Raw genomic sequence first — 134,093 nt, 5'->3', positions numbered from 1 at the left:
GTCCTCCCCATGTTCTCTTGCATTCCGCCCTTCTCTCTCTCGTTCACCATGATGGCCCAGATGCTTTCTGGATGCGCAATGTTTGCTAAGAAACGGGTTCGTCGCCTTACAGATCACTCTCTGACCTGTTACGTTACTGGTTACCTCTCCTTCTCTTCCCCCCCCCCGGGTGAGGGCTGTGGGCTCTGTAGGAAAGAAATTTAGTCGAACGAAAAAAAGCCAAAGGAACATCTATAAAGAGAACGTGAAGATGATGGCGGACGGTCACCCGTCCCAACAAGCGCGCCCACACGAAAGGCAATCCTCAAGACACAAAGACAGGTGAGATTAAGAAGCGCTAAGGATGCAAGAGAGCAGCAAGGCACAAGCGAGTCTTGTGTTCTTGCCACGGGAAAACAGGGGGTGGGGAAAGAGGCACATCACGTTGCCGTCGTATCACGCGTCCACCAGCTCCATCCAAATGCGCGCACGGAAGGTCTTGTAGAGGTGGCGCACCAGCTCTCGGAAGTCCATCCGTTGCTGGGCCTCGTAGAAGAACGTCAACTTCTTCTTGTCAAACTGGTACTCGGCGTCCACGATCACCATGGGGAGCGAGTGGTCGAGTACCAGCTGCGCACACACGTCGATGGCGCGGCGTTCCAGCTCCACCTGGGTGCCGAGCAACTGCTGCACGTCCGTCTCCGATGCCAGTCGCAAGACAGTGCCGTTGCCGACCCCAATACTCCGCGGTAGTTTGCTGTCTGTAAGACCAACACCCACGACCTTGCGCTTGCGGTTGCCGGAGAGAGTCTTGTCCGATGCGCCAGCGCCGCCGCCTGCGTGCGCGTTGCCGCTACCATCCTGCGCCACCTCACACCAGACGTAAACGACGAGGCCCAAGTCCTCACCTCGGTCGCCGCCGACGATGACGTAGCTGCCCGGGGCAACGTACTCGTGCGATTCGTACTGAAGCACCCGCTTCCGCTTAAATTCCACGAGCACCTCGCAGCTACTGCAAGGGTCGATGTCCAGCTTCTCCGGCGTGTCGGCCGCGCCACCAGGAATCTTCAAGACCTTCGGCCGCCCGCGCTCGTACACGACTCGCACGCTCGTCGTCAAGTGCTGGTCGTGTAAGGCGCGCAACGTGTCGATCGGTATGCTATTTTTTGACGCGGAGCCGCCGCTGCTGCCATTGGCCCCGGATGAGTGGTCACCAACGCCTTCAGGGGCGCGCTCGTACGGCGACGCCTGAGCGCCACCAGTCTGGCTAGTCGAAAACAAGTTCGGCACGCTCTCCGCGTACTCCATAGGACGCGGTGACACCTCCTCTGTGCCACTGCAACCAGTAAGTTGTTCGTACAGGGAGTCGAAATTGAAGGCGGATGATGTAGTCGTATTCGCCGGGGATGAGGACATGTTGAAGCGCTCAATAAGCTCAACGAGCGACAGCTTCTGCGTGGCTTGCGGAGACGCCATGAGCGAGTCGTGGTGGCTGCGGCTATTGTTGTTGGGCGCCGTTGAGAAAAGCTCGCCATTGATGGTCTCCTCGATGGCAGACGCCATGTTCAGCCCGCTACACAGGTGCGGCTGTTGCATGCTATGGCTCGGGTTCGCCGGTTGTGCGAGTACAAGATGCTTGTTGGGTGGCGTCACAGCATCCATCTTGTAGGAATGCAGCGCTCCAGGGCCCGCCCCTGCTACGTTGCCGCCGCTCAAGGCACTGCTCAGGTAACCCCCGAGTCCCCCATTGGACCGCACGTTCTCTGGGACTGTCTCACCCATGCTAATCCCCGCGTTGGGCCCGTTAAGACTGCCTATTAACGACCTCGTCGCGCCACCGGTGTTGTGCCGCAACGGCGTGGCGTTCATTACGTTGGCGGTACTTGGCGTCGTAGTTATACCTCCGATCGTGCCAGCATTCGACCCCGGAAGCCCCAGCAAATCTGTACTTGGGATACTATGCACCGTTGAAAACAGCGTCGGGTTCATGCTGCTGAATCCACCGTTGGCCGAATTCATCGGACCGAGCTGCAGTTGCTGCTGCAGCTGCTGCTGAACACGCATTCGAAGCTGCTCGATGCGGGTGTTAAGCTCAGCATAGGAAAGCTGAAGCGTTTTCTGCTGCTGCGTGAAAAACTCGTCAGCATCCATCACCAACTTGCGCACCACACTCTCCAGCTGCTCCCGCTCCGGTGCGTGGCCGGAGACTGATTGCTGCATCGCGTCGAGGCAGAAACGCAAATATATATATATATATAATGGAATGTGTAAGGATTGGTGGGGTTAGAGGAATGATTGCTTCGTTGTGTGGGGAGGGGTTGAATGAACGAAAAAAAAAACTGTACAGGCGTGCGTGTGTGGGTTGGTGGGTGTGTACGTGTGTGTGCCTCTGCGGAGTGGTGGGGCCAACGTCCAGTTTCGTTTTGCGGAGGGGGAGAAAGGGAGGCGTATCTTCCACTATCGTCTAGAGGCAACAAGAAGCGCCAGCTTTTTTCTTTTGTTGGTTCTTATACCCCAGTCGACACCCCTTCGCTCAGCTCTTCGCTGTTTTTGTTGTCGTCGTGTTGTCACCCTCTCCTTCGGCAAAGATCCGCTGTCCGTCCGTCCGCTCGTATTATTACTGAAGAGCGTCCGCGAGTGTGAGGGGGTTGGTGGCTGGACGTACGAAGAAAGGAAAAGACGGCAAGAAAAAGAGGGGGAGGGATACGTGAAAAAAGGTATCGCAGAATCTAAAGACAGAGGCAGAGAGGGAGACAGACAACAGGGAGCTGAAAAAGAAAAGATGAAATCGAAACACAAATAAATGAGAAAGTGCTTCCCTGAGAAGAGAAACGAACAGACACAACCACGACAAAGATATCGAACTGGTGGAGACGCGATGGGGACTCACTCGTAAGCGAAGAGGAAGCGAAACAAACTTTTCAAAAGAAGTGAAGAATTCTCAACAGGGAGAAAAGAGAGGAACGCGACCGCTACGCGTCTGTCTGCGGCGTGGTGCTGAACAAATCTACTGGAGCCCGCGGGTATGGGCAATTCGCAGGCGCATGTAAAAGGGGAGAAAGTTGTGTGTGTGTGTGTATGGGCGTGTGAACGGTTAACGTTCATAGGTGCGGTTGCTCGTTATCCGAGTCGCAACGGAAGTGGGGGTGAGTGCCGGATGCACCACCAGGCATGCCGCAGAGTCGATGGAATCAGCCGCGGACGGTAAAAACAAAAGATGTGCAACCACATGGGCAGAGAGAAAAATGGGACAATGCCAGAAAAGTCGGAGAAGTAGAAAGGTACAGTGAGTTAGAGAGAGAGACGTTTGACAAAAAAACGGCCAGTGGAAGCAGCACCCTTTTGCGCAGCAGAAAGACGAGGCGATCAAATTGAAAAACGCAAGCCATACGAGTATGGTGGCGCGCCCGCTGTCGCCCTCCCCATCCTCCTCGGCTGACGACACAATAAACGACGCTGAGTTCACGCACAGGATTCCGCGCTGCCTTGGTACCGACTATAACGAGACGACAAGTAACAAGACGGCAGTGCACCTGCTTCTCACACACTGAGCAGTCGTTGACTCTTTTTCTTTTTTTTTTAATTTCTCCTCCGCAGACGGCTCCAACAGAAATTCCAAAGTGCATCTGGTGCAGCGCCACGTATTTTTCACGCATCACGAGGGGGCACCATAAGAGTCTTATGCATGTGGATCCATGCTATTCACCGCCTTTCGCAGCGACTGCCGGTAAAGCGTTGATCGTCGGTTCTTCAACCCTCGTCTGCCTACCCACCGAAACAGAAGCACCTCATCATTCCAGGAAAAAGCAAAGCACCGCCGTCTGCTTTTCCGACAGTGAAAGCAGGCGCCTCAACGAAACAAACAGCAACGCGAAAACCATAGAAACAAAGAAGAAAGGAGATGAGGTAAGAAAAGTGCAGAGAGCAGCAAGGATTCGCTGAGTCAACCAGCCTGCTGGACACCGGCCCTGCAGAGGCGCCTCCCAAATCTCTGAATCAAGAAAAAGAGAAGTGCACATCGTACCCTGCAGAGCAGCAGACTCTCACACTGACAGAGGGAGAACCTCGCCCGCACTTCCTCACGATCGCCCAAGAAGGCATACACGTAAAAACAACGAAAAAGACTCAACAGGCATAGGCGCCAGCGTCAACGTCCGACAGCTCTACGTTTTTTTTGGTCCACCATGTACTCCTCGCGCGAGCACGCCGCCCGTGGCAGACACATACAGCCACAGTCCACCCACTCCTCTCGGGCGCCCGAGGCGAGCTTCTCGCCCTCCCCGACGAGCCTCTCCGCGCGACCGGCAGGGGTCTGCTCGCACGTCTTCCGTCCTCCCTCGCATACCTGCTGCACCGTCGGCGCGACCCGGACTCCAGCTGGACGCATACCGTCGCCCAAGCGGGCGCAGCTCCGCGTGCCCATCCACGGCAGACGCGGCGGGGCCTGCCGTGCGGGTAACAGGCAGAGGGAGGGGGGCGGGAGACGGCATCGCCGGACGCCGGGTGAGCCCAGGCGGGAAGTGGGTCCGTCTCCGGCAAGGGACCTCCGGAGACCCCCGCAGCCTCCCTGCCCGGCGAGTCCGCCGCCCCAGTCCCTTCCAGACCCGCGCACTCTGCGACATCGGGCGGGGGCCTCTCGCATCGACGTCCATGGGACTCGAATAGTGCCTTTCAGGAGGGGGGCGGGGGAACAGGGGGTTACAGCCCTCGCCGCGCCGCCAGCACCGGTGCCGCAGCAGCCGACCCTGTGCAACGGAGCAGATGCCGCACGCTTCGCGCCCGCGCAGTGCGGGGGTGAGGGGCAAGCAGCATCGCCGCCTAGGTGGGTCAAGTAGCGCGCACACTTCCTCGGCTGTCGGCGCAAGCGTCCTCACGAGCGCCACCGCCCGTGAAGGCGTGTCTGTCGACACCAAAGCGTCGGGCAACGTGCCCGAAGGGCTGAGGACTGGCTCTTGGCTCTCCCCAGAGACGGGGACGCACGGGGTCTCTACGATTTACGCCACACTGAGGTAACCGTCATCGTGCCGATGGAGAGCAGGTGCAGAAGCGAAAGAGCAACATACCCCATCGAGAGACTCGAGGAAAAAAATGGCGGGGAAGGGGAAGAGAAGGCTTATTCAATGCTCGTGCGCGTGCCCCAGGAGAGGGAGAAAGAAAAATGGATCGTGAGAAGGGGTGTCACTGTGAAAAGCGTTATCGAACAAAGCAAATAGGAGCACCTCTACACACACATACAAAAAAAAAAAGAAACAAAACAGAGGAAAGAAAAATGCTTTGGCTTCCCGGAGACGGGCTGGAGGCACCACCCGCGCGCTGACCGGCATATGCCTCAGCCTTCCCCCCTCCTCGTGCCCCTTTTTCATCTCTGCTGATCCTTTTGGATGCTTGGCCAGGAAGAGACCACGTTCCAGTTGGGCGACTTCATCTCCTCCCTATGTGGCTCGAGTTAGCTCAACAGGTCACGAAGGAGAAAAAAGAAAAGGGCGCGTCAAGTACTCCACACATGCCTTCGCTAATCGCATCTACTCATGAGTGTCTCCATCGCCCTGCCCCGCCCTCCTACGCGTTAGTTTACGATGGGCAATCAACTGATATGCGCGCGCACAGCTCATTGACCCCCCTGCTGGACGTCGACTGCCCGGTGTAGATACACCGAGCAGCGCCTTTTTTCCGTTTTGCCACGGTACGCCCTTTTCAACGCCGCTGCATAGAGAGAGAAGGTTTCACACTGTGCTCAGCAGCACAGCGAAATAGCAACAAGATGGAAAGAGTGGAGCAATGCGCATAGCTGCTGAATAGCCGACGCCATTCGTGGGGAGGTAATCTAAGCGCCATCATGGCCGCACGCCACTTCCGCTTAGCGCGGCCTCAGACATGTCCGTTCATACCGGAGCGTCAGTAGCCGCACCCCGTGGAGTCGGCTGCAGTCGCATGGCATTCACACAGAGCGGATGTTGGGCGCCAGCAGTAGAGTCAGCTGGCCGGTACCATCAGGATGAGCAAGAAGGCACAGTAAAGGAGAAGGAGGGGTACTCTCCACCGTCCCCCACAGCGTGCATGTTTGCAACTGCCGCACCACGCAACCCCGCGTGTCGCCAGAGACGTGAGAGAGAAAGAGGGAGCAGAATGAAGGGTCGCCTAAAACTACGCCAAGTGCGCCTGCAAGCAAAACGGAGCAGCGCCAAAGGAGAAATGGAAAAAAAAAGAGAGAAACAGACATGACCACTCCACGTTGAAGTCACAGAAGCTGACGTAGACAGCATCGTCGAAAGAAAAACAAAAGGGTGCGTGCCACCATATCGCTCTATGGGGAAACGAGAGCGCGGCAGCAGAGGCTTCTCTCCTTTTGGGCGCCGACACATACCCGGCAGAAAATGAGGAGGAAAGGCGCGATACGAGAGAGCTGCGTTGTGGAGAGCACAGTAAGCACTTGCCCCTAGTGACCGCTAATTGGTGAGCTCTGAAAGCTTCAGCGCGTACTCGATACGCTCCGTTTCTGTCATTTCCTCTAGCGGCTTCTTCAGAGGCACCAAGTCCAGCAGGCGCAAAGGGCTTTGGCTCTGCAGCTTTGCTCGGAGGCCGAGATACGGGTTTGCCTCCTTCTCACGCACCGTTGAGTTGGGCGCGCTGCAGCCCAACGGCTGCAGCCCCAACGCGCTACAAATCTCATTGCATTCGTGCTTTTCCACCCACTTGTCGATGCCCTCCTGGCCCATGTTGCCCATGCCGAGCCCCTTGCCATCCTCGGTGTGAATCTGCGGATCCGTCAGAAAGTCATTAACGCCCTGCAAATCACACACGAGCATCGATCCGCCACTCTCTACGAGAGTAAAGTGCGAGAACGCCTCGGCGGCTTCGAAAATCTCGCTGCGCTGCTTCGCCTCCGCCGAGGTGAGGGCCGCCTTCTTGTCTTCGCGGTAGGTCTCACCATAGTTGCTGTTGTACTTGGTGAAACGACCACTCAGCATTGGCTCCATGACGAACATGACCTCCTGTGTGTCCTGAGTCTTGTATGAGAAGAACCCAGTGCGCTTGTTTTGGTAAGCTTCCGGAATGCTTTCTCGTGGGATGCGGATAACGTAGCACTGCAGAAAAGAGATGTTTGGCTTTCGGACGTTCGCGAGGTGAATGCGGTTGAAGTTGTTCGCGAACTCCTCACACATGCACTGCGCCGCGCCCTCGTTGAAGTAGTCTTTCTCTACCACGTCACTAATGTTGCGGCGAAACATCTTGGCCACCATCGATGTGCCAGCCCCTTCCTCATCCACGTCCTCGACTTCGTAGCAGACACGCATGCCGCCATGGCCCATTCCTTTGTGCGGGCGGGGAATTCGAATGAGACAGTCGCTCTCTTTCCAGACGTACGAGCGTAGATCGAAGATATACTTCTTCGCCGTGCATACAACCGGCGCCTCACCCTCTGGCGACCTCTCGTCGCGGACTGCGGGGTCCATGCGGTGTTGAGGACAAGATCCCTGCCAAAGGGCTTGTGCGCCTAATGGCGAAGCAGTCGTCCCTTTAAGTGACCCGATGATCTGCTTTATAACGAGCACTGGGGAAGGCTTGATACTGGCGGTGGCGACGGCGCGCAGCGGTTTCGTCAGCGTTTACTGCAAGGTGGCCACCGGTGTCCCTTTGGCGCTCCTCGCTGGCTGAGCGTATGAATGAAGCGTGTAACGCGGCGCTGCGGTCAACTTTGATGCGACTACAAGCTCCGTCAGGCGTATATGGTTCTCTGTTTTCTCTGCATTGGCCTTTTTTTCAGGTGTGTGTGCGTGGTCCGAGTCGATGAGCCCCCCTCTGCACCGGTGTCGTCGTTGATGCTGAGGAGCACTTCTCCTTTCCTCTTGATCGCTTGTGACTAGGAAATGGGCAGGGTGAAGCGTACTATTATGTGACGAATGAATCTGATCCACAGTGCGGCTACAGCCAGTCTTCGAGGAGTTGCACCATCAATATGAAAAAAAATGAGAAAGGGAAAGAGAAAGTGGAATCGGCACGAATCTAATGTCCAAGGCCGCAGAGTTGGGTGAAGGGCACAAGGCGAACGCACAGCGAGGTGCCACCGGAATGTACCTTCTAACAGAAGTCGTGCGCCACCACACGCATGAATTCCGCGTTGTGGTGACGTGATGATCTTCGCCGCCAAACATTTCCTGTAAACTCATGCATAAAATCCAGTCCTTCAAATGGACTCCGTTACAGCACTTTCTAACGCGTGCGCACCGCCCGTGGCAGACACATACAGCCACAGTCCACCCACTCCTCTCGGGCGCCCGAGGCGAGCTTCTCGCCCTCCCCGACGAGCCTCTCCGCGCGACCGGCAGGGGTCTGCTCGCACGTCTTCCGTCCTCCCTCGCATACCTGCTGCACCGTCGGCGCGACCCGGACTCCAGCTGGACGCATACCGTCGCCCAAGCGGGCGCAGCTCCGCGTGCCCATCCACGGCAGACGCGGCGGGGCCTGCCGTGCGGGTAACAGGCAGAGGGAGGGGGGCGGGAGACGGCATCGCCGGACGCCGGGTGAGCCCAGGCGGGAAGTGGGTCCGTCTCCGGCAAGGGACCTCCGGAGACCCCCGCAGCCTCCCTGCCCGGCGAGTCCGCCGCCCCAGTCCCTTCCAGACCCGCGCACTCTGCGACATCGGGCGGGGGCCTCTCGCATCGACGTCCATGGGACTCGAATAGTGCCTTTCAGGAGGGGGGCGGGGGAACAGGGGGTTACAGCCCTCGCCGCGCCGCCAGCACCGGTGCCGCAGCAGCCGACCCTGTGCAACGGAGCAGATGCCGCACGCTTCGCGCCCGCGCAGTGCGGGGGTGAGGGGCAAGCAGCATCGCCGCCTAGGTGGGTCAAGTAGCGCGCACACTTCCTCGGCTGTCGGCGCAAGCGTCCTCACGAGCGCCACCGCCCGTGAAGGCGTGTCTGTCGACACCAAAGCGTCGGGCAACGTGCCCGAAGGGCTGAGGACTGGCTCTTGGCTCTCCCCAGAGACGGGGACGCACGGGGCATCTGCGGAGAATACGCAGAAGAGGGACGCTACGCCCAGGAGGATGGTTAAAGCAAATACGCGGGTGATAAAAATGGAGATGAAAGAATAGAGGTCAGTCGAATAAACGGCCCTACGCAAGAAGGGCGCGTGCAGGAGCTTCTCTTGTGCCGTGAGAAAGGGAGAGAGGGAGGGCAGAGAGACACCCGAATGTCCTTTGGGCGTGGAGTGCCGCTACGCTCTTCACGTATCTTGAGCAGCGTAGTGAGGCACGCAGCGCAGCAAGTTCCTTTGCTGCCGCATGGAGTCGCCTGACAGCATCGATAAAAAGACCGAAAAAAAAAGAGAGCATTCGAGCATCGAACAAGCGTAGCAACGAATGCACATGCTGTGGAGAAAGGGATGCCGTAAAGATGCTGATCAGCAGCGCAGACTGACACGATGAGGGGGGTAGAGGAGGCAGAGTAGCTGGCAAAAAAAAAGAGGGGAAAAAGCAAATACTGCAGTCGGTCAAAGCCATCAATGGAAAAGAGAGGAGCAACAGTGGTAGAAGAGGTAGAGGTCACTAAGCGAAAAAGTACAAGCCAAGAAAAAAACTATGACGCGGGTCGAGCAGCGCTCCTCTGATCTACTAAGGGCGCCGCTCCCGATGGAAACGGCCAGAGGCAACGTAATGAGGAGCATCACTGAACTCATGAAAGCGTTAAAGGGAGGCCAGACACGTCTACGCCAACGGCACCGCCGTCCCCCCCCTCTCTTTTCAACCCTGCATCGACAAGCAGAGGGGAGAACGAAGGGGAAAAAGACGAGAAGGCAGAAAAGGAGAAGAGAGGAAAGAGAGAGAAGAGCACAACGGGTGACGTTATGAGCAACCATCATTCGGTGACTCGGAGGCACGCGTGGGGGAGGGGGAGGGAAGGCGAGCGGGGCATCGAAAGGAATAATCATATTACACACCAAAAGGGAAAGAAATACCTAAAATGTACCAACAGAGGCAAACGTCGGTGCCGTGGCCCAGGTATGGGTTCCCCTTTCTGTTGTGTGTGTCTGTGCGTGCGTTTTACACCAGTGGATCGCGACACACCGAGACGCGCTGGTGCGGTTATGCCTCCCCTGTGTGTGTCGTTTATATCGAGCAGCCTGCAAAGAGAAGACGGGACAGGTAACGGCAAAGAAAAAAAAGCGTGTGCGTTTGGGCAAGAGGCGCTGCAATAAGCTAAACGGAAACGATGAATGCCAATACGAAGTGTTTTCACAGGTCTATCGGCACGGCCCTTCCACGCTCACACGCATACACACGCACACACAAACTGGCGCGGAGACACACTCAACAATCACTCCAAGACAGACAAAAAAGGGTATATGGGAGAGACACCGAAACAAAGAACAACGCAGAAGCGCAAACCCACGCGAGAAAGAGTCTGGGAAGGTAGAGAGCCAGCAAGCAAGAGAGGGTTACGTCCTCCGAGATGAGCACTGTTGGCAGAGCCTTATATATCTATCTCTCTATATTTTTCTATACATATACATATATATATAGATGCGTCTGTGTGTGTGTGTGTGCGTAAAGTCGCTTCTCAAGAAAAGGGAGAAGAAACGAGCGAGTTCGAGAGAGGGAAGAACGACTCAGACACAATCGATAGAAAGAATGCTGAGCGAAGAGGACGAATGGTGAAAGCAAAGGAGAAACGTTGCCGGCGTACCTCTCAGTAATGTCGTTGAAAGAGTGCGCCGCGAAAACGTGTGCGGAGGGCAGTGACGGCAAAACAGCAGTCCATAGGGAAAGGGAAGAACGAAAAAAAAGAGAGAAAGAAAGCAGCCAGTGGAAGAATGACCTCAAAGAAGCAACACGAGAAACGGCACAAACACATGTCTGTGCGGTTGGTACACGCTGCACAAACGAGGCTCAGAGTGAAGTAGAAAGGCACATGGGCACAGACAATCGATGAGGCCCTTTGGCGGATGTATGAACAGCGAACGATTTGATTGCCACACCCTACGTAGCAAGAAACGTAACAATAGGAGAGGAATCAGGAGAGAGGAAGGGGTTGAGATCGCACTACTGTCCCTCGTTTGCAAGGGAGAGCCCTCATCACCTCCCCCAGCTCCTCCCGATATCAAGATTAAAGAAAAGCCTACAAGCAAAGAGCACAAGCACATGAAAGAGAGGAGGACGGAGAAAGAGTATTGCCCGCACGCCCTGAGCCATCTGTGTACGCAGGTACAGCGGAGGCTAACAATGAGAAAGAAATGGTGGCGGGATAAACAACAAATCCGAGCAGCGAAAAAAAAGAGAGAGGGAGGGAGGGAGGGGGAGAGGGAGTGAAGAATAACACGAGAACACTTGAAGAGGAGCCAAAGGTCAAGGCACACAAACACTTGCAGTGTCCAGTCAAAAACAGGGCAAGAGAGGAAACGGAGGGGGAGGGAGGGGTGAATAGGTGCAATACGTCTCTTCATCGATCCGTCCTCTCACCCTTTTTTTTTCGTTGCCTCCCATTCGGAAAACCCTGTGCCTGCCTTCACGCGTCGTGACGTTTGTCTTCCCCCCTTACTATGCTTCGTTACGTCGCTCCCATCACCCTTCCAATGCACTGTATCGTTCGACTTCTCAGCAGCCATAGCAGTCGCGTGGGCGCCGGAGCACACACACGCGCACGGAACAAAGAGAGGAAGGCAGTGGGGAGAAATGAGAGATGAGGGGGTGGGAGAAAGACACGCACACGAATAGTCTCGACGGATGGCGAGTCCATTCGTGAGCACGAGCGGTGTTGTGAAGTGTAAAGAGGACTCATCTATTTCTAGTTGGCACCTAAGCCGTTGGCCGTCCTCTCCCAAGGGTGTACGCAGGCGGCTTAGAGTGAGCGCGTCTTGCTCCCTTCCACTAGGTCGCCCCTGTCCCCCCCCCGCGGAGAGTCCACATCGGCTCTTACAGAGGCGCAGTTCCAGCTGGGATTCTCACTCTCGTGCACACACTGCTGCTTCAAAAGATTCGGCAAAGCGTTGCTTCGAGTTGCTCAGGTGAAGAGAGTCCGAGCAAGCGCGTCCATCTGCTTGCGCATGGGTGCCTGCATCAGAGATGCGGTCTAGCAGAAAAAGGATGGCCCGGCCGAGGAGCCGGAGAAGAGACGAAAAGACGGAGGCGCTCAAAGTTCGCACAGAGACAAGAGGAGGAGGTGCTCCATGTGTACTCCTTCTCAGAGGAGCGCATGGACACGAGCGGATAGGTGCATCTGCTCTTCATGTCCGTTTGCCTTCGCTCTGGCGCGTTTGTACCTCACTCATTAGCGGACCGCGTACTTACCCCATGCCGCCAATCGCCTTGCTGCGCTCCAAAATAGCAACGAAACGGTTGCCCGTCTTCACAGCATCCGTCACACTGAAATGCCGATCGCGCAGTTTCCCAAGATGAAGAGTCTTGCAGAAGCTGGTGCAGCGGTGGCGCATGACGAACCGTTGGATACCGCAGGATCCGAAGTTGCCGACGCCGAGCCCTTCACCGTCGTAGGTGTGCACCTCCAGGTCGGTCAAATCGCTCTTGACGCCCTGCATGTCGCAGATTAGCAAACCGCCCTCGCTCTTCTCCAGAGAATAGTGCGAGAGCGCCTCGACCGCCTCGAAGATCATCGTCCGTTCGCGGGCGGCGGTCGGGCTGAGGCGGCACTCGTTCGTTGGGTAGGCCTCGCCCATGTTGCCGTTGTATTTCGTGAAGCGGCCCGTCAGCTTTGCCTCCACGTTGAACATCACCCGCTCCGTGTCCTGCGTGCGGTAGGAGAAAAAACCTGTGCGCTTGGCGAGCAGGTCGGGCGACAAGTCAACGCGATTCAGTGCAATGACAGCGCCCTCAAGAACATTGAGAAGGAACGGGCAGCCGTCCGTCCTCTCGCTGTTGAAGTCCTTTGCGAAGAGTGAGGAGAGCTTCTGCATCATAACATTCGTGAAGTAGTCCCTCTCGACGACATTCTTGATCGTGCGGCGGAACATCTTCGCCACCATTAGGGTTTCCTCGCATGCCACCAAGTCCACGACTGTGATTTCGAAGCAAACACGCATGCCACCCTGACCGATGCCCCGCTCCGGGTTGACGATGCGAACAAAGATGCGCGTCGAGGTCCAGGTAAGGTCGTCAACGTTGAGGTCGTACCGGGTAGCCGGGAAAATGTAAGCAGTATCGATTCCTTTGGACTGAAGGCGCCTGAACTCCTGCTGGGCCAATGGGCGGTGAAGCACTGCTCTCTTCTTTCCACTAGCCGTGCCATGTTGGCGACCCTCCTCCATCCACGGGCGGAGCGTTGTCTCATGCGCATCGCATGAAACTGATAGCGCAGAAGAGGCGACGTTCGCAGTACCTGCGCCCGCGGGCATCTTCTCAGATGGGCTTGCGGCCGTCACAGACAAAGGTGGAACGGCATCCGACGCTCCACTCGATGTCGAAACAAGGTCGAACACCTTGTTAGGGCCCAGTGCGTGCTGCTGTACAAGGGTGACATAGCGCATCAACTGGCTCGATGACACGTCGTATAACTTCAGCTTCTGCGGAAGCAGCTCCAATCCGATAAGCTTGCAGACGTCGTTGCAGAGGTGCGCCTTTGCCCAGGCATCGATGCCGGCCTGGCCACTATTGAGGGACCCGAATCCACACCCGCTGGAGGTGTGGATTCTCGGGTGCACGAGAAGGCCATCCCTGCACTTGAAGTCGCACAAAAGCAAATGGTTGCTCGATTTGCGGAGTGTAAAGTGCGAGAAGGCGTCGACAACTTGGCGGAGCACAACATCGTCGAAGCCGTCGGCATCCTTTGTCAGCTTATCGGCACTGCGTGCGCACTGCGGTGGTAAAGACTTAAACTTCAGCTCCACTACAAACATCACATCGCCTGAGTCTGCCGTGGTGTGCGCGAAAAAGTTGCTGCCGTGCTCGGCGCCCTTCATGCCTTCCGGGATGTTCGAATGTGGCACGCGCACCGCATAGGCAGCGTAGAAATCGAGCTCTCGTTCCGGTATGCCGTTCGCGCGGTACTTGCGGAAGACGTGGCCGAGAGCCATACATACAGCGTAAGCATCTCCGACATGGTAGTAGTCGGCGTCCCGCGTGTCCGGCCGCAGAATGAAGCGCGCACGCATCGGCACCGGCTGCCCGCCCTCGTACTCCTCCTCGATGGTGAAGTAGGCATGCGTGTCATCGACGGTGTCCGGCGACGCCGGTGTGCACACTGTAAGACGCATCGGGGTCTCCATCCACTTGGCGCCAGTAGGCGCAAAGACGTACTTGATGGCGTCGCAGGTCATCTTAGTCGCATGAGACGAGACGGGTACTGGCTGCGAGTCGTAGAAGGCCGACGCTAGATCGACGCTCTCCAATGAAGTGTCAAAGATAGGATACCTTCCTTCACCATCTGGCTGGACTGCCGGGCCGATGCGCGCGACCACCCGCATTGTGATGACGCTACGCAGGTAGTTGGTGTAGTAATTCTCCTCCCTGTCGAGCGGGTTCACGAACACAGTGGCCCTCTCGTTAGACGGTCCGTCGTCGCCGAAGTTGGAGATACCGAGGGCGCGGCAAGTATCACCGCACCGGTGTCGCTCGGCCCAGTCCATGATCGCGCTCCTGCCTCCATCGCCCATGCGGAACCCCTCGCGGTCCGTTGTGTGAAAGAGCGGGTCTAGCAGATACCCGTCGCTGCGCACAAAGCCGTGCGCTACCATGCACATCCGGCTCTTGACGTACGTGAAGTGGGAAAAGCCGTCTGCAATGTCGTGGAAGATGTCGCGCGACCAGGCCGCGTCGCCACGAGGGTAGCACTTACCCTCGTCCACTTCCGCAGACGCGAAGGAAACACCGAGAGCCTCGCAAGCCTTTGTGTTCGGCTCCATCAAGAACATCATCTGCCTCGTGTCGTGGGTTCGGTAAGAGAAAAAGCCTTTGCGCAAGCTTAAAATTAGCGGGTCAAAAATAGAGAGCATGTCAAGGCGCACCACAACACGGTTCGTAAGAAGCGGCAAGTGGAACTTCACGTAGTGAGGGAGACCTTCTGTGCGCGTGTAGTCACGTGCGAACTCCTCGCAAAGCGCCTGCGTCTGCCCAAGGCTGTAGTAGTCGGCCTCTGAAACCAGCTCAATGTTGCGGCGGTACACCCTGGCAAACATCGGTGTCGCCTGCTTCACGGGGTCCAGCAACTCTATCGCGAACGTGGCAAAATAGTTGTCCTGATGAACGCCGCGGTTGTGGTGCAGCACGCGAATAGTGATGGGGTGGGTGAGCCAGCACAGCGTGCGGTTGTCGAAGACGTACTTGCACCCACTCACAGTCACCGGTGAGGCATCGCCAATGTTGCTGGTCTGCACGTAGCGGACCAGCGGACAGGTAGGGATTCGCCTATTTGAAGACGGCACAATGGAGTTGGTGGCACCCCTCGAGGAGGAAGCCTCATCAGTGGTGTGCAGGCTGCACGTAGGGTCGCCTGCGTTCGTTTCCCAAAGCTCCCACGTCGTATTGTTCCAAGTGCTGGACTGGTCGAGATCACTGATGTGCCTGTGCGCCACGGAGCCAGCGACGGCATGGTTGTGCAACGGGCTGAAAGCTGAGCCTGTCGTGCACGAGTCGCTTTTGCACCGCGAATCTGACTGGCTCGTCAAGGCATGGTTCACCTTGGAGAAGCTGCCGTTCGCGTTGTTTTCGGTCTCCGAGGACTCTGACTTTCCCTTCACAGAGGAGTCCGTCTCCATCGTGCTTGCCGTCAGCGAGGAAGCACAGGGAGAAGAAGAAAAAAGGAGGCGCGGCGCCCTTTGAAGGTGGAAGCAGGGGGGCTACACCTGCCGTCTGAAAGGCAGCCAAGACCCTTGAGTAACTTGGAAGAGAGATGGTGGGGGAAGGGGAGAGGGCTTCCGCAGGTGCAGCTGATCGTCTGTGCCGACCACTGCCTGCCAGGAAGGATGGGGAGGCCTACCGCTGACGACACTGAGAGGTAGGTCAAAGCAGTAACGAGGCGGAAAGACGCACTGATGCAGATCTCTCGTGGTGCGTGCGGGAGTAGGGCACAGCACGCGAACAGAAAATGCGAGGGCGGCGCAGGTGATCACCTGTGGGCATACAGAAGGAGAACAGAGACAGAAAAAAAGACGAATTAAAGAGGCCAACGAAAAGCGGTGGTGCTGTTCGGGATGCTGTTCCTTTTGGAGGGATGTTAGAAAGGGATGGGGGAGGGAGGCTGAGGCAAGACTCAACCACATCACCGCCACGCGCCTCGAACGATCTCCAACTTCGAAAGCGGGCGGGTGAGAGGAGGAGGAGAATTGACAGGTATGCTTGTACCACAGAGAACTATATGAGGAAGGAAAGAGGAGCCCTCACAGCCTTCGACAATGGCGCAACCGGACGCCTCCTCGAAGGACGACCAAAAGGGAAGAAGGGAGAGGAGAGAGGAGGGACAGAGGGGCGGTTAGCTGGCGTAGCCGCGCACACACAAAAAAAAACAGGAGCGCAAAAAAGATGAGGACGGAGAGAATGAGGAGCCCCTTTCCCTTAGTACCCTCTGAATTGGTTTCCTCTTTCTTATCCCGCAGAGGCGCCTTTTTCTTGGCTATTGTGTATCTGGGGAGAAAGGGCGGCGAGCGGGGGAAGGGAGGTGGAAGGAAGGGGGAGGCAGGGACAAAGCCTCACCCACGGCAAAGAACAAAAAGTTGCCTCTGCGCTGGCGAGGAGGTGCGTATCTGTACGGTTTTTTGTTGTTAGTTTTCTCTTTCCCTGTGCGGATGTGGGCGTGTATGCGTGAGTTGGGATGACGTACTCGCAAAACGTGAATCAGAGGCGACAGGTAGACGTCAATAAGACGACGTGCTGCAGCCACATCGATATTTGGTGCTCTTTCTCGAAGGCAGAAAAAGTAAGGCAGTGCGATGAAGGACGCACAAGAAAGGGCGCGCCCATGCGAAGTCAGAAGGGGGATGTGCGCGCGTCACGCAAGCACCGCACGAGAGGGAAAAAAGGCACGATCCCGCGCACAAAAGAGAGGACGAATGCGAAGAAATCCATGTGAAGCACGTTTGCAAGTGGAGAGAGGGGAGGTGGTGCCCCCGCACATGTCAGCGAGAGGACATGAGAAAGAGAGAGGGGAGGAGACGGTGAAGTTGATGAGCAAGCGCACAAGCAGTCCAACGAGAGCGAATTCGCCTCCCTCGAGAGACAGTTCGGCAGGAGAATTCAGCACACGCGTACTCGCGCATCGGCTGGAGACGGACATGCAGCAGCGAGCACCGGAATGCTACAAACGATGCAGAATCGTTAGATTTGACAACGCCATCGCTCTCAGTCCCCCCCCCCGATGCTTTCTCCGGCCCGCGCCAAAGAATATCCTCTTGGTCTTTCGGAGGGAGCCAGCTCAGTGGCGGCACCTCGAGGAAGTGAGTTGTACGAGCCTCTTTTTTTTCCACACCGCATTGCCTTTGCGTCTGCGCGTACGGGGGGCGGTACCTGAACAGAAAACTCAGTATTCACCGCTTTCTTCGCCGCGAAGGTAAGGCCTGCATCCATCTTACCTTTTTTTGAGTTCCGCTGAAGGCGCATGTGACGCAATCACGCGAAGCAACGAGAGCACGTAAGCAGGCAGACACGGAAACACGGGCCCTCACCTTTTTATTCGCTTGCTTTGGACTAACTCAGATGTTGATGACTTCACATTCAAGAAACGAAAAAGAGAGGCAAAAGAAAAACGCTTCTGCAACTGCCTCAATGCTCTTGCGCGACGTTACCTCTTTTGGTTCGCTCATTCCCCACCGAGCGACACTCGCGCCTTGCAGCAGCAGCAGCAGCAGTGTCACCATCGTCAGTGTCGTTGCCCTTATCAACGTATGCCTCACTGGTGAACGACTCCCTTTTGTGGTGGCGGTTGTTTGACTGGGCCCATTTAGGTCCCGGCTTTCACAGCGGCAAGTATAGTGGCACGTCAGAGAAAGGAGAGCGCAGGGCACGCGCCCTACCGCACTCCCTCCCTCCCTCCCCCCGCGAAATAAATAAATAAACATCGCAGACAGAGGCGTCATCTCCTCCTCTCGTCCATGGGTTTCCTGCATTTGATTTGAATGCGATAGTATCTCAGCCGTGAACCGCCCCGGCTTATGTCCCCATTGCCACCGAGAAAGCCGCGACAACTTCCACTTACATGAGCGATGGTGAGTCGGCTGCGTGAGTAAGAGCGGGGGCCAGCGGCACCCGCCACGCCGATGAAGGAGCCGCGTAAACCTACGCAGAGGCGCGTCTTCGTGTTGCTGGTGAGATACAAAAGGTGCCGCTTCAGTTAGACAGCAGCCGAGGCGCACGAAGTTCAACCGCAAGCAGAAAAAAAAAGTAGTAGATGAAGAAAAGAAAGCAGGAGGAGATGCCGTAGCACTCACGGCCAAAATATCAGCTGTAGCATCAAGAAGGCGTCACACCCTCTCAGCTCCACTTCCACAACGTCCTACCGCCCCATTTTAGTCAGGTGGAACTTTGACAAATGGACCGTGGGAACGCCGCAAGTGAGCGCAGAACGGGTGGAGCAACACCAGATGAGAGCCAACGAAACGTTTTTGTTTGTCAAAGTCTGTAGCATGCGGCAAGAATGTCAGCCACAACAGACGAACACAGCCACAGACCACTCACCCCTCTCGCGCGCGTGGCGAAGAGAATGCCCGACGCCGGTGACACATCAGAAAAGATAGAGGGATTAAAAACCGCAATCGTCCAGGCTGTGCGGGGCTGCGCACACAGAGCGAGAGAGAAAAGAGAAGGACAGTCGAAAGCATAGAGAAACCGACAGACACGCCGACAGGCAGAGAGGTCACTCGCACCACCGCAGCCATTTTTTTTTGTACTCCTCAGGGGAGACGGAAGATACAGCAACGACAAAAAGAAGAACATGGACAACGGTAAAGGAACGGAAGAGGTGCACGTCTTCAAGAAGAAAGGCGAAAAGATACATTTACGAGTGCAAAAAAAACAAAGAGAGATGCAAAGCGAGAGGGAATGATGCGTCCGAATCGAAATGGGCCGCTGAGGCGGACGTTCGCCGCATGCGGCCGCCGAACGACCAAAAGCTCTGGCGCGCTTGTGCCTCATTCCCAACACCTCGAGCGAGCAAAACGATGGAGAGGAGAGAGAGAGAAGGGGGAAAAACGACCAGAAAAGAGTCGGCACGAGGAAGCAAACACAAAAAAAAACAGTCATTACGCATTAGTGACTGAGAACAGAGAGGAAAGCGGCGAACGCTATCGTACGCGCATGTGCGCACAAGACCACATCTGTCCGTGTGAATACCGGAGGACGCCTCCTTCGGTGAACGTGTGGGCTTGCCACGGAAATCGCTCTGAACGCGTCTTGCCCGGTGTGCGTTTTTTGGGGGGTGCGCGCACCCCTCGCCTCCTCCTCGATCGTCAACGACGAGCAGGAGCGTGGAAGGAGAGGAATGAGAAGCCAGTCAGGCATCAGAGCTATTAGCAGGCCTGCCTGCACCTTGAGGCGCGTATGCCCGTCAGTTCAGTCGGCCGTACAGACTACGGGCGGAGAAGGCAAAGCGGTTTGAAGCTGAAAATGATCATTCAGAAGCCTCAGGCACTGGACAGCTCTACTCTCTAGTCGATAAAGCACCTCACCAGAGAGATTCCATAGGGCATGGCAGAGGAGGAGCACGTGAAACTTGTCAGAGGGACAGCAGCGCTGAGAGCTGTATCGCATACTCCAGCCGCTCATCGTCGGACATCTCAGACAACGGCTTGGAGAGTGGAATGATGTCCTCAGGCAGCACCGGAACCTGACTGCGCAGCTTCGCCCTCAGAATGTGATGATAACTGAGGCGGCGCTCCCCCACCGTTCGCTGAGAGCGCCTTTGGCCCTTGGAAAGCGGCTTGAGCCTCAATCCCCTGCACACCTCGTTGCATGTGTGTGCCTCGACCCACTTGTCGATGCCCTCCTGGCCCATGTTGCCCATGCCGAATCCCTTGCCATCCTCGGTGTGAATCTGCGGATCCGTCAGAAAGTCATTAACGCCTTGCAAATCACACACGAGCATCGATCCGCCACTCTCTACGAGAGTAAAGTGCGAGAACGCCTCCACCGCCATGAGTACGTGGTGCCGCTTTTTTTCTTCCTCTGAGCTCAGCTGCTTCTCAAAGCCCTCGTAGACGTCACCGAAGTTGCTTGTATACTTCGTGAAGATCCCATTGAGACGAGGTTCCATGGAGAAGAGGATGTCAGCCGTGTCGCTTGGGTGATATGAGAAGAACCCCGAGCGCTTGTGCCTGTACGCCTCTGGGATCTCTCTTCGGCTGATGCGCACCGTTTCGCACTGCAGAAACGAGACGATATGTCGCCGGAAGTTTTTTGGCACCGGCAGCCTGTTGAACTTCTCCGCGAAAACACCGCAAATACACTGCGCCTCAGCCTCGCTAAAGTAGTCGCTCTTCACCACCTTTGAAATCTTATGGCGAAACATCTTCGCCACCATGTTCGAGCTGAATCCGCGCTCGTCCAACTCTTCCAGCGCAAAGCACACCCGCATGGCTCCTTGGCTAAGGCCGCGATTGGGATGAATGATACGCACCATCGTGTCCAACCCCCTCCATGTACACATCTTCACATCGTAAACGTATTTGCGAGCGGGTACCAGCACATCCGGTTCGTCCGTTGGCAAGTGCTCGGGGCTTTCGTGCGTGTGCAGGGGCAGTGTCCATGCCACCCGCGAAGGCGTCGGCTTCACAAGTGCTGCTGCAGACACTGGTGGCGCGGCGACACCACGGGCAGCAGCCTTGGGCCGCACCGCTCCACCGCGAGAGGGGCTGCGCGTATCCTTAGCGTGTAGCGAGGGCGAAGCCGCCAGCGGCGCTGTGAATGGCAAAGTTTTACTGAAGGGAGAACGCGTAGAGTTCGCTTCTTGTAGGAGACAATGAGAAACGCCTTGGTATCTCGGATTCAACAGCTGCGCAGACGGCACTTCCGTCAAACCGCCCTCCAGCAGCGGTGAGATGACGGGAGAAGGGCTCTGCGAGCTGTCCGTTTTCCTGGTTGGCATTTTCTTCCTAATGCACGTGCGGGACCTTGTACTCTCTGCCTCGATGCCTTGCGCTCGCGGTGCGGGCGGCGGCTGGGAACAAGGCTGCTGCTTGCGTGTCAGTACTGTGGCGACCCCCGCGATGCCGATCGGCTCCTTGTACGTGTGCAGTGCGGCCACCGATTGCGCCAAAAAAGCTGCTGAGGACGAGGTGGGGGACGCCACGTGTGCGCTGTGGCCGTTGCGGCCTCCGTGACACCGCAGGCTTCCCAGCAATGATGGGACCCCCAGCGGGGCGGTAGACGGACGTGCCTGCTCCGAGTCATGCAGGACTCGTGCGAAGGACGGCGCTGCAGACGAGACAGATGTGTTGTTACTGATGTCTTTTGCGGCAGCCGAAGATACGCTGCGAGTGGGGGCCTCCTTTACTTGCGCATTGCCAGGCGCACTAGCGTTGCTGCGGCGTACCTTCTGGGTACCATCGGTATCGCAGGCGCCGCCCAAAGCAGTATTCGGCACGCCTCGAACGGCTAGCGGCTGGTGGGAACATGTGCGCTCCCGCAAAAACGCCGTAGCGTCGCGGCGCATCTCTACACAAGAAGGAAGAGCAGCAGAGAGCAAAGGCAAAAAAAAACAAATACGATCTGCGCGACCAGACACGAGGGGGAAAGGGGGAAGTGGAATGGTGAGGCAGACTGTAGAGAACCAGAGCAGAGACGCACAACGAAGGCAACAGCGACACACACACACACAAGAAGAGTCAAGCAGCGTAAGACCAACGAGACGCCTCTAAAAAAAAAGTTGGTGGCGGAGAGCGATGAGATGCAAAGACTAGGAAAAGGGAAAGAGCAGCGGACTTCGCGAGCCGTTTGGCTCAGTCATTCGTGTCACTGTCACCTTGCGTGGTCGCGTATCAGCGCGAGTGCATATACGCCCGATAAGAGCTCCGCGTGGCGTGACGCGGCCTCCCCTCAATGCTTTGGTTTGTGCGCTTTTGTGAGAAGCTCACACAAATTGCATGGGTGATGAGAGTGGCACTGCCGAAAGCGTGGCGGAGAGGGGAAAAATGCAATCAGTGGGCGGCCGTGAAGGGCAAGAGCAACAACAAAAGCGGGTCGAAGAAAACACGTATCGCAAGCGCGGCTCAGTCGATCGGTCTCCCGAATGATGCGCCGTCGTGAATGCCCTCACCTCCGCGAGAGGAGCTGCGCTACTGTGCGAAACGAGACAACAAACGGAAAAGAATACTGACGCAACGGGCCAATGAGGCGGGGTCGATCGCGGAAAGGCTGAGGGCAAAGGATGTATAAACATGTAGACGATCGAGGCCAGCGGAACGCAGGTGGATGAATCTGCACTCCGCAACAAGGGTCGACACGAATCAGCGCACTAGCCGTCACACAAGAGACGCCAACATAGGCAGGTGGACACAAGAAGAAGCAGAAGAAAGGGACGGGGAGGAAGGCCCGAGGAATCGAAAGGGGCGACCAGGGAAAAAAAATGAATGCGAATCGGTGCAGCCTCGAGGGGGGAGGGGAGGGGGGAGGAGGCGTCAGTGCTGATGTCGCTCTCTCTCTCTGTGTTTTTTCTCTTTCTTGGAAGAGGAGAGGATAGGAAAAGTTTCAGTGAAAGGGCGACAGTTTTTCCGCTCACTCCCTATTTTATTGGTCAACTTCGGCTTCGCAGAATCAGCTTGCGTGTATCTGTGTGTGTGTGTGTGTCTCGCCGAAGCTGAGCTGACCCTTTACCGCTTCTTCTGTTGCGTGGCGTGTGCTCTATTGGGTCTCTTCTTGCCTTTGTTTTTGTGTGGAGAGGGGGAAGGTGAACCTGTTTGCAGAACTGTGATCACACGGTAGGGTAATACCAATTGATGAAGCGCTTTCATATGCGTGCCAGATGGTGATGTCCGGAGAAGGTGGAAGAGAGAGGGTAAAAGAGGAAGGCAATGGAACGCAGCATGAAAGGGCGGTATGGGCGCCGCTGCACTGGTACGGTGCTCGTGCCAGGACATGCCCGAACCACACCTCATGACACCCGCTCCGTCGTCTCGTCGCGGGGCGTGCGTGCTCGTGGATGAAGGGGGAGGGGATCGCGAGCACTTGAGAAACTTCGAAGATTCAGAAAAATCGCCATCGCGCCTTCGTCACTGCACCGATGCCATGAACGAGTCGCACGACACTTGAGAACGAAAACAGCAAGCTCGATGAGAGCACTGTGCATGGCAGTCGCCCTTTCCGCTCACCTTCTCCCATACTTCATCTCGGAATCGCGGTAGTAATTCTTCCCTTCCTGTCATGATTTTTTGCTTTGTTAGCCGAAATACTCGAGGAAAACCAGATGAGCACGCGTTAATGCGCTGCAGGCATCCGCACACGAGCCGCAGCGAAGCGCTTAATAGATTTCTCGAATAGTCGCACACAAGGCGGTCCGCAGTTCACTCGACACCGTACCAGAGGCGGCAGTGGTGCGGTCAGCATGCTTTTCGGCATGCAGATGCTTCATTCAGAGGCTAGCGACGACAGCTCAAACAGAATCCGCCGCGCCCCTACCACCCTTCATGCGCATTGCTCTCGCCTCAGCTTGAGCGAGTCCCACCGCGGCAACGGCCACTCCCTCCACCCGACACCCCCCCGCCGCGCTCGAGACGGCTACAGTTCCGCCTCACACCAAATACAGCTCACCTCTGCAGCTGGTCGCGAATGTCCCAGAAGAGTCTGCCGCTGTGAATGCGCGCCTTGAACTTCGTCGCGAGGAGGATGGTACCGCTGAGGCGACGGTGCAGGGAGTACACCGAAGTTGGTGGAGGGCGCAGGCGAAGTTTTACCATCGTCGGCACATGCGCCTGAATGAGAGAGGGCAAGTTCTGGACGCCGAAATCGAACAGGTGCGCTCGATCCTGAAACGGTCTCCCCAGCAGCAGCACACTGGCGCAGTGCGCCTCGAGCATCTCCTTCACCTCCTGTCCTGTCAGGAAGCCCAGCGCTATGCTCTTTTCGACAACAGCCTCGCGGTCTTCGGTGGCGGCCGCGGTCACGACGTCGAGGTAATCGTCCAAAAACGCTCTCGAGTACTCGCGAGACGCGCCAAAGTCGAGCAAGTGTACTTTTTCCTCCTTGGCGTTGTACAGAAAGTTGGAAAAGTTCGGATCTGTTTGCATGAAGCGCCACACAAACAACTCCTTCAGCGTCAGCTCCATGAAGCGCTCGGCAATGTAATCGCGCAGTCGTTGCGGAACATCAGGCCGCTTGCCAAGCTGGTCGATCGGGACGCCGCGCACATACTCGGTGACAAGTACCTGATCCGTGGTGACGGCTTCGTAGACCTTGGGGACGTAGAAGAGGTTGGAGAGGGCAGGGTCCGCTGCGACTAGGTCGCGATACCTCATCTGCTTGGATGCCTCAAGGCTATACCGACACTCGGTCCCAAGCTCAGTGCGTAGCTCTTGAAGAATCTTGTCCACGAATAGCCCCGGCGGCAGTACGCCAAACGACATGAGCACCTTCAGGTTCGCCACATCGGAATCGATGCTCCGCGCCACGCCCGGGTATTGCACTTTGACCGCGACTTCTACTGGAGGCTTTGTCGGGTCCGTGCCCGCGGCGCCAGGCCTCAAACTGGCGCGATGCACTTCGCCGATGCTCGCCGCCGCTACAGGGGTATCGTCGAAGGTGTCGAAGAGGTCCCTACGCCAGTTAGCGTTGCCGAACTCCCTGGCGAGAGTCTGGTCGAGCTGACTACGCGGCATCGCAAACGCCTGATCACGCACCCGCTCGAAGAGGGCGGTGACCTGAGGGGGAACGGTGCTTTCGTCCTGGATACTGAGCATCTGGCCCAGCTTCAGCACTGAGCCTCGCATGCGACACAGCGTGTCGACAATGTGCTGGTGGCCACGCTCGGAGAGCAGTCCACCAGCCGGCGTGCTGCCCGTCATCTTCTCCCACCCCAGTTGGACGAAGAGTGAGGCGAACCCCGCGGCGCGGCCGATACGCGAGGAGGGGACATGTTTGTAACGCATGTTCATGGGGGTCTTCGGCTTCGAAAGATCCTCAGCCACATCCGCCGGCAGCGCCAAAGAAGAGGCGTCCTGGCGCTTCGCAACTGCACAGTTGAAAGATCCACCCTTCACGTTGGTTGCCGAGGCCGTGGTGAACACGCCACCAGAGGCAGCCCTAGCCTCTAGCACACCAGCGTTCGCGAGCATCGCCACAGCTACGCGCTGCAGTCCGCGAGCGATGTTACACAGAGGGGCATCGCGGCATGCAAGAGATGCACGCATCGCTCGAAATTCGGTAGCACACTCCAAACGAAGGAGAGCATGTAAAGCAAACGGGAGCAAAAAAAAGAAAAGATTCCAGCGACGACGTGGCAACGAAGTGTGCAAGTCCTCTTTGGACCCTCGTGGTATCTCCTTCCGTTGCTAGGAATACGTGTCAGACGCTGTGCAGCCTCGCGAGGCAGTCATCGAACCCCCTACAGCCAATGAACGAGGGCTGCACGAGTATCCAAGAGCACCAACGACGTGACACCGCCGCCACCCTCGATAAAGGAGGTGTGCAACCACATCAACCAAGAGGGAAAAGAGAGCACGAAAAAAGCGCTGAGACCGCCTGTTAGGACAGAACGCCATACAGAAGAGAGAGGGAGCAGCGACACACAGAGGGCACTCTGCCAGCGCCAATCCATGAGCAACTGTGTCCCGTACCAGATACCCAGCACTGCTCCGCTAAACAACAAGACATGCGAGCGATAGGGCTCCGCCGTCTGTCCTTAGTTGCCTCCACGTACTGCGCTAGCACCTGCAGCACACTGGCACAGTTCTTGGGCATCTCCTTCGCCTTGGCAGTCGCTGTTGCCTTCTTCGAGAAGGAGGTATTGACAGATGTGGGCAGAGTGGGACCGCGTTTCGCCTGGATCGTCAAGCATCTCCCACTTAATCACGTCGCGTGAAGAGAGGACTCGAGGCCGCCCGCGCCAGACTTCTGAGGCGTACGCCTTAGGGCTCGAAGCACCATTCACCGCTTTTTGGCTAAATGATTCCGCTCCGTCATTTTTGCGCGTATCGTCCTTTTCGATGAGGGGCGAGGGAAGCTTAGAAAAGGCACACACAGACACACACACAGACACACACACTGACCCGAAAGACGAGGCGCCAGCCGCCATGGCTCACCTGGAGGGACGGTGCATCAACAACAAAAAAAACATGAGGGCAGCAAGTCGAGACACCTTCCACCGAGAGACCCACAGGAGCACCGCTCCATCCGAAAGGGTGCCCGCCAGCAGTCCAACCCTCCGCCGCTCATTCCCTCCACCCCATTAGACTCCCCGACATCGGAAGCAGCTCATGAAACACCCGTTCCTATGAGGCACAGGGACCCGCTACACCCACCAGGGGCAGCCTGAGCAATGCCCACCAGGCAGGCGCTGCGCTACAGCTTCGAGTGCTTCCCGTAGTTCTGCTCCTGGATGCGCTTGTTCATCTTCAGGAACCATTCGGCAATGCCCACCTTCGACGGCCCCTGCACCGCGTCGACGACAGAATTGACGTACTTGAGAAATTGGAGCTGCACACTGCCAGAGCCGCACAGATGCTCTACCTCGAGCGCCTCGATCGAGGCGCACACGCGCTGCAAGACTGGTGTGCTTGAGCATTGCAGCAGGTTGCACAGGCCAGAGAAGTACGCCACAAAGAGGTCCTGCGCCACCTTCACGTAGCCCGGCGTGCTGTTCCACAGCAGACAAAGACAATCAAACAACGAAGATACGACAAGAAGAACCGCATTCGTCGGTGTCAGCTTTCGGAGTGCTTCGCGCTGCGACGGCGACAGCTTCGCCATGTACGCCGCAGCGGCACTCTCCGAGCCAGCTCTCGTGGCGTCCCTGCCACGGTCAGAGTCCTCCTCAAACAGCCGCGCCAGCGCTGTCGAGTCGCAACGCTCGATGCCGTGGCAGGCGGCCCGCACCATGCGCGCAAAATGCTGAATAACGCTGACCGGCAAGGGCGGGTAGTTCGATCGCTGGCCGACGCTACTGCCGTCAACGACGTCGGCAGTAGGAATAAAAAGGGCGACGTACGTGGGCACAAACAGCGGGCTTACATACTTCTCGGCTCGGAAAGCGGCGATCAGGAAGTCGTGACCGGCATTGGCCAATGTGACACTGTGACGGTTCGTGATAGCCGGCACCGCGATATCGACCCAGTGCTGGAGCATGAGCTCGTCCGTGATCGCGTTCGCGGCGCTTGCGGTCGCCATGGAGCGCAGATAGCCCTCGAACAAGGCGAGTTCGAGCTGGCTCACCTGCGCCGCCGAGGCACTCATTGGGACGAGAGTACGGCAGAGAAGCTGATTCACCGTTGCTGCATTCATCTCTTGCGGTAGAAGGGCCAAGGCATGCTGCATAAAGGTCAGCAAGCGACGGGCCGCCTTGCGCTCCGCCTCTGTTGCTGAGAGCGACAGGGGATAATAGGCGCGCAAGGCGAAGAGCTGCGCGAGGACAGGCAACATGTCCGTCGGCGGAATGTGGCGATATAGGTCCTCTGTTCGAAGTGCACCAAAAAGAACGTGCACGATCGTGAGTGTCATCGCGCGGAAGCCGTATGGGAAACTCTTCGCGCGCACCCGCTCCGCCTCAGGCGTTTGCCGCAGTACATCCTTGTTGCCGCCGTACAGAAGCGACACGTCGCGGCGAATGAGGTGGAAAAGAGCAGACGTAGGCGTGGGAGGCAGTGGCAGGGCTGGCATGAATGCTACATCGCCCGCCCCTGCCGTCCTCGTGGGTGGAGCCGGTGGAAGAGGAAGACCCACCGCTTTTGGCGCCCCGACCTCGGCGCCTGGGTGCAGTGGGGCTGACGCCGACTTATGGTGTGCTGCCGCCGCTGCGCGGTTCTCTTTTACAGCGGCTCCGTCTGCGAGTTCCTGCTCATCTTCGCGCGTGATGTGGATGGCGCTCCAGACACAAAGGTTCACCAACGTCTCGATTCTGAGAGAAGCGGTGGCAAATAATCCATTCACCTCAGCAGACCCTGCAGTGCTGGAGCACAGAGGAATTTGAAAAACATGTTTCGCCAACGAGTCGTAAAGCGCCAATGTGGAGGGCGTCGACAGACACGTGTGCGAGCTTGCCGCATCAATCGGCGCTGGAACGGTATAGCAGCAGGCGAGCAGTACGCGCAAAAAGGACGGGGTAAGCACCTCTGGCTCGGCCGACAAGCCCGTCTGCACAGCGCGCCGCAGCAACTCCGCTTCCCCTGTCAAATCCGCCTCGGGCATCCCCTGCAATGCGGCGAGCACGAGAAGCTGATAGTATGACAAGAGTGGCGGCATCGCGTCCGCGCTGCTCTTGGGCGACGGCGACTCCGTCTCGCCAGCACTGTTCGCAGCCCAACAACCACGGTGAACCTGCGTAAAAACAGCCTTACGCAGTGCTTTCACGGTCGCAACTTCAACCGCGCTATCACGACGCTCCGTGGTGAGGCACGATTGAAGAGCGCGCTGAATACGGCGGAAGATAAGCAGCTGGCCAAACGCGCTGCTGCCTCGCTGATCTTCGGCGTACGTTCCGCGCGCACCGACATCCTGCACGCGAAAGTACAGCAGTCGGAATGTGCGCCACTGATAAGGTGGGCGCAGGGCGAGCCGTTGAAGAAGAAGCTTAGCGGCGACCTCCTCAAAGTTCTCGAATTCGCCCCGGCGATGAAACAGGGCAAACAGCACCGTCTGAATCGCAGTGCCGTAGCTCTCTGTCACCAGCACGCCCAGTGCGCTCGCTTTCCAGGCGCTGACCGAATGGAAGTAGCGAAGAATGGGCCCCGCGTCGCTGCGTGGACGACCAGTCAGTGAAGAGAGGAGCAGCATGACAGAGCTGAGCGCGCTCTCGGTGGTGCGGAAGAGGTGGTGGCCTACGTTCGTGTAGGTAGCCGTCAAGTTTAGCGCGCTGGTGCCACCTGAAGTCGGGGTCGTGCTTTCCCCTGCCTCGCACAAGAAAAGCTGGGTCAGCCGGTCTGCTAGTCGGGAAGCTACATCAACATCCGCCTGTGAGACGCGCCGTGCCTCTCGCACCTCTGCCCGGGCGCCGGCACTCTCATACGCCCGCAGAAGCGTTGTCACGCGAAACACTTGCACAAGGTGCGGGAAAATAGCGGAGTACATGCTCGCCGCATTCGTGTGCATGAGCGCCTGCGGCGATGCGCGCAGCGGCGACGACGACGGCGCGCCACCGCTGCCGCCGCTTTGCACGTTCTCTCCAGCCCCAGCGCCACTGCGGTCGATCGCGCGCAACACCTTCTCGATTCCTCGCTCTGCATGCTGTGTCATGCCCCACAGAATGCCAGTGAAGGCGCGCACATCATACAGTAAGTCTTTGTGCGTTGCCAGTACGTCGGCGTGCAGCACCAGGAATCTTAGATCGCTAGGCGCGATGAGGTGGATCGACTCTGGATGAGCGTAAATTTGTGGTGAGCCGTGCATATCCGCTACCCCGCAAGCCTGCAGAACGGAGTTGATCCGCTGCAGGTCCATCGCGCTCAGTCCCCCTAAACCGACAGTCTCGCCGCGTTCTAGAGCGCGACGCTGCAGAGAAGACATGCTCGCAAATGCAAACAAACAAACAAAAGGAGTGAGGCGCCTTTGCCCTGTGTGTGAATGTGCGTGTGTCTGCCCGTCTCACTCGCTCTCTCTCTCCCCCCGCGATGATGAGCGCAGGGTGACAGAACCCTGCCAATGAAAATATATAGGGAAAGGGGGGAGGGGTTTCGGTGATTGCAGCAATGTAAATTCGTCCCTTGCGTACACCGCCGCGCACCTGCAAGGAATATGATGTAGAAAAAGGGAGGGAAGGGTGCTTAATTTTTTCCCTGATGAATGGTCAGAGCCTAGCGACAAAACGGAACGTAAATCGCCAATCAGCAACAGCGAAGCAACGACCGCTGCATCAATGAATGCGATGTGGCCAGTATCCCGCAGCTTTCGCGGTAGTCGTTGAGTCGCGCTGCGTCGTTGCCTCGTCACGGAGAGCAAGCTAAAGGTGTCAAGCAACGGGTGATGAACAGATATATTTCGCTCTTTCGCCTCTCTCTGTACGGCGAACCGGCATGCTCCCCTATTATGACGTGTGGGTATGTGGCGCGGGAGAGGAGGGAGTCCTGCTCGGTGAAGCAATGTGGTAAAGAAAAGGGACCGCAGAGAGACGGAAAATATGTGTGTATGTGTGGGGGGGGAGGGGGGGTCGGTGGAAGGAAAAAGGGGCGACCGGTGGCACGTCGGCAGGGGGGCACATATGTGCAGAGTAGAAGAGAAGAGGGGTGCGCTATAGAAACAGAGAGCGAGTTCCGATTGGAGAAAGCAGGAGTTGAGAGCGGGAGACCGAGGAAAGGGGAAGGTAGAGGAAGATGTGCCGCCCACGCGTGTACGCCGCCTCCCAGGCGTGCCAAGATCGGCAGCCGGCACGTGCCCTCTCACGCCGTCAGCTGTGTGGGTATGCGACGGCATCTGACGGCTTCTCTGCAGAAGCTCAGGTGAGGTCCGTCGACGGTGAGGCTCCTCAGCCGCCGCGCACCGCTTGGGTCGCTCTGGCTCAGAAGGGGGTGCGTGCCGTGTGCCGGAGGTGCTAACGGGGGGGCGTACTCCAGCCACCCTCTGCCTCTCCTCTGCCTCGCACCGCGCTGAGTGCGTTGCTCGATCTTTTTGCTTTCGTTTCTTTTAATGATCTTTGGGAATCGAAAAGGACAAAGAAAAAAGGGAAGCGCCCCCCCAAAAAGAAAACGAAGCGAGACGCACACAGACACACAAAAGGGGATGGCGGAGGAAAAGTGTGGGTGGGGGAGGGAGAGACGGGCAGCTGCACTGGACGAGCATATAAACACACGAAAAAGCCACAAGAGGGCGAGGGCTTCGTGAAGGCATTGTGACTCTTTCACCCACGATACCCTCAGCTGCACGTACCTTGTGCGTCGGTGTGTGCACACCGCGTGAGCTGGTCGGTGCTTGGTAGACTGTCGTTTGTGAAGCGGCGGGGAAGGAAGAAGGAAGAGAGACCTGCGCGGAGGAAAAGGCAGAAGAGGAGTGAAGACGTAATGTCAGAGCAGCGTCGAAGGAGAAGCGCCACAGAGATTTCGTCGCTCCTGTGCCCATCACATGCCCCCCTCCTACGGCTGTTTTTAGTCTTCGTCCTCGCCCTCTGCCCGGCACTCGTGCGCGATTCAGCACAAGCACACGCCCCCACCATGACCAGCTCTGCCAGCCTCAAGAAGCTACCCCTCCTGCTTAAACGTGACGGAAGGCCTTGCGCTTGTACGACTGACCCGGGCGGCGGCCGCGCTTCGTCTCCTTGCCGCGGTTCGTCGCGTGGGGCTTCGAGTGACTGCCGGGCACGCCAGAGGCGCCAAAGTGGCGCACAGACTCGCGACCAGACTTGCGGCCACGCATCAGGTACGTGTTCTTGCCCGTCGGAGCAATCATGGCGAGCTGGTCGAAGGTCAGGCACTCACCGCCGGCGGCGAGGATACTCTGGCGCGCACTCTTGGAGAAGCGCAGCGCGCAGACGCGAATCGCGGGGATGCGGGCCATGCGCACATCGTCCAACACGTCGCCGACCACGACGGCGATCGGGGCCTTCTTGCTCTTCTCCGTGAAGACAGCCTTGCGCTTCATGACGACGGCGATGCGGCTCAGCGAGATCGGGGCGCGGTTGCTGCGGCTCTTGAGAAGGCGCTGGTACACGACCTTGTTGAAGCCGGAGCTCGTGCGCTTCGCGAGGAACTTGTACAGCTTGATCAGCAGCTTGATGTAGGGGTTCGTCGAGTACGTGTGATGGCGAATCACACGACTCTTCTTGGAGATGCCGGTCAGATCGACGCCCATGGCGGCTGCGAGAGATACGCAAAGAGTGCAACTACGCTGCTGGTGTCACGTTCAACAACCATGCCGGGAGACACGCAAAGAAGATGTTGGTGTGAGCAGCGATGTTCAGTGTGAACAGCAAGAGGTCATTCGGCGCCGAAGACGAAAAAAAAAGAACCGCAGCAGGTGATGGCCCAGAGAGAGGTGAAGTGGGGTGAGCGACCAGTACCGAAACGAAAAATGCGCTCGCCGAGAGAGATGGAGATATCAGCGCCGGACTCTCCAGCGCTACGCGCAGCCGCCCCTGCGCAGATTAGCTGGAAGTCGTAAGTATTACATGTGGCCAGCGGTTTACTGGACGGGCTGCAATTGTGCGCGATGAGGCACCCGGGTGTCAGTCGAGCGCGTCCATAACTAATCGTCAAGCGCCGTTTCTTTTCTTCTTTCTGGTGTGTATTTGTGTGTTCGTGCATGTCTTGATGAGGCCAACCGGGGCTGCCGCTTCGATAAGCGCGACAGGGAGAGCGACTTTTGGTAGCTATAGACTACCCAAGAGCTGCTCGGAGGCCACGAGAGGGGTAAAAAAAAAGCACGAGGGCAGTACTCGGACCCTCACAGACCGAACAGCAACTGCTCGAGCGCATAATGCTGCCGTCTCACAGCCCGCCAATTGAACCATCACACGGACGAGAGGTAAAATGAAAAAGAGTCGAGGAGGGCCTTCTCGGTTGGGTATGTGAGAAGTATGGCCAAGAGGACGACGAAGAGCCCAATGGCACCACCCTTCGGCCGACAGTGTGTGTGCTGCAATGGCAGCGGCAGACCCGCACTGCACATGCGCGCAGAATAAACGAACAGAACAAGGGAGAGAAGGAGAGAGGGGAGAGGGGGGAAGCTTCGGAGGCCGCCATCTTCATGCAGTCTGGAGCGATACAAAATAACTACCGAGGATATGCACATGTACGCACGCTTCCAGCCACAAGGGACAGCATCGCTTTACGCCATCCACATCCGCGTGCAGTCAGTGGCACACTCATAAGGCACCCTTGTAATGAATCGAGTCGAGACCTTGCAGTTGATTCTTCAGGCCATGCGGGTTGGCCCAGGCACTGTTGCCATATGAGATGTCCTCGTCCTCTACCAGCTTTTTCATTTCCTCCTGCTTCCTGTAAAAGTGCTGCATCAGCTCCGCCTGTGACCTCGCGTCGACGGCGGGCTCACGGGGTGGTGCCGCGCCACCCTCCGCCACTAGCTTCACCGTAATCTTTGTCTTGTCGTTCTTGCCAATGTACCTGGAAAAGTCGGCGTCCCGCGCGAGTGGCTTGGCGCTCCACCACATCACCGCTCGTCCGCTCAATGTGTTTTCGTTCGTCGCCCCGTCGTCTATAATACTGAGAATTCGGTGCGCCTTCGACCTCTCCACGTCCGACGCCGTGTCGCTGTCGACGATAGCCGCCAGACGTTGGCACGCATCGCTGCCGCTGCACTCGGCTGGAAAGAGAATCATTACACCCCCCTTGAACACCTCCACGAGGGCGTCCAGCTCACTCTGTACGCACAACGCCCGCCTTTCTGTTCGCTCTCGTGAGAGGTAGCGTTCCGTGTCCCCAATCGGTCCCGTTAGAAGGTGCTGCTGGGCCTCCCCTACCATGCCGTCCTTCAGCATTTCCTTTGCGGCCGCCATCATCCACGTGAGCCGCACACGCGTATTTTGCATTCGCTGCACCGCATCGGTGGCCTCCCCGATGTTAGTGGTGATTGGCACACTGGTCATGAAGGCATCGTAGTCGTTGCTGTACTCCTCCCTTGGCAGCCGCTTGCACTCGAGCAGTACCATGGCTGGTGATCACCGTAGACGCTGGCGGGCAAGGAACAGGCAGCGGTGATGGGCAAGGGAGAGGGAGGGAGGGAGGGAGAGAGGGGGTAGTGGTGGGCGATGAAACGGAAAGGAAGAAAAAAGTAAATGGCCCGAGATGCGCACCTCCGCACCGCTCAGGTGAAAATCGCCAACTCAAGCCGCGACAGCGAAGACTCGGCCGACTCCGCACGTGAAGCAGAGAAAGGGAGACAGTAACGACAGAGAAAAAAAACTTCGCGGAGCAACTCCGGAGTGCCCGTCGGAGAACAACCAAAAAGGACAGCGTTTGATCTCCTGAGGGTTCGGTGTGCGTAGGGGACGCCCGTGTAGCTGTATCGGCGTCTCCCCTCTTCTTCTCTCTTGCTGCCTCCCTCCGCCTCGCCTACCCAGGCCGACTACTCGTAGAGGTGTGTGCGTTTTCAAAGCGGCGCTCCCGAGAAAGGGGCCAGGTCACAGTAGGGCGAGCGTGAAGCAGAAGCGGAAGAGTCTAACGTGATCTCAATCGAAGAGAGAAAGCGAACGGCGACTATTCCCTATGTGCTCAAGCCGTACGCAGCAGCCCTCCGTTGGTCGATGGCCGAGCCCACAAGGAAAAAAGAGCCGAATACAACAGAGACTCTTCTCGAGTAAGCCGGTTAGTGTGTGTGTGTGTGTATGTGTATGTGTGTGTGCTTGGGGAAATAAGGAGGGGCCTTTCAAGTGTGTGCATCTGCCCTGGAACGAGGAAGCGGGAGGAAGGGGGCATGAAGACAGTCGAACGAAGGTCGACAAGGGGCGCGGAGGAGAAAAGAGGGGCTCGTCGACGAGGCCCCTGACCGGAGACGCAGCTCCCTAACGAAACGCTTCTTCGAGGAAGGCTGAAATACACGCGCGTTGTGCGAGGGCACTCAGTATGTCGCTGAAGCAGTAAGCAGCCGTGACTGGCGCTTGGCACAACACTTTTCGTACAGCAGCTGCTTTCATCTTCTTCGCTCGGGAGCGGATATGCGTTGGTGCCTATTTTTCACTTCGTTTGCTTGTTTGGTTGGCTGCCCAGCGGATGTGCATACAATTTATCGTCACCTTTGCGTCCAAAACGTTACGAGAGAATGACGTGAAGTTGAGAGTAAACAGAAAAAAAAGAGCCCACGCAAAGCATTCTTGCAATGTGCCCATACGGACTCACATGACCTTCCGATAGAAAAGACGAAAAGAGAGAAGCAAAAAAACGGCCGCCTTTTCTTCCTCAATGAGCAGAGTTTGCTGTAATCCAACGCTCCTGCTGGGCGTAGTCAAGGTGGACCTCGACATCTCTCCAGAGCTTGCTTTTGTCCATCAGCTCCGCCACCATGTGGGCCTGCAGGCCAACCTCGATCGCCACGTTCGGTGCGTCGCGCAGCAGCGGATTGCGCTTACAACGCGGTTTCAGCAATTTCGCTCCATGCACGCAAAGCTCTTTGAAGTACAAATACTGCCGAGACTCACGATAATCGTCGCCGACGAGGGCCGTCTTCGACTCCCAATGAGTTATGGTCGGAGGGAGATCGACGTATTGCTGCGGTAGCACGTACGGCGGGTTCGATACAATCACGTCATAGGTGCCAGCATACGCCTCCTTCACAGTGCCCATCGGTCGGTCTCCGCTGAAGCCTGCGCACCCACCCTGCTGAGCGGGCACCTGCTCCTCCAGAAAGCAGCTGAACATGTCGCTCTCCAACGCCGTATACCGCTCGGGTGGAATTCCATTGCGTGTCGCGTTTTCTCGGGATACCTGCACTGCCTCTGGGAGAATGTCAAGTGCGGTAACGGCGGCGTTGGGCAAGTGCTTCGCCAGAGCCACACCAATGCAGCCCGTGCCGCAGCACACGTCCAGGATTTGCATCGACGGCACCGCTGGAGACGCGCTAGCGTCCGTGACGCTACGCTCCGCGCACGCGAGATGGTTGTACACCAGCCAGTGCGTCCACATCTCCGTCTCTGGACGCGGACACAGAAGGGGCACCTCGCAGTGGATATCACACCCAAAAAACGGCTGCGAGCCGATGATGTACGACAGTGGTTTCTGCAGGTCAACGCGCTCTAGAAGCGACCGCTTCAACTGGCGTCGCGCCTCGTCTTGCGGCCACCGCTCCTTGCGTGCACGACGAGCAACCCACTCCTCCACCCAATGAACCTCAAGCGACGCCTGGTACCAAAGCGCGGGATCCGCAGTACTCCGAGCCCCGTCACTGTAAAACGTTTCGTAAATGAGTCGAGAAAAGAGTCGGCGCTCCGCAGGAGACAGAAAACTGCCCCCCTCACCTGCGCAGCGGTAGAGCTTCTTCAGCTTGCCCAGTTTCTCGCCAGAGGTGAAATCGACCTCCGTCGGCTCCACGACGTCTTTCTGACGCGCCTCACTATCCCCACCGCCACCGTCTTCCGCCCGGGTGCCGACCAGCTGCACCCCGCGGAGCTTATCGGAAGCGACGCTACTCAGCTCCCCAACGTAATCTTTCAGGGGAGCATCTTCGTCTGCGCCGCAATAGGCTGCCCGGACGCAAGAGCGTCCCCCCCGCAATTCTGGAGCATCCGTCGACACGTACTTCACAGGACGGCTCTTGGAAAGTCCCCAGCCTGAGCGGTAACGCGCACTCATCACCAGAGGAGACGTCGACGAAAAACGTGAGATGCGCAAGAAGAGCGCATCGAGGTGCGCAGGGGCGAAGTGGCGCGCACCCGCTCCGTAGCGCAGACGCGCTATCGAGCGCGCCGCCACTCGCTGCTCACAGGAGTTGGTCAGAGTGGTCTTCATGATAGTATTGAGCGTGTATCACCGCGCAAGGAGTTGCACGAGAATGAGAAAGAGAGAGAGCGGGTAATGCAGTTGTCCAGATTGAGGGGCGCCCGTGCCGCTTTTGTCTTCGTTCCTTCTTTTCTCTCTCTCGCTGCATCTCTGCACAGCTCGAAAGGGGTGGAGTGGCGTTCAGGGGATCAGAGACTCATACATTTGGGGGCAAAGGAAAAGCATAGGAGCAGTCACGGGGGCATTACGGTGTAGTACGGAGACCTGCCAATGCCCAGGGAGAATGAAACGCTGCTGCCGCTCCCCCATCACCATCGGTGCTGCCGACGCCGAGGTGAATAAGAGACGTGCATCGCTCTTTCCAAGGCGCACCGATGGCACTGCCGAGGTGCGCTCCATTGAAAACAAAAGCAGAGTCGAGAACGGGTCGAATCCCGCGCGCGGCAGTGTGCGCCTCTTGCGTCGGACACAGTCGCCCGTGTCGTCGTCTGGGCAACCTCATCGTGTCGAGAAGGTACCTCTGCCTTCGCCGTCGCACGCGCACAGCCCAAAGTAGTGATGCGCACGACATCGAGTGCGTCTGCATTCCAGAAGTGCCTCAGAGAAAAGAGGATCACAGTCGGCCTCCGCTTTGCTGCATTCACCTCCTCCTCCCCCCATGCATGACGGCTCACCGAGTCGGAACAAAAGGGCCGCGCTCTATCGCTCGCCGCTGCGCTACACGAGATGGACATCAAGATGAAAAAGGACAACCACAAAGAGAGCGTAAATCTCTTGAGGGCATCGCAGGGGAACAAAAAAAAAAGAATGCTCATATAAAGACAGAGACACACACATACAAAGAAAACGCGAGTTGATTGCGCAAGCCCAGCGGCACAAAAGGTCGCCCTGCAATTCTGCCGAGGACAGCTGCGGAGGAAAGAAGAACAGGCCTGAGAGTGCAGCGGGGCAGCGCGAGACATGGCTTTCAACGCAGCGGCAGACAAAGAAGACCTGTACAGATGCGCCGAGCGTGAGTAGCTGGCTTGTGTTTCTCCTCTCGCACGCGCCCTACACACGCCAGCCTCTGATGCAGCTGCATCCTCTTTGTCGATGACCGCAGCGAATCGCACCGGCCTTTCTTTCACACCGTGTTGTACGCCAGCATCGAAATGCCGATGCATGTCACACACAGTCCTAATACGGCGTTCACCAGGCACATGAACTGCTTCAGTCGAATCAGCCGGAAGCGTGAGGATACGCCACCTACGGTGCTGTCCGACAGCTTTCTGCCGCTGCTTTTGAATGCGGCCGCGGCAGCTGACGCAGAGCCGAAGGGACCGGTAGGCGAGAACACACACCACCCCACCATCCCCGGGGCAACCATCACCACAAAGACACTAAACAGGGTTCCAATCAGCTGGATCACAAAATCGATGCCCGGCACGGTCGCAGCGATGAGGACCGTTGTGCACACAAGGAAAGCGGCCTCCACCACGATGGCAAGCGTCGTGGTCTGATCGGGTGACCCGACATCACGATCCACGTCCACGGTGCCTGGCTCTTCTGGTTCAAGCTGCGAGGCATTCAGCGGCCCTGCGCTACTGGCGTTTGTGCAGGAGCTTCCCCACGACCCTGCAGCCGCTGAAAGGCTGGCGTTGGCGGAGAGCGACGAGTCGGCGTTGCCGTGCCTTTGAAGGCCAACGACGTGCGGTGAGGAGATTTTCTTGAACACCTCGTAGCCTCGCGTGCGGCTGCCGCCACTTTGCAGCAGGGGAGACGTTTCGCCAGGCGCATGGGCGCCCACGCCATCTCCGTTCTCTGTGCCACAGCCGTGTGCGGAGGTCAGTCGGGGGAACGAGGAGGCAGATGCAGCTGCGCTCAACTCTTTCCCTCTCTCCGCCTCCGTCAGCTGTGCTCCAGATACCCTGGCAGCCTCCCTCATCAAGGCTGACTGATCTGTCCAGGTCAAGAAAATCATGGTTAGCCGATGCAGGCTGCGGCGCGTGCAGATCGACAGCACAGGGTACACGCACGCAAAGTGGGCAAAGAGGCCAAGACGGCCAATGTTCATGAGAAGATCACCCTTTGGGTAGTTGGACACAATGTTGCCGCCCGCCTTCGGTGCCGCGACTTGATCGCCGAAGGTCAGGTAACCAAAGATGCCCGTTACGGCATAGCAAGCGATAATGATGGGAAAGGCTACCGAGAGAGACTGCATCATGCAGTACGGTCGGCGGTTCTGCAACTCTTTGTAGAAGTATGGCACATTGTAGTGGTAGCTGAGCGCCAACGCGAATGTCGAGATCGCCTGCAGCACGCCGCTCGAGAAGCGGAGCCAACGCACCTCACCGTAACGACGCTGGTCGACGTGGGGATAGTCGTACTGCTGCTGAGTGTGATAGCGAAAGGCGATGAGAAGGACAATGTACAAGATGGTCAGAAAGCCTAGCAGCGAGGTCCACTTCAGCTCCTCCATGTTTCGCACAGAGCTCAGCACAAAGAAGACGGCACCGCCACTGAGAAGCCAGAAATACTTGGACACCAGCACGCCATCCATACGTGTGACGTAGAAGACGACGGGGGGCATGGAATCGGCGATCACCTTGGAGTATATGACAAGTGTGCCGTAGTTGCTACAGAACACGATGAGCTCCATCAGTGTCGTTATGATGCGACGGTGACGACGGCGTCGCCACTCCTCACGCGCGTATGCGTCGCGCAATTCTGTGTACATGCTCGTGGGCGGCGCAAGGAACGAGGTGTCTGAATCGTGATCTGTGTGCCCGTCGATTCCGGCGTCTTCCGTCTGCGGCTGGCCATCAAGCCGTTCTCGGTCGTGCCGATGGCGACCGTGCTGGTGACGATGATATGAGATCTCAGTGCTTTCTTCCTTGCCGCCCATGCCCTCCTCTGGACCTCTGTGCTGCTTCATCCGCGCACCTGTCGCCGCGACTTCGGCGTTCTCCAGAGCCACCATATTGCTCGCAGTGCTTCGGCTGCTACTGTTGTTGGGCATCCCAGGCGAAGCCTGCGCCGCCATGTGCTGCTGCCCTTCCAGGCGCTGTGCATCTTGTGCGCGCACCGCCCCTTTGCCGTCTCGGTGAGTGTGCAGGTACTCCTCCCACAGCTGTGGTGGATAGAGTGCAAACGCCATCACCTCCGTTAGCGAGTAGCGGCCCGTAGCGTCGCAGCCCACGACAAGGCAGTAGACGCTGAAGCCCGCGAAGGATGCGAGTACAAGGAGAATCGCTGTCCCGACGATGATGGAAGAGAAGTAGAGCGCCAGCGGCATCGATAGAACACCGGCGCCAATCACGCTGCACAGTGTATTGATGATGGTGCCGGTTACGGTGCCAGACCGCACCTCCAATGGAGGCCCAGCGAGTGAGAGCCGGGAGGCAATGTGGTGACTGATACGACCGGCGAAAGAGCGTCGCTGCGACGCGCGAACGTCGTGCACGCGCATCGATCCGCGAATGACCGAAGACGACCTCATACCTGTCCCAGTCTTTCAACTATGTGTCGAGTGCGAAGGAGAAGCGTGAGCTTATCGATACATAGAGACCGATAACGGAGTAGATAGCGAGAGAGACACATACACCTATGCGAGGCGAGGGCGGTAGAGATGCAATCGCGCGTGCAGCGAAGCAGCAGCCCAGAACGGGGAGCTGCACTTCTTTCTGCGAAAGAGAGAGAAGAACTACGTGAGCGATAGACACTCAAGTCGAACGCTGTATAAAAATCTGGGGGGAAGGAGGAGGAGGGCGGAGGGAAGAGGGTAGTGAGGGGGGAGGTATACACACGTACACATGTGTATACAACAACATAAAAAACAGCGACGATAAAGGTGATGGCGAGGCTTCCGTTTGCGTCGAGCGTATCGATCGATCGAGGAATAGATATGCATATATGTATATGCGAGCAAGAGAAGGTCTGTGTCCAGAAGCGATGGTGATGGGTGTGAGGTTCGGAGACGACAGGGGTGGGAGTCTGACAAGGGGGTGCTATGATGCGCGACGTCGCTGTTGCCGCGCACATTCTCTGCCATCCTCCTCCCGCATTCCTCCTCTTTTGGGCACTTCATCTATCGTCGGATTCACCGGTCTGCAGGTAGGTCACGACACATGGTATGCATGTAGATGGGCGCGTCCTCAGGTCATTCAGCACATGCTCGCAGATGAGAAAGTCACTCCTCTCACGCGCAATGGTCGCTGACAGCAACCCGGACAACTGAAAGGAGAGGCACATCCCCGTACCCTTCAGGCTGCGCGCACGCGAGAATCGGTCTGCCAGCCGAAAAAAAAAGGCAAATGAGCGTTCTCAAACAAAAAGTGATGAGCCGCAGAGTCCCAGGGGCGTGTGAAAAGACACGCGCGCCGCACGCTCCGCGCGGAATCGGCTACTACACCGGCAGCTGGAGAGCAACGGCCCACCTCAGTGCTCCACACGCATACAAACAAAAAAGCGGATGGGCTTGAGATCACAGCGCCACCTGAATAGAGCGCAATGGAGCGGAAGTTTCTGGATCAGACGCACAAAGGAGGTGGAGAAGGAGAAACGGCAGCTCAAACGACAAAGAAAAACGTGCATTTTTTTAAATAAGAGCGCACATGTACGCCGGTGGCTCAAAGGTTTGGGAACGTGACGGAGCATCCCGCGTCAGAGGCACCGGTGGTGTGCGATAGACATCACAGGACGACTGCGTCTCAGGAAAACGGGAATGCATATGAAAGAGAGGAAGAGAGTTGAGGAGCCACTCGTGCATGCTCGGGGGCCCAAACCACTTCATCGCCCCTCGATCAGCCCAGCAGCCGTAGCACAAACGCAGGCCTTGCCTGCGTGCCTGCCACTAGGCGTTTCGCGTATCTGCCGTTAGCTGTCGCTCAGTGTGCATGTTCGTATGGCGATTAACCTATAACGAGCCGCAAGATGATCGTGTGGGATCTCTCACCTTTCCCTCTTTGTGTTTGTTTGCCTTCCATCTCTCGAGGATGGAGAGGGCGTGCAATCGAAACGAAATGTGCAGGGAGAGGTGCGGCACGCATCAAGGTCGCACCGATGGCATTTCCGTCACCATAGCTGAGGTGCTGGCGGCGGGCTCGCCCGGAAAGCAGTCAAGACAAACTGGAAGGATCGCATCAGCAACAGCGATGAATAGTCACACGCACATGTGGCCATCAAGAGAGAGAGAAGTGGGGAGGGGGCCGAAAAATTTCTGTCTTTGATATCGCAAACCCCACGGGAAAGCAGCCCTCGAGAGAGGCAGTTGGCGCACCCCACCTGAGCCAGCACTTGCATCCGTGACCATTCACACGCCTGCGCCACACCTAGGGTCGGCGAGAGGTCTTCCGCTGTCCTTTGGAGGCATTTTCGCCTCCAGAAGCAGCCGGTGCCACTTCGCGTGTGCGCTTGCTCGACGGACGTGCGCCGTTTTTCTTCGTCACGTACTTGCTCTCGAGTTGATTCACCATGGACTCGTATGAAGACTGCTGCCGCTGTCGAATCATAACTTGCAAGGCGCCGAGGTCGCCATGGGCTGCGACTGCGGCGCCAGGGGAGCCGCTGCCGGCCATCTCCTTCAACGCCTCCTCCGCCTCCTGACGCTCACGTCGCAGGGATGCTTCCAGCTTGAGGATGTCCTTCGGGGTGCTTGTCGACTCCCACGCGGGCGTGGACGATAGCTTTCCTTTCATGATCAGCTCGGTGACAAGGCGGTGCAACCGCTGCACCTCCCCCTGGACGCCGTTGTCAAACAGCAGACACCGTTGCAGCATCTTCCTAAAGTCGCCGTGGCACTCCTCGTAGCCACGCACCACGTCCTCCCGCTCCTCCGCAGATCCAGCATAGGCGACAAAAAAGCCGCGCACCTGATCTGCCAGCTCCGCCGAGCGCTGCTGACGCGCCGCCTCATCAGACATGTCGTGCGATGCTCCGGCAGAATCTGAGACGAAGCCGGTCCTGTCGTACACCGCGCGTCGCTCCGGGTCGGAGAGTACCGCGTAGGCGTTCGCTATTCGCTTGAACGCCTCCACGCCATCCGGGTTTCGATCGGGGTGGTACTTCAGTGCAAGCCGTCGATAGGCACGCGATACTTCCTCCATGGAGCTTTTCCTGGAGACACCGAGTGTCGTGTACAGCTGAAACTTTACAGCGCCCATGGTGACGCGTGAGGCGTAAGGAGGGAGTCTGTGCCACACAAGGCACTTCGTGACTGTTTGTCCACGCAGCCGGATGATGCGCGCCGCCACTCTGTCGAGCGTTCGCACACAAAGCGTGTTACCGAAAAAAAAAAGGATCGCAAACGTAAGAGAAAGAGAGCGGAAGGAAAGGTCTCCCCTGGACCAATGTGTACGTCTCAGTGCCAACGTGGGTGTCGGGCTTGCCTCCTTCAGTTGTTGGAACGGTGTTTAGCGTCGCGAGCGTGAGACGCGTAGCCGCGCCAAAGCTGTGGACTTGAACAACGAAATGCGCACGCGCACACACACACAAAAAAAAAGATAGGGTGCGGAATACCACTGGAAGGAGCTTGAGCAGCGGAACAAGAAGAGGAATAGTGCGCTGGGCGATGGCGTTTAAGCGTGATGGGCCTTGAAGGTGTCCCTAGATCCCCTATCCCTTTCACGTCCTGCCGCCTTCAGGGATGTGCCACACATCAGAAAGGGAGGCGACAACGCTCAGCAACAATGTCGCGACGTTCGGCGCCAACACGTCAATGCTGCAGCCTGATGCATTCACGATAGCGTTCATGTCCATCAGCAAGGCACAGGAACACCGTGATGAGGATCCACCTTCTGATGCAAGATGGAGGCGTGCGCTCCTCGGAGATGACGGTGACTATGAGATTCACATACTTATGTCATTCGCGTTACAGACGGCGGCTTCGTTTCTTTCCCTAGGTCGTCAAGACTGCTTGCGTGCGGCGCGGAAAAGTGGAGGAGGAGGAGGTGTGCGCGGCGAAGCTCAGCGGAAGAGGCAGCAGCACACATTCACTGCTCGCTCAGCACGCTTCCGTGCCAATCAAAATTGTCATGTGCTTCACGACATCCCTCAGACTGTTACCGGCGCGGGAAGTGCCCGCTCGTCTTCCTTTTTCTTTTCCGTTCCAGAGTGTCACCTCCTCTCGCCTTTACCATCGGCCCCGCGTTCGCCGTCGCTCCCCCTGTCCCCCATAGAGACGGTCACACGCGGTATACAATCTCGAATCCTGTTCACGAAAGCGCGGCAGTGCACCAAAGACAGCGTCATTTTTGGCTTCATTTTTTTCCGCTACGCTACACTAAAACCGAAATCAAGCACTGCGCAGAAACAGGTGTCGGTGGCTCGAAGACATTTTGGTCCTGTTAGGCGGCGCCTCTTCTCCTACCTGTGTACACAAACGCAGATGCTTACCTGTGCCGTCGCTTTGGCATGCACCCTCTCTCTCATCGACGACACGCACCCGTGCCTGGGTGCCGCCTGCAGCCGCGCACCTATACCTCTGATGAACAAAAATGTGCGGCGAAGTCAAAGAGGGAGAGGGAGAGCGGGTGTTCTTTGCCCAAGGGAGACCGCTGGAGAGCAGCGCTCAGAGTAAAGAAAATGAGCCATCCACCGCTAGCAATCCTGTGGTCAGCAAAGGACCCGATGGCATCGCGGCGCGTGGCACGTGCCGTACAGTTCCTCCCCCCTCCTTCGACCTCAAGTTCGTTGTATGCTTCCCTCGCCTGCGCTCACTTGGACGCCTTCACCGCATCCATAAAGTTCTTCGTCTCGGCATCGGACCAGCCGGCATTCTTCGCTTCAGCTTGCACATAGGCCTCCAATTTGTCGGCGCCGTTCAGCTGCGCGTACGCCTTCGCCTGCGCGATGTTCGCCTCGCGCGCCACCGCGTCCAGGTGCTCCGGGCCCTCGCCGCAGTGCTCGGCAAGCTCTCGAGTTGTGTAGCGCGTCAGCCTGACGCGCGCAATCTGACGCTCAAGCGCGCTCTTCTGGTCAGCTGGCAGGGACTTGGCGTAGGCCTCGATGTCTGACTTCCAGTTGGCACCAAAGTTGTGTACAATGTTGCACTCCTTCAGCAGGACATTGTTGCGGAACTGTACTTCACCAATAAGGAGCTTGTGTAGTGACACCATCTTGGGATCGCTAGAGGTGGCGACCGCAGCCGCGCCAGCCACCGCGGAGGCCGCCTTACGAGCGAACGATGAGCGCATCATCATTCACGTGGGTGGTATAATGAAAATGGTGTGTGATCGAGCAGAAAGAGCGGAAGTAGGGTATCCTACGTCAGCTGTGAACAGTCACTGGAGGGCGCCGTGCAACGGACAATCCGGTAGAGACACGTGCGCGTTCGTGAAAGCTCGGGTGTGCGCGCAAAGAAAGAGGAAAACCAAAATGGTTGGAGTCTCTCACCGCGATGTCCCATGCATCGGTGTAAGAAAATGTATTCAGGACGCCGAGCCGGAGAGCGTCCACGTCACCGTTTAGCCGAAAAAAAAAAGAGTAGACGAAAGAGGCAGCGACAAAGTGCATCGAGGCAGCGGAGTGCACCTCTGCCGGCACGCACATCACCACGTAAGCACTCCGCTGCGCATGGGAAGCAGGCATTAGTGTGTACGCGTCCGCCTTTCGCACGGCTTGTCCGGTGGTGATGGCGTTTGGAGCACGGCGATGGCCACCTGAGGTGCAATAATCGTTGCACCCGCCTCCCGAAGCACAGGCGTCCATGAGCGTGTTGGTGTGCACTCAGAAAAATCGTGCAGTGACGTCGCTGTCCCACTTACCCTCCATCTTTGACCGTCGTGACACCGTCTGTCGTTCAAAAGTACCTTCGAATCTTTTTTATTTACGCCTTACGTCGAATGGTCATCGCCGAAAGAGGCGCATGTCTCTGTGTGTGTGTGCGTGGTGCATCTTCACACGCGCCGCCACCACCCCCACCACTTCGCCAACCCTGTAAAAAAAGAGATACGAAGAGCATACCTGCACAGGTGGCCGGCGCGCCTGCAGAACCTGCGCAAGTGCGCTCAAGGTGAGCCACGAAAGGAACAGAAGAGGGAGTGCTGGTGGCTCTTCCAAGGGAGTACACCACTAAAGGCCTATGGTGAAACGACACAGCAGCGGGGCCCACGTGCATCCACAGCAGCGCGGACAGAATCACCTGCCAAGACAAGGACGCATGTGTGAGTGTCTGTGTGTGTGTGTGTGTGTGTCGAGGGGAGGAGACAAATAGACGCTGTAGAGAGGGCCACTGCACGGCAGGCAGAAAACAAGATCACACATTATGTGCAGCCAAAGAGCATCATCAGGGAGCGCAAGCAGGCACGCTTACGCAGAAGGGCTGCGCTGCTCCGCCCCGAACCCTCTCTTCACCACTCATCCGACATAATGCACAAAACCAACAAAGAGATGCGTATCTACGTGGCACACCAGCCTCACTCTCTCTCCCGCCCAATGTAGCTGGCGGTTGTGCGATTCGGCTCGCAGCAGGTCTCCGACGCAACGGCACAAAACAAGAGAGCGAGGCACACCTGAGCATGGCCTTCTCAGGCCCAAATGTCAATATCTGTGAGGTTGTCACCGAGGTACTTCTCAATGGTTTCGCGTGGGTCGCAGGCAGCGCCGTGGCACATGACTTTCTCTACCAGCTCACGGCCGGCCTCGCGATTGAGCGGGTCGCGCTCAAACTTCTTTGTCCAAATGCGGCGCGCCACACTCAGGCTATAGAGGTAGCCATAGTAGCCAGCCGGGTAACCCGAAAGGTGCTCGAACGACAGGGTACCAAGGACGCCCGTTTCAGTGGGCTCCGCAACGGAGACCGGCTTCGCCACCTGGATCAGTGCACGTGCCATGTTGAAACCACCGCGACCGTAGTCGCCTAGGTCGCCGAGGGTGCGCTTGCCCACGTGGCCTTGGTCGCCATGCGGGAAGTACACCGTCAACGGCTGTGGCCCGTGTAGCGCCTGGTCCACTGCAGACAGCACCACCTGGTCTAGCATATCGAGGTGCTTGAACATGTTTGCGGCGTCGTTGCGCTTCTGCACAATGTCAAAGGAAATGGGCTCTCGGGTGTTAATGCGGTGCGCCCACAGCTTCAAAAATTCGTGGGACGAGAGGAACTGCTCGAAAAGCTGTGAGAACGTCTCCACATAGTCAATGCTTGAGCGCGTGCCCGCCAAGTTCTGCACCTGCGTCTGGCCAAAGATGGTGTGCATAGCGTGGCCGAATTCGTGGAAAACGGTGGTGACCTCGTTTGGCTGCATTAGCGTGGACTCGTCGTCGTATGTCCCGTCGAGACGGCGCTGCGCCGGCTTCAGCGCGCCAACATTCGCCGTGAGCACCACCACAGGGTACTGCCGCTTCGGCAAGCGTAGACCGACTTTGGCAAGCGCCTCCTGGTGTGGCACGCAGCCTAGCTGCAGCGTCAAATGGCCTGCTTGGCAGTACTTCATTTCATTCATGTACATGTCGAGCACAATCACGCCGAGGAAACTCTTGCACTCATCGTAGACATGAAACTTCTTGGCACTGCTGTTGAGGATCTCCTCGGGGTTCATTGGAACCTCCTCCAGCCTCACGCCAAACACTTCTGAGCAGAGACACTGAATGCCACGCACACAGTTTGCGACGGAGAAGTACTCCAGCGCGTTCTCCGGTTCCGCATCCCGCCTCATCGAGGCCGCTACGCGAGCACGAAATTCGTCTGTAATATTGACCCGATTGCGTACCTCACCAACGTGTCTGCGAATGAGGTCCATCTCCGCCTCTGCCTGTGGGCGATACTTGCTCGCGATGCTACACAGAAAGTGCCATACGTTCTGCTGATTCTCCAGCATCGTACCGCGCAGCTGCTGCTCGGCGTAGCTTTCGAAGCCGAGCGTCTGCGCCAGCTCGTAGCGGCACTGCAGAAGGTATCGAAGTGTGCTGAAAGGGTTTGCCGAGCCCTGCTCCGTCAAGAAGCGCGTCGCCAATTCCTCCTTCTCAATGTTCATCTCCGTCACCTTGGCGCGCTGCGCGTCCGGCAGATGGATGCCATTGTTTTCCATGTCCCGTCTAAGCTGCACGACATTCTTGACGGACTCGGCCGTCAGCCCGCTGCGACCTTCGGGGCTGTCTAGCTCCTTGATGACGTCGTAGAGGTCGCGGCGCGAGTTCACCTCGCACATGTACTCGTACCCCTTCTGGAAGGCAAGAGAGGCGCCACGTTTGTAGTTCTCGTCTGGATGTATTTGACGCACGAACTCGCACGGGTCCAGCAACAGACAGAGAACGTTGCTCGTGGAATCGATGAGGTCATGCTTGGCCTGCGGAGTCTGGGCCGTTGGAATCTCCTTCAGCAACGCCTCGCACACCTCCACCGTGGCCTCCACGGTGTTGGACAGGTTGTCAGGGCTGGAGAGAAAATTTAAGTTTGGAATATCAGGAACGGTACCGTAGCTGGGCACGGTGGAAGCGTTGTGACAGGTCGCTGCCGATGCATTTCTCATGGAAACAAAGCGGGGATAGCCACAGAGACTCGCGGCCCCACAGCCTCGCGCGCGCAGCGGCGCCGCGCAGAAAATGAGTTGGCGCAGCATGCGGCTGAGGAAGGGGTGAAGAAGTGGAGATAGCGGCGCAGTCGCAGATGCACTCTCCACGACGGCGGAGAGGATGGCTAGAAGGAAAGGAGGTAAAGGAGCGAGCAGGAGGATACCGGCTGGCAGTCCAATACAACATGGATGCACCCTTGTACCGGAGCACGGGCAGAGAGATGGGGAGACCGAAGATGGAAAGTGAGTGAGGACAAAAAAAAACATGAAGTGCATACGCGACGAAATGGTGCCGCATCAGTGTGGCATGGAATGAGTGGAGCAAGGGCGCGCGTAGTGAAAGAGGGGGAAGCGAAATAAACGAATACAGGGGCTAAAGGGCGCTGTAAGCGACGACGCTGCGCAGCGGTGCGTACGTTGACACCATGAAGCCCGCCCTAAGCGAGGGACTTCCACCGAGCAGCCACCACGGTTGAGAATTAAGGAGCGACGCGTATGCATTAGCACGCACACCAACACACACACACACAAGACTTGTCCTCATAAGGTGTTTAGGAGATGTGAGCAGAAGGAGAGGAAGAGGGTTACCGAGGCAAAGGCGGAGGAGGAGCAGGCGGAGTGGCCGTGCCGCTGTCTCTCCCTCTTTCTTCGCTCCTCTGCTCTCTGCCTCAGGCGATCTCCTCGAAACGGCACTCTTCCCCCTTCCCTCTCATGGGTCTCTCCTGTAGAGCAAAAGGGAAGAGGGGGGAGGGGAAAGGGCGAAAGGAGCCCTGTAGAGAGCACATAAGCGGTCCTGCAGTGCGTCAATCGTATCAGAAGAGAGGAGGAAGTGTGGCGGACGGGCATGGAAAAAAAGAGAACAGGACAGAGCTGAAATACCGACTGAATGGCCTGCCCAAGGGCTACAGGCACGGCCTACTCCTCTGCGTCCACCCACCGTCATTGCACCCTCGCCATCACTGTTTGCAGCGACACACAAGACACACGCAGGGATAAGAAGAGTCATGGAAGCCGAGGGAAGAGAGAGAGGGAAAGAGGTGCGGGTGCCAGAGGGGCACTAGGACCCGAGATGAGCACAGCACCGGCGGTGCTGATGGTCGCTCAGATCACTGGCGCGCAGCAACAGCAGCAACAACAAACAACAAAAGCGAAGCCCCACCAAACTGCCGCCCGCATCTCTACTCCTTTTCCCCACTCGGCTTCCGCCTCTACAGGTCCGCACACATACACACACACACACACACACCAACACCGATTCGACCGTTCTGCTCACGCAAACGGCACATTCCACTTCGTCTTCACAAAGGCAGTCGACAGCTGCGTGTGAGCGACACCCTGCCACTTTTCGTCTTTCAGCTCCTGAGGCGGCATCTCGTCACGCACTTTCACATACCACCGCCGCGCATTCGCCATATCCCCCAGCTGGAAGTAGGCCTGCGCCAAGCGACAGGCGTACTCGAGGTTCTTCGGATCATTGTCGCACGCTTTCTTGTGAAACTCCACGCTGAGCTCGCGCAACCTGCGTGTCGGTGGCAGGCCGTAGAGCCACGCGTACACGCGCGATGGGTCGTACCATCGGAAGGAACAGCGAGCACACAAAGCTCCGAGGGTGTTCGGTATCTCCGCATCTGTTGGCAAAAGTTCCATCCCCTTAATGCCCTTTCGCATGATTGCCTGATAGTTTTCTACAAGCCCCAGCCCTGTGAGGCTCTTCATATAGTAGAGGGCCTCCGCCTCGCGTGTGGCGCACATGACATAGGTGCGGTAGCACGGACCGTACTCCTTGTTCTCATTAATGCACTTGCGACTCACATCCACGCCCCGCTGCAGTAGATCCAGGCGATCGCACCAGTGCTCCCGTGAGACCTTGTTCTTTGTCTTGTCGTACAGAAAGGCCGTCTCTGCTAGCAGCGCCATCACCTCAGGGCTGTCGGGCTTCTCGGCGAAGAGACGCTCCGTGTAGTCGAAGGCGCTTTCCCCCAGTGCGAAGTCGAGAAGCTCGTCGCGAAATCTGAGATACTTCTGATACTCGGTCGTGTCTGCCGTGACTTCCTCCGGGGAAGCAGCATTCGCGGCCACCGTCGCTGCTGGCGTCTGTGTGCTGCTTGAGTTGCCCATGCTACCTTCTACTCACACTCTTCGGACTAGGAACGATGCGGCAAAAAAGAAAAAAAACATCAATCACAATGAGAAATCAAGGAGAGACAACAAAGAAGTAGGCGAGAGGGATGCGGCCTCGCACGCACGTGTGCTTGCGGGCATGCAGGGCTGCCGCAACGGAGGAGTCTGCCTCTACACCCACCATGTGGCCGCCGCCCTCGACGGCGCACGAGGGGGTTTTCGCGAGCAGTGGTGTCTTTGTGCCTCTCTCTTTTCATGCTCAATTGCCGCCCCACTTCATCTGGTAAAGCACATCTGCGACGCAAAACGGGCGTGAACCACAAAAAGAAGACCGCGAAAGAAAAACAAAATGACGCGGCAGCCGCCAAACGAACAGCTGTTCGCCTCTCCGACAACTGAAAGAGCGCTGCCTTTTGTGTGGTGCACTCGAAACACACACACACAGAGAAATAGAGAGAGAGCCAAAAAATTGCCACACCAAAAGTGAGAAGACACTATACACAGAAGGGCAAAGCTCTGGCTAACGCACAAGGCAACCCGCTCAGAGGAAGTGCAGGAGTCCCGTGCGCAAGCCCTGTTGAGGGAAAGCGAAGGGAGCAGAAGGATGCGTTGAGGCGTCTCGAAGCTCCGGCGTCAAGGGCACGATCCTGTGTCGGTGGGCTGCCGTGATTCACCTAGACAACATATACCGGGGCAGCACACCGCCCGCACGAAGGGTAAGTGCTTCTCGCGCACTAGCAGGGCATGTTTGGTCTGCTGTGCCTCCACCAGACTGCCCCTCTCCCTCACGCCCGCTCTCTTGTCGGGCCCGAGTAACACGCGCGCAGGAAAAGGAAGCCCAAGCTCAATCGGCCATACTTTTTCCTCGTTCATGAGTAAGAGAGCGAGGGAGAGAGGGGTCACACGATCGAGCCATGTTTCCCTGTTCATACTAGCCGCCCCACGAGCCCCTCACACGCACGGGAAAAGAACAGGGCGACCGAGCAAGCATGTAGGCGCGCGCCAGAAAAGGTGCTGTCTGAGGACTCGACAGAAGCGCCCCTGCCTCTTTCGCATGCGCCAATGAAGACGTCGGTGCACACGGGAAAGAGGAAAGAGAAGAAGCGTCTGTCGTCCATCTGAGCCTGCGCTAACGCTCTGCAGGCACGTCATAGCTTCGCGGACGGCGAGGATACCTCGCCGCGCATGTCGACGGCGAAAGAGTTGCGCACCTGCTCTGGGGACATGCCAAGGCCGAACAAGTACTTCAGTTTCACCATGACCGTCTCCTGGGTCATGTCGCCAGCGCTGATGGCCCCGGCCTCCATCAGTTGACGGCCTGCCTCATATTCAGAAAGATCCACCACGCCGTAGCGGTTCTGTGTGCAAATGACAACGACCAAGTCGCGCGCTTTCGCCTGGGCGAGAAGACGCTTCATAAAGCTTCGGCGGGTCGGGCCGTTGCCGCTGCCGTAACAGCGAAGAATGAGCGCTGGTGCTTTCGTGCACTCGATGGCGGCCTGAAAGTACTCGAACGGCGCGCCCGGTCCAAGCTTGAGCGTGAGCACCGTCGTGGACAGCTCCGAGTCGATGCGCAGGCGGCCCGTGGGGCGCGGTCGAAGCAGCACCTTATGGATAGTCATGACACCGCCATGCATGGAAGCTAAGGGGGGAAAGTGCGGCGAGTCGAAGGGGCGCAGGCTGCATCGGCTAACTTTGATAGAGCGGTTTGCGCGGTACAGCATCTCGTCAAAAAGAATGCAGACCTCGCAAAGCTGGCTGCAGCTTGCGAAGGCCAACGCAAGGATGATGTTTCGCTTCATGTCGGTGAAGATGCGATCGCCCGGAATGAGAGAGCCCGTGAAGACGATTGGCTTGCCAAGGTTCTCTAGCAAGAAGCTGACCGCTGTGGAGGTGGCTACCATGTTGTCTGACCCGCTCTCCACCACAAAGCCGCGGTAGTGGTGGTACTCCTTCTTAATGAGTTGTGCCAGCTCCATCCAGTCCTCATGCGTGTGATCCGCCGAGAGTTTCAGTTTCTCCAGCTGCATCACGTCAAAGCTGGGGACACCTGGCCTGTGCAAGTCATCGTTTCGGTTAAGAATACCCAGAAAAAAATTACGAGGATCAACACAGCCCTTCTGCGTTTGATCGAGCAGATCCGACTGATGGCTGCGCATGTTGATTAAGAGCACCTTGCCGCCCGACGTATCCTCCTCCGGACAGAGCTCGTTCCGCACGGCCTTGCCGGGGCCAAGGCCGCTGTTGATGTACAGCATTGCGGTGGGCAAGATACAGACCAGCACAAGGAGGCGCAGATAGACTGGGTACGCTATCAGAGAGCCACAACACTGTATAGGAAAGACGATGGGCGCCTTTGCCGCCCGAGGAAGTGGTGGCGAAAAGGCAGGGAGACGTGAGAGGTCCGGAGCCGCGCAGGTCCTTGGCGAATCGGATGAGAGAGGTCTCGACTGCGACTCACCTCTCCGCGAAAAAGAAAACGAGCAAAGAAGCCGCCCAGCGGTGCCGGGCGCGGAGGAGGCAGGCTTCCCTTCCCTCCCCCCTCTCTCCTCCACTCTCCCCGCGGTAGAGATGCAGTCACGTCAGACTTACGCGAAAGCACGCCAAAGCGCCAGAGGGAGTAGAAAGAAGCCGCCTCCACTTGAGTGGTTTCACCAGCACACGTCCCACCACCTCTGCGATTTCGAGCGCGAAAAAACGCCGCAGCACAGGAAACAGCAGCAGAAGATTGAAATGGGGTCTTGAAAGAAGACTGGGTGCATGCACATGGAAAAGTTAAGGAAGTGAACAGCGCATCTGAAGCGCGGTATGCATGGCGTAGTTCCTTCTGCGCAGGCACATCCTGCACGGACGATGTGCAGGCGGAAACTAAGCGGCGATGCGAATGTCATCAACCGCAAATGGCCGTGCGCCCTCGACACCCCAGCAATAATGAGGTGTGTGAACGCGCAGCGAGGACCCCCAACAGCGCGGAAAAGACCCTTCAAGAAGCGAAAAGAGTGTCTGTCCCTCTTCCATACTCGTCCGCATGGCGACTTCCTCACAGCCACGCCGCAGGCCTCTGCTTCCGCACCCACCCACGCACCTCGGCACTCTGCAGAGACGCCTTCCTGTCGCCGCGGCGAACCTCTGTCGATGTCATCCGAGCCGCTCCCTCGCCACTAAGGGTGCGCATCGCCTTTCCTTTTTATGCATTTATGTCTGCGTCTTTGAGTGTGTGTACGTTCTCTGTCAAAAATGAAATGATATGAAACGAAAAAGAAGAAACGCAACGCGAACTTTGCCGTTCAGCGTGCCTCAGTTGTCACCAGCGGTTTAGATGCGCAGAGCGGTGCATTGCAGGCGCGCCTCCTTCGGTTACCCCTCCTCTGGGCCAGTCACCGCCCTTCTCGCGTGGCCTTCATTACCTCGTCCATTCGGCTCTTCTCTCGGGAAGCGAAAGGGGCCTGTGACGCGGCGTTCACATCTGTTGAGCACATGTCTAACGCCGCGCGCATGTCCGAAGGGGAGGCGAGCCAAACGATTGGAGGAAAACGAGCAGCCACGTCAACGCCCAGCAAGAAGTGGGGAAGAGCACCTCAGGCAGCATCCGCACCTCGGGAGCACTGCCCTCCGCATCATCGGATTGGAGCAGCGGCAAACCTATTCCTCCTGGTCCTGGATGTTGAAGTACTTGAGCTGGTACGCCCCCTTGCCGGTGGAGAGGATGCGGATCCAGTCGCGCAGGTCCTTCTTCTTGAGGAACTTCTTCGTGAGGTACTTGAAGTACTTCTTGCGGTACGCCATCGTGGTGGTAATGGTCAGCACGTTATCGTTCATTGACATCCGAACCTTATCAGACAGCTTGCCCTTGCGACCGTTCAGCTTCGTGTTGTCCTGGAAGAACTGCTCAAAGTTGCCAAGCACATCCTCGCTGAAGATGCCGTCAGCGGCTGGGATGCTGCAGTCGATCTTGAAGACCTTCTTACCCTTGGCCAGCTGCTTCTGGCGGACGTAGCTGCGGGAGCCAACCTTGGCGCGAACGGCGACCATCTTTCTCGTAGGACGCTAGTGCAACGATGCAGATTGGTGACTGAGTCGCGTGCGCAGAGAAGTGGTGCCGGTGGAGCAGCGCCAGCGAGTTAACAAGATGTGTCGAAAGATGCGCAAGACGGCGGGCGAAAGAGCAAGGGCAAGTGGCAAAAGAGGAGACCAGCGCGAGTACGCACATCTTATAAGACGTCTCCAGAGAGATAGGGAGAGAGGAACATGTGGAGAGGAAGAACGCCCCCCTCCGCGTGCGCAGTGATAAAAAGACACTTGCACAGCGACCGAATGGGTCTCCGTGACATGACTGCGCCTAAATCCATCACAAAGACACACATATTCGCTTTTCTGATCGTACCCATCCCAAAGGCGCATCACCCAAACTAACAGCATTCTGCATGCAGAGGGTCGTCTGTGTCTGTCTGCGTGTGTGCGTGTGTGTGTGTGTGTGTGCGTGGTGGCGGTGGGAGGGAGGGGGAACAATACACCATTAGGCAAGCGTGTCGCGTCTCTCCTCCAATGAAAAAGAAAGAGGCCTAAAAGAGGACGAGTCGTTCCCCCACCATCTTTACAGCACACGCAGGTCAGCGTAAGCCATCTCGAGCAGCTCTAGCTGCGTATACTCGCACTTCAATGGGTCAGCAAAAGTAGCAGCAGGGCTTTTGCGGGCTGCTTTTGTCTCAGTGAGTGCCGCGTTCAGATGCGTCCTTGACATCGGCGCCGTCGAGATCTGCGTCCTTGCGATCCTCCTCAGCTTCCACCTCCTCGATGCCCTCGACACGGCTCGTTTGCTTACGATGTCGCCGCGCCTCTTCTTTCTTCTCTGTGGCTGCCTCCTTGCGCTGACGACTCATGGCGATCTGCCTCGCGCGGAACTCCTTAAACTTCTGTCGCTTCGCTGCGTCCTCTTCTGTGCGCTTCTTCATGAGCACCTGCCGCTGCTCCTCCAGTTTTGCACGGCGCTCCTCCTCCTCCTCGTCCAGCCGCTGCTGCTCCTCCGGGGCGATCCACGGTGCCTCGTCGTCGTCGGCTAAGTCGATTCCAGCCTTCTCCAGGTCGCGAAGGCGCCGCTTTTCCATCTCGTGCTTGCGCAAATCAAAGAGGACGATCCGCGTGCAGGAAAGTGGGCAGCCAGTGTGATGACGACGGCATTGGGCTAGCATATCGGAGTAGCGGCACAATGTCGGCGACGACAATGAGGACGGCGACATTACCACCTGGCACACAAGATGGCTGCCGGCAGCGATGGCTGTCGGTGCCACGGTGCACACTCCTGCACGGCGCATCGGCTTCCAAGACAGCGAAATGTCTTCTGTTTTCGTGTGTGCGAGTGTGTCTTCTGTTGCTCGGATTTTATGCTCGTCGCAAGAGAGACCGTTTTCCATGCACACGTAGTTCCTTTCCACTGGCTGATGTTGGCGTGCGAACGCAAGGAGGCCTTTCCCTGATGTGTGTGTGGGTGTGGGTGGGGGGGTGAAGGTACGTATTTGTGTGCCTGAGCAGCCACGAGTCATCGAAGAGAGCACGTGAATATCATCTGCAGACGACTGATAGATCCATTGATACTGGCGTTTGTGTTCGGGCTGCTTTTCCCTTTGACACGTAATATAACGGGAATATGAACGTTACCTCCTCAACGTGACTCCTCTCCCTGTCGCGCAGCTGGTAAACAAAAGATCAGAGGAATTACGAAGAGAGCTATGGCCTGTTCCATCGCTAGGACGACGCTGTCTCACACCAGCTACCGCTCCGGTGACAGAGCTGGTGCTGCATCTGTGCAACGCTCACAGGTGTGTCAGGGCTTCGGCACAAAGAAGCGTCGCCCCTTCTTGCGTCTTACTCATTCCTCAACGGCAGTGCCTTCGCTTCCAATGTTTCCAAGTATGAAGAGCGCCGCAGAGAAGGGCAGCCGTCGCCGTATTTCTGCACAAAGGGAATCATGTGAACGGGAAAACATTAGACTTAGCCGCACATACACATACACGCACGCGCATGGCAGCACGTCGATACGAGCGCTCTGAAGACTCACAGCGAAACAGAAAAAAAGAAAAGATGGAAGCCGAGATGAGAGCACATAGAAGACGTACTCCTCGCGTTGTTATCCGATCATCACCTGCGCTTTCACGCAGCCGTTTATCAGTCAAAAAAAATCCACCTCACAAGCCGCACCTCATGAAGTTGCTTTACGTGTGTATCCGTGTGTGCGTGTGCGTAAGTTGGAGCAGTTACTCTCGGTGAACCTTATGCATCACCAAGGCCAAATGAGAAACGGAGAGCTTCCGCTGGCACGTGTCTGTTCTCTCTCTCTGTCTACGTCACCTCAAACAAAAAGGATGAGCTGCGTGGGGGGGCGATGGGCTTGGGACGGGCACGCAACCGAAACACACAGTCAGCGGGAAAAAAGACACCCAGCGTGGACAACAACAGCGAACAAAAGAGAGAAGTGCGTTGGTTGTCATGTCTACGGTCTTGTGCCGTTCGAACCCCTTCGTCCTTCGTCTCGCCTTCACTCCAGCTATCTCTTGTCTCCGACGTTTACGCACGTAGTGACCGCTACTTCCTACCACTCTTGGGAAAGTTCTTCTTGCTTGCCACACGAATCGTTTGACGGTCAGCACGCTCCTTCAGGTGCTGCTCTGCTTGCTTGGCGCCCAGAGCGTAGGCGCTCGTACGGAAGGCACCCTTTCCTCCATATTGGCCCGTAAACTTACTTCCCAGAAGCTGAAGCTCACGCTGCAAAATGCGAATGGCTTTCGCTTTCTCTCGATTCTCGGCGTCTGCGGTGTCGTCGTACATGTCGTCCGTCTCGAGGTCCGCCTCTTTCGTCATTCGACTGACCCACCGATTGTTTGCACGGGACTTCCCCATCTCCTTCTGCAGCTTATCAATCTGCCACCCTATGCGCAGGTGACTGCGGAGCTGGTGCACCACCGTCGCCTGCATCGCAAACGTCTCCACCTCGCTCTCCCTGCGACCGAGCGACTCCATGAGCTTGCGAAACGACATGTGCTCTTGAGCGTTGACCAGCAGCACTGAAAGACCGGTGCCGCCGCAGCGCGCTGTACGCCCGCAGCGGTGGATGTACGCGTCGGTGGTGCGCGGCACCTGGTAGTGAACAACGTACTTGAGCCCGTCAATGTCCAAGCCGCGCGATGCCACGTCGGTGGCCACCAGCACGCGGATGTCACCTTTCTTGAACTTTTCAATGAACTTGAGACGCTGGCGCTGCTGCATCGAGGCGTGAAGACCGACAACTGCAATGCCCAGCACCTCGAGCAGATTTACCAAGCGCCGCAGCATCGAAATCGCGTTCACGAAAACGATGGCTCGATCGTCGTGGTACGTCTTGAGGAAGTAGTACAGGTACAAGTCCTTGCTCTCCTCAGGACAGCGGAGGTACGTCTCGTTGATGCGCGCCGCCACGTTGGCCGACTCCGTGAGGGAGAAGACCTGCGCATTACAGGGCTTGATCTCCAGCTGCTGCATAACTTTGTTCAGCACATCCGCATTCGAGGTGCGGATAATGCTCTTTCGAGCGGAGAAGTCGCGCCGCTCATAGTTTGTCTGCAGCGATAGAGTCGCAGATGTGACGTAAGTAATGACGCGGTGATCTGCAGCCGGCTCCGGCGGCATCGGGATGGGCTGTGGTTCGTCCTTCTTACCACGCGTCCCAGCCTGCTCTGTTCCGCTGTTCACGCGCTCATGTTTGCCACCCATGCCCTCCTCGTTGGTCGCCTTCGAGTCTTCCTCCGCCCTCGCATCGGCCGACTGTTTTGCACCCATCTTGCGCTTCCTTGTCGATGCCGCCTCCGCAGTTTCTATCTTCCTGCTCTTCGTAGCACCTGGCGAAGCATATTCCGCCGCCGCCGCCTCCCTCGCTTCGCGAGAGCGCTTCATGCCCTTCGTAGTCTTCACTAAGGCCTCCGTCATGTCGGCAACATCGTTGTCCCTCCCTTTCTTGGTCTTCTGTGGCTGCGGCGCGTCCGCGTCCTCGTGGGCAAACGGAATGAACGTTTCCGTTTCGGGGTCCCAGCGGCCGCTCTCGACAGAAATCTCGCCCGCCTCCGCACCTTCCTCGCGGTCTTGAGCGAAGCCTGCTGGCAGCACCTCGCAGTGGATGCGCTCCAGCACCGTCTGCAGCTCGGCAAACCGTCCCGATTGCAGCATCTTGTCCGCTTCATCGAGGACGACGTAATGTAGGCGGCGGCTGATACTGTGGCCGAGGTAGCAGCCCTCGTTCTTCTGTACGAGGTCCCACAAACGGCCTGGGGTGCAGATCAGAATGTGCGGGTGCCGGTTCAAAACGCGCTGCTGACGCTCTTGGGCCATGCCGCCGACCACACATCCCAGCACCACCTGCGGCGCGAACTTGGTGAGCTGGCGAATAGCTGTGTCGATTTGAAGGGCGAGCTCGCGCGTGGGCGAAATGATGAGGGAGTGCATGATGCGCTGCTGGCGCTCCGCCTTCAGCTTGGAACGCTCCACTGCAGTGTCCGAAGCTGCCTGAGCTGTCGCCCTCTTGCCAGCGGCCTCTGACAATGAGGCTGGGGTCGGGGAGCGAGCTCCCTCTTTATCGAGCGCGGTAAGTAGATTCTGAAGAATCGGCAGCGCAAACACAAGCGTCTTGCCGCTGCCTGTTTCGGCCGATACCACCACATCCTGGAACGCGCCGCGGGCAGAGCCACTGCCGCCCTTATGTCTTTTTCGCTTCTTGTCTGCTTGACTGCTCAGCTTCTTTTGGACTTCCTCATGGCCGTTGACCAGCACATTCGGAAGTACCTCCTCCTGCACAGGAGTGGGATGGGTGAAGTGCATCTCGCGCAGCGCCTGGAGAAGGGTCGGATGAAGCCCAATACGCTCCCAAAAGAGGTACGACTGCCCACTATGGTGATACAGATTTTTGTTTTCGTTCTGCCGAAGCGCCGCTTCACGCGCCAGGCGCTGCTGCCGCTCCTCCTCCTCGAAGATGCGGGTGTCCGGTAACGCAAGTGGGTCATCGGCGGCTAGCGGCTGTGATGGCAACACCTTTTCGGCTGCAAGCGGAACAGAGGCAAAGTGTGCGGTGGGCTTCGATAGCCTTTTCTTCGATGAGGGAAGGCCGCTCCCATTCGACTTGGACGCCGTAGAAGAGGAGGTGGTGTCGACCTTGGAGCTCGCTGCCGCGCTGTTACTTCCCACGAGAGTCTCTGCCGGACGAAGCAGAAGGTCTGTCAGACTGCGAGGGTCAAGACACACTTCTTGGCTCGGCACAGCAGTACCTTCCGCAATATCAGATACGATCATCTCCATCGGCCGCGCTCCGTCGTCCACAGCGTCGTAGCTGTTGTAGATGCGGCGAGCAGCGCCCATGCGCTTTCGCAAGCCGGCGCCGATCAGGTGCCGCTGCTTCATGTCATTTTTGCGAATGCGCTGCTTGAACGTCTTCTTCTTTAGTGTCATTTTAACCTCTGCGCTTTCGCCTGCTGGTGTAGCGTAGTGCTCGTCTTCGCAATGGCAGCGTGACTGGGCACAGGCCAGGAGAGCTCGAAGCAAGAGGATATCGGCGTGGATGAGCCGCGAGCCCCACCAAGAACTGTGTCAGTGTGTCTGTGTGGTGGTGGGGGGAAGGGAATCTGCTGTAAAGATGCCGACGTTGTTTGCCTAGCAAAGACAGTTACTGCTTGAGTGAGCAAGCAGAGCTCTTTCACAAATTGCAATGAAGAGGTAGAGTGGATGGGAGACTGGAATACCTGCAGCGGAGGCGCTAGCAGCACTGGCGGCCCCACCTCGGCTAGCGAAGGGATAGGCGCGTTCGCGAGGCGATCTGCCGCTTTTTCGCGGCAGCTCTCTTCGGTATCGCATAAAAAGCGCAGGCACAAAAGGACGCAGCTGTGATGAGAGGGGGAGGGGTGCAACACAGCTGTCGCACCCGTGCAGCGATCTCCCCCTCCTCCTCCCTCTGCCGCCTTCCGCCCGCTGCTCGTGTTCGCCTTTCGTCTCTAGTCTTTACCGTTGGGCTTCAAAGCCCACCAAGCTCAACCAAAACGACAGAAGAGTGCATCAAGAGCGACTCGCGTGTGCCAGCACTCCGTGAGAACAGGCCGGAGAAGATAAGTGGTCAGTGGGGACAAGGCGCTGATTCATGCGTAGCCAGCAGCATCCCCTGTTCACACCCACTTGTCTCTGACTCTTTGTTGTGCTGCGCGAGTCAGAGGAGGACCGAAGAAGTGATGTTCAGCAGAGAGAAAAAAATGCTCTTGTTAGGAATGGCAGAGAGGCGTGCGGTTCGAGAAGTTCGGTGACACAAGCGAGAGAGAAAAGGAAATGCGCATGTCACGATGTACTCGGCTGAGGACCTGCAGGGCCGTGTGAAAGAGGGGATGATGTCGGTAACGCTAGACGAGTGACACACACACACATACACCCACAAAAAAGGGGGGTTGAAGAGGTCAAGAGGCATGCGTCACACGTCGCCTCCCCTCTCCTGCAGCTGCTTTCTCCCGTCTCGCTCCTTCATCACCCCCATCGGTGTGATTGGGAGGGAGGGAGGGAGGGGGGAAGAGGACGGTGGGCCGCGTAACCCGCGCACTTATGGGGGTGCCCCAGTAGCCTGCACGGGCGCATCCATCGGGCTCCACATCAAGCGAGAGGAAGGAGCGCGTGCGGCACCACGTCAGGCAACAGTCACCCGCATGAGATTGCAACATCGAAAAGTGAGCAAGAAGAGGCGCGCGTCTGCCGCCTCTACACAAGCTTGCGCGTGAGCCTTTTCTACGCTCGCCTGGCTTTCATTTTGTTTTTCGTCTGCTCCCTGCGACATGCGAGCGGAAACGCCAAAGAAAGTTCCATCATGCGAGTTCCTCTCGCCAGCCCGTCCAAACCGCAGGCGTGCTTGTCTGCCTCCACACGAGAATGCTCCAGGCCACCTATGGATTCTCTTAACGCTCGCTCGCTGCAGCGCCTCGACAGGATCTCTCGAGCCCAGAACAAGGTCGAGATCAATCTGATAAGGCATAAAAAGTGTGACAGCTTTCGTAACTCAGCATCGGCCAGCAGCGTCTGCGGCGCCAGCCCACCGGCTTCGGTGCACCAGTGGCCGGTCACACCCACGCAGTAGAAAATGTAGTCGTGCCATTGAGTTCGGCGCGGCCATTCGTGCCGAAGATGCTCGGGGCCGTCGGCCCCCTTTGCCTTCACAGAGTGACCGGTGAACCGGCGTCTAAAGTGTTTCCTATTGCGAGCACATTCAGCACTAGTCAGCAGCCACTTCCTCGGTCGCGCAGAGCGCGGCTCTTGCGGGGTGGACGGAACGCCACGCATGTAGGGAATTGAGTTGCCCCGCGTATCGTCCTGCGCTTCGCGCAGATGGAGGCGCCCGAGAAGGCGAGCGGCCCGTGCGTGTGTGATGAAATCGTTAGTGCTCGTCAAGGTGCGCGTGCCTCTCTGTGCGCCGCAACTTTGGGCCCGTCCTACTTGGAGGGAAGCCACGAGCCCTCGAACACTGCACGCACACGCGAGATCACGACCCACGAAGCGGCTATTCAGCTGCGCCGCAGTCGCGACGCCAAGGCGCCATCCGCACTTGCGTTTGGCGGAGAAATCTCTCTCTCGACAGAGACAACACACTGCGTTACGTCTTTTCCGATTGTCACATTTCAGCTGGCGAGAGCAAAAAAAAAAAGCAGCGCTAAGGGCAGTACTCCGCTCTTCTTCTAAGGTCAACGATGCGTGTGCACGTGGGAGGAACACCTGTGTGTGTGCATCTGCGTGTGCGGGGAGGTTGAGACGAAAGAGAAAGTGAGCTGAGGGTATAGAATCCTCCTGCATGTGAGCGAAGAAAGAGCGGAGGTGTCATACGAAACTTGCAGCCTTTGGTGTGCGCGTTGGAAGCAGTTGCTGCCATTTTTTGTTTAGGCGCTCGTATCTTCGTGCTCTCTCTCTAGCCCGTCACCCTATCTGTCACCTAATGGTCACACACAGCAAGAAAAAGGGGGGCGAAAGAATGACGGCGAGAGGATTTGGAGGAGGCGGAGCGGGAAGGAATTCCTTCAGCGGTACGTACGCGCCTTGAGGGAAAACAACAACACAGAAAAAGAATATGAATACGAGCTGCGCCAGCGGGCGAGACACCACAGTGGGGGAAGGTGGGGGGAGAACGTCCCCCAGCACAGAAGCGACCATGAGAAGACGGCACGGGGGAAGGAGGAGGGGGGACGAAGCCGCGACGAAAAGAGTCTCTTTCCTTCCTTAACACTCCCCAAAACCCCTGTGTCGTCGGGGAGATGAACGTTAAAAAAAGCGACGGAGACTCCCACCCACCCACTCTACACCACTCGGCCACGAAGACGCGCCTGGCGGCCGGGGCGCATCCGCCCACCCGAACGCGTCCGACAATGCCACGCACAGGTTCCCAACAGCGCGAGGTTTCCGCCTGTTTTATGTACGCATCAGCGATGGCGCGAAATCACCTCCGTCCTCTCTCGCACAAATCGTGAGTCGCGCCACGCTTCTACCGCGTGGTTCTTGGCCTGTATACTGGTTTGCACCCTCCTAGCAGCAAAGCAGCAGGAGCCGAAGCGTGCGCCGTTGAAGCGGTCGAGCGGCATGAAGGCGACAACCTGCAATGCTGCCAAGGAGTGGGCACACAGCTCCTCCCTACATTCCCACACCGGCGCCCATCGCGCCGCTCCCACTTACCTGCACCTTCCCCTCCCCCTCGCTCTCACAGACTGCGGCCTGCCGCACAGCTTGCAGCGCTGTGCTGAACATGGTAAACGTTGTTCTGGTCATAGAATCGGCTAAAGTCGATCCACGTGAGTAGAGGCACTAACTGCGGGTAGTCAGGACCGATAGGCGAGGCGAGCTCCGATAGCGCACGTAAAAACTGGTCCTCGACAGAGTGCAGGGTTGCCTCAATGAGCGGCATCGTCGCCGTACTGCTGTGCATACCCACCGCGCAGAAACGATCCGTTAGCTCCAGAATGTGCGCGAGGCTGCGGAAACGCTGCGTGCTGGAGAGAACCAACCCCGTCTCCACACCCTCAAAGAAGTCCGTGAGCGCCTGCGAGATGGCGAACACGCTGTCCGCCTGGCCGATGCGCGTGATGAGGCGACTCCACAGCGGCTCCAGCACAAAGTGGGCGGCGTAAAACTGAAATTGGCGAAGAAACTGCACAAACTGATGCTTCAACCCGTACGCGGCACTGAACTCACCGAGGATATCGTTTGTATACCACAACTCACAAAGCCGCCGCTCGCACGTCTTTATCCAAATCAGTAGCCGAAAAATAATGTTGAGCCGATGCGTAACCTTTGCATTGAGAACCAGAGTCAACGGCCATTGCAGGTCCGTCTCAAGCTGGAGCAGTTCCAGACTGCGCCGAGCATCCACCTCGCCGCCGCCACCGCCGCCCACGCTCCGTCGAGATGGCAGCGTCGCCGCTGCGCTGTCGCTGATGTCCATACTGGTCGGCTCACGGCCACTGTCGCGCTGTCGGTTCTGCTCTTGCAGTAGCTCCTCTAACGTGCAGTTCGCAAAGCTGCACCCAATCAGGTCATGGTAGGGGTCGCTCGCACAGCTGCGGGCCACGGCGGCTTGCAGCAGCACCTGCATCGAGTGCGGCTTGACACGATCAGGATATGCAGCCAGGAGGCTGTCAGCGCTGTCGAGGAAGTCCACCACCCAGTCGCCACGCTCTTGGAGGAAGTACAGCTTCAGAGACTTGAGGTGCCCAAGTAAGTCAATAGAGGGGCTAAACAGCAACTGAATCACAGCGCCGCTGGCAATCTCGAAGGATTCCTGCACCTGACGTTGAAGCTGGTCCGCTCCACTCCAGGTCAGCAAGGCTTCACCACAGCCGTCGGGACCAGATGCGGCGGCAGCCGCAGCACCGCTGACTACTGGCGCGGCGCGAAATGCCGGGAGCGCCGCACCATACTCCCGCAGAAGGCAGCAGTACTTACCAGCGAAGAAGACCATTTTGGCTATGCGGCTCGGTGTGCTGAGGAACACCGGCACCAGGCTCTTGTTGAGAGAGAAACGGCGGTCAAAGGCGACGACGTCCTGCTGCGCAGTTGCACGTCTATGCGAGCCGAAGAGGGCCTGAGAAGCGGTGCTGGAGCCGCCGGCTCCGATTTCGCCACCACCCCCGCTGCCTGTCATCGATGGCGCTAGCTCATTTAGGAAAAATTGGGCAATGTGTCGCTGCTGGTGGTGGCTCACCGCTGTCGGCGCTGGTCGCGATGGGCGGTAGGCTTCCGATATGAAGAACTCACCGTACGGGTCGTCTAGCACGCCGGTGTGCATCCAGCGCTGCAACATGCGCAGGTACGGGACAAGCGAGCGACGGAGTAGCAGCATCAGTAGCTCGTGATCATCGCAGCTGCCGGCGTACTTGTTCACTTGGTCACACAGATGATTCAAGATGCGAGGGCCAACAAGCCCGGTAGAGGGAGAGGCGAGAGTCGGTGACGCTGTCGCCGCTTCAGCGAGCGCGCTGCAAATCAGATCCATTGGCAACACTTGTCGCAGTCGCACGACGTGATGCCCGACTCGCAGGATTTCGGATACCACGCCCATGAGCGGCATCGGTCGACCTTCGCTCCACAGCTGCAGCTTTGACACCTGGTGTGCGTAGCTGGTGTTGATCTCAGAGACCACCTCGCCCAGTGCCATAAGCACAAGACTGCGACTGGAGTACTCGGCCTTTTCAATGCAGCGAAGTGCCACAAAGGCGTCGGCAACCGGCAGGACAGTCTCGCACAGGCTCCGCATCGAGGGTGGCACCAGCGGAGAAACTTGAAAGCCTCCTGTGAGGGTGAAGCTGCTCGAAATGTCGGGTGCGACCGGCGTGTGCTGGAGGAACATGCCACCAAGTCCGACTGCTGCCGCAAGCACTTCCGTCGCCAGAACGGTGTCCTGCATCTCTTCCGGCAGCCTTGCTAGCTGGGAAGGTTCGTTAAGAGCTGGCAGGCCACCGGCGCCGCTGTTGGAAGCTTTCGCACACGCAGCTGACCCGCTTTCGCCAGCTGCTGGCTGAGACAGTAGTGGTGCCAAACTGCGAGTCCCTGCGAGGTTACTGGCCAGGAAGCCTTGGCGGCCCGGTGCCATCGAGTCTGCTGTACTTATTCTACCGTTGCACTGACGCTGCCACTCCGTCTCAACTACCGCGACACTCAGCGCGTCCGTGATGCCGGTGGCTCGGATGACCTCCTGGCGGTCTGTAGCGTACTGCACCTGCTCAAACCGCACCCCTCGCTTTTCCAGAGAGGCGAGGAAGCGGCTCCACTCTGCAGTGCTGCTCATCTCACGCAGCAGAGAAGAGAGAGAGTTGGGAGCTCAATCGAAAGCGATTAGTGTGGTTGTGCTCTCACAAAAATAAACCTGAAAAGGCGGAAAGGAAGAAGAGACCCTAACGCCACATCTAAAGTCACATGTGTTGGTGTGTGTCCAACCAAGCGCCCCGTGATTCTATGCGAGTGCGACGGACCCCGTGCTGCTCTACTCTGCTCTCTTTCTCCGGCCTCTCAACTTCTTTCTCCTTTAGTTCTTCGGCTGTTGCGCCGTCGAATGGTGAGCTGCGCAAATGAAGCCGAATGTGGCGCTCTCTGGAGGTGCGTGACACAAGCAGGCGCGGTCGCTGGCTGAAAGTCACACAAGTAAGAAACAGACGGAGCGGCAAGAACGTCAAGGAGGACATTACCGAGGCAGCAATTACTGCCAATGGGGAGACAGCCCGTAAACCCACCAATCGGCGAGGCGAGGCTTATCGTACGTGTGGCGAACGAGGGGGCGTGAGAGACGGGGGAGCGGAGGAACGGTGGGGTCGGCGTTTCATCGCCGACCTATGCGTAGACAAGAGGTCATGCTAATCTTTCGCGTAACTGCTTCCGCTGCACGGAAGAGCAAAAAGGTCAGACGCACATCACATTGGCGCCGCCCTAATTGATTTCGTTTTCTTCTATTACACACACATGCATATATATATATATATGTATGTATGCGTGTGTATTTCACGCCAGTCACACCGTGGGTAGACGGATACCAGAGAGTGAAAGCGAAACAAACGACGCCCACAGAGCCTCAAGCCAACAGTGCGCAAATCTGAAGAATGAAACGCCGACGCAATGGTGTAATCTTCACGCCCTCCGTTCGAGGGCAAGTAGGTGAGCAAGAGTAGTAACAGGAGTGCGCAGCGCTCTGCCTCCTTACTCTCATGTCTCTGTGCGACGGTTTAGTTTTTCATCAGAGTACTGAGGAGAGCCGCTTCGAGCCTCCGGCTGAATAAGAGGCACCAGTCGCCTCCTCAATCCATTTCTTTGCAAAAATGAGAGACAGAGCACTGTCCCGCCTCCTCCTACATCAGCATCGCCACCACTGCATAGCTTGGCTTCAACACATCCTTCCTTCGCTGCTGGCAAAGTTGCGCAGTATGAGCTCCCCACTACTTCCCTCCGCCGCGTGAGCGCAGGAGGCGCCGCAGCCAGCTCGGCTGCCTATCTAGCTCATTCGCCAGCTCGTGATTCAGATCACGAAAGACCATTTCATCAGAGCGGATGAGCAATACCACCTCGCGGAGCGTCAAGGTGTGCATCGCCAGACCAGTTCCAACTTCACAAGTGGTGAGGTTGCACCCTTCGTTTACCTCCCCATCCACAGCCCTATCGTCGCGAGGATCGGGTGCGACGGAAGGGCCGCAAGCATGACCGTCAATGCCTGACGACGAAGGCGTTGCAGTCCCTCGGACGGCACCGGCCCCATGAGGGGAGGCACTCGACCTCGGCGCATCGGCAACGGGAATCTGCTCCGCTACACGCCCCTCTCGGGGCTCGGAAACAGCCATCTCCTGCTTCTGTGGGGTCACCGGCATCGGCACCGAAGGCTCCTGTGCGGTGAACGCGCCGTCTAGACCCCAGTAATGCAAGGCCAATTGAGGGACACGTCGCTCGACAATCTTGCCGAGGTCGTAGTCGTTCACCATCTGCGTCCATACGACAGAGGACTCCTCCGCTGTGTACGCCATGAGGCGAAAGCCCATGCGCGGGTAGCAGAGAAACAGTATCAGATAGATGGTAAAGTGTACCGCCTGCAGCAGGAGTACGAGGCCACGCTCAGCAGGCGTAATATCAGCCATGTTGCTCAGCACTTGATAATGCACGGCATGGCTCTCGCACTGCGTCAGCATGCCTCGGAGCTCGTCCGCGTAGGAGTGCACTAAGGTTGCCCCCGCGCCTTCGGCGACGCTGAGAGCAGGCATGTGGAGTGACAGGCGTGCTGTGGCGAAGGAGCGACAGGCAGAAGGAGCCGAGAGTGCAGGGCTGGCGTTCGGATAACTGCCCAACGCCAGAAACGGCGAGCTTGCCTCTGCCGTAGTCAGAGTCGTTGAGACGCCACTGGAGGTGCTGCCGCTGCAGCGCCGCTTGAAGAGCATGCGCAAGTAGGCAGCCACAGAGCCCGCCGCCGGAGCAGCAGCAGCCACGGTTACCAACATTGTTGCTCGGTGAATGTACCGCTCTCGAAAGGCGCGATCAGCCAGCCAGCGCAGTGTTTTTACCATGGCGATACATATGTGATCATTGATGCGGCTTGGGGTGCTATGAGTTAAGGACTCACGTTCGAGGAGCGTGATACCGGCGCGTGTAAGCGGAGGCTGCACCGCTGCGAATCGTGTGGAGTGCCCCATGAAAGAGCGGTACAGGTAGGAAGGTGGCTTGACCCGGGCGGTGGATGCGCACGCATTTAACGAGATTGCAGCCCTATTAGCTGAGAACCTTGCAGACGAGGTGGTGGGCGAAGCACCATGGTGAGCGCCAAGGTGGCTGTTGCCATTGGAGGCGTGACGTTTAGTGCACGCCCCTGCTGCCGTGACGGCGCAGCTGTGACTTTGAAACACCATCCGCGCGAAGACGACGCCAGTTGTGTGGGCAGATGCTTGTCAAGCGTCTCTCTCTCGGCCGTGGTGGCTGCTGCTGGTGCTGCTGTGGTGCGGTGCCGGATTTGGCTCTCCTTTTCCCACAGTGTAAGCTGTCGAATGAAGGAGACACACTTCTGGCACTGCCTGCATGTGCTCCTCTACAAGAGAAAAGAGGCAGGAAAAAGCGCTCGTCGCTTTTCTTAAGATCTCCGCCAATCGCGTTTTTCACCATATCGTTTCGCCGTCGAAACGGCGCACGCGCCTACCGCGATGCGTAAAGGTGGCAAAGAAGAGAGAGGGAGGGGGGAATAAAAAGATGCGCAGGGTGAAGAAGGTAAGAGGCATTGGCTCTGGGAACAGAGGGAGGTTGTGTGTGCCTGGGGGTGTACCTGCATGGCACAGATACGGCGCAAGATGAGCCGCGGAGTGTGTCAGAAACTACACGCTGACATCCCCTTCGCCTCCCCTCTGCCCGCCCGCTCCTTCTCGAGACTGTCTCTGAGAACCGCTCACTCACACATGTCCTCCTCTAGAGTCTTGCATGAGTGCACACACACAAACATTCGCGTCATTTCAAAGGATGCAAGGCCACTGGATACAGGACCTTTTCGGCACAATCGGTTGCGTCATAGTCTTCCCGCATGCAGGCGGCTCCCAACGAGCCATGCTCACCTCATCGCAGTCAATGAGCTTCCGTTCACATGCTGCGCAGTCACCTCTTCAGCATCACGTCTCTCTCGATACCGCTTCGCCTTCGAAAGCGTGTTGAAGGGGACGGGAGTAGGCAAGGAAGTACGCAGGAATCATCTCTGCCGATGCCACAAAAGCGCCACAACCCCTATCGCAAAGAAGCGACAGGGAGTCGGAGTGAGAGGAGCGGGCCGCGAACACGCCAAGCGCACTCACTGTCACACGTGTATCGTGCGCTCAGCAGCGCAGCGAAGAGAACGTGCGCCAGCACCACACATGAAATGGCAACGACGACTCTCTGAGCTTAGGGGAAGGACATGGCAAGACCATCGACGTGAAAGGGGAAAAGATCACTCAGACGCCACGAAATCGAACGCACCCAATGTGAAGCGACCGCGGCAACGAAGAACAGGTGCGAGCGCGGTGCTGAGAAAGCTGACGAGAATGACGGCAGAGAAGAGAAGGGAGTACAGCTATACGGACAACCACACACACACACGCTCACCCCTGCGCGAAACGACTCCAGATAAATGCTCCCCTAAGTTAACGAAAAAAAGCTCTGTCCTTCGCAGACGGCGAAGAGAAGTCGATCTTGCAGCACCGCCTTGCTGCTATACTGCGGAAGTTTCAAGTATAAGAAGCAGGTGCTGACGGTTGGCAAGCTGTTGTCGTAGTTGGTGCCGACAAAGCCTACGCTCGAGGTTGTGACCAGCCCGTCAGAGTTGGCGCCAAATGAGTGGGCGGTGGGGGTCACAGACAAATCCACTGCAGATATGTCTACATCGCGGCGCACCACCTTGATGCGCCGCGTGAGCCCGCCATACGGCACGGCGCTGGAGCCGGTGACAAACTTCAGGAACGCGTGCTGCAGTTGCGCGCTCCATGACGGCACGACATCAAGCAGATACTGCACCACATCGCTGTTGATATGATATCCATGCGCCGGCTCTATCTGGCGCGCGAATTGCTCTCGCGTTTCCCATATTTTGGCATCCTGAGGCGAGCACAGCAGGCGCCCCAGCTCGTCCGCGTTGAAGAGCTGCAAGTACAGCGGGTTTACAGTGAGCTGCAGCCCTTGGCGCAAGTGCAGCAGGGCGAGATCGAGCACGGTCTGCAGATAGTACCTCCGAACGCCATGTGTGTACTCATACACGTTGTTTGGCGTGATTTGGCGACTGGCGCCACCGGGCATGAGCGGCTGCTCCTCGCTCGCACCAGGCGCGCAGCCGTCCGCCTCGCTCGCAGGGATGGTGAAAAAAAGCTCACACGCGGCCAGGGTGTCATCGCTCATCGTCTCTAGTCGACACAGCGTGAGCTCCAGCGCCGCGTCCAGCTGAGACATGTTTCGAGACGCTTCCGTCTCGGTTGATATGAGTGACTCCCCGCGCAGGCGGCGCAACAGCAATGGGTGAAAGCTAAGCGGGCTCGTGGCGCCAATCACCAGCAGACGGCCAAGAAGAACGCCGAGCAGCTTCCAGTAGTGAAGGCTGGTTGGGGTCTGCTTCGCGGCAGGGAAAAGTGGCGTGCACGGGCGCCGGCGCCGGGGTGCGACGTCCGCAGCAATGCGCGGATACGAGCTGGTGCTTAGAGGCAGCGGGGGCAGTGACTCCGTCGCTTCCTCATCTGGGACTGGCTCGGTGCGCCACAGGCCATGCTTTGGGTCCACAAGCTCCTCCGCGACCATCTCAAAGAACTCCATCGCAGGGCCATTCCCAATGCCCGCCTCACCCTCGAAGGCCACGTCTACCGTTACGTTGCAAGTGGCTAGTCGTATCAGCTCCTCCGCGCAGCGCAGGACATTGTGACGCTGCACCGTTAGTGTCACTCGGTAGCGGCGCGCCACCTCCTCTGACAGCCACTCCAGCCCCACAACGTCGAGGGTTTTCTCCGTGCCGCCTGCCGCACAGCTCGCCGCCGCCCGCCCCTCCTCTGGTGATGCACGCCGCACGAGCAGGTGGCGATGGCTCTGCAGCAGACGATTTGCTTCGTCGCGACTCAGCGAGCGCTGCGCTGAAATGAAGAACTTGAAAATTGACAGGCGCATCTCCGCCGAGAAAATAAAAGGATAGTGCCACAGCACATAGGACGGCAGAGGAAACGCCGCGGCCGACATCATGGCGGCAGTGCTGGCGACCTCGCCTACCGGCCCCCCGCCGGCAGCGTGACCGATGCCGGAGCACCACAGAAGCGGTGGCAGCATGAACATATTCAGCTGATGGTAAAGCTCGTGCACGACAGCGCTACTCAGCCTTCGCTGGTCGCTTTCCAGCGACGCCGGCGAGCTCCCAACCTCCTCCCGCATCAAGGTAGAGAGGGCAGAGTAGAGAGCGAGAGGACCACTCGGCGGCGCCGCGTCAAAGAGATGCTTTGGACTACATAGAAACGCCGGTCTCAGCCCATCGCATCCGCAGCAGCAGCAGCAGCTCCTCTCGGGAGAAGCTGACATCGTTGTAGCCAAGTCGAGAATCAGCGAAGCTGGCAGTGGTTCCGCCAGCACGACAAGCCCCAGAACATGAGTCATCGTCCAAAACGGCAGCGTAGGCAGCGTCAGCGCGATCTTGGCATTGTACACCTCCGCGGACTCCGACGAGCTCCGCTGCATCGCAACAAGGTCACGCAGGCTTGCGCCGCTGACCGAGAAGGCGGTCAGTGCGTCGAGCAGCGTCGTCATTGGCGAAAACAGCGGTGTGTCGTTCAAAAAAAATAGAATGCGGTCCGCAGTGATGGGAGGCCCTACCGCAGATGTGTCGGTGTGACGCTTCTCGAAGGTCTTTTGGCTCACAAAGTGCACGGACCCCGCGTCTGCGGTCGAAGAGCCCGAATCTGACGAGCCTTGAGACTCCTGCATCGCGCACAAGGGCTTTGTAGGCGGCGACTGCTGAGAGGCCTTGAGAAAGCTATTCAACGCAGAGCCAGCTGCTGGTGGAAGCTGTATCTGCGCGGCCACCGCCTCCGCAAGCGAGCCGATTGTGGTAGTCGGGAGTGCCGACAACACGGCGTTGCGAAGTGTCACACCAGCGACAATGGGCAGCTCAGCGCGTCCCAGCATCACCACAGGCGCTTCGGCAAACGTCGCATCTCGCGGTCCTGCTGTGGCAGCATCAGGAATCGTGAGACTGCTACTCTGCCCCGGCTCGGGGGTCCGAGACTTCTTCAGCTCCAAGGCAATGCTCAAAGGACGCCACACAAGGTATCGAATCGAATCAAATATCTTCAGTCGCCTTGCACGTTTCTGAAAGCTGCAGGGCTGCTTCATCACCACAGAAGGGGCGAGGTCGAGCGTGGCGAGCCCGAGATCACGCCCAATGGCTGCGGCAAAGTCTGCTGTCAAACAGAGCAGTTTTCCGCGAGCGGTGCTGTCGAGGCGGAGGTGCTGCTGGTTAACAGGCGCTCCGTCAACGCCGCGGCTCGCACTAGAATCGAAAGAATGATTCGTCCTGTAGCTAGAGAGTGCAAAGCTGGTGGTAGAGCGCCCAGTTTCCTCACGCTGCCGCGCGCGTGACAGCAGCCACTTCTCCAGATCGGCTGCCATTTTACCCAGAACTTCCGGCGTCTCGACGACAGCAGCGCGAAGCTCGATGTTGAGCTGCTTGCAGTAGTCATAGAAGCCGAGTACGCCGCGCAGCGCACGAGGGAGGCGGCGATACATGCCAGTTTCGTCTTCCATGGCACGATTGATAGCCTTCTGCACTGCAGCTGCGTCTACCGTCGCCGGAATGAAAGACAGCTCGACCTCCATCGGGACCTCCTCTCCTTTTACCTGCGATATTACTTGACTGAGCATTGGCACCGCGGTGTCCGCGCCTTCAGAGGGCGGGGCGGTGAAAGAAGCGGTAGGGGCACGCCGACCGGCATGTGGTGGCGCAGCGGCGATAACAGCCGAGAAGGCGGCCGTTTCCGGCCCCGTCAACGGGCGCCGTGAGGCCGCCACGGATGGGGTAGAAGTGGCGGTCAGTGGCCCCCCCGCAGCGAGCATGGCCGCCAGCAATGCCTGCGAGGCATGGAAAAACGTCTCGGCGCAGGCAGGGAAAGTGGAGTGGTACGGACAGCTGGCGTCAGGAAAGAGCCGCAAGGTGAGCTCTCTCGACCGCGACGGCGGCCTCTCACCGTTGCCCGCCTCTGAAGAGCCGATCACGCAGCGTGTACAGTACATTTTCTCATTCATCGACTCGTGAATCCTCTGCGCCGCACCGCACACCTTACGGGATCGGCTCACGATCTGCCTCGCGTAGCTGACGAGGAGCGAGCTCTGGTGCAAAGTGAAGACGCCACCGCCGCCGAGGCCGCCACTGTTCGCCGAAGCTGCGTTGGGCGTGTAGAAAAAGGAATCGTGCACTGAGTCCCTGCTGCTTGAACCGCTTGTGTTACCAGTCTGTGAAAAAGAGGGACTGGATGGCCTCGAGCGAGTCGTGGGGGATATGTGAGGGGAGTGCTGAACACCGGCCCCGATGAACGCCAACGTGTTCATCTTTCCCTCAACGCTGTCATGTCGCCGCGCGCCTGCGGGGCGCGACGTCGGCGGAGACGGCCGCATGACGTGTACATGGTCCTCCTGCGAGACAGGACTTCCGCACTGCAACGCTGGAGATCCTAATGGCGTCAGAGAAGCCGCCGTGAGCCGGTGAGAGCGCCAAAGCTGCGATTGGAGAGCCGCCTGTGCTGCTTGCGAGCTTGAGTGCTCTACCACGGACTCCTGGGCGCTCACCACAAACGAGCTCATCGATGGAGCCATCGACAGTTGAGCGGCGGCGTCCATGCCATCTTTTATGTTGAGTCGTGGTGATATGTGCAGGCTACTCACCCTTTTACCCTTCCAGAACGTCTTCAAGCTGGCCGCCGATGCTACGCTCATCGTCGACTTCGGGGTGGATAAGAGGCCAAGGAGGAGAACAATCGCATCGGCTGTGCAGACGTGCTGCTCGGAAGGCAAAGCCAGCTGGAAGCCGAAAAAATCGGACGACAGTCCGACTCGGGCCAATTCGTCCCTCATCAAGAGGTCGTCGCGCACGGGCCCAAAAATTTCTTGCCGCTCCGCCACGATGCTCACGCCGTCTGCGACATAAAGGCTCACCAAAACTTCGCGCAGGGAAGGAAGAAGTCGCTGCAGCGCCGCCTGCGCGTTCTCCCACTCCCTGCGCTGCCACCCCTTCGGATTTCGGCCGCTGCCTCCCGAGATCAATTTACGGAATGCCATGCGCCGCCGCCCCTTCTTCTCACCCGCCTCCAACGCTGCCATCACAACAGCCCCCTCTTCTCCAGAGCCGCCACTAGGTAAGCACTCTATCGACTCCCCTGTCACCTGGGTTCGCAAATCGGCGCTGAGAGAGAGACACCGCAGCAGCAGCGCCACGCTGTGCCGCGCGACCAGTGGGTTGACGCAATTGTCGAGCACGCTGAGCAGCGCCGGCACCATGGTGGACAGGATGCTCGAGAGAACGCCTTTGCCGAGGAACGCCTTGCGCGTCGCTGGGTCAGCCTGCAGACGCTCCCCAGGGCCCTCCAGCATTGCATCCATCGGCAGCATTGTAATGGCAAGCGGGCGCCTGTGGTGGTGCGGAAAGGCCGGGGTCTCGGGTAGGTAGGCCCTCATCTGCATCGGCCGGCGGCGATTCTGCGAGGTTGCAGTTTCGTCACTGCCGCACCTACATAGCAGAAAGCCTAACTTACCACCGCGGCGGCGCGCGCGGCGCGGTAGCGACTCACCCTGAACTGCGCTCGTGTTGCTGCTGAAGTCACACTCAGCGACGTTCTCTTCAGCCGCCTCGTCGTGCGTGGAGCGAGGAAGACGGCCACCAGTGTGGACGATCGCGGCTCCGCGGCTGCCTTCCCGAGGTGTTCCCGGGCCCCTGGATTCGGCACGTGCCGACTGTCTCGTCGCGGCATCGCGATTGCCGTCCTCGTCTCTGGAGTCAACGCCGCCCATTTGGGGCGAGCTCACAAGACCGCGCTCGCGCGGCGATGACGAAGGGGAATCAGCCCCTTTTTCCCCGCCTCTGGCACCGTTTGCGCGCGGCGATCGCGGCGATAAGGACGGCATCGTCGCAGTCTCTCGCGATGCTGGCCCGACCGCTGGTGAGGCATGATTCTCGTCCCCGGCGTCGCCGGCAGCGTCTCTGTTCCGTCCCCGGCGTTGTTCGCCAGCCTGGGTATCTGCCGTGCGAAGCCGCATGTAGTTACGGTTCACCCAGGTCGAGAAGAGGGGGGCCGGCTCCGAGGTGCAGCACGTGCAGCCATGTCGGAGTGCGTTTTGCGTGTCATGTATGTAGCCCGTCAGGAGGGGCTTACGATGCAGACAGTGGCGCTCCCGCCGCTCGCTCAGGAACGATTTGCTGAGGAAATCGGTGTAAAAGATGCGCTGCTTCCCTTGCGTTACGGCAAAGAGCTCGTGCGTTCGGCACTTGCGCGTCTGCTGATACACGCGCTCGAGCCGCCGCGACAGCGTCTCATTGCACTCCATCTCGTTGTGGAAGTCGTCCTCCCAGGTCCAGCCGAAGTACGGAAGCGTTGTGTTGCGGAAGTCGGTGTGAGAGTGCTCGCGGCGAGCGCATGGGAGCAGCACAAGAAGGAACTCCAACAACGGCAGCAGCCGCAGCTCATCGGCGATGAAGGGGATCGTGGTTACATCTGTGGTGAGCACCGGGCCTGTAGTGAGGGCAGGGCTGCTACGCAAGGTTGCGCTTGGCCGCGGAATGGCTGACGCCGCATCGGCGCCGCCGTGCCCGCCGCTGTCACTCCGTGAGCGTGACGACGACGACGCTAAGGGCGACGCGGCGGAAAACGTTGAGTTGGCAGAGCGATCACCGTTGCTGGCGACATCGCTAGCGCGTGCACCTGCCGCTATCTCGCGCTCGCGAGTGCCGCCGCCGGCTGCTGCGCTAAAGGCCTTTGGCGCGGCCTCGCATCGCTCCACGAGCCTCAGCATACATCCACAAACGGCCTCCCAGACACGCAGCTGTAGCAGCATCGGCACCGCCAGCGTCGGATTGGCCAGATAGAAGCCGATGATCGGCGAGAGGGCGACGGAGCGGACCCACTCGCCACACGTGGCGGGCGCGAGGCTAAGAGACAGATGCAGCAGCTGTACACACACTTGAATAATGCGTTGAAGCAGCTTCATGTGCGCCTTCATCGAGTCCACACCGACAAAGAGCCGGTCGACAGTGTGAGAAATAGCCTCCATGTAGTGTTGCAGCAGCGTCGCCTCCTTCGATGAGAGCGAGCGCTCTGAGGTAGAGGTGCTGTAGGCTGTGGTAGTGGCTGCTGTCGATGCCCGTTGCGCCGCAGGTGCTGCCGGTGGTGCAGTTAGCGTCGAGGAACCACTCGCTGTCGCCCGGCGTGCTGTGGCGGGTGAGTTTAGTCGAAACGAGCTTTCGAAGAGGAAGCTATCGAACGACTCCAGAAACTTTGCCATCACGGATGACCACACCTCCTCCAAGTCCGACTCTATTGCGCGCGATAGAAGGTTGGACATTACTTGCACACACAAGAGACGCAGGTGGAGGGGTGCCAGCACCAGTAGCAGCTCTACTAAACGCAGCGGCACCCGCGCGCCGAGGCATGCATCGTGGGCGACCACAGATACGTACAGAAAGCACTTGAGCAGCTCCTCCGAAAGGTCCTCGTTGAAAGCTAGGAACTCTGGATCGCTGAGGTACAGCGCCAGTGTGGCGATGGTGTCCGTGGTCTTGGTGGGGCAAAGGGCGCGGCTGCCGTTGGGCACGATATCCGCAATGAGCGCGAGCGCTCGTAGTACAAGGATCTCCACAGGTGATGCGGCCTGCACTCCCATGCACGGCATGCATAAGGACGAAATCCCATTCAAGCGATGAGTTGGCAGCACCTCATGTAGATGCTGGCTTGTGGCATTGAAAGTGGACGAGATGTTGCTCTCGCATCCACCCCAAAAGAAAGGGTTGGCGGCACAGGCGTTGTCTCTTCGAGCCATTAAGGCGGCAGTTAAGATCTTCGTCAGCAGCGGCACATAGAGGTTCGTTGGAAATGACCGTACGTAGTCTTCCCCCGCAATGCAAATGGCCGTGCACAAGAACCCGAGGTGCTCCTCGAGGCGCTTTCGCGCGTTCTCCGGTGCAGAGCCCGCGCTGGTCTGGTCGGTGCCGCCGCAGACGGGATGGGAAGCCTCGTTTCCAGATCGCTCGGCTCTGTCGTAGCTTGCCAAGTACGCTGAGCGAATATCGCTCAGTAATGCTAACGAGCCGATCATAGCAGCTGTAGAGCTCCCGTGCACTGGAAAAGAGGGAGGGCGATTCCTATGCCACCAGGTAATCCAACGGGGCCGATCGAGGGCCAGCAGAACCTCGCGAAGCCCGTGCTCCCTCGCTCTACTCTGCAACAGTCAAATACTAAACGACCGCGAAAGGCACTGCCCCTCTTGCTTTTGCGATTGCCCATAGGAAGGAGCACCAGCTTGAGAAAAGGTGCACGAAAGCAAAGCAAAGCAGAGAGAGAAAACTTCGAAAACGCTCACAGGATGCGGGGAGATGGAAAAAAAAAGAGGGTGGTGGTGGGAGGGGGAGAGGAATGGGATAGGGAGCCGCGGTTCACAGCAGAGCAGCAGAGGGCACCCCCCCGATAAACGGGGGAATAAGAGGAATGAGTGGGTGGGTGGCTAGTGGTGGCGCTGTGAAGCGAACAGAAACAAGAAGGAGTACGGAGAACGCAGCGGAAACTGTGTACAAGACGCGCGCACAGCAAAGAAGCCGTCGAAACGTAACGGAGGTGAGGAACCACTGCACGTCTGTCTGTCTGCCTGCTTGTGCGTCTCTCTCTCTGCGTGTGCGTGTGTGTGTGTGTCTGAGACACCGTCCTACTCCCTGAAGCTGGGGGTTGCACAGAGAGGGGGGGCAGAACGAGCGGAGAGGAGCAAATGTGTTGAGAGAGACGTTAGCAATGTGCAGAAGGGGTGGGTGGAAGAGAGGAGAGGGGAAAGATAGGGAGGGCGACTTCCAGTAAAGAGCAAACAAACGAAGCACAAAATGTAGCACATGCACACACTGTCGCACAGCGGGGCGGAGAAAAAAAAGTGACACAGGAAAAGATGGGATGAAAACAGAGCTTGGGGATGAGCCGGAAGGGGTGGGCTCGATTCCGGCGCACGTTCCCAGGAACAGGCGGGCGAGGGGGAGGAGGAGGGGCCTCTGATACACAAGCGGCGCCGGTGATCCGTTATCTTTGCGCTTGGGGGAACGAAAACGAACAGACAACCCCCTAATAGACAGGCGAAGCGCGGCAAAGAAACACCAGTCGAATACGCTCGAGGAGGGGAGGAATGGAGGGAGGCGGAGTATTGCAGTACATAAAGTGGACGGAGAGCGGTCGCCCAAGAAGTAAACCTCAAAACAATCGAAAAGAGGAGAGAAGAGAGAGGAGCGAAGGGGGCGGGCGGGGCAGGCCACTGATGCCGTGTGTAGTGGAGGGTCACTCTGTGAATGAAAAGGGGTAGAAGAGTAGATGGCCGGGGAGAGGGAGGAGCAGTGAAAGAAAGGAGAAAAAAAAACTAGTCTGACAGCACGCGCAGCCAACTCAATGCAAATCCGTATCAGCACCAACGATTGAGAGCTAAAGACCAAAATTAGGAAGCAAAAGAGAGGGAGACTGTCTCGAAGTAAAAGGTGTCCGGGGAGGTATAGGCACGATCCTCACGATGAGCACGTCGTGAGCGAGTAAGGGATGGTGAAGGATGACCACTCGATGCCGTCCGCAACGACAGTGCAGCAGCGGCACAACGACAGAGAGGCTGACCGTGGGAGAGAAGAGGCCCTTCAAAGGGTTTGGGAGAGCTTTCTCTTCAATAGGAAGGAAGAAGAGAATTGGCGAGCGAAATGGACGCAAAATTGGGTCAGGACTACGAGGAGGAAACCGAGGAAGACAACACAAGAGCTGCACACGTACAAGTCACCCCGAAGGAGAGCCAAGATTATGCCAACACGCTCAAGTACCACGAAGAAAGCACCACAGTAAAATACGCCACGCTGAATGCAAAAAAAAAATCCCAGCAGAAAATGGAAAAAAGAGGTGGAGGAGTAAAGTCTGAGAAGCAGAGGCAAAAGAAAAAGAGACAGGAAGCCCGATGGAAAAACTAACGAGTGCACAGAGGTACAGCAAAATACGCACACACACACACACACGCACACTCACCTCTCTTGGGCGGCACGTCACACGCACGCGCACTTCGTTCGTCGATCGACCCTCGCGTCAGGCACACTTACTTTCTCTCGTGAAGTAATTCTCTTGATTCACATAAACAGATATACATATGCGCACACACGCACACACAGCGTACGCATACCCCCCTCCCTGTTCAAAGGAACGCACAGTCTTCAGCCGATGGCGAGTAGCCCGATGGAATGGGTTGCTCGAGCTGTCACACCACTGTCACCACAGTTCACAGACGCACACAGACAGACAGAAAGAGAGCGAATGCACACGCACAAAAAAAACACCCGCGAACGACAAAAACACACAGACCCGCGCCGAAGTGGTGTGTGACCGATGCGCAGAGGAAAAACAAACAGCGAAATACGCCACGCAACGCTGAGGTGTTCCTCCTAAGAAAGAAAACCCCGTCACTGCCCACGCGTCCCCTTTTAGTGAGCGAATCGCTTTGCCGCGTTGCCCCCCCCTCACGTGTGTGCGTGTGTGTTTGTGGGGGGAGGGGGGAGGCAGCTAGCGGCACACAGGTAAGCAACTACTTGGGAAGGGTGCTGGGTGATCGGCTAGCTCGGCTGAAAGACACGATGGCCAGCACGCGAACGCGAAGAGAAGCAGGAAAAAACAACTGATATCGTGAGGCAGTAGGAAGACGTAAAAAATGGCCGAGCGCCAAAGCCAAAGCCCAGAGCGCACGAGAGAGGGTGACACGAACAAAAGTTGCCGAGATAATATTGACGCGAGCGTCGTCGCTCTTGCCGCTGTTTCAGCGACTGTTTCGAGTCTACGTTTCGCCTGTTGCTGCTGTCTTTCTGTAATTCGCTTTCTGCTCGTATTGGCTTCGGCGAGCGTTTCCTCCTCCCAGATTCAAACACGCACACAAAGCGCGCACACGCTGTGGAGGTCTGTGGTCCGAGCCTACTGCCAAGACCCGAAGGCACACGCAGTAGCGTTGAGAAGTGCTAGCACGACGTGCAGGGGGGGAATAATGTACAGGTGGAGGGTGAGGGTAAGGGGGGAAGAGGCAGAAAGAGGAGGGAGCGTGGTGGAGAGCGCATTTGTTGTCGAGGGGGTGAAACGGACGGAAACGCGCAATGGATCGTAAGAAGGTCAGCGAAGGAAAAGGGCGTTTGAAGGTGCGCAGGAAGCAGTGGGCCATCAGCTGCGGCACAGTGAAGGCCGTGAGGAAGTCAAACGACGCACTGCACCGTGTGGTGAGCGAGCAGAGAAGAGGAGGCGAATGAGGAAGGAAGTGTTCCCCTTCGATCGCCCGTAGACCAGACTAAAAGGGTCTTGATTCCTCCTCGGCACCGCAACTGCAGGGCGCCAAACCTCCTCCTTTCTCACAGCAGCGGATTCTCCGGCTCGCCCGCCCCTCACTTTGGCAGAACGCTGCCGAGCGTCTCAGCGCACCGACATGAGCCAACCCGTGAGAGAGTCGTGCGCACCACCGACATCCAAGAAAAACGGGGTGTAGCACAATGGAAACAATGTTGCTCTTTTTTTTCACCTCGTTCATTCGCATCGTTCATCTTCCACCAGAGAAGAGCACAGGTCCAGCACGGCCACAGCTGATACAGTTGGTGGGAGGTGGGGGGTAGGGGTGAAGAGATGGTCGATCAGAGGAGGCCACACAGGCAAAGTACGACTCAGAGAGAGGAAGATGGGGTAAAGGGTAGACAAGAAAGCGGCAGCTGCACTCGCTCACGGATGCGCTATGTGGCGATGACGCGGCGAGCCCGCGATGCGACTCTACCAGCCGGAAGCAGTCAACAAGAGAACGGCAGTGCGGACGCCAGCGCCACTTTTTTCATTCATTTCTTTCCTCTCTCGCCCGCAAGCTATCACCTGGCCCACTTCCCCACCTGCCCCCAACGCAGTCCGCCCCCTCCCCTCCCCCGAGACACGATTTCTCGTGCTCACCATCGCCACCCCCTCTCTGCAGCGCTTGTTTTTTGTTCCCGGCTTCTCGGCACTGTGACGCTCACGAGAAGACCAACACCGAGAGACACGCGCATACCGTCTCCGGCGGCACGACAAACTAATAGGCACAGGCGCGCAGATGCACATACACAAACACAAACAAGCATACGAGGGAAAAAAGTGCGAGGAGGCCATGTAGTCAGCAGATGGGGCCCAGACAAGGACTAGCCAGCGATGTGCACGTGAGCACTTGGCGCAGACGTACATGCGATCCCTACACGCACACGGTTTGCTTCCACGTTTGCGCACATCGGCACACTGCTCTGCAGTTGCCTTCCATTGGAGTCCTCTTCTTCTACTTCCACATCTTTTTCAAAGACACGTTCTTGTCCTGATCTTTGTGCATCACCTTCGCGACGGCCAGCACAAAGTCCTCGTGGGTGATGTGCACACGGCGTTCGCGTAAGGCAAACATGCCCGCTTCTGTGCAGACCGCCTTGAGCTCAGCGCCAGAGCAGTTGGACGTCTTCTTGGCAATGTCCTTGAGGTCGATGCCGCGCGTCAGATTCATCTTGCGCGAGTGAATCTTTAGAATTTCAAAGCGGGCCGCTTCGTCTGGCGCAGGAAACTCGATTTTACGGTCAATGCGACCGGGGCGCAGCAGGGCCTCGTCCAGAATGTCCATGCGGTTGGTAGCCATAATCACCTTAATGTTCTTGGAAGCCTCAAAGCCGTCCAGCTGATTCAGCAGCTCCAGCATGGTACGCTGCACTTCGCTATCCCCATTCTCTCCGGACTCTAAGCGTGAGGAGCCGATGGAGTCGATTTCATCCATGAAAATGATAGACGGGCTGTGCTCGCGCGCCATAACGAACAGCTCACGCACCATGCGGGCACCCTCGCCGATGTACTTTTGAACCAGCTCCGCGCCACTGACGCGGATGAAGGTGCAATCAGTGTGATGGGCCACAGCACGCGCAAGCAGCGTCTTGCCTGTGCCAGGCGGGCCATACAGCAGCACACCCTTAGGCTGTTCAATGCCGAGAGCCTCAAAAAGCTTCGGGTGCTTTACCGGAAGCTCAATCACCTCCTTGATCTCCTTTACCTGGCGCGACAGCCCGCCGATTTCGTCATAGGTCGACTCCTTACCCGCCTTCTCGACCTTCATGAGAGACACAAGCGGGTCGACCTTGGTGGGTAGTATGTAGTGAATGGCCGACGTGCCGCTACGGAGGGCCACCCGGGCGTTGGGGGTCAGGTCCTTGGAGTCCACCGTCTTATCCACGTCTACGACCATCTTTCCCTGGCCAGAGCCGGCCTTCACGAGTACTTTGTTCTTGCCCATCACCCTGACCACATCCACCACCAAGGAGCCCGACTCTTGCAGCATCTGCACCTCCTCCTTGAGGTGGCGAACCCGTCGATTGAGGTCATTACGCTGGGCTTCAAGGCGCTGGAAGTTGTCGAGGGTACGCTTCTGCGTCGCACGCAGCTCGTGGATCTTCTGTAGAAAATACTCAGAAACGGCAGTATTGCTCCCTGTCCCCGTAGACAACGACTGCGCAGCAGCGTTGGCGAGCATGGCTGGGCGTATGCGGTGAATGCCTACGCCGACGAAGCGAGACGACAGTGAAAACAAACAAAAAAACGCGTCTGTCTTGAGGCTTTCCGGGGCACACACACACACAGAGGGAGACGACACAGGTGACAGAATTTCGTTGAGTGGCTGATACGGGCAGAATAGAAAAGGCCAAGACAGCAACAATACACCGCGCTGCTTCTCTCTTCAAAGATATGACTATATAATGCCTTGAAAGAGGTAACTGTGTATAAATACGTGGACGCGCTTGAGGGGCACGGACGGCGTAGAAGACGAAGGGGGGGATAAACCTTCTCTGTATGCCGGATGGTGTTCCTCACTAGCCAATATGGACTAACGCACAAAGAGAGAGAGAGCGGCAAACGATGCTTCCATGTGAAAGACGGCGGTGATCGGGGACGGGAGAGAAGCGCAGGCTCGAGCAAGGGGCAGGACGAGAAGGGTGCAATGCTTTACTGGCATGTGAGGGCGTATGAGCATGCGCTTGCGTGAGTTCGCGGACGTACAGGCGGGTTCCATCAGTTTTTCGAGACAGATGCCCACACGTTAAAATGTGCAGAAAGAGAGCGCACCGGCTGTGCGATGTGATGAGGAGTAAAAAGCGGAGGTGGCGCGCATAGGCAACAGCCCCCTTCACCACCCCAGCCTTGGTGGAAACCGCTAGGAGCGGTGACACACAGCTCACTGAGCCCCTTGCCTGTCGCGCACGTGTCCTTCCCCTTTCCGTCGCTGCGAACACTCTCATGAGAGAAGCAGCGGAGGCGTTTGCATCCGCAAATCTACGGCAGATTACGCACCGCCCCCCTTTGCCAATACGCAGACACACATATGAATATACGCATACACATGCGTATACATGTATACGTATATGATGGGCCAACAGCAAGGCGCTCATGTCCGTCGCAAGGCAGACGAATAGGAGGTGTGAGAGCCACGCAGCCTACCCGCTCTCGCTCTTGTTCGCTTACCGATACCGCTGCAAGGCAGACAGTATGGCGGCCATAATAAATCCGCTCTCGTACTTGCACATGGTTGTTGGGATATCTTCGTTTTTGTTCGTTCAGTACTCTGAAGATGAAAGCGAGTGAAACGTGGAAGGGCAGGCGAGACGGAGAGGGCGTCTTCATCTTGAGAGAAGGGCCCTTTGCGCTATGCGTGGGTGTCCCTTGGCAAAGGAAGAAACGGTTGCACCCGATGTCATGAGTGCGCGCGCACGTACACCACCACAGACACATACACACACATAGAGAGAGAGATTCAAAAGAAGCAAGTGAATCTTGTGCATCTACTACAATCTAAAAGATGGGGGTGCATGAGCCGATTGGATGCGGGATCGAGAAGGTGAAGGTGAAACGTTCACGCCCTCGTCTCACGAGAACACAAATCTAATAAACGCACAGCAGGACCGGAAGGCGAAAGGTACAAATCTGTACTAAAGACAGGAACACAAATATCGTGACGATTGCAACCGAAACACGCGCAGAGTGTCATCTTCAGACTTCCCTAGCACCATATGTACATACTTTTAGACGGCAAAGCAGCTTTCTTCCGGTCACTCGGTGGGGTGTGTGGGACAGAGCGAGGGGGGCAGCGCTGAGCGGCTAAAAGATGAGTGAGGAGGGTGTGAAGCCGCCGGTGCGGTGGTGCGGTACGCAAATGCATTTAGGAAGAGACGGTGAGCGAAGGGGACAAGAAAGGGTGACGGGGGAGGGGAGGGGAGTCAAGAACGGACGAAAGGCGAAAGGAGAGAGGAGACACGACGGTGAGGGCGCATGGGCAGAGGGGAAAGGGAAAAAGAGGCGCGTGAAAACAGCAAGAGGGGCTTGTCTGGATAAGGGGGCTAACAGCGGGGCAGTTCTCCTCCTCTTCCTCTCCACATGCTACGTACCTGTTGCCTCGGAACTGAGCAGAAGAGAAGGACAGCGAAAAAAAAAGGAAGCGCTGAGAGGGAGGGGCTTCTGGTGTCTCTGTGAATGTGTCTATGTATGTTTGCTTTAGGGAAGGGAAGGAAGGGGAAGGGGGGCAGCGGCGGCGATGAAAACGGTGAAAGAAGATCTAAGAGAGGCCCAGCGATATCGTCGAAGAAGGGGACGCTCAAAAAAAAAAATGAAAGATGCGCCGCAGGGGCGGGCAGGGGTGAAGGCATACTAAGGACTCGACAAAGACATGGCGAAGACGGGCAGACGGGGACAGGGTCTGGAAACGAAAGCGTCTGTCCATTAACACACGGCGCTCGCACACCATGCAGGGGGGAGAAGGAGGAGAGGAGAGAAGGTAAAGGGGGGGGCTGGTGAGGACTCTGCGCACGTTTTCGAGGAGGTTTGCGCAAATGCTTCAAGGGAAGAAAAAGACGAAAGTGAGTGGCGCTCTGGCGCACATGCATAGACAGGAGCTTGTGGCTAAGCAGGAAGAGACACGTACGAGAGGCGCGTCAGGACCCTCCGCGGCTGTGCTGGTTTCAGTACCGAAGTCGGCATCCCTTCCTCCTACGGCTTGCGTGAGGGCGGCGGCGGCACGTTTGTCGGGAGCGGCGCCAAAATCTGTGAATCGCAGCCGACAGACCACAGCACACCACGGCCGTGGCACCCTTGAGAGAAGCTGCCTGGTATTCCCCCATGGTCTGTGGACGTGTCCAGGGGCGCCGGCGTCGCAAAGTCAATGCTGCTCATCTGACCCCGCGAAGCTCTGTCGCCACAGTCGGCAAGGCTTTGCTGAGGCTGAATACCCCACGCTAGCTGGCCGGTCGGCAGCACGCGAAGAACATGCAAAGGCGGTGCAGATGAGGAGAGAGCCTCTTCCGCGCAACGAGCCGGCACCGGGTCTGGCGTAAGGTTATCCATCCTGCTCGGTGCACCTGGCAGCACGTGCTGCAGTCGCTTGCGGCGCTGCTCTTCGCGCCTCTGCCGCTTCAGTGCCTCCTCCGCGCCGCCGGCGCCAATGCCTCCCTCTCCTCCTTTCTCACAAGTCGCGGCTAAGCTGACACCGGCGACCCCATCTGGTGCTGGATAGTCTGCGTAATGGGCACTGCCGGCATCTTGGGCCGCTAGAGCGTTGGCATTCCGTTCTTCCATGCCTGCCGCTTGCATGTCGGCGAGGCAGCGCTTGCGAGAACGAAGCAGCTGCAGCCCGGTGGGGCAGCTGTTGCTGAGCGGTTCTCCATCGCCACTTTGGCCGAGCAAAGAGGCCCGTCGCCTTCCATTACTGCTCAGGCTCCCGACACCCCTGTTGGGCATTTTAACTGCAGGGAATCTATCACACCTCTGAGCACCAGAGGCATTCCAGAGCGAGCACCGTACAGCGGTGCCGTCGACGGAGGTACATGCCTCCGAGATCAGCGTTGGTGGGCAGCCACCGCTTCCCCTCTCAGCCAACTCTTCCTCTTCAAATGCAAGCCGCTTTGGGGTAGGAGAGGTGCGAATAGAGATGCGCGCTAGCTGCGCAGCCACTGCCTCGGCCGTTGCCACGGACACGGGATACTCAGACCCACGCAGTTGGCTCGGCGCCTCCGCCCGCACGCCGCGTTCCTGCGGGGTGGCGCTACACATGCGGCTGCGCCACTCCAAAGTTGGCCCAAAGCAGGGACTGCACCCACTACGGACGTCGGCACACAGAGGTGTCCCGATGTGGTGCGTGATGGACTCCGCTGCCGTCGCGCTGGACGTGTGCTCGGTACCTGCAGGCGCTCCGCTAGCGGCGCCGCCGAGCGTTTTGAGGCCCGTCGTCTTCCTGGTGCGCCCGAGATCGCTTCTCGGAGGGGTTTCGCAGTCGGACCGGATGTAGCTCTTTCGCGGAGCAGCCTCCAAGTCTGCCAAGGAACCACTCAGCTCTATAAACGCAACGTTGCCTATGGCGGGTAAGGTGCTCGATCGCGTCACCTTGCCCCCGTTATCGTTGGTTTCCTCTTCAGTATTGGTCTCAGGTGCCCCGCTCGACAGCACGGCCCTGCCCTGGAAGCAGGACGAAAAATCGAGCTGGGAGGCTGGGAAAGGCATGGGCAGCGGCGGTGGTTGCCAGGCGATGGGCGGTGAGGATGCTAGAAGGTCCCTGTGGTTTGGTAAGTGGCCGGCAGTATGGGAGGTCGGGGCCTCGGCCAACGTCTCCGCGGATTGCTCCTCTGCTCCATGGAAGCACGGCAGCGGCGCCCCCACCTCACTGCCGCACCAGACCTGCGTAGAGCCACCGCACCATGGCTCGCGGTCCTCGTCTTCCTCCCCTTGACTGGCGACCTGATCGTCGTTCACATCCGAGTCCGTGTCGAGGCAGCGCAGCGTGGTCGGGCGGCCAATAGACCAGTTCGTCTGCACAGCAGGACTGCACCCGTTGGAGGAGAGCGATAATCGCGTCAGACGTGGGACGGAGGAAGAAAGGGCCTGCGCGTACGCGGCGTACGTGTGCGACACAAAAATACTGCTCCCTCTAGTAGCAGAGAGATCGCCGGCAGCTTCATGGCCCCCCTGAACGGCCTCGCCATGTTGATCCGCCGTCGAGAACGCCGCGGAGGGCAAGGATGAGCGGAACAGTACCGTCGGGCGAGCAGCCGCGACGGCAGAGGCCGCACCACTGAGCGAGGCGGTGTGCCGGTCACTGCTTTGCCCTGGTACCCCCACACCAGCGCCGTGCCCGACGGAGTAGCGAGCGGGTGCTACAGATCGATCGCCGCTCAGACACGAGAGAGACCGAACGCGACGAACGACCGGGGCATCGCTGATGGTAGGCACAAAGGAGCACGGTGATAGTTGCAAAGCAGAAACAGATGCGCGGACATCGTGCAGTGAGTTTGAAAAAGGATGCAAGTGCTCGTGCTCCGGGAACTGCCTCGTCCGTCGCTGGCGCACTGTTCGTGGTGTACAAGAGCTCGCACCGCCATTGTGAGGCTGCGCCACTCGGAAGCACCCCAGGTCAAAGCGCTGCACTTGCAGCACGCCCTCCTCGTCTGCAGACATATACGCCACCTCCTCTGCGTTATGATGAGAACCCCCGTCGAGACAGGTACGTGAGGTGTCACTCTCTGGGCACCACCCCACACTTCGCCATTGGAAGCGCTGCGGCTCCGGTGTGCTCGGCTGGGGAAATGGAGCAGAGTCACCTGAGTCGTCCATGTGCGCGCAGGCTGGCGCACCGACCGTTTGCATCCAAGATGGAAATCGCGTGATAGCGGGCACCCAGTAGCGCAGGAGACAAAACCGCAGCGGCCACCCTCGTTGCCCTCGTTGTATCGCTAGGAAGCGGGCTGAGAGCGACGTGGGGATATGGTGAAGGACGGAGCCCCCCCGACGACACCAGAGAAAAGGCGGCAAAAACAGGGGAGAACGACGAAATCTTCGAAAGAACCTCTGTCCGTTGGTCTTCTCAGCAGAATAGGGTCATATATACACACGCACAAGTGGCTCCCTTCGTCAGCCTCCACTTAACCCTATACGCGGCCTATGGATGAGGGCAGGGGCGATGGCCTTGCTCTCTCACACCAAAAAAAAGGCCTATGTTGCTTCTCCGGCCGCGGCATTAGCTAACCGTTCGTACCTTCCCCTCTCGCCGATGTGGCGCGCACAGTGCGACCGGCTGTAGCGGCAATAACTTTGGTCTTGTGGGACTTCCAAGAAGAGGGAGGAGACGAGTGAGAGAGTGAGAAATGGGAGGCGTCCAGGAAGAGCGTCAGGGAGCTCTGCTGCCGCATGCGTACACATACAGCGAGGAAAAGGGATGCAGGCAGTGCGAACAAATCGTCACCAAGGGAAAAGCGTGACGGCAAGTGCCCATCGGCCTTCGCCACAGTCGTTTGGTGGTAGACGACAGAGCCGGGCAAGGTTCATATCTTCCCTTTTGTCCCATGTCGTTATCAGCCAAAGCGCCCTCTACACCCGCCGACGCTGATACGGGGGATATGCACACGCTGCCGGTCTGGCCCTCTTGGGGCGTGCCCTGAGCACACCCCTTAGACCGAAGAGGCAGGCGCGACCGCGCGCGCTCGTGGGAGAGGGTAGGTGCCAAGGCTGCGAATTTTCATTTTCTGCCCGAATGGCAGCGCCAGCATAGGGCGAAGCGAAACAGAAGGGGAGCTGATGGAAGATCAAGATCAAGGGAAAAAAAGCGATGCCTCTGTAAGACGGCGGCGCCAAGGCGATTCGAGTCCGCACAGAGAGCGATTTGATGGTGATAAGGCGGGCGATGTCAACGGCGTGTATCAGAAGGGAAGGAACGAGGGAGGGTAACAGAGACCGCCGACACAGACGCAGCGCTCTCAAAGAAGGAGAGCACACAGATACATACAAAAACCTTCACGTACAGATGATACGTCGATGTCACCCAACACACTCACGCACACAGATACATACACACACAAAATTGAAAAGAGGAAGAGAATATACACGACACAGGTCAACAGACACACACACTCTAAGAGAGAGAGAGGCGTCCCCCCACCATCCAACCTCCTCTCTCCCCCTCCTCCTATTCCCGCGGCAGCGGAGGACGGAGTGAGGAAGCAACCAAACCCAATAGAAGCGAGACGGTCATACTAATAATAAAAACAGCAAAAGTGAAACGCTGATATCTACACAATAGCACAGAGAAAGAGAGACTGGTAGAGGAAGAGAGATGCGCTCACATGCAAACGCCCCTGCCTACAATCTTCTCCGCGGTCTAAACTATCACATGTCCGCGCTCCCGCGCAGAGGGGATCTAACGGGCTGTGCTGCTTTCTGCTCATGCCATGCACAGGCTAGGCGCCGCCACGTCGAACAGTAACTTCAACCGGAAGCTGCTCGTGCTCGCGGCGCTCTCACCACGGTCGGACACCCTAGGAGACTCGCGATACTTTCGTGGCGAGCTTTGCGCGGCAGGATCGCCCCGAGAATGACTGCGTGGAGTGAACGCGCCCTTTCTCTTAGTTGGGTGCCGTCGATCCCACTCCCCTGCATCCCCGTTTGCGGATTGGCCATCTCGCTGCTCGGCGGCAATCTTTGCCTTCCTCGACATCTTTGCGCGGCGCTGTGTAAAGGGCGTGGAAGAATCCCACGATTGACCGGAGCGAGCGCTAGCGGCATTTCCAGTCCACTTCTGCCAACGATCTGCGGCCCCGTTCTCCTTGTCGGAGTGCTGCAGCTGCGATGCGGATGAAGCGTGCGATGCAGCGTGTGCTCGGTAAGAAGGTGGTGACTGCTGAGAGGAAGTGCGAGCGCGGTTTCGGGCTGCCCTGCCGCTGCGCGATCCAGCTCCGGTGCCTTCACGGCCTACCCCCCACGTCGCCCTCTCTCGCTCCTGCCATTCCTTGAGGGCGGACAGAGTCGCGACGCGATGGAGGAGCTTCTCATCCTCCGTCGGCGGGATGTACTTGAACCGGTCTGGGATTCGCGTTGCCACCTCCGGCACAAAGTCTGCCTTCCTACTGCTGGACGTCAACGGCGTAGAGGCACGGAGCCGGGCAGAGGAGGAGCGGTGGCTGTTCATGCGGTTCACCACCGCGGCGTAGCGAATGTGCGGTGCGTCGAAGGCGGCGCGTGGAATGCTACCACGGCCACCCTCCCCCTCTGCCGCACGCGCCCGCGGCGAGTTCAGGCGATTGAAAGACGACACGGAAGACAATCGCCGTACCTTACTCATCTGGCGCGCAGATACCTGACCTTGTGCGGAGGAGGCATAACCCGTCTCCGACGAGCGGGGAGACACGACCTCACCGCGCCGTTGTTCATCACTGTAGGCGAGCGCAGCGCTAGAGTGACTGCGCGCCACCCTGTACCGCGCCTCCAGGGCGGTGATGTGGTTGTTACAGTACTCGTGCAAGACGGAGGTGACGTGCGCATACGGGTGCCTTGGCTTTGATAGAGAGCTCGCAGGGGAGCTATGACTGTTGGGGCGATGCCGAGCCGACTCATTGGAGTTCCCGGCGCCGTCGGATAGGCAAGAAACGCCACTAGAAGGAATGTTGCGCGTCGATCGCTGCTGCTGCTGCTTCAGGTGCCCATCAGCAGGGGTGCCGCTGATCGCTCGCCGCTCGAGCAGCTCTCTCAAACGCCACGGCTCGTCAGTGATTCGACCAGCCTTGATCGCCTTCAAGGGGCGGAGGCCGGAGCTGCTCGGCGACGGCCTCCCGCGCGAACCGATCAGCGACTCTTTTTGATTGCGCGCAGAAAGCTGCTGAACCACGCCATCCTGCGCCGTCACACCCGCGTACGCCAGCTCCGCGTTCGTCGGGACTGCCAGGGAGCTAAGAGGCGTCTGGGGAGCCGAGCTGATATGTGAGTCGCTGTCGCAGCGGTGAGTCATAAGTTTCGGATGCAGCTCGATCCTTGGCACCACAGCGCCGCTCCCGTGCACCAAGCTCGAAGCGTCGCCGTTGTCCATCTCAAAACGTTGCATGCAAAGCCAGCAGCACGTGAAAATACCGCGATGCAGCCCTCTCGTGGGAGGTGTCAGCAATAGTAACCACTGTGTATGTGTATGTGTGTGTGTGTGTGTACGTGGTGGGGAAGGATTCGTTTGCTGTGTGATGCAAAAGAGAAAGAGGGAGAGAGAGCGAACACCCGCTTCCAATTCTTCGCACATATAGGAGACGGTGCCGTGGCGGCCACAAGGGAAGATGCCGCTCGCTGACAGCTACCGAGGGAGACCGTCTGCGTGTCTTTGACCCTTTTTTCGCTGCGGTGAAGCCTTCTCACAGTCGAGCAGAGAGGGCTTCAATAACGGGTCTGAGATCGGCACAGAGAGAGACACACTCACCGAGCACACATACCACAAAAAAAAAAGTTACGGTGACGCGCGCACGCTGTGATGGCTAGCGAGGTGTCTCCTCCACTTCTCAACTTCTCTTTTTGTGCGTGCGTGTGCTTCTGCAGATACTGAATCAGATGACGGTGCACGGAACCGTTATCCTCTTCGAGGCGGCGAATCCATGTAGGCACCGGCGCGAGATCGTATACAAAGGGCGCGCGTATACGATGCGGTACAGACAACAGCACCAGTCATGATGCCCGCACACGTGTTGGGCAGACAGGCATGATAGCGAGACGAGGGGAGGCGAAAGGAGAAGAGGTGCGACCAGCGCATATCATGCAAAGAGCAGTGCGACGGAGAGGAGGGCAGAGATGTGCGCTCATTGACTTCGAAAGAGGACTCCGTGAGGCGAAGGGCGCCGCTTATGCGCACCAAGAAGTACGTGTCGGTGCCTCTATCGCTCGATGTCTCTGCCTCCTGAAAAATCGTGCGGCAAGTCCACCGCTAGTGTGCGCCCAAGATGCGCGATGGGGATGGGGGGGGGGGGGGGCAAAACAAATACGAGGCCGAGGGGAAAGCTGAGACAAGGTCTTCCGCTCGTGCGCATCCCACGCTGCGACGCACGTGTTCACCACACGCACACGCACATGCGCGACACGAGCAATCCCCTCTCCCCACCGAAAAAAAAAATGATCTCTTTTCACGGGAAGGAAAAGTACGCGGGTGTGAACTCGAGACAATGAAACACATAAATGCAGCGCACACCCGATGCATAACGTCAACACAGAAAAAGAGGCCTGAGGAGACATGCACACTCTTGAAGGGAGAGACACAGGTAAGGAGGTTCGATATACTCGGCAATCACACCCTGTGCAGTACATGAAGAGACACGCAGCCAAGCGAAAAATGAAAAAAAAGAAGAACGGCATCCAATGAAAAAAAAAAGGCAAAAGCCAAACGCACAGGTCTGTGCACCGATATGTACAGAAAGAGCTCGAAAGGCAACGCAAAACACAGAAAAGGGGGACGAGCAGACGTGATGGAGCTGAATGGTGGATGGGTCATGAAGGACGCGCCCCTTTACACCATGCGCAACTGTAAGAGAGACAAGGGGTCAACAAGGGTGACGGGGGAAAGACCGTCTCGATAAAGGCACCGGCATGTGTCACCGTCGTTTTCTCGCCTCCCTTACAGCCATGGCCACCACCACAACCGCAGCACTGCACTCTCACATTACATCACTGTCAAAAAGAATAGGCGAATCTTCATGAAATCTGTATAGCTTTCTGCATGGTCGAGAGGAGGCGCGGGGGTGGGGAGGGGGGGAAAAGCAGGTCGCCTTAACAGCAACTGCGAAGAAGGAAGTGCAAGCCACCACACCAGACGACAGCGTCGAATCGGGAAGAGAGTACAGTGGAGTAGAGGGGTTCAACGATAGCACGCACGTCAAAGCACACGAAGGCGCACGAAATACAGATAGCAGCCAAGGGTCACAGCTGAGCGGACTGGAAAGGGAGATACGTCTCACGCAGAATCGGCGCGCGATCGGTGATGCGAACGTTCAAATACGTGAATCACACACACACACGCGCGCGCACCTATGTGCAGACACGCACACGCAAATAAAACGCATTAATCAGGCAAAGACTGCAAGATGGCACTGGCCTAAACAACAATGGCAAAAAAACGCGCTGCCCAGCGTCGTGCGCACTAGAAGCTGTGCTCTAGTTCCGCTCCTGTCGTCACTGCATCCAATCTCTGCTTCTCGCGGCTGCTCTTTTTCTTGTCCTTCGAAGTCTCGTGACTCATGGATTCGGGGCGCGATTGCGCAGGGGGGCTCGCGCCTCGGCTAGAAAGAGGGGGATTGTTCACTTGGGGTGGGTGACCTGCGCCTTTGTTTCCCTGCTTTTGTGGCGCAACCGTGGCCTTTCGCCCAGGGCGGAGCGCACCGTAGCGCTGCCGCACGCCTTTCCATTCTTCAACGTCGAAGGGGAGCGGAGGCTCCGGTCCGAAGTCATCCACCTCAGGGCCAAACCGCTCGATCAGCGCCTGCATCCAGTAGCTCAAAGACGCCGGCCAGCATCCGGAGGCCACCTCCCGTTCGTACAACTTATAGTGCAACGACACCAGTGCTGGTGCGGTGTGAGACCGCAAGTAGGCGCTGATGCGCTCCTCGTAGTAGTGCACATAGCTCGGCTCCACCTTAGACATGATGCTATGAGGGGCCAAGTGCAGCGACTCCGGTATGTTCTCAAACGCCGGCAACGTCAGTCGCAGCGTGACGTAGCCAACAATGCAGCGTTGGTTGATCTCCGGGGAGCAGCGGGCACGGTCGGACAAGGTAGCTAGCACAGCTGGCTCCACGATCGGCACACGCAGCGTCCTGCCGATCCTGTACAGCGGCTTCGTCAGGAGCGCGCGCAAAGAGAGGTAGACAACGCCGATTTCGCCTCTATAAGGACCCATCCGGTGATGCGGCAGCGAAATCGCGGTCGCAGACGTCGCCGTGCTACCGGGCTGGTTGTGGCGGCCACTCGCACTCACCGCTCCGCTGTGCTCGCGTGACGGCGCCTGATCCGCACGGGCGGCACTCTGCCGGCGCGTTTGTCCTGGAGCGCCCACAGAGCTTCGAATATTGTTCGTGCCTACGCGGTAATGCTTGCCGCCTTCTTCGAAACAGCTGCCGGGCTGAACGCCAGTGGCGCCCTGGTAAAGGTTCGCGTGCGATGAAGCCGTCCATTCACCAGTCCCGTGTGGGTGCCGCTTGTGCTGAAGCGTTTGCTGCTTCCGTGCCAATCGCTGTTGTGGCGACATGCGCACTTTCGGCGAATTTCCAAAACGTTCCTCCCCCAGCTGCTTGGTGCTTTGGAGTCGGCCGCCCCTCTTGGGGTGCTTTATGTAAGTGTAGATGCTGTTCTCACCGCCCACATAATAGGAGTCCTCCGCGGCTTCTGAGACGGCATCGATCATTTCACTTTGATGGGCACCACCACCTACCTCAACGAATGCGCCACCCCAGTCAACGCCCCCATTCGAACCCGATACCGCACCTCCTGCAGGAACGCGCGCATCAACTCCAAAAAGGCGCAGCTCCAGGGCTGGCGCATGGACGTTGTCTGCTGTGGCCCTCGATATGGCGCCGTTTCGGCCACGCGTGGCGCCGTGGAGATACTCAGGGATGTCGAGACGAATCTGGGTGTAGACCTGCCGATGGTGCAGCGCGTCGTGGGCAAACTCTGCTTGCTTGCGCGATTCTTGGCGCTCGCTACCGTAGACAAGCTCCACCGCAATCCCACCCTCCGCCTCCTGCCTCTTGCCCGCCTCTGTCGCGAGCTCGACGGAATCGATGTTCACGTAGATTGTGGACGCAATGGGTGTCGCCGACAGCTCTGCGCGAAGCTCGTCGTGGGCGCTTCTCAGCGACGAGCACTGCGCAATCATGGGCTGCACCTTTGGCAACTCGCTTGGCTTCAACTTGGCAAGAAGCGACATCACATCATATGTGACCGCCTCCTGCGCCGAAACGCCTTTGCGCCCAGACTCATCGTCCAGCGTGTATTCTGTGACGAAGGTCACCGGAAACGCATTGGACTGCAACTCTACGCCAAGTAAGCCGACAGGCAAAGTGGCGGTAGCGCCACGGCGCACCAACGCCGCGCCCCTCGACTGTGGCTGCTGCCGAGCGGCTGCGGTGCCGTTCGAGTGCGGCATGCGGTTCCCTTTAACTTTAAGGGCGCTTTCCGAGCTGCCAGACGTGCAAGATGCCGAGCTGCGGTGTCCACCGTCACCGCAGCGGCACATCGACTCGACCGACGGGTCGAAGAAAGGCAGCCACAGCACGTTCTTCTCGCCCCGGACGAGGCTCGCCAAGGCGACCTCGGTTTCGCCCAGCACCACTGTCTTTCGAAGCGCTCGATGCTGAGCGATTTTGAAGGTCATGACAGCCTGCGGGGCGTCCCTCAGCCGGATCGTCGTTTCGTTCTTGTCGTCGATGTCCATGGCAACCTCCGCCGCCGCCCTCACATCTGCAGTTCGCAGAATCGCCTCGCTGTTGAGGTACACCTTCACGTAAAAATCGGCGAGCGGCTTAAAGTCTTTGACCCCGAGGATCTTGACGGTCATCGGGGCCACAGCCACGTCGCCCCCATACCGCTTTGCGTGTTCCTCGATGACACGCGCCGTCTCCCCGGGCGGGGCTGTGTCGATTATGTAAGGTACCCGATGAAGTCTCTCTGGTGAGCCGCGCTGCACGATCGATTCCAGCCGCTGCATGTGGGGGCTGGAGGCAAAGCTAGTGTGTCCCGCTGCAGCTTCCGCCACAGCGCCAGTCAATCCAAAGTCCTCCGCCACCAATTGGACAACCAGTTCGCCCTGCACGTGGGCACCGCGTTTCGTCGCCGCGGCGACGAGGTGAAGCGTGCGCACAACAGCGCGCTTGAGCGGAAGAGTGGCGACACCAAAACACACCCGGCTGATCTCCCGTTCTCCGTCGTCACCGTCCGCAATCATCATGACTTCGACCACGTCTTGCGCCGGGTCGTACACCTGAACGTTAAAGGGATCGCTAAACGTCACGGCGCCGTTGCCAGCGGTGGCGAGCCTGGTTCGAACGGTCGTCGGCCCAACCGAAATGCGAGCGTAGCACCGCAGCGGAAGACCGCACTTGACGAGCATGTGGCGTGCCTCTCGTATGTTGATAATGAGGCGCCTCGGTTTCTGCTCGGGCCCGACGGTGCGCGCCCAGGACTGCATATACGCCTCCGCATCGTCTACACTACCCACAATAGCGTCAAGGCGGTGTAGGTCGTCCCGAAGGTAGCACCATAAATACGCCAGAACGCGTTCGCGCAGCCCAGCCTCCTGCGCCGCGGACATTTGGTTCCGGCTGCTGTACTTGTCTGTCTGAAGCGTGATCGTCACCTGTCCCCCGTTCGAGGCGTCGCCAGTTGCGGCAGCGCGCACAAGCATCAGGGTCACCTGCTTCGCCTCTCCGGCTCGCACGTTCGTCAGTCCAGAAACGGCCTCGCCAAGCTTTCGGCTGTTGCCGAATACCGTCACACTCAGCGTGTCAGCCTCCGGATCACACAAGATGAAGTTGAATTCCTGATTGATGATGGCACGGCGGCGGTACACCACCGTCTCAGATCGCTGCTCAACGCGGCCGTCTCCGACCACGACGTAGACGCCGGAGGCCCGTGTCGGGCACCCCGCCTCGTCCGTCAAGCCCTCAACGCGCTGCACCGTTACGCGTACAGGCACAGGCTCGACGGTGCGGGCCCGGTAAGACGCGCGCAGCTGCGACAGTGCCTCAGTACTTTTTTTCACGTACGCTGCCGTCATCCAGTCCAATCGGTGCAGCTCCTGCGGCGCGTACCGGGTCAGAATGTCGTGAATGGCAGCTGAGCACGCCGCCTCCTCTTCCTCAGTCGCCACATCGTCGTAGCCGAAGTCATCAGAGTAGATGCTCACGAGCACCTCGCCCTGCTCGTATGCCTGTAAGGTGCCGGGGCGGCGCACCAGCGGCACCCACACCTTCCGCTCGACCTGCCATGCCAGGTTGTGCAGGGCCAGGACGCATTCAGCCACTTTCTTCTCCCTTCGAGTGCGGCTCCCCCGCGAGCTGCTTGCGGAGCTGGCCGTCACAAGCGTGCACACCAACGCATCGTTCTCCGGATCGACTGACGAGAAGATGAACTCGTCGTGGAAAGCAGGGTTGTAGCTGACCCTGTCTGCCATGCCAGAGTGGCCACGTTCCTCTACAGTGTGCACAGCAAAGTAAAATGCAGGCGGAACACGGCCCGACTCTTCGAGATCGGCGAACACTCCTTGGCACTCGTGCAGACGTACCCGAAAGTGGTACGGCTCAGCATGAGCGGCTTCGGCTAGAGAGCTCCCCGCCTCTTCCACGTCAACGCTGTCATGGGCGCGCAAGCCTTTGAAGGGGCCTCGGCGACGGTGGCGACTGCCGTGCCCCGCTACCGTAGCCGTCGTGTGCCCCACACCGTGATCATAAGCGTACCGTCCGTCCGCACGCCGACGGCGCGCTGGCGTTTTGTAGTCCTCCAGCGCTGAGATATCCACTGGCGGCTTGACCACGCGCCTCCCGCGTGGTGCGCGCCTGCTGTCAGCGCGACTGCGCGTTGCCGAACCAACCGGCTCGATGTGATGGGGTGTAGTGCCTTTTCGATCCGTCAAACTGATGTCACCGTTCGCAGGCTCTCTGGCACCAGTGCCCAAGAAGGGAGTCCTGTATGAAGTGCCACCTGCCGATTTCAGCTCCCCCCAATTCATGCGGGGCGTACGACCGTTGCCGTGATACAGGAGTCCAGCGTGCCGCTTGGAAGAGTCTTCAGGGAAACCTTGCGCGGCTCTGCAACTGCTACTTGGGCAGCGTTGCTGGCGCGATGACGACAGCGCGGCATTTGTGGGCACCTGATTTGCTGAAATAGTAGTGCCGGTCCCTTCCTCCATGGTTTCGATCACCTCGTCGAATGGCTTGCCCCTCGCCTGTCTGGAGCGTCGCGGCGTGTGGTGAGAGTGTTTCCTCGCCAGGATGGGGACTCCGGTCGCCGCATCCGCTGACACCGCACGGATTCGCCCCGAGGGCGACGGTGTGCTGCGGCGCCTGTTTGGCATCTGGTGAAAGCAAGAGGTGAAAGGAACCAATAGAGGTGGGAGGAGTGTCTCGCCTCAGCCCTCCCCCAGACTAAGGCTCCGGCTTTGGTGCGCAGATGCGTCTGAGTCGTTGACGTGCTCGGAAGGTTTCGCTGGAAGAGTGGGCGGGACTGAAAGGGGGAGGACAGCTTTCTACGGAGACGGGCAATGAGAAAGAGAGAGGGGGAAGAGGAGTTAGTGAACGAAAGCAAAGATGACCGAAACAACAACGCTAAAAAAAAGTGGCGATGGTGTGAGAGATTTCTGTCCGTCTACAAAGGAGTGAGCGTGTGTTTCGGCGTCTTCGCGTATAGGTGCTTGTCACGGCAAAGCGGAAGACCGGAAGAGTACGCCTCGAGGCTTGCACCGTGACGAAAAAGACGAGGGTAAAAAGTAAACGATGAAGGAAAACTGAAGACACAGACACGCGCGGGAGAAAAAACACCAAGGGCCCTTGTATATGTGTGTCACGGAGACACGATTGATCCGAGAGAAACAGCACACGGGAGCGTCATGTACTTTTAAACGGAGAAGATGCGGCGGGGGAGGGGGAGTGTAGGCACACACATGCACACGCGAACACAAAGAGGCGGCGAAACAAAGAACAGTAGAAGTGCAATGACTGCACCAGTAAACCGTGACTCAACAACAACACGTCCTTTATGTGTATATGTACCTTCTATTTTTTTCTCGCTTGTGCTTTTTTTCAGCTTGCGGTCCCTGTCCCTCTGGAGATGAAGTTTTCGATCGCCTTTGCTTTGTGGCCGCGGGGCCGTTGCCTTTTTCTCGTGCGAAGGTGCGCAGAATCTCCACGCTGCTAAGGACGTTCATCCCCATTCGCACGGATTAGGAGATCGAACAAGAAAAAAAGTGTTTACACATGAGAGGGGGCAGAGGTGAGAGTGTTTTTTTTTCGAAAGGAATACAAAGTCAAAGCCAAATTTCCATGAGTTGGGGTACACAGCCATGCGTTTCAGGCATGCGAGCGTGTGTTTGCGACCGTTGTGGTCATATCGGTTCGTTATACATATATATATGCAGTCACACGCACAAAACACGCTCAAAAAAAAATGATAGAAAGGGGAATAAAGGAGAGGCGAAAGGTAAAGCGAGTAGGAAACGCGAATCGATGCTGTTTCAGCCTTGATGGGCAGAGCGTTAGAGAGCTGGGAAGTGCGCGTTGGGCAAAAAAATGTGGGGGCGAAGAAAGGAGAGGGCGATACTCATGCGCACCGAGAGGTACACAGACACCATCTTCCGCGGCTTCGCGCGCACAGCGCACTGGCAGAGAGGCTGCTCGAATGGGTGCACAAACAGCCCACCCATCTCCCCACTCTCTCCCATGTGCTAACGCATTCTCTTTTTTTCTTTCTCTGTCGCCCTTCGCTTTCTGATGACTAAGAGTCAAGCGGTATGCACTTGTCGCACAGCCAGCGAGCATCATCCCGCAGTTGAACGGGCGGGAAGCTCGTTGCGGAGGCTCACCACCCTCAAACACATGAAAGCAGTCGAAGTCGCAGGCAAAAAGATTGCTGGCTCGATTTCAACAACAAAATCAAGCCGCAACGGTCGCCATCCGCATCATCCAAACCAACCAGTGAGCGGGAAAAAAACAAAAGAGGAAGAGAAGCCGTCATCGGCGTCATCCGTTACACACGATCGCTCTCACATTAACAACAAAAAACACAATAATAATAATAATAGCAGTCGGGGTGAAAGTGACGTCGCACACGCGCGGAAAGTGCCGTGAAAAAAAAGCGAAAAAAATTGGCGGACGCCTCAAAGCATAAGCGCGAATGAGCGCACACGCGCACATACTCAAGTGCGCGGGGGCACAAGGCGAGATCGAGAGAAGCACATGGGTGATTGCATATTTATCGGTATCAGCTCCTGTGCGACGGTCAATTCGCGCGCGAACGCATTCCTCTTTTGTCCAGCGTATCTGATTTCTTTCCGCGAAGAATTCCCTCCACTTCTCTCGTAGGTACCCCGCTCTGTCATGAATCTGCTGTGAAGCACGAAGCAGCCGTAGACACGCGCTATGGCAATTCGCTCATACATCTTAGAAAAGTCCCAGAGAGGGACTCTAACTGCCCCCGCCTCGCAGGTAGACGTACAGCCATACCCGTTACGCCGACCGCCACCTTGGGGCACTCCTGGGAGGGAGGGAAGTGTGGCTCGATATCCTCACAGCAGTAAGCAGTAAGGGCTAGGTGCGATGCGCTCCATGCATGCCCACACTCTGCATAGCACATAGGTGGCAATGAACTCTTCACTGCAGCAGGTTGCTCAGGGAAGAAGCACTGTACGAGACCTGAACGTGCACATCGGTAGCAATACATCGCTCTGGCTCGCACACATCGTAGGGCGCCTGACCCAGTGCCCTAGCCATTCAAGGCGGCTTGGCATCGGCAGGGGGGAGCGGCGGACAGTTTGGCCCTCTTTCACAAAAAGAGGCACGACTTCCTGAGGCATCGTGCCCACTGCGGTCTTGTACCCCTTCCTCACGTCGCCAGAGATCCACTGACAGAAAGCCGTGAAGGAGTCAATACAGCCGTCTTCAACGAGCACCGAAAACGGGAAAAATGAACGCTGGGAAAGCCACAGAAGGCATCAGCAGCATTAACGTAAGCTGCGCATTTACTTCGTCTGTGGGGTAGGGGAGCCTCTCTGGCAGGGACGAAGAGTCACATTGGCTGTGTGGGGGGGGGGAAAAGGGGGGGGCACATTCGCGCCTGCCCGTCTCTGCGGTCAGCTTGCGTCGATGCGGGTATCCTTCACGGTGGAGGGAGACAAAAGCACTTTGAGAGAAGAAACGAGACACTGAAATGCGGTGGAGTTGAGCTGCCAAAGGGAGCGGAGGCTCTCGAGAACAGAGTGCGTGTGACACGCGTGCAGATCCTTCCCAGCCGCATGATCCTACCAACAAAGCTACGCTGGTAAAGATATAGAGAGAAAGAAAGAAAGAGGGCGAACGGCACTGCGATACAAATCACAGGAAGAGTGCCGGGGAAGGGAAGCTGGTGAGGGAGGGAGACGGGGGAGTAGAGATGAGAGGAGCTGGGGAAAAAAAAAGAAGCCTGCAGCCGAAAAAGGGCCCAAAGTGAGCATGCATATATATATATATATCAGAACACCTGAAAACAAATGACACCTTAAGCGGAAGCATCAGCACTTTCATGCGCGAATCGTAAGCAGAAAATTTGGGGGGGATACAAGGAGAAAGAGAGGAGGGGAGGGGGAATGAGAGACACGCAACGCGCGGGCAATGGGACACAGCAAATAGATGTTTTAGGCATTCACGAACAAGCACGCTCACACACACATAGAGAGAGAGAAAGATCCCCGCACCCTGTCCTTGTGCACATTGTAGAGGAAACGCAGCGTTCATCACACAGGAAGACAGGTGAAGCATGCGAGGCAAAGGCGACGAGGAGAGCAACACCTTTGTGGAAGGCAGGCACACTTAGGTGTGGCGCAATCACGCGCCACGCGAAGCCTACACCGCACCAGCAGCTCACAAAGGCCACGTGAGCGCTGCCAAAGAATTTATGCTTGGCAGCTGAGGAAGAAGAGAAGCACGCGCATCGTTTCACGATGAGTGCGTTCTACCCCATCCACAGCACAAGAGAGATCCGCAGGCCGAGTAGGTCGTCTCGCTCTTCCCAAGAAAAACAACCGACTGTGTGCACCTCTCTACGCTCCAGTGCCCTTCTTACTTTCATGGACGTGGTTTATCGGCTAGCACCATCGTTGCAGGAGTGGAGTTCCCATTCTCGCTCTCCTGGATGACTACCCTTCGGCTGCGTCGTGCGTCGCCGCGGCTCCTCACCGCAGGGGGCGGCTTGAGCTCATCCAGCTCCGGTCCCCACCGCACCACCAACTCGGACAAGCATGTCGGCAGCCCAGTCTCCCAATTACGGCAGGAAACGTACGACTCGTACAGACGTGCGTGAATGTCTACCAACGAATTCGCATCGTAGTGGCTCAGTAGGCGGCAGATACGATCCACGTAGTAGCGGACGTAGGCGCGATCAAAGCCAGCCATTACGCTAGACGAGAAGCGTACGGAAGAGGCATAGCTCTCGAACGCGGGGGGCATGAGGCTGAACGTGAGGGTGCCGACCAAACTTGCATGCACGCGATTTGAAGCGTGGCGCACCGACACGAGCGGCACCTGAACCTTATCAGACATGTCAAAGACAGTGGGCGTGAGCAGCGCGCGCAGCGACACCACCGTGCGGCCGAGCTCTTCAGATTTTGCCTTGGCGCGGTCACACACGCATAGCGTCATGATGGCGGCAGATCCGGTGGCGCTGATGTCGACGCGCAACAACGGGAAGTCGAGGCTGGACACGCCCTCTTTCGACATGCCGTACGGGTACACCGGGGGGGTACCGGGCGGCCGCCGTCCCGCTTCCGAGGTGAAATCGCCGACAGACGCTGTCACAACGGTCGACTGTCGCACTGTGGCGGAATGCAGGTCGACAGCGTGGATCGCTACGTACACGGTCGCCACGACGCTTGGCGCGAGCTGCAGCCTCAACGCGCGATGCAGCTGACGGATGTCCGGGGCATGGCACAGGATGAGATCGAGTCGCCGCACATCCTTCGGCATGTAAGTGGACACCAATGACGCAACGTCGTCCATAAGCGGTTCAAAGACCGCAGGCGAAAGGTGCTGCCATTGCTGCACCGGCAGATGGACATTCGGCAATGTTATGCTCAGACGACAGATGCCCAAGTACTGCGACCGCACGTCGTACAGCCGCAGCCGCTTCTCCACCGTCTTTCCCGCCGGGCAGCGCAGGATACAGAAGTCTGCGAGGCACAGCGTCTCGGCGCTCATCAGTCTCCGAAACCCCAGCTTGAGCGTAAGCTGCTTGTCGTAGTTAGCTGCCACGTTCTCAATTATGAAAGTGGCGCTGCTCGCTTCCAGCGCGCTCAGTTGGGCAACAGGTAGAGGTGGCGTCTTCAGCAGGACGCGGTCGCACTCCGACACGCGGATGTAAATCTCGGCATCACGCATGGTCAACCCTGAAAAGCCGGCAATAGTGATGGTGGCCGAGGTACTACTTTCGGCCGCGGGCGGCGATTTCGAGCTTTGCTCCCTGAAGCTGCCACTGAGGGAGGTGGAGATCATGTGCGACGCGCTCGGCACCGGCGTCCTGCGCCCCCCATCCGATAGCTCCCGATCATATTCGCAGTCAGTGGCCTCCGTGCTGCGCAGATCCGCACCTGGGTTCGAGGCCGCCATCGACGCCGGCGAAGCGAAGAGGCAAACCGTCTGCGCTAGAGCCGAATGCCCGTCGAGGGTGTAGGCGAACGCCGATTGCGACCGTGCGTGCATCTGGCCATCTTGGCCAAAGTCGACAGGGAAGGAGGAGACCTTCAGCACGCCGGAAACGCCAGCCGACTTCGTGCCCGCATTGCTGACAAGCGCCAGCTCCATAGTGTTCTCCTCCCCTTGCCGCAAGGCCCGCAGCTCTAGCTGCGTGCGCCCCAGCTCCACCTGCCTCGACGGGTAGTAACGCAGGAGTATCAGCTCTACCTTTTCCTGTTGCGGGAGACCGACGACGAGGTCAAAGCTCTCGCGGAACACGCACTCACTGCCGCCCTCCACGACGGAGCTCTGAAACTCCTGCAGTCCGACGCGGACGATGCAGAAGACGTGCAGTGATGTGCTATCATTCTTGAAGGTGAGGTTTCGGCAGCGGTCAACCGTGAAGCGAAGGTGGTAGTCGCCCGGCTCTGGGCCATACTTCTCCACCACGCGGTTCAGGTAGGCCGCGACATTCAGCGTCGTGGCGTACTTGACGTCCACCATTGCCAACTCCGTTGGAATGTAGTAGTAGAAGAAGCGAGTGAGGCGCGAGTGCAGCGCCAGCTCCTCCTCCGTCGGTGCCGGGGCTGCGCTGCCGTAGTTTCGGCAGAAGATGGAGATGCGGATGAGCCCCACCGCCTCGGCACGAGAGGAGCGCGAGTCCATCACCAGCATCAGCGTTCGCTCCTTCTCCACAGAGCGGCGGAGATCCGCCAAGGATACATAGCACTCACCAGCACCCGTTTTCCCATTCAGTACGACGCTCAGCCGCACGAGCGTTGTCGTCGGCTCAGATACGGTGAAGCGCAATGGCTCTTGGCCCTCCGGTACGACAAAGCAACCCCGCGATCCTGCAATGGGCTTTGTCTTTGCCCGTGTGTTGCCGTCCACCTTCGCCTTCACAACACAGCTGCCCTCGGCGAGAAAGCCATCGGAATAGAGGTGTGAAACCCCACGCACCGTGATCTCCAAGTCGGCGACGTGCGTGCCCGCGCCGTCGGCGCCGGCGTCACCGCTGTTGTCGTGGAACCAGTCGCCGAGCTGAATGCTCTCGAGTTGCGAAAACTCTCCAACGTACCACTCCAATCGGTGGAGCTGCCGCCGCGCGTTGAGGGTGAGGTGCTCGCGGATCTGCTCCCGCAGTCTGTTCTCGGCATCCATGGAAGGTAGGTAGCTCATGCCAAAGTTGACGCCACCCAGCGAGAGGTACACAGAGCCGCACTCTGTCGCGGTGGACTCGAACGGGTGGATGACAAGCGACGTCCACCGCGTGCGCATCGTGCCACGCTGCACATTGCGCATTGACAGCATGCAGTGGCCCAGCTTCCTCAGCCCGTAAGGCGTGTCGGTCAGGACGGTGATGGAGAGGTAGTCAATGGTAGGATCCTCCACGGTAAAGAAAAATGTTTCATTGAACCGCGGCTCTGTCGTGCAGAACTGCACCCGCGAGCGATGGGACTCGCAGATCGTAGAGAGCAGCACGTATGGGTTCGGCATGTTGCGTCCAGGCTTGAAAAGATTCGCGCAGCTCAGCAGGCGAACGCGCAGCAGCATGCGCGCCGGGTCGCCACTCTCCATACCACCCTCCCCCTCCATGAGGGTGCACGAGCCAGACACCCCATCTTCCTCGTTGGTCGGTGGCTGACACATAACGTCCAGCGAGCCGGAAAGGTCCACATCCTCATCGGAAGGCTCCTCGGAGTTCAGCTGGCTGACATCGGCCGAGCAGAACTCCTCCACAGAGCCGATGCCCCCATCCATCAGGTTGATAGTCGGCACGCGACTGAACACGGTGCACCCAAACTTGGATGTGCTCCCGTCCATGTCAGCCACGACGAGGGTGGCGCTGTCGCTCATGTTTTGCTCGTAGCGGTCCGACTCGTCGGTGGCGCTATTGACCCCGCTCAGGCCCCGCGTTGAGTGCGACATGAGCGGGGTCTGTAAGAAGTACCTCTTAAGGCTGCTCCACCGCTGCACACCACCAGAGCTGGTGACCACATTGGTGCTGACGCTGTTGCCAATAGGATCGCCCCCACTCCCCCACGATGGTCCTGTACTCGTGCCGTGGCTCTCGCTTTTTCCTCTAAGAGCGCCGGGGATGCGAGTGTTCCGCTCCCGGTAGTGTTCTTTGGCGAGGCGAGCACGGGTTCGGTCCACCAGGTTCAGATCCACGACAGTGTACTTGAACCCGATCGTGCCCACCTCCCGCACCTTGCCGTTTTTCTTCTCGAAGACGACCGGCATCCAATCGTTGTACTGCCGCGACGGCTGCACATTCACCAACGGGATCACGGCGCGGCCGATCTCCTCGTCTTTGCCGATGTCTGCCTGGTCCATCACCACAAGAGTAATGAACGTATCCTCTGTGCGATCAAAATAGAACTGGCAGAACTCGAAGTAGTCTGGCTCCTCATTCGCCCTCGCCGTCTTGGTCTGATAGGCATCGATGCCGACACGCACCACCACATAAGGGTTGATGCCGCTAAACCCAGAGCGTAGCTGCCGGCATCCCACAACGGTGAAGTAAAGAGCGTAGGTTGGGTCCTCGTCTCCGTACTCCAGGGCCAGCTGCGCCATGAATGATTCCATGTCGAATACAGTTGCGACCGCGAGGTTCACGCGGTGCAGGCTCTCAGGGATGCGGCGGTAAACATAGCGGCGCAGTCGCCCGGCAAAGGTGTCTTCGAGATTGATGTCCACCTCGTAGTTATGCCCCACCTCATCGCTGTAGAGGCTCACGCGAACGATGCCACTGAAGTACGCCTCTGGCGTCCCCGCTGCCCCGACCAGGTACAGCTCACGCTTGTTCACGACGCTGCGCTGCGTGTTCAGGCAGCTGAAGTCGACGCGGCCGTATACGATGTCCTCCTGGCGCGCATTCACCACCTCGATACGAATGAGGTCGGTCTCGCGCACCACGTCAAACATGTAATTCTCCCGCACATCTGTAGGCACGAACTGACGAACCGAAAACGCCTTGGTGCGTACGCTGCAGGAGCCCATCGTGAGCAAGACGCGAACATCCTTCCCGCTCAGGTCCATCTCGGCTGTCTCACGTAGTGAGATGAGCGATTCAACAGTCACCAGCAGGCGCACCGTCCCCGGCTCACGGCCGTATTCTACGACCAAATCTTTCATGTATGCGTCGAGCTCATACAGGCGAGACCGCGCCAGCACGTCCACCACGGGGAGTTGGAGGGGGTCGTACCGTTTGAAGAAGCGGCTGAGCCGGTCGTAGAAGCCGTCGACGCTCTCCGCCACCTCAGGCGGCGTGAGGCCAAAGTTGACCGGCCGCACAAGGAGGTGCACCACACCATTCACCGCTACCTGCGTGACACTCTCGACCATGCAAAGAAACATATTACGACGCGAGACGCATCCGGGTGAAAGCGGCGCCGCACTAACGTGGCAGCGACCGATCTCGTACATCTTGGCCCCACAGCGACCCATCAATATGATTGTTACAACGAAGCGATGTGGATTCACAACGTCCATGGAGACGGTGTTCGACTCAGCCCAAACCACGGTGTTCTGCATATCAACCATGTCCGTCGCAAACTCCTCTGCTTCGCTGCGAAAGATGACGAAGACATCGTCCGATCCGAGAAGCGACTGATTCCAGCGGTCCTTGTTGATGTTCGTGCAGCCGTCGACCCGTATCACAACGCGAAAGTCGCCCGGCTCACTCGCACGGTACTCAGCGCAGAGCCGGTTCATCATCTCCTCGAATGTTTCTCGCTCATCAGGGACGTCTGCTGTGAGCTCGGCGCGGCCGCCGAGACACACATTGTGCTTTCGGATGGTGGGAAGTCGGAGAGGAGTGCTGCTGCGGGTGGGGCTTCCCTTCCGGCCTAGCGACAGGAAGCGGCTCGGGCGGATGTTCGACGGAGTCTGCATCACCGAGTCGCCGTCTCGGTATGTGACGCTTTCGGTATCGGGATTCAGTGGTGTGTTCACGCCCCAATCATGCATAGTAGTACTCGATTGGTCCTGCCGAGTGCTCTGCGACGCCTGGTCACTCTTGGCTCCAAGCGCAAAGGAGCTTGTGGTGCTGCTGCTGTCGTTATTTCGGCGACTAACATTGTTGTGAGGGCCCCGCTCCGTAGTGTCGCGTACGTGTGCCATCATCACATCTAGCATGGCTACCTTCGGTGGATCGTAGCACATCAAAAAGCGACGCAAACGCTGCACATAGGCGGTCTCAAGTCGCTCGTTGAGGCACAGCTCAGACGCCGGTTCGCCGAGGGAGTCGGACTCGAGGGAGATTGTGATTGTACCGGCAATGCCTGCGGGAAGGGCCTGCTGCAGAAGCGAGGGGCCGACGTCGGCCCCCGTGGCGGTGATGCTGCCAGCAGTCGAGGTCACGCCACCCCCTGCTGTCGTCGCTGCCGACCCGAGGGGGAGTGGGGTGGCCAGGTAATACTTGCGGCGCTTTCGCTCGTGGTGAACTAAACGCGCGATGGCGATGTAGCACCGCCCTAACAGCGCTGGCATTCGTGCCTTGAACGATGAAGGCGTGCCGCCACTACTGCCGCCGGCGCCAAGGCCGGTCGAACCCGTCATGGAGACGCCGGCGGATTCGCTTTCGTCGATGCCAGCGCGGCTGGGCGCCCGCACCACGCCGCGCTTCGCCGTCAAGACGCCGATGCCCGGCAGCACCAGCCCGGAAGGCTCCTGGACATCGTAGATCGAAACTTCAATGACCGCTAGTCGATGGGTGTTGCCAACAACAAAGGAGTCGTTGAACTGCGGGCAAAACGTGTTTTTCCTGATGCTCGTCTGGAACCGGTACGTGCCGTCCACTACGATGGTGACGCGCGGATTGACGACGCAGTTGCCGCTACTCACGGGGCGGTAGAGCTCGCTTTTGTGAACTTTGATGGTGAGCTTGCCCATGGCCCCATCCCGCGGAGCACAGCCGCCTACTACAAAACCCAACAGCAAAAACAAAAAGGAGAAAAACTGGCCGAGCAACCCCTCAGGACTGCGCTCACTGCCCTTTCCCTTCTTCGCGGTGCGAAGGCCGTCCCTCGTCACGTATGCGCGTCTGCCGTTACGCGCGTGCCCTGCGAACGAAACGTGTGCGCACCCTGCCGCACAGCATAACGAAGAGAGCGTTCGAGAGAAAAAGCCCCTCCCCGCTATATATATATATATGAAAAAAAAAACAGAGGGAACCGAAGGCAGTCGTACATAAAAACGATGGGGAGAGCCAGCAGGGAGGGGCCCGGGCGGAAAGGCTCGCAGTCGTCTCGCTCAATACAGCAAACTCAAAGGATAAAAGGCACAGAAAGTGAAGGAACAAGCAAAGAGAGGCGCACCCAGGCACGGATGAAGTGTTTGGGTAATGGGGGGAGGGGGGACAGAGCCACCAAGTTTCAAGCGAGTAGGAGACACCCTGAGGCTGAGGGGAGGTGAGGGAAGACTCAGATGCTGGACGGGCGTGCGTGCGCAGTGATGTGTCCTGCAAAAAGTCCTTTACGTGTAGATGAGGGTGTAAGAGGCTGGCTGTATTTGCCGTGCGCATGAAGCGCTAAATTTTATGGGCGCAGAAGAATCTCCCGATGAGGCCTTCAACGACGGTCGAAACAAAAAAGGGGTGAAAAGGGAAACGAAGCAAAACAGATGAGATATATTAGCCTCGTTTATTGGAAAAGAGCTTCGCGTGCGGCGGTAAGTTCGCTTGGGGTGACTGTCTGGACGACGTGTATGGTGTAAATCTGTGTGAGCGCACCTTCATGGAAGAATTGGCAAGAGGCCGTGGAAGCAATGCGTTGGCGTTGGTGTGTATAGGTCGCTCTATAGAACGAGAGGTGAGGGAAAACGTCAATCAACACATGGCACGTGTTAACACCAACCAGAGAAAGGGGGGTGGGCAGGACGGCCGTTGGTGAGTGGTGGTGGTGGGGAAGCAGGAAGGCGATGTGTAATCGTCGACTGTCATTGAGTACCGCAGAGGCGAGGCCACGTGAGTGATTTCGCGTTCCATCCCAGAACGGGGCTCAGTGGCAGTGGTCTGGTATTTGAACAAAAATATATAAAGAGAGGCCCTCTAGGGGCCGGATACGTGCCAGGGAGGAGGAGGCGGCTAGACAGAAGTACTGTCACCGATGCTCATCACATACGACCTATAGGCGCTGATCGGTTTGTATTTTCAGTATGTGCTCAAAGCTTCGTGAGATTTACGCGAGCGTGGCGCGGAGACCTTCGCAAGGGAAGGCCACGAAACGAAAAGGGTGTGCACACGAAATCGAAAGACTGCGTGGCGCGGGCCCTGAAATGCTGTGGCAAAAAAAAAACGCTGACATGCGCGGGCAGGTTCCGCTGCCGATTCCAGTCTCTGCTTTTGTGGTCGCACTCACACGCGTGTACACCTTTACCACTGGGGGCCGCGCCGTGCGCATCTTCTTTGGCCGCGGCTTCGCGTAGGTTAGGAAAATGAGCCAGCGTAATAGCGCAGTGTTTCTATCTCCGAAGTCAGCACGTCTTGGACCAGCTGGCGACGCACTTTATCGCAATAGGAGTCACCAAAAACATTACGCACAGCGTCGCGCTGCCATTCTGCCGCGACGATCTTGATATGCAAGAAGTCCTGGACCGCGGCGGAGAGCTGAGGCGACTGCGGCGGCTCCCAGTCGACGGTGATGCAGTAATAGAGATCATCGTAAACGCTCTTGGAGACGGTGAGGAGGTGCACAGTGGCAGCCAGTATCCGACGGTGCTGCGCTACCTCCTTTTCGTGATCTGCTGGCGTGCTCCAGCGAAAGCTGAGCGCTGGCTCAGCAGCCTCCTCCGCCTCCCATGTCGCGTAAGGTCGCACCAGATACAGCCCCTCGTCGTACAAGAGACCCAAACACTGCAGCCGCTCTACTCGCCGTGCCATTTCCTGGCGACGAGCCTCGGTGTCTGCCGCAGTATCGCTGCCGAACAAGGAGGGCTTCCACACTATAGTCCCTGATCGTGTCGGCGATGCAATGCCGGCGGCGTCACCCTGCAGGTACGCGGTAATGTCAGACGAGCCCTCACTGCACGCAAGACCCGCTCGCACGGCATTCCAGTAATGCAGCACCGTCGCCACCGTGGCGAGCGACGCGGCCGAGCAGCGAACCAAGTCGTTTTGCAGGATTGCTTTGCTCAAAAACTGAAACTCGATGGCAAAGCGCGCGGCGCCGATGCGGCCGTAGCAGCCGTACACCTGCTCGCCCTTCTGCACCGCGCGCGTGGTGATGACGCTGAAGGCGGTGGCGTGCTTGCGGCCACCACCGCGGACGTCAAAAATGGTGTTAGGGGTAAAGGAGTGGTTTAAGATGTCGAGACCCGGCAAAAGGTAAGGACCCTCTCGCCCAGGAACCTCTTCGCGATGAAAATTGCGGGAAAACACCTGCGAAAGTGCCTCAGAGAAGAGGCTGTAGGAGGCTACTCCGGCAGGCCAGATGCCCGGGAAGGCTGCCATGATAGTCTGAGCTGTGGCCCAACGTTGCATGACGCGCAGCTCACCGAGCGCCTGCGCCACACAAGTGACACTAGCCAATCCTAGCGTCACCAAGGCACCGTCAGAGGTGTCCCCGGCTACGCGAGAGGCCTCCCATAGAGCGCCTTTGTTACCCGGCATCACGCTCTCCATACCTAGAGCAGCCGCTTGACCGGAGGTGAGGTCGAAGAAGTGATGCTCCATGCGCGGACACGCCTCTAGCCACGGTCGCCACAGTGAGTTTGGGCGACCTAGCTCCGCCATGAGCACTAGCACATCAAAAAGCACTGCGTCTGCCATGGCAGCGGGAGTCGCATGCAGTGCGGCGACGCACGGCGAGGTGGCCGCCTCCTTCATGTATGGGGATACCCCCGAGGCCTCAGGACAGCTAATGACGACGGTGCCAGCGGGGAGCGGGCGGGCGGCGAAGACGCCCAGGCCCATCGTCTTCGTGGGGACCAGAAACGCCACATCTGGGTGAAGAAATATGTCTTGCTTCTTCGCGAACTTGGCGAATGCGATTGGTGAAGGCTTCTTGCCGAGATAGAAGCAGGAGCCACCCGTGGTAGGCACTGCGCCGGCGGGCATTCTCGCCGCTCACGTGCGACTGCGCATCAGGAAAAGCGAGGAGGAGAAAGAAGGATGGTGTGTATGTGCGCGTGTTGGGGGGGAAGGGGAGGGCACATGTTGTCACGTGGTAGCGGCGTAGACCGTTGAAGAGGAGGTGGGCGAAGGCTTGCCCGGTACGGCACTTGCACGCACTGTAGCAGCAGTGGGGCCGTTGCTGCGCATAACGTTGGTCTGGAGCTCAATACGCCGGTCCTAGGTCAGCATCGGCACTCGCGCTCAGAGATTTCCTATGCAAAGCACGAGTAGTGGAACGCGCGCCAGCTGCATATCCCTCGCCCCATTTCGCGGTGTTCTGCGGGGCGAGCCTCAACTGCATCATGATGTAAAAAAAAAAAGCGCAATGGCGTCATTTAGAAATGGGTTTACCCAACCGAAACCCCATACAAAGATGAAGAGTGAGGGCGGAGAGCTAACCTCGCTCACTTCCTCGGTTTGTGCAAGTGTGTACGTGCGTGGAGTTCTCCTCCCTAGGCAGTGGTCTCCTCCTCCTCCTCGCCTCGCCCCCACCTCCCTTACCCCTCCTCCCTCATTTCCTTTCACTGTTGTTGTTGCTTTGGCAACGAAGATGAAGGAAGAAGCGAGTGCATGGGCAAACACAAACGGGTACGGTGCACGCACACCGACGCGCATATACGTGCGCGGTAAGTGTAGAGAGGTGGGATAATAGCTGCACGAAAACACTTCAACCTCCCGTTCCTTGCACCTCCATCCTTGTGGAGCTTGCACTCCCAAACTAAAATGCTCGCGAGCCGCAACAACTCAGGGTGCCACGTTGGCAGCGACAAAGCCACGCCGCGGTCGCGCTCCTAACCCTTATCTCGTGGCAAACTCTCTCTTCCTCGCCTAGAGGAGGGGGGAGGAAACACTGGGGGACACTTGCGTGATGTCGCTAGTCCTCCGAGTGCATGAAAAAGAGGGGAGCCGGGTGGCCAGGATCAGCGCAGGGGTTCTCCGGGTCAGAATTCAGACCGCAGCCCACGCGCCCCATGTGGCAACTCCACGCGAGGTTGATCATGACGGAATGGGCACTGAGATGGACGGGAGAGCGTACCGGCATCGTCTCGGCGTCGATGTGAATACGGCGGCAGCTATCTTTGTACTCGGCCACCTCCAAATCCCACGCCTCCGGCGGCTGCTTCGGCGACGCTAGTAGATACAAGCGGCGGCACACATCAAAGAAGCGCGCCGAATGCGTCTCGTGCGCACCCTTGGCGCCGCCGCCGTCGTGTACTCTCCCAGAGCAGAGGTACGACCACAGCGGCTTTGCAAAGACAACATCCGACGCTGGATCCACAGCAGCGCGATACAAGGCGACGTGATTTGCCCCGCCGTTCCCCAAAATCTCCGGCCATTCACAGAGCGCATACACAAAATCAACCTCGTATACCCCGCTTGGCGTGATGCTGGGCGGTGGGCTGTCCACCTCTCTCCAGACCTCTCTGGGTGCGGCGTGCAGCTTGCCATTCGCAAACGATAGGTCCCTCTCATGCACAACGCGGACCGGGTACTCGACGCCCGAGCACAAATTCTGTACGATCGTGATAAACTCCCTCACAAGGCTGTCCGTCGGCGGACCGTCACTCACGACGATCGTAAGCGCAGTGCGGTGTCCGTAGAGGTTCTCGACGCTGTTCAGGTAGCCCGCAAAATCCGTGCAATACCGCGTGGACATGTAGGAGCGCATAGATGGAGTCATGAGCGCGATCGCCTCCTCGAGTTCCCGCTTCACCGTATCGAGCTGCGACAGCTCTGCCATGATGAGCGCATTACCGAAGCCCACCTTCACCAGCCGCCAACTCTCATCATGAGGGTTCTCGACTGGGAATTCCTCAACGGTGCCTCGCGAAGTGGCCGTAACGGGCTCCTCAGCGGCGTGGTTACCCGTGCCGGCTGCCGTCGCCGACATCGGCTGCACAGCCGACACTGCCCCTGCGGCCGCTTTCTTGCGTGCTGCACGAAACACCTCAACATCGACCAAGTTCGTGGCGATGTTCGGGTAGAAGCTCGCTACCGCTGCCAGGTGCGCCCCCCCTTTCGCGAAGTCCCGCTCCATGGCCACGACCCACTCGAGCGGGATGTCGAAGTAGGACCCCAGAGCCTGCCGCAGCACGTCAGGGGTTGCCTCAGTGGCGCAGACGACTTCTTCGCTAGCCAGCACCTTGAAGAGTGCATCTAAATCGCCGCACGCCTCCGTGCCTCCATCCGCACCATTTGGTAGAGTGGCGTTCAGCGGATTCGTCGGCAGCGCGCGAAAGGCAAAGCCGAGCCGGCTGCGGTGAAAAAGTAACTGAAGCGTGAATCGCAGCACACGTGCAATGGCACTCGTCGCAGCCACCAAAGTTTCCGCGGCACCACTCCGCATGCCATACGCGTGCTCGACCGGTCCACAGGGGATATCGAAGCTGGAGCGCAGGTGGTAATGAGTGAGGAAAGGATGATCCTCATGGTCGAAAGGCGTCGAGCTCAGTTTGACCGCCGAGGGAAGCGGCGAGAACGGTGCATGAATGTGATCGCGGGTCGGGGCATCAGGGTAAGACATCCAGCCCAAAGCCCTTGGCATCGATCCAGGTTCCTCGATGCGCCATGTCTTTGCGGCCTCGTCGTACTGGAGCGTGGCGTATCGTGCGACGCACCTCTCACCGTCGAGGTACAACTCACTCGGCGAGGTGAAAAGGCCGAAATAATGATTCTGCTCTGCGATGCCCACGTGGTGATCATCAACAAAGGATATGATGCCCACATGCCCCCAAGGAGTCAGCTGTGGGTGGTAAGGGTAGATGATTATGTCCCCTGGCTCTGGTCTCTGCGTTGCGGTGCCGTCGTTGTGGTGATGAAGGAGATTATACCGCGTCCCCGTCTCCACGTGCGTGATGTGATCCATGGCGTAGATCTCGCTGGCTCTTCCGCAGCTGTCGAAGACGCAGCCGGTCGTCAGCAGCAGAAATCGCCGCGCATACTCGACGCATTGGTAGCGAAACCCGGTGCATATGAGCGAATTCACGTAATTGCTCTCGCCGCTGAAGTAGCCATCGTCCCGGTTGGAGCACGCCACCACGCCGCGGAAGCTGCCTTGGTGCTCGCCATACGGGAGGAGAGAGGCCCATTCCGACGCCATGCTCGTATCCAATCCACCTGCCTTTGCCCCGCCACTGACAGAAGGAAAAAGGTATCGCTCTGCTGCTATTCCTTTTTCCCCTTCGATGACCTCAGGCGGCGGAAAGGGTGTCTGATGCGCTTGGCGTGAGACGGATAGATGAAGGGTCTTCTTCGTCTGTGAAGCCGCCTTCTGGAGACAGCGCCGGAGAGCCGCGTGAGCACTGCAATAGACTCGGGGCCCTGCCATGCAACTCGCATGCCTCCCTGCGACGTCGCCAGCGGTGTGAAGGCTTGATTACTCGCCGGTGATAGAAGCACACACGCCAACGAAGAGAGTTACCGCTGCTTTTATCTATTCTTTCTCCAAAGCGAGACAGTTGCCGGCAACAGAGGCCCGCCTTTAAAAAAAAGGGGGAAAAAGAGAGAGGCCGCCGATTCTGTACGGAAAGGTAATGGAAAAGAGCGACATTACAACATGACTGACTTGCTCGTTTTCAGTGCAACACACTGAAGAGAGGACGCCATATTTCGCAGCCCATTGGCCCAAGGCGCTCAGTGAAGAAGCAAAGCTTCATACGTACCTGAGAGGTGCTCGTTTGCTTTTTTTTCGTCGGCGTCGACGTGCTGCCTTACCACGATCGAGTCACCGAGCACATGCACACACACAGAGCAGCAGCTCACCCACAACCCCCTGTCGCGCCACAGCTGCATCGGCGTCGACTGGGATGTGCTGTCCGTCGTCGAGGCGGCCCATGCGCCTCGAGAGCTCCCCCGCCTCCCCTCCTTCGCATTACGTGCCACGCACTCAGCGCCACGCGGGCTCGGGCCGACAGTACGCCTTCATTCAGCCAGGCCGCGTCCACCTTACCGCTCCAGGGGTCCAGGCGAGGGTGTCTATCGCTCGGTCAGCAGGGGGCAGGGGCACCCGGGCGCTCGCCTGATGAGCCGCGGCCGGAGGCGGGCCACCTTCAGGTCAGAGCCCCTCGGAGACCACTCGCCGCGCCCAGCATCTATGCCATGCGTCCCCTCTCCGTCATCTCACCCCGCTGCACTCCATACGAAGAGGCGCCCACTCCTCACCGCAGGGCCTGAAGGGCTTGGCGGCGCTCTCGCTATGCTTCCGGCATCGGAGCCTCACCCGTCCGCCCGGTCACATGTAGGAGATGCCGCGCGTGTCGCGCACACGCACTTTGAAGGCGACGGGAGTGCATCGCCGCCCGCCACTCTCGTCCCTCGCTCTCGCCCTCCCCCTAGCCACCCCAGGGTGCTCAGCTCCGATGAGACACCACGCCGTATGGGCTCGACAGCGTGTGCGCGCACTTTCAAATGCAGGCACACGCCTAACGGCAACGCAGCTCTCCGGGTGGGGGACCCGCTGCCTGCGCCGTTGCTAACCCTTGCTGACACCACCAGCAGCGCGCACGGATGGCCTGCACAGCATGCGCCGCGGTGGGCGGGACGCTTCTATGCACCTGCGGCAGCAAGAGGCGCCCCGCTCTCTCCCTGTACTCGCACGCCTCTGACAAGAGTGGGCCGGCCAAGCGGAAGGCGCCCGTGCAAAGAGAAGCGCCCCTGAGCCCAGAGAGCCCATCGTTTTTCACCTGAAGAAGGCAGTGAGGGGATCCTCGCTGGGCACACTACAGAGAAGAAGTGTCTGCAGCGCGAGGGCGATCTATCTGCTCGTCAGGCGAAGAGAGGCGAGAGGGGGCAGTGCGTGCAAAGCACATGCTCCCACGGACACACGCGGAACCGCTCACGCATCCATCTGTTGTTCGTCAGCCTCAACCTTAGCGCGAGACGGAAACCAAACAGAAAGGTGCCACTGCGATGGCGACGCCTGGTCGAAAGCGAAAAGGAAAGCCCTCACCGCGCACCGACGAAAGTGGCCAAGAGGTCTGCAGAACTGCAACCTGTGAGGTGTACACGTGAGGTCGACTAAGAGGGCGATAACGCGGATGAAGAGCGAAGCAACATTGCACTCCGACGATGCATAGAATGGTGAACAGGCAGAGACGTAGACATGTGACGAAGAAAACATACCTTCACAAGCTAGTGCACCCCAATACTTGAAGCGGAACGGTAGCCAGGTGTGGTTAGGTGGGGTGGGAATCGAAAAAAAGCGAGCTGGGAAAGGCGAGCACCTCGGACTAGTGCAGTAATATCGGTGGGCTGGAAGCGCCGCTCCTTGAGCTCCCCATTAAGCGTATCTCTCCTGCGTCGTACACTGCTATGCCTCCTTCGTGGAATATCCCTTTTTTTTATGACCATCTGCCGTCCAAGTTGCGTGCAGACTCGCATCAGAGGTACTAATTCGTGAGCTTGTTTGTCTCCCACGCGAAGGAGGCGTGCGTAAATGGAAAAAAAGAGCTCCTCAGAGAATGGCCACGAAAGCAGATGCCACAATGCGCGGTGGTGATGTCAAACGGAGAGCGACCAAGATGACCTTCCTGCGTGTAGCCGAGCGCCGAGACGTGGGCCTGATCTGAGAAGGCGGCGCCTGGGCGCGCGTCAAGCGTAGAAATGGCGAGCGTGGCAAGATGAGACGCACAAACGACATGTATTTCAGAGGAGAGAGGGGGGAGGAGGCACCGGAATGGAAAGCGAGCTAAGCCCGGAGAGACGACGAATGCAAGTATTCCCACCGAGAGCCACCCAATAAGTGACAGTGATGAAGAAAGAGGTGCCAGTAAGGTAGACGCCAACCCGCACGCAGGCGTGCTTTTGGTTTGTGTGTGTGTGTGTGTGCGCGCGCATGCCGCGGTGCTCGCCGGCAGTTTGTTCCTCCAGTCTGACACACACACACACACTGAGCTGAGGAGCACTTTTGTGTCTTGAGGGTAACGCTGCTTCTCTCCCAAGGAGACCCTTCACTCCCTCTCTGCGCTCATCTGCCTCGCTCTGTTGTCACGTTCGAGTTCAACGCTGCAGAAAAAACGGAGGTGCGCCACCCAACTTACTCGGGGGTGGCCACGCCCAGACGAGGAAACGAGAGGGGGCGAAGCGGCGAACGGGCTCGCGCCGTCCGAGACGGGAGCGCAAGACCCAAGAGGAGAGAACATGGAGAGATTCGGAGAGAGAAGTCCATAGCGGTGCCCGCCCTCCACTGCGGGAGTTCTGTTCGGGCAGTAAACGTGAGCTGCACAGATGAGAGACAGACTCGAAGGACATCATACATATAAATTAATGGAAAAGAAAGGAGAGCAGTCCGGAGACGAGGAGTCGACAGCCTTGCCCACCAGAAGACGCGCGCTCGCCGAGCTTTAGAAAGGCCGATGCTGCGGTCGCGAGATGGATGCCTCGGCCGTGACGCCGTCGATGGAGTTCGCCAATGTCCAAAGAGAACCATTCCTTTTGAGCGGCAGTGGCGCTTCCCGGGTAGAAGGCGCTAAACCAGCCCTGCCCCCCACCGCGCTCGTGGGGATGGAACTGGCCGTCACCTTTGGCACCGCTGGGACTTGCTCGTCCCCGGCGTGCTCGCCCTTGGCGCGGGCCAGGAGTAGGCTTGACAGGCTCCGCAGCGTGGAGCTCAGCGTTCGCGGGAGCTGCCGGTTCTTCGAGTGCACCACTGTGATGTCGCACACGCAGGAGAGCACTGGGGCGCCGTGCCGCCTCCGCAGCTTATCGAGATGAAGGAGAGCCTCAAACTCCGCGATGTCGAAGCGCCGGTGCCCCTCACGGAAATTGTTAAAGACAACAAGAAGCGGCGCCTCATGGTAGTGCGCGGTAACCTCCTTCAGGTACTGGTACGCCTCGCCCAGCGCCTGCTCGTTGAGAACGTCGAGAACAAACATGAGAAAGTGCACCGTGTCAATGCGGCGTGCATAGTAACGCCAGTTCGTGCGGAAGCTTTCACGGCCGCCGAGTTCATTCAGCGCCCACACCCACTCGTCAAAGGCGACGACTTGCTGGGAGAGGCCCACCGTCGCCACCGTCGGCCTCGCGATACCGCGCATGGAGTTGATAATCAAAGACTTGCCTGTGTTCTCAAGCCCAAAGACGAACCCGACACGCCATGCGAGACGAGCCAGGCGTGCCTCGCGCGGCAGCAGCTCGGTCAGCGCCACCTCCGTGACAGAGGCGAAATCGAAGGCGTCGGGCGTTTTAGAGGGAACGCGAATATGCAATCCACTGCCGCTGGGCGTCAGACCAGTTGCCATAGGCGCTGATGGGCCTGGCTGACTTTCCCTAGAGTGAGCATCGGTGGTGGTGTCAGCTCGTTTGCTGCTGAGCGAGTACCGCCGCCGCGACATTGAAGGACGCCTATTGCTACGCCTTACCGTCCCGGAGCCGTTCAGGGTGCAGCTACTCACAGCGCTCATGCCGGTCTCGTTCTGGCCATGTATCGGGGGGCTTGGCTGAGTCCCTCCACTCTTTCCCACCGCGCCGCCGTTTTCGCCCATGTCAATATGCTGTTCTGCTTTACTCAGCGCTGCCGGCTCGTGCGACTCGGCATTGAGTCTGCTCGGAGACTCCACCAGCGGCGACGCCGTATCCGTCCCTGCCGTGGAAACCTCGCGCAGCGCCGCATCAATGTACTGCTCGTTTGATTCATACTCACAAAAGTCACGCAGGAGCTGGCGCGCTTGCTCGAGCGTTAGCAGTGACGTTGTCTCGTCGTCCACTGCGCGCACATACATTTGCCGCAGGCGCTGAAGGTTGATGATGAGGACGCGCGCCACATCATGCTTGCAAGGCCGCCTGTCACCGCCAAAGGCAGAGATAAAGGCGTGGATGGCGCGCAAAATGTCGTCGGAGCCGATCTTAAGATCCACTGGGGCGTGGCGCTGCGAGTCGTAGATGGCATTCACGACCCGCTCCATCGTCAGCACCCGAATCTCAGCGCTACGCTCGTAGGCAACCGCTTCGCCAAAGTCGGGGTCCTGCAACGTCGCGACGGATGTTTCATCAGTGTCGCTGTCGAACTCGTCCTCCACAAGTTGGCGTCGCGTGTCAGGTATGGCGTGCTCCGGGTCGGAGAAGTACTTCTCGCACCACGCCCCCAGCTTTGCCTCCGCCGCGTACAGGAGAACGCCGCTAAAGCCTGTCCCCATAGCCGAGGCCCGCACCGCCTTGGAGCCGCTCCGGTGGGCGTGCCCGAGAGCTGCCATCAAGCTCGGCATCGCCTCCTCTTTCGTACAGTAGAGCGTGTCGGTGAGTACGCCAGCTCGCAGCGTTGGTTCAAGGACGCTCGCGTCACTGCTAACGGTGAATGGTAAAAAATTCACCACGACGGTTCCGACGCAGGTGCAGAAAGCGTTGTAGAGGTAGTTGTTGTCCTCCACGTGCCCGGGCACGTCACAGTGAGCGTGGCGCAGCACTTGGACAACGTGTTGCAGCCTCGACAGGCACACATCTTTTACGAGTCGCAAAAGGTGCGGCAATTCCTCAACACTAAGTGGCGTCATCAGGCCTGCGGCAGCGCGAAAAAGAAGATCCCACATGATGACCACCTTCACCTGCTTGTGAAAGATGCCGTTCAACTCGGTCCGCAACAAGCTCAGTTGCTGCTGCAAAAAGGCGTTGTAGGCAACCTCGAACAGCTCGTCACTGAGCACATCATCCGTCACGCGATGCCTGAGAGGCAAGACGCGGCGGCACTTGGTCATGAGCAGGAAGGCGGGTCGGCAATGCTGTTCGTACTCGGATGCGTGCAGCGTGACGATCGGCGGCGGCGCAGTGCCTTTCTCGACGACGCGCTTCTCCAGTTGGATGCACAGCCCTGCTACATTCTCACGGATAAGCCGAATGGCGAGCGCAGCCTCCGCAACAGCACTCACAGCGGTGTTTCCCACAGCGGCGGTCGAGGGCTGGCGACTGTGGAAGCCAGCGGTGTTGCCGCCACCACCACCTGTTCCCCCGCCAAAGCCACCAGCCATTATTGATGCGGTAGTGACGCTGTTGCCGAAAACGGCGGCGCTGTCCGACTGCAAGGCTACGCCAGAAGTCATCATTGCGCGCCGCGCGCTAATTGGAGACGAGCTAACGCCGTCACGAGCTGGGGCAGCAGGTGAGCTCCCCATGAAGCTCCTAGAGGCGGCATGCGCATTTGTGTCCGCGATCAGTCGCTCCACACGCACGACAGCGTCCCTTACACTCTGCAGAGCGCGCTCGAAGAACCTCACTGTCACAAACCTCTGCAGAAACGCCTCTACTCTGGCGCTGTTGCTCACATGCTGACCCCACTGAAACGTGATCCAGCTGCGCCGCGTTGCCGGTAGCCCGAGGTAACTTTGGATATCAGCGCACACCCGCGCGCAGTTCGGCTCGCTTTCGATCCAGCCTTCGATTACAGGATTGCGAAAGACGTTGGATTGCACCAGCTGGAATACCTCGTCCGGCTGCGTAACAGCAAAGCTGACTCGCTCCGACTTCACACGTAAAAGGCACACATTCATGGTCATCGTCCGACCCTCTGGGCTGTACTTCGTCTCCTTGCAGTGTTGTGGTGACTGCTCTTCCGTCACAGCGTGCACGTAGAGGATATAGCTGCGCGGCATGTCCACCCCTTCGCCCCTGAAGGCCCGCACAATCGTCGTGACACTCGCCAAGGCGATGTCGACGGCCTCAGCCACGTACTGGAGTAAGTTTTCCGGAACCTCAGAGAGCAGGCGCCCGCTGTCGATCGAGATGTTCACCCCAAGTGACTCGGATACAATTTTGGCACGTCGCAGTACCATACCCAGCACATTCTTGTGCTTGTTGATGGCAGAGTAGACATCCATTATATGCGTGATCGCTTTAGACCAGGACTCACGCTCCTCGAAGCTGCCCATGCGAAACTTGATGTCGCGCGGCCCACGGGTCTGCACCACCATCACGAAGAAGCGGTTCTGTTTGTCATCGGCGTAGATGACGTTACGGATGTCTGCAGCACGGAAGACTTGTATGGGAACGTGCTCCTGGTCATTCTTGTAAACCTCGAGCCTTCCGTTACGCTCATCCACGACCCAGAAGCGCTTCTTGTAGCCTTTGAGAGAGTGCCGATCACGACGCTCCATCTGGCACCGCAGCAGCCCCATATGCGGCGTGGGGCCGTGCTGCGACACCAGCTCGCTCATGGTCCCCTCCATGCGGGTGAAAAATGCAGAGAGGAGGAAGCGACGCAAAGGGAGGCAGACGGCGGTCCTTTGGCGGCGCCGAAGGAGGATCCTGTGCCCAGGCGAGCGACGGAGGGACTACTGTTGATACACCAAGTTTTAAAACGAAGGGAAGGAACGGAAGCTGAATGCGACAGAGTTCTGGCGGGCAACGAAAAGATGGAAGGGCATGGAAGCAGAAGACTTTCACACATGCACAGAGAGGACGGAGAGCGTGTGTCGTGAAAGACAGCAAAGATTACAAACGAAGGGGGAAGGAAAGGGGAGGAGAGACGAGAAGGGGGGAGGCAGAGAAGCAACGCGTGCTTAGAAGGAGAGGAGAAAGGGGGAGAGCGCCCCGGCAAGGGGTGGGAAGAGGGAAGCGTCCGTGCGGTCGCGCGTGCGAAGACGCGCCCACTCGACGAAGCGGAAAGGGAAGTAGGAACAGAAGCGAGACCGCCCGAGGCACATGCATGCAGAATCCTCTCACTGAAGCAACGAGTCGGAAAGCATAGCACACAGAGGTCTCCGCCAACACCCCCGTTGAGCTCCGGCTCACGCACACTCTGCGCAGTATAACAGAGAGAGAGTTACGAGCCACAAAAAAAAAGCGACGGAAGAAGAGACTAACACACCGGCCATTGTTGTGTGAGGAGTGGGGAGAGGGGGGACGGGGGGAGGGGGGCAAACGCGCCCACGCGCACATACGTGGCAAGAGGCAGTGAGGGGTCAGTAAGAGAGGAGTCAGTGGTTAAGCGAAAGACGCGAATGAGCACACGCGCATGTGTGCGCTGGATCCGCTCGGTTCTGCGGGCAATGGAGTTCGTAATACAGAACCGTTCACTTCAATGAAAGAGGCAGCCGCCACACCACAGGCGGCGGCGGACCGTTGTCAAGCGAGCCCATGCAAGAGCCAGCGACAGGAAGAGATGCGGCTTTACATGCGCCCAAAACACCGGCAAGCGTTCGAGGAGTCGCCAGAGCTGCCAGGTTGCCCCTGTGTCAAAACGGCCGAGCTCTGCACGATGAAGCGCTGCCGTCTTTCTTTTTTCGTTACCTTCGGTGCTCCTCCTACGAGACTTCCTCTCTCTTTGCAAGCGCGTAAGATGGTGGTGATGTGACTCCAAGGCGGCGCCGGGGGTGCTCGTCCTGAGCCCGCCCGACACATTCCGCTGCACACAACGGAGCACACATGCGCAGTAGCCGACACAAACGCGACTCAGGAGAGCACACTGTGGCACCAATGCGCTGTGGCACCGGTACGCCTGCTATAGCCGCCCCCCTCAAATACACACACACTTTCCTCCTCTCTCTCCCTCCCTCGCTGCTATTCTGGCTACGAGCGTGCCTTGAAGAGCCGCGTGCGGCGCTTTGTGGGTTTCTCCATCGCCGCGGCAACTGCCTCCAGTGACCCACCGTGGGTAAGCTCGAACTTGCTCCACTCCTCGAGAAGCGGCGACAGCAGCAACTCGCCCCACTCCCACGCCCTCTGAACGGCATCGAACTGCGTTGTCTGCTCAGTCCACCCGAGGGAGCGGCGAATGGCGTGGCGCTCCGCCTCGACCATAGACTTAAGGATGGCGCGAAGAGCCTCTGTGACACTCGCTGGTGTACCCTGGCCTGACTTATCCGTTTTTACCCGCTCCATGTAGCCCGCCACCGCCTCCACTGCCTCCGACCAGCGCGCTGTGGCAGGGGTGAGGGACGAGGGCAGCGCCTTTGGCGCTGCACCGGCGAGCACACCAGAGCCGCTCCCCTCACCTACCTCAAAGTACCGATAAAACCATCTCACCACCTCGTGTCGGTACGCGTTCCACACGTCCTGCAGCAGAGCCGCGTACAGGTGCGAAAGCTGCTCTTGCACCGTTGCCAACTCAGCCCGGGCCGCCTCTGCCTCGGCAATGATACCCTTACGCCGCGACGCCAGTCGCTGCAGAGCACGTGCGCGCCGCGCGTACAGATGAATCCGGTGTGCCCACGCGGTGTCGACATGGCCGAGTATATCGTACCGCTGCGCAAAAGACGTCACCCGCTCCGCCTCCTCGTTGAAGGTACGAATGCAGGCGCCGTACAACGCGTCGGCGCGCGGAATCTCCTGCTGCTCCTCCTCCAGCTTCGCATAGCGTAGCCACCACTTCACGTCGAACGGGAAGGCCTGGATGGCATTCTGATAATCCGTTCGCAGCTCCGCCACATACGGCGCACATGCCTCCTCCACCTCTCTCGCCGAGGGCGGCGTGTTTTCGGGCGCTTCGGCGTACATGGCCTCGATTACAGTAGACCGCTGCCGCTCCTCCAACTTGATCGCCTCGTCGAACAGTCGGGCATCCTTCGTTACCTGTGACCCCGCACGGAGAAGCCGGCGCGCCTGAGTGGCGTCGCCATGACGCTCCTCCATTTCCGCCGCCTCCACCCACAACCGCGGGCAAAGAGCCGCATCAAAGGGAAAATTTTTGATCTCTTGCGCTAGGGCCTGTCGCCCTGCATCAGGCTCGCCATCAGCCTCACAGATGCGAGCGTACTCCATAACCAGCACAGCACGCTGTTGGGCGCTATACGGGTCGCGTGCAGGAATCCGAAGCGCGCGCTCCAGCACCTGCCGCGATGTAGAGGAGGAAGGCGCCATCGAAGCAACAAGTGCCGTCGAAGTCTCGGCAGCGCTGCTGCTCGCAGTCGCCAGTGGTTTATTCTTCGGGCCACTCGCGCACACCGCGCTCTCCTGCTCCTGGTCTCGGTAGAGAGAGTAGAGGGTCAGATAGGCATCAAAGTCACTGGTATTTTTTCGGAGGCGCTCTTCGTACAGCTGGGTGATGCGCAGGCGCGCGACCTGCTCAGAGTGGGCGCCGTCACCGTAGAGTCGCTCAAAGCGGCTGTAAGACGCGAGAACCTTCTCTACTAACGAGGGGTTGTCAGCCACGCGTTCGAGTATGTTGAGGAAAACATTGCGCGCCTGTGCGACACTGCCAGCAGCGACGTGCGCCTCCGCCAGCGCAAGCGGCACGCGGCACTCCACCGGTCCCCACAAGTGCTCATCCGGAAGTGCCTGCATGGCTGTCTCGAGTACCTTGACGGCACGCCCGTGATCGCCGAAGACTTGTTGTTCCGTGGCACCATACAGCACCCAGCTCGCAGCTGTGTTGAAGCGCTCGACATAGCGCCGAAGGATATCGCGGCAGCCTGCCTGACGCTTCTGCTGCGCCTCGTAGAGCGCGGCAAGCTCGTATGCACAGGGCGGTGCTGCGTCCCCGGAAAGCCACCGATGAAAGACATCTCGCACCCGCTGATCATGGCCCACCGCCTGCTCCATTACCAGGTACTTTAACCACAGGTCCACGCTCGACGGCAGCGCGGTCACGCCACGATTCCACACCTGACGAGCGTGTTCTACGAACCCGTTCGACTCCTCCAGCTCCGCGTAGTCGCGCCAGAGGTTCGGATTCTCGCCGTGCACAGGAACGGCGCGCTCCATGATGGCCCGCATGCGGTCGAAATCACGCTGCTGCGCTTCCCAACGTGCGTAGCGAATCCAGTTGCCAATTGCCTTAAATCCGCGCCGCACACTCTCCTCCAGCTCTGCACGTCGCTTCTGGTGATACAAAGCAAGCTCCTCACGGCTATGGATCATCACACGGGCCCCGGCGCCAGACTGGTTTGGGGAGTGGAACTTTTGCATTGCCACAGCATCCCGGAAAAGCTTCTGGATGCTCACCTGCTCCTCCGCTTGCCGGCCGTCTCTGTACACATCACGGCGGCGCATGGCGGCCGCAGCGGGACCAAGGCGGGCATTATCCTGGCGAGAGCGCTTCATGGCGACGTCCGTCCAGCTCAGCTGGAAAGAGTGCGAAGGAGAAGAAAACAGGCGTGAGAAACGCCCCCTTCCCCACCCCAACCCCACGCGAAGGCGCAGGCTCACCTGCTCTGTTTTCGACTTAGAAGTGAAGGGGGCGAAGGAGGGCAGAAGTCAAGCGTCAGCGCCAGGCGAGAAAACTGAGACGCACTCGCCTTGTCCGGGGATACGCAGCCCTGAAATCAACGCGGCTGAGACTAAGCAAGCCAGCACTTAGACGGAGACTGCCACAACAGTGGACACCAGCAGCGCTCTCTCGCCCCTGTCTTTCCCTCCTTATGCAGAGGCCAAGTAAACAGTAGAAGGCGGCCAGTGCAGCTAGCGTCAAGACGTCGGTCTTTGTTTCTGCCACGGGGCGAGTGCCAAGGGACGCGTACACCTATGGCTATTGGCAGGCTTACCTCTGCACGTTGTGATCACAAGCCTACCAGTAAGCCTCTTCCTTTCTCGCGTGCCTCACAGAAACTGGTGTCTCGCTCGACCCCACCCTGAAGCAAGCGAGGAGGATAGGAGGAGGGGCGGCTAGCGAAGTGCAGTGAGGCTGCCTGAAGAATCGACAGATAGACGGCGTCTGTCTGTGGGTGCCGGCCGGCAGATGTGAAGGATAAGAAGAAGCGTGCCTTGGCGTCGCACGCTGCGCACGCGCGCGGAAGTGGTCACCCGCGTATCAGTTGAATTGGAGAAAGACAAAGAGGAAAGGTGGTAGCATGTGATGCAGGCGCAGATGCGTCTCTGCCCATCTTTGAGCCGTGTAAGTAGCAGCGCGCAGGCGCTATCCGCCCGCGAAGTGGTCGTATGGAACCGAGCGGTTCGAGAGAGACACACGGAAGCCTGCGCCGGCTGGGGTGACCCTGCGCCTTCTCGTCAAGTACGCCAACACTCCAGAGCGGTCGCAGGACAGAGCGAGTCTGCTCATTAGTGACAGCATCAATGGTATACAATATGGTCAAGCGTGGCACAATAGGCTCACCTGCATATTTTTACACACTCCTGCCAGGGCGGGCCGTTATGTCCCATTGATAATTGGCCGCCATTCGGATGTCAACGTGGGCAAACGTAATAAAGGAAACACACACATCAAAAAAGAAGTCACCAACGATTTGCGCATTAAGCACGCACATACGTCACCACACGCGCCGTCAAAACCGTGCACGGCCACGCACACACTGTTAAACTCTATGTGACTCACGAACGCAACAGGCAAGCGACGCACATTACGATATATATGTGTGTGTATATCCATCTCTTCACGGCAGCGTGAGCGAACAAGCTGCGCAGAGTTCAAGGTTCTGGAGGGGAAAGATGTGGCGTCCCATTCGTCAAGCCGCTGAGCTCAGTCCTGGAACCGCCTTCGAACACACACAACACAACAAAGGCACGCATCTGCATAATAGTCAACCGATCAAAGAACTAAGACCACGCGCCATTCACCAATACAAGTCTGAGAGCGTCTCGCCCGCAGACGGTAGAAGAGCAGAGATCACTCTTTCCCTCCTCTTCCACTGCTTCGAGGCGCACATCCGTGCTCAGGTGGCCTCTGCAGATATTATCCGCTCTTTCGCGTCACACACAGCAGCCATCAAGGCATCTGTCAGCTGCAGGGCCGCTCCATCAGGTCCTGAAACTGACGCACCGTCTCCTCACCCTCCGCGACCAGGCTAAGGGCTGCACGATAGGTTGGTATCCTCAGCAGCTCGCGCGCGCAGACCGCCATCGGATCAAGCGCGCCAGCCGTAAACGCCGCAAACGTCATGCGCGCGGCGGACGAGGCGGACGATATGGTTCGTGCCACAATGGCCTCAGCCTGCGTCTGCGCCGCCACCTCCTCAGCCGGGTCGTCGCCGGCAGAGACCATTCGACCCGCAGTGCACTTGAACCAAGGAGCAGCTTTCCAGCTCGCTTGACGGTCAGCGATCATGTCAATGCCAATTCGAGCCGCCGCGCACCAGGCACGCCACACATTGCACCGCAGAGCCTCCAGCGCAGACACGCCCCGGTCGGCCACCGCGGCTCCCGCAACGCCATGGGATGAAGACAGCGGCAACTTCTCCACATCCTGCTCGTCGTCGCCATCCTCCTCGCAGCGCCCCTGCTTCACCTCCGCTTGCTTGCGTAGGGTAAGCGCGACATGGAACAGCGTCGTCATGGCCGTGTAGGGATCAGCCGCTCGGTGGGCCGCAAGCAGCGCTGGCGGCACTTGCGAATAGGCGCAGGTCATCGCCGCGGTGACGGTGCGCACGTACGCGTAAAACTGATTCTCAAGGTTGGAGAGCTCACCGCAGTAGCTGATGAGCTCCGCCCACGCCGCTGCAAGGTCACCGGGCGCAGCATCAGCCTTGGCGGCTGCCTCGCCGCCGTACTCTCGCGGCGCGCGCAGCAGGTCCAACGCCCACTCGACCAGCACGGTACAGGAGTCGTACGCAGCTGAGAGGCAGGCAAAGCGAAAAGCCTGGGGCCAAAGGCGCGCCTGCATGAGCGCCACTACGAGTTTCTCCACGCCCGCTTGGTAGGCCTCCACCGGCGCACCCTCGACCCAGAGGTCCGTGCAATCGAGGGTGCAGCGACGTCGCCACAGCTGGCGCTCGCAGTGCGCTTGGTAAAGACGGCGGCGCAGCCAGGGAATGTCGGAGCGCGTCAGCCAGCGTGGGCAACGCGCTGGCGCACCGAAGGTCACCGCATTAAGCTCGAAAGGAGCCGGGGACGCTGAGGTTGACGGTTGCCATGAGTACCCCAGCGACAGCGGCGAGCCCACCATCAGAGCCGGGCTGTGAGATGCCGCATGGGATGTACCTTGGTTCATCCCATCGTGCTCGCCATCCGCCGACTCCGGTATCGGCGCAGAGGGTGCGATCATTTCCGCGGCATGGAGCGCAAGGCCGGCCAGCTCGCTGACTGAGATGCCGGCCGACGTGCTGCGGCGCAACGGGGAGCAGCGGATAAGCGTAGCCAGGCTCGACATCAGTCGTGCACACTGGGCGTAGTTGTGGCGGTTCATCAAAAAGCGGTGCAAGCCCATGATGGCACGGTATCGCAGCGCCTCCGTTGCTTCTGTGGCGCTCTTGGTCGGAAGGCGCGCAATGAAGTTGTACCACCGCAGAATCAACGACTCCTCAAGCTGCGCTGCACCGATTGTGGTGGCGCGCAGCAGTGCGTTCATGTTCGACTGCGATGCGCACGCCACCTCGACCATGTGACCAAGAATCACCTGCACCAGCTCGGCGTACGACGGCAGAGACTTGTGGCGTGTCATGAGGTCCAGCGCCGCCTGCACTTGGTGAAAGGAGCAGGCAATATCACACTCAGAAACTCTCGCAAGAGCGCTCGCCAGCAGCGCATCCACCTGGAGATCCTCCAGCGCGCGGCGCAGCTGCGAAAAGGGAGCCAGCGACGGCGCGGAGGTGGAGGCCGAAGCGCACCTTTGCACCCGTTCCACCGCCTCAACGCACGTCAGGAGCGTGGTGTACAGGTATCGGTGAGCGACAGTATGGCTCATAGACACGCGCAGCGAGCCGACCGTGATGGTGCGACGCAGCACGCCAACGGCGTAGAGACGCGGCCCCAGTGTCGGGTCAGCCGCAAGCAACGCAGCCACCTCCTCAAGAGGAACCTGGAGAAACGCAGAGCCGGGGGCGGAGGCGTCCGTGAGCAGCAAGCCCTCCATCAGAAGCGCCGTCGCGACGTCGGCGGGTGACTCTCTAGCGAGTGCTTGGCATACCTGTTCACAAAGCGCCAGAGCACGCTCCGATTGCGTAGACGCCGCGGCTGTCTCTAGCAGCGACAGCAGCTTGTAGTGCTGTAGGAGAGGGAAGCGGCGCGCAAGCTGCCTCACCCAGACTGCGCAGGACCGCGCTGTAGAGGGAGTACCGCAGCGGAGCAGCCGGTTCGCCACCTTCAGCATAGAGAGCGTGCTGATTTCCCCGCCACTGGAAACGGCGTCGTCATCGCCACAGCCTGCCTCGTCGGTCTGGGATGGAAGCATTGCGGCGACGATGGCTTTGTACGATGGCTGGCTAGCACTTTCATCAAGAACAGCTAGCTGAACAAGGTCGGCACCGGCGGCGGGCACAGCATGGTACGCCGCGACCAGCACCTCCAGGCCTATGATAAGCTGATGCGACACCCACTCCGCGGAGTTTGTGGCATCGTCCCCACCGGTGGAGGAGAGCGTGCACGCAGCAGAATGGGTGCTCTGCCAGCCCAGATACGTTGTGGTAAGGAAAGTAATGCGAGACACTAGATCACTGAGGGTGGCATGCGTTGCGTAGAGACGACTGAAGTGGTAAGGCACGTGCGGCGTTCCGTTAGCGGCGGCCCTCGGCGGCGGTGCCAATGCCATACGAATAGCTGCGAGCGCGGCAGCTTTCGTTGCAGCCGCGTTGCACTCTAATGCAGCTATGTGCCCACTGAGGTGCGCCTCGCTCAGAAATCGTGGTAGGGAAGCCAGCTGTGTGACGGGGGCTGTGGCGAGCAGGACGTCCTGCAGCAGATCTGACATGAACCGCGGCCCATGAGGGCACGCTTGCACGACACTGACGCCTTCCCAGTAAAGCGCAAACACGTTGGCACCGTGTCCAGCCGGCCCTACAGCAGTGCCCGGCAGCAGAAGCGAGACCTCCGAGAGCGGAACGAAGTGAGCGCGATGCAACGGCAGCAGAGCACCGCCAGCGCATGCGGCGACGATACCATCGCCGTCCACGCGGTGTGCTGTGGCGTAAAAATCGTCTTCGTCCACGCCAACCACCACTCCTTCGTTAGCCAGCCGCATCGCATCTGAGGTGGCCTCCTCCAGCGTGTACAGACGACACACCTGCGGACCGCGCTCCACCATTAGCACGGCATTCTCCTGCGCTGCGACGCTCTGCATGCGGGCACCCTGGCACAGGTATCCGTGGGCGTGACCCACACGCAGGTGGCCCAGGCCGCCGCCATCGCCCGCCTCCATCACCTGCACTACCGTGGCCACTCCGTCCTCAAAGGCCTGCTCTCCACGCAGCGTCAGTGCGGCAAGAGAGCGGGTGCACAGTAAATGGCTATCCTCCTCCGTGCCGACATCGCTCACAAGAATCATTCTGCGCCCATCTGCCGTCACTGCGCACGCAAGTGGAACGCTGGATTGCGTAGGCGGTGCGACACTCAGCGTGCAGTGCTGAGACAGAACCTCGCCGGCCTCGCTCACCTGATCAAGCCCGATGATCCTCGAAGACTCCGGCGCCAAGGGCGTCAGCGAGCTCCAGAAGCACGCGCGCCCTTCGGCGCCGCCGCAGCACGACACAACGTGCAGCAGCCGTGTTGTTGGGCTCTGTGTAGCCCACTGCACGAGAAGCCCCGGCGGTAGGGCGCACAGCGGACTTTTTCCTTCCGCCTTTTTCTCCCCCCAGCCTAGCGGGCCGCCATCGACAGGACGGAGCATTGCCTGTGGCAGAATCCCGATCGGATACGCCCGGCTCAACTTCAGGCTGCCGTTTGCTGTGTCATACACCTCCATCTGGCCATTCCATCGGGTCAGCAGTACAAACGGACTGTGCCGGACGGCCGTGACAGCAACGTAAAGACGCCTCCTGATGGCAGTTGGCAATGCCAAGTCCGGCACCGCAGCTGTGGCGCCGTCGCTGCCATCGGTAGCGCTGGCCCCCACGCGACCAGCCGCACCCAGAAGTCGGCGAAGCCAGGTAGAGCCGCGAGGTGACGTGCTCGCCTCCTCCGCGCTACCATTAGAAAAAGACGACGAGTGCGGCGCCGCCGCGCTTGCCAAATGCTGCAAGTCGGCGACAGCGCTGCGAGTTTCGAGCAGCCGCACTTCGTCGTTGCCTTGACAGAAGGAACGGAGAAGGTTGCGCCGGTACTCGTCTCGAAAGCCACTAACGGCACTCGTTCCGTCCGCGAACAGCTCGGCACGCCACACACGTAAGCCATCGGTGAGCACAACAATCGAGATGGTGCGGTGGGTTGCCTCGTCGGGGAGCGCCGCAACCACGCAGGCAGCACTGCTGCTTCCGGCCAAGGTACCCTGGAAGAAGGAACTTGGGACGCTGGACAGCGGTGCGCATTGAACGGCCTGTTCATCAGGGAAGAGCAGGAGATTGCTGTGGCCGGTGTTGTCGACCTCGCGCTGCACTGTCACGCGCGCAAACCCAGGGCGCAGCACTCCCTCCTCCGCCTTCCCGGAAGCGCCACGCTGAACCCAAACAACTGCCACCACATTATCGCCCATATAACTCTGAGTCACGCCGCATGTCACGAGGTCGCTTGGAGCGACGACTGGCAGCTCGACGGTCAAGAGGCGCGACTGGCAACTGCGAGCGGCTTTGCTGCTTTGCGTATCGTTCACGACGAGCAGCCGTACCACGCTTGCGTCGGCGTCTAGCCACCAGAGCAGTGTGGCTTGAATAGACGACAGAGCCACCTCACCGCGGCAGCTAAACGCGCAGCCGTGGGCCGGCACGAGTCCTCCTCCATCATGCAGGCGTGCGACACCGTCATTTGGCCCCCAAATGGTCGTGCTAGCGTTTGACAGAGCGTGCCTGGTCGCACTCGACTCATGGGGGGCTACCGCCTGCTGACACGCGCGTGCCCGGAATGCCGTACTGACGCGCGACTCGTCAAAAAACAGCGTCGCGAGCATGGCGTATATTTATGCGCCACAGTCTTAGTCGCTATGCGAGAGGTGAAGAGAGAAAAAGAGAAAAAGAACTAGCGGAAGCTTCAACAGGGGTAGTGAGAGGTGTGTACACGCCTGTCATGTGCAGAGGAAGCGTCCTCAGCACAGCGCGGCGACTCCAGTGATGCTCGGCGTACTCCCTTAGGATGCTTCCTTTTTTTAGGTCCTTTCTCCTTCCTTCGTCTCTCAGGGGTATGCTCGGATGGTCGTGTGTGTGAAGGGCGTCGCACACGCATGGAGGGTGAGATGCGAGCTAATGACCCACAAAGAAAAGAGGAAGTCACGATGCAGCATACAAAGAGGAAGCAGAGACGCGGAACGACAGGGGTGCTCAGCACAATCGCCGCCGCTCACCAGCATGAGAAAGAGAGGGAGAGAGAGGGATAGAGAGAGAGAGAGAGCAGACAGTTGACGCCCGCATGAAATCCATCGGCGCCAGATCATGACGCGAGCGCGACTGCGCGCGGAAACGCCCAGGGGTTTGCACGATTCGGCAAAAGAAAATGAGGCGCTCACCAGGAATCGACGCGCTCTGCATTCCGCGCCTCCCCATGCGTGCGCGTGCAGACCTAAGGACTCTCACCTACACACCTCTCTATCGCAGCTCAAGAGCAAAGCTGCGATCCAAAGCGCCAGCATGGGTAGACAACGAGAAAGACAAACCTCGAAGAGGCGAGAGCGCAGAAACAACGCGATCGACTGCACAGAGCTTTTTTTTTGCGGCATAGCGCCGGCCTGGGCGTCTCATGAATGTCCGTGTATATGTGTGTGCTGGGGAGAAGGGGCGGTGCATCTGCCCTCCTGTCGTCTCTCTGCATGACCGAATACATGAGACAGCAAGGACGAACCTCCTCAAGCGGAGCAACCAAAAAAAACAAAAAATCAGCCGAAAGGAAGTGAGACCTTAATCAATACGAAGATGAGTATACATCGACAGATCACGCATTTCCCCGCACTCGCCGGCGGGGGCCAGCAGACGCTAATCAAAGACAAGCAAAGGGAAGAGGAATATATGAGAACGGGAAAAAAAAGGCGCTGCTGTACCGACGTGCGTCCTGTGTCTGCAGCTATGGCATCTTTCCCTGCCTCTCTCTCTTCAGAAAAATGGGCGGCTAAAAATGAATGCACTCGCATCCGCACCGATGTGCGATGTCCACCTCGAGTCCTCATGGCAGGCGAAAAGGCAACAGGCACAAAAAAGGGAGGGTATAGCGAGCATTCAAGGAAGTCGAGGAAGAGCTAGAGGACACGCGCCATAGCGAAATCGACGGGATGAGGAATAGCGCATGGAACAACAGCAGCATAACAGCAAGAGCACGACAGCGAGAAGAGAAAAAGGTTTGCAGAAATCCATCTCCACTTCATAGGGAAGCGTCGACGCTTCTGGGCGCCACACACCGGGACGCGCCCACGTCGTCACAGCATCTTGCCTCCGCCGTGGAGTGGCGCAGACGCTCTCTCTGGCTGACGCTGCGATGAGTGGAGCTCGTGGGCCTGGCGCCGCTGCACCACCGTGCCAAAGGCCCCGGAGCCGGCGCTTTCGACCAGAGCCGCCGTCCCGCTATTATCCGTTTTCATATTGCATGCGTGCTTCAGTAGCAGCGTGCCAGTCTTGTTGCGCACAATGTTTTGCTGTGACTCCATGGAGCGGCGGATGTTGATGTAGCGCTGTAGAAGTACATCGAGCTCCTGCTTGCGGTACCGCTCGAGATACAGCCGGCGACTCTCCACCCTCATGCGAAGTGCGTACAGCTCTTGCTGGTGGCGATGGCGCATGGCGTACTCGCGGCGCTCGAACAGCGTCGTGCGTGCTGCCTCGAACCGCTCAATGTCGGCCAACTCAATCGCTTCGGCATGCACCTTCTGCGCCTGAGCACCCACGTAGTCCCGCTGCTTGGCCAGTGTCTGCTGCTTCAGGCGCGACTCGAGCAGCGAGCGGCTGTACTTGATGAGACGCGGCTGGAAGTCGCGCATCTCCTTCTGAAATCTAAGAAACTCCTCATTTTGCCGCTCCAGCAGCGCCAGCTCCGCCTCCAGCTGCTCCTCTTCGAAGGCGTCGATGCGGGCGTTCCAGGAGTGGTGAAACTCGCGGAACTCTTGCCGGTGCGCCTCCTCGAGCATTCGACGCTCCTCCATCTGCTGCTCCGTGATGCCGCGAACGTGCCGGCTCTCCTCCTCAAGCCGCAGGTTCCGCAGCACCTGCTGCACGAGGTATGCCTCGCGATACATCGCGCGCGCCTGGCACGCCGTCCGGTATGACTGTAGAACCTCAATATGCTCACCCATATTGG

General features: G+C 58.4%; 29 protein-coding genes across 29 annotated transcripts in view; all 29 read right to left on the bottom strand.

Moving 5' to 3' along the window:
- Positions 1–435: 435 nt before the first annotated feature.
- Positions 436–2,199, bottom strand: LSCM1_00487 (uncharacterized protein; the record flags this gene model as incomplete). The annotated part of the gene is made up of 1 exon (XM_067318137.1): positions 436–2,199. The coding sequence occupies one exon, from the start codon at positions 2,197–2,199 to the stop codon at positions 436–438; it is 1,764 nt and encodes a 587-aa protein (XP_067174242.1).
- Positions 2,200–23,656: 21,457 nt separating this feature from the next.
- On the bottom strand, positions 23,657–25,255 carry LSCM1_00485 (uncharacterized protein; the record flags this gene model as incomplete). Its single annotated transcript, XM_067318136.1, has 1 exon — positions 23,657–25,255. One exon carries the CDS (start codon positions 25,253–25,255, stop codon positions 23,657–23,659), a length of 1,599 nt encoding a protein of 532 aa, XP_067174241.1.
- Positions 25,256–26,405: 1,150 nt separating this feature from the next.
- Positions 26,406–29,561, bottom strand: LSCM1_00484 (uncharacterized protein; the record flags this gene model as incomplete). Its single annotated transcript, XM_067318135.1, has 1 exon — positions 26,406–29,561. One exon carries the CDS (start codon positions 29,559–29,561, stop codon positions 26,406–26,408), a length of 3,156 nt encoding a protein of 1,051 aa, XP_067174240.1.
- Positions 29,562–31,238: 1,677 nt separating this feature from the next.
- Positions 31,239–31,835, bottom strand: LSCM1_00483 (uncharacterized protein; the record flags this gene model as incomplete). Its single annotated transcript, XM_067318134.1, has 1 exon — positions 31,239–31,835. One exon carries the CDS (start codon positions 31,833–31,835, stop codon positions 31,239–31,241), a length of 597 nt encoding a protein of 198 aa, XP_067174239.1.
- A 1,012-nt stretch (positions 31,836–32,847) lies between these two features.
- LSCM1_00482 (uncharacterized protein) lies at positions 32,848–33,651 on the bottom strand (the record flags this gene model as incomplete). The annotated part of the gene is made up of 1 exon (XM_067318133.1): positions 32,848–33,651. One exon carries the CDS (start codon positions 33,649–33,651, stop codon positions 32,848–32,850), a length of 804 nt encoding a protein of 267 aa, XP_067174238.1.
- Positions 33,652–34,897: 1,246 nt separating this feature from the next.
- LSCM1_00481 (uncharacterized protein) lies at positions 34,898–36,442 on the bottom strand (the record flags this gene model as incomplete). The annotated part of the gene is made up of 1 exon (XM_067318132.1): positions 34,898–36,442. The coding sequence occupies one exon, from the start codon at positions 36,440–36,442 to the stop codon at positions 34,898–34,900; it is 1,545 nt and encodes a 514-aa protein (XP_067174237.1).
- A 1,114-nt stretch (positions 36,443–37,556) lies between these two features.
- Positions 37,557–39,911, bottom strand: LSCM1_00480 (uncharacterized protein; the record flags this gene model as incomplete). Its single annotated transcript, XM_067318131.1, has 1 exon — positions 37,557–39,911. The coding sequence occupies one exon, from the start codon at positions 39,909–39,911 to the stop codon at positions 37,557–37,559; it is 2,355 nt and encodes a 784-aa protein (XP_067174236.1).
- Positions 39,912–41,742: 1,831 nt separating this feature from the next.
- LSCM1_00479 (uncharacterized protein) lies at positions 41,743–42,573 on the bottom strand (the record flags this gene model as incomplete). The annotated part of the gene is made up of 1 exon (XM_067318130.1): positions 41,743–42,573. The coding sequence occupies one exon, from the start codon at positions 42,571–42,573 to the stop codon at positions 41,743–41,745; it is 831 nt and encodes a 276-aa protein (XP_067174235.1).
- Positions 42,574–44,124: 1,551 nt separating this feature from the next.
- Positions 44,125–44,607, bottom strand: LSCM1_00478 (uncharacterized protein; the record flags this gene model as incomplete). The annotated part of the gene is made up of 1 exon (XM_067318129.1): positions 44,125–44,607. The coding sequence occupies one exon, from the start codon at positions 44,605–44,607 to the stop codon at positions 44,125–44,127; it is 483 nt and encodes a 160-aa protein (XP_067174234.1).
- Positions 44,608–45,936: 1,329 nt separating this feature from the next.
- On the bottom strand, positions 45,937–47,967 carry LSCM1_00477 (uncharacterized protein; the record flags this gene model as incomplete). Its single annotated transcript, XM_067318128.1, has 1 exon — positions 45,937–47,967. One exon carries the CDS (start codon positions 47,965–47,967, stop codon positions 45,937–45,939), a length of 2,031 nt encoding a protein of 676 aa, XP_067174233.1.
- A 1,221-nt stretch (positions 47,968–49,188) lies between these two features.
- Positions 49,189–50,037, bottom strand: LSCM1_00476 (uncharacterized protein; the record flags this gene model as incomplete). The annotated part of the gene is made up of 1 exon (XM_067318127.1): positions 49,189–50,037. The coding sequence occupies one exon, from the start codon at positions 50,035–50,037 to the stop codon at positions 49,189–49,191; it is 849 nt and encodes a 282-aa protein (XP_067174232.1).
- Positions 50,038–51,188: 1,151 nt separating this feature from the next.
- Positions 51,189–52,298, bottom strand: LSCM1_00475 (uncharacterized protein; the record flags this gene model as incomplete). Its single annotated transcript, XM_067318126.1, has 1 exon — positions 51,189–52,298. The coding sequence occupies one exon, from the start codon at positions 52,296–52,298 to the stop codon at positions 51,189–51,191; it is 1,110 nt and encodes a 369-aa protein (XP_067174231.1).
- Positions 52,299–53,682: 1,384 nt separating this feature from the next.
- LSCM1_00474 (uncharacterized protein) lies at positions 53,683–54,072 on the bottom strand (the record flags this gene model as incomplete). The annotated part of the gene is made up of 1 exon (XM_067318125.1): positions 53,683–54,072. One exon carries the CDS (start codon positions 54,070–54,072, stop codon positions 53,683–53,685), a length of 390 nt encoding a protein of 129 aa, XP_067174230.1.
- A 674-nt stretch (positions 54,073–54,746) lies between these two features.
- Positions 54,747–55,352, bottom strand: LSCM1_00473 (uncharacterized protein; the record flags this gene model as incomplete). The annotated part of the gene is made up of 1 exon (XM_067318124.1): positions 54,747–55,352. One exon carries the CDS (start codon positions 55,350–55,352, stop codon positions 54,747–54,749), a length of 606 nt encoding a protein of 201 aa, XP_067174229.1.
- A 1,267-nt stretch (positions 55,353–56,619) lies between these two features.
- On the bottom strand, positions 56,620–59,505 carry LSCM1_00472 (uncharacterized protein; the record flags this gene model as incomplete). Its single annotated transcript, XM_067318123.1, has 1 exon — positions 56,620–59,505. One exon carries the CDS (start codon positions 59,503–59,505, stop codon positions 56,620–56,622), a length of 2,886 nt encoding a protein of 961 aa, XP_067174228.1.
- A 3,262-nt stretch (positions 59,506–62,767) lies between these two features.
- On the bottom strand, positions 62,768–65,350 carry LSCM1_00471 (uncharacterized protein; the record flags this gene model as incomplete). The annotated part of the gene is made up of 1 exon (XM_067318122.1): positions 62,768–65,350. One exon carries the CDS (start codon positions 65,348–65,350, stop codon positions 62,768–62,770), a length of 2,583 nt encoding a protein of 860 aa, XP_067174227.1.
- Positions 65,351–66,488: 1,138 nt separating this feature from the next.
- LSCM1_00470 (uncharacterized protein) lies at positions 66,489–67,940 on the bottom strand (the record flags this gene model as incomplete). The annotated part of the gene is made up of 1 exon (XM_067318121.1): positions 66,489–67,940. The coding sequence occupies one exon, from the start codon at positions 67,938–67,940 to the stop codon at positions 66,489–66,491; it is 1,452 nt and encodes a 483-aa protein (XP_067174226.1).
- A 1,246-nt stretch (positions 67,941–69,186) lies between these two features.
- LSCM1_00469 (uncharacterized protein) lies at positions 69,187–76,869 on the bottom strand (the record flags this gene model as incomplete). The annotated part of the gene is made up of 1 exon (XM_067318120.1): positions 69,187–76,869. The coding sequence occupies one exon, from the start codon at positions 76,867–76,869 to the stop codon at positions 69,187–69,189; it is 7,683 nt and encodes a 2,560-aa protein (XP_067174225.1).
- A 4,224-nt stretch (positions 76,870–81,093) lies between these two features.
- Positions 81,094–82,320, bottom strand: LSCM1_00468 (uncharacterized protein; the record flags this gene model as incomplete). The annotated part of the gene is made up of 1 exon (XM_067318119.1): positions 81,094–82,320. The coding sequence occupies one exon, from the start codon at positions 82,318–82,320 to the stop codon at positions 81,094–81,096; it is 1,227 nt and encodes a 408-aa protein (XP_067174224.1).
- Positions 82,321–84,824: 2,504 nt separating this feature from the next.
- LSCM1_00467 (uncharacterized protein) lies at positions 84,825–87,281 on the bottom strand (the record flags this gene model as incomplete). Its single annotated transcript, XM_067318118.1, has 1 exon — positions 84,825–87,281. The coding sequence occupies one exon, from the start codon at positions 87,279–87,281 to the stop codon at positions 84,825–84,827; it is 2,457 nt and encodes an 818-aa protein (XP_067174223.1).
- A 1,759-nt stretch (positions 87,282–89,040) lies between these two features.
- LSCM1_00466 (uncharacterized protein) lies at positions 89,041–90,678 on the bottom strand (the record flags this gene model as incomplete). The annotated part of the gene is made up of 1 exon (XM_067318117.1): positions 89,041–90,678. The coding sequence occupies one exon, from the start codon at positions 90,676–90,678 to the stop codon at positions 89,041–89,043; it is 1,638 nt and encodes a 545-aa protein (XP_067174222.1).
- A 2,079-nt stretch (positions 90,679–92,757) lies between these two features.
- On the bottom strand, positions 92,758–97,683 carry LSCM1_00465 (uncharacterized protein; the record flags this gene model as incomplete). Its single annotated transcript, XM_067318116.1, has 1 exon — positions 92,758–97,683. One exon carries the CDS (start codon positions 97,681–97,683, stop codon positions 92,758–92,760), a length of 4,926 nt encoding a protein of 1,641 aa, XP_067174221.1.
- A 3,739-nt stretch (positions 97,684–101,422) lies between these two features.
- LSCM1_00464 (uncharacterized protein) lies at positions 101,423–107,920 on the bottom strand (the record flags this gene model as incomplete). Its single annotated transcript, XM_067318115.1, has 1 exon — positions 101,423–107,920. One exon carries the CDS (start codon positions 107,918–107,920, stop codon positions 101,423–101,425), a length of 6,498 nt encoding a protein of 2,165 aa, XP_067174220.1.
- A 1,534-nt stretch (positions 107,921–109,454) lies between these two features.
- Positions 109,455–111,083, bottom strand: LSCM1_00463 (uncharacterized protein; the record flags this gene model as incomplete). The annotated part of the gene is made up of 1 exon (XM_067318114.1): positions 109,455–111,083. One exon carries the CDS (start codon positions 111,081–111,083, stop codon positions 109,455–109,457), a length of 1,629 nt encoding a protein of 542 aa, XP_067174219.1.
- A 931-nt stretch (positions 111,084–112,014) lies between these two features.
- LSCM1_00462 (uncharacterized protein) lies at positions 112,015–114,240 on the bottom strand (the record flags this gene model as incomplete). The annotated part of the gene is made up of 1 exon (XM_067318113.1): positions 112,015–114,240. The coding sequence occupies one exon, from the start codon at positions 114,238–114,240 to the stop codon at positions 112,015–112,017; it is 2,226 nt and encodes a 741-aa protein (XP_067174218.1).
- A 3,241-nt stretch (positions 114,241–117,481) lies between these two features.
- LSCM1_00461 (uncharacterized protein) lies at positions 117,482–121,291 on the bottom strand (the record flags this gene model as incomplete). The annotated part of the gene is made up of 1 exon (XM_067318112.1): positions 117,482–121,291. The coding sequence occupies one exon, from the start codon at positions 121,289–121,291 to the stop codon at positions 117,482–117,484; it is 3,810 nt and encodes a 1,269-aa protein (XP_067174217.1).
- Positions 121,292–122,633: 1,342 nt separating this feature from the next.
- LSCM1_00460 (uncharacterized protein) lies at positions 122,634–125,105 on the bottom strand (the record flags this gene model as incomplete). Its single annotated transcript, XM_067318111.1, has 1 exon — positions 122,634–125,105. The coding sequence occupies one exon, from the start codon at positions 125,103–125,105 to the stop codon at positions 122,634–122,636; it is 2,472 nt and encodes an 823-aa protein (XP_067174216.1).
- A 1,630-nt stretch (positions 125,106–126,735) lies between these two features.
- Positions 126,736–131,766, bottom strand: LSCM1_00459 (uncharacterized protein; the record flags this gene model as incomplete). The annotated part of the gene is made up of 1 exon (XM_067318110.1): positions 126,736–131,766. The coding sequence occupies one exon, from the start codon at positions 131,764–131,766 to the stop codon at positions 126,736–126,738; it is 5,031 nt and encodes a 1,676-aa protein (XP_067174215.1).
- A 1,452-nt stretch (positions 131,767–133,218) lies between these two features.
- Positions 133,219–134,093, bottom strand: part of LSCM1_00458 (uncharacterized protein) — a gene marked incomplete at both ends in the record, with an annotated part of 1,302 nt that continues 427 nt past the window's right edge. The window contains one exon of the mRNA XM_067318109.1: positions 133,219–134,093. This exon is cut by the window's right edge and continues 427 nt beyond it. Within this exon, the coding sequence (XP_067174214.1) occupies positions 133,219–134,093 (875 nt within the window).

The sequence above is a fragment of the Leishmania martiniquensis genome, chromosome 36 (assembly GCF_017916325.1).
Source record: "Leishmania martiniquensis isolate LSCM1 chromosome 36, whole genome shotgun sequence".
Lineage (NCBI taxonomy): Eukaryota > Euglenozoa > Kinetoplastea > Trypanosomatida > Trypanosomatidae > Leishmania > Leishmania martiniquensis.
The sequence above is the reverse complement of the archived record's forward strand: the minus strand, read 5'-3'. Positions and strand labels throughout refer to the sequence as shown.